Here is a 144,179-nt window from a genome sequence, read left to right on the forward strand (position 1 = left end):
GACCCTCTGTTGGTCACGTGACGGAGAGGAGGTGAAGATGAAAGATTCAGACTCCCCGATAATAACCGGAAGTGAATCGAAGGTTTGACAAAAACACAAAACGTGTAGGAATCTTAATGATAGCTGTGTGTGAGATATTTGGTATCTTGTTACAATGATTTCACACCGACACTTGAAAGTTCCGCATCTTTCTTATTAAACATGTTTTTTTTTCTTGTTTTATTCTATTTCGTAATGTACGCATCACAATTCTTTGCCCATCAATTGTGTGCGGTTTGGGAGCTATTTGGAGGATCGTCGCATGCTCTGCAGTTAGGTTCAATAACCTCGTATTTCGACACAGCCATATCCGCAAAAAGTATCTATCAGATGGTATGGAAGCCCAGAGAAACAAAGATAATCACTGTAACACACAAACTGACAACCATAAGGGATTGAGACATTCCACAGAAAACATATGTAAATCCCCTCACTGTAGTGCCGGTATTATATATTCTTTCCGGATTCCTGTAAAACTATACGGTGATATAAGAGATAGTGTGATAGGAGATGTGGACTAGGTCTTGATTGTATGACTTCGATATTCGTGTAAAAAAACAAACAATATGTTGGTCTCATTCTATAGCAACGTGGTGATGCTAAACGGCGCGGTAATCAGGGTAGACCCACGTGACATATTTTATAAATGTTATTTTTATTTATCGGGGTAAATTAGGACAGAAAAATATTTATGAATAGACAAATATTTACTGAAAGGATAAGGAAATTCAACTTCTTAAATTGTATAATTTTTTTGTTGAATATACATAGCTGTATAAAAAGTTAAAGGAATAATAGGGTACCTTACCCAATCCCCTGATAAATGTTAAAATTCCGTGACAAAAAAAAAACTGATCCACATTCGGTGCGCCTAAATTACCAATACCCCGTGACAAATGCAAACATTCTTTTCCATTCAAACTAGAATCGATTTCTATAATACACTTCGCCAATACATTTGCAATCAATTATTGTTTTTACAAATATGCCACGGCTAGCCCAAATTGATAGAGGACGGGTTCTCGCAATGCTCATGGGAGGTAGTACACAACAGCAGGTCGCTAGTTACTGCGGAGTTCATGGATTGAATCGAAATCGGAAACATTGATAACGGACCGAGATTCGGACGTCCATGCATAACGATGTCATGACCTCTTCATTAGGCTTATCAAATTTCAGGACAGGAGATTAACGGCAGCCGAAATGGCACGAAATATCATTGGCAAAGGAAACCGTCGAGCCATCCAAAAACTGAGAGGGAAATTTACGCCCCCGTCGCAAGGACGTTGGTTTGTCACCGACACCTCAACGTCGAGCACGTCGTATGCGATGGTTGACGGCACATGTGCCCGGACGTTTCCGTTTGAGACGTTGGAGATAAGTACTCGATTCCCGATTCATCTTATTTCGATCAGATGGTCATCAACGTGTGTATCAGTGTCGAGGAGAGCGTCTGCAGACGATTGTGTTTGGAGGACGACCTTTTTCAAGGTGGGTCGATTATAATTTGTGTAGGAATTGTCCCAGTTGATTGGTCTTCATAAAGCCCAGATTTGTCCCCAACACTTGTTGAGTGAATTAGACACAAGAGTTCGGAATCGAGCAAACATCCCCAATAACCACCGCCAGTTGGCCAACGCACTCAGGAATGGAATGCTATTCCTGAACTCCATGCCACTCAAAGTAGTAGTAAGAGACGCTATCGCTGTCCTGGGAAGGCACACGTGATATTAGGGACCGGTCTTACAACTGCCGTTATTTCCACTTTGTGTAAATCAGGGTATCCTAATTCACGGCGGCCTAATGAATTCTTCGTTTGATAAAAATTCTTAAAATTTGAAGACGGATGGCCCAATATTCGAAGTTAAGTATCGCCTTTCACATTTAGATATATTGCTCATAAATTTTATTTTATTTAAATGTATAGTTGAAGTTGCGTTTCTTTCTGTCCCAAAATGCAGTTTATATATTCAGATAGTGATCATGTATTCAAATTATCCGGCAACACTGATTGAAAATGAGACCATCAAAATTTCATCATGTTATTGTTCAATCTTTGTTTACCTGATGTCGACGTTACGCTGAATTTTTGCCGGATGACGCACGCCAAAAGAATTGCTCCGCGCAGAAATATAGTTCCACACTTCAACGGATATGTCAAAGATTTAATTAATTTTAGTAAATAAACTCTACGTTACATCTTACAAAGTGGCTTATTTCAACAATAATCTGTATTGTTAATTGTAATATTTAAGTGAATTTAGAGAGTAATTCTGTCGAATTACCGCATGTGCTAAATTACCGCTGTTTTCCGCAAAAATACATGTGGCAGGTGTATTCCGACAATGGCCGTGCCAGTTGCAGGATAAATCTGTATATCAGGATACTACACTTCAGTATATATACTATACTTATTAGATATACTTTATCTCTGTTATAGATTAAACACGAGACCTCAATCGCCTAAGCTTTAAGTTAACAAGTGGCTAATATTCGCCGTAGGATAGAGACTTTTTAAAATAAACAATATTTAGAGAGTTTGTATCAAGCCTTAGCTATTTAAGTTGAGACAGGTGAGATTAATATTTACGAGGTATCGAGTTTATCTATTAAGTTCTTTCCACTTTTTACTTCTAACGACAGCAAGAAAAAAAAATATGTTTACATATAAATTTTAGTAAATTGAAGGAGTGAAAATTGTATCTAAGGCGGCCCCAGACCACCTGCCTTAATTATGTATGTCAGACCCCAATGTCAAATTGCTTCCGCCAGGCCTGAGGGTATATGTTTCATTGTCAGAAGGTATTTGAAATTTCATTTATTATGTGTCTATTTTGTGTCATTTAGAGGTATAGGTTTCCATGTTACAGTTGGTGGATATCCCACTGAACAAGATACGGAAGGTTAATGATATCCCATCCACTGCAGTTAAGGTTTTCCCAAGATTTATCACCATGGCAACACAGACCGGTCTGTTGTTCTGTAAGCAGAGAAACGGAAACTGCCAAGGGGTAGTGAGCCTCGTACCAAGCGCCTGAGACGGACTGACATGGGCGTACATTAAATGCTGCCTTCCTATGACCGTAGTCTCCCTAATCAATAGAATGGCAGGGACAAGAAAAATATAATCTTATCGACTTTGTATGCATTAGGTTTAAGAAAAAACACTTTATCTGCAGCCCCTATGTACACTCGCCCTGGAATGTTAGATCTACACAGGTTATCTGCAAAAAGGCATTCGCAAACACAGCCGTGATCTAATAGTGGTTAGTAATTCGCGTTGTGACCTTGACGACCCAGGTTCAAATCCTGGTCAGGGCAGCATGCAGTGTCTGTCGCTGTTACGGCACGGCGGATATTGTATGTAAGGATGGTGCTATGATACATATTGTATATAAGGATGGTGTTGTGATACATATTGTATGTAAGGATGGTGTTGTGATACATATTGTATGTAAGGATGGTGTTGTGATACATATTGTATGTAAGGATGGTGTTGTGATACATATTGTATGTAAGGATGGCGATGTGATACATATTGTATGTAAGGATGGCGTTGTGATACATATTTTATGTAAGGATGGCGTTGTGATACATATTGTATGTAAGGATGGTGTTGTGATACATATTGTATGTAAGGATGGTGTTGTGATACATATTGTATGTAAGGATGGTGTTGTGATACATATTGTATGTAAGGATGGTGTTGTGATACATATTGTATGTAAGGATGGTGTTGTAATACATATTGTATGTAAGGATGGTGTTGTGATACATATTGTATGTAAGGATGGTGTTGTAATACATATTGTATGTAAGGATGGTGTTGTATACATATTGTATATAAGGATGGTGTTGTATACATATTGTATATAAGGATGGTGTTGTATACATAATGTATATAAGGATGGTGTTGTATACATATTGTATATAAGGATGGTGTTGTAATACATATTGTATGTAAGGATGGTGTTGTATACATATTGTATATAAGGATGGTGTTGTATACATATTGTATATACGGATGGTGTTGTAATACATATTGTATGTAAGGATGGTGTTGTATACATATTGTATTTAAGGATATTGTTGTAAATATTGTATGTAAGGATGGTGTTGTAATACATATTGTATTAAGGATAGTGTTGTGATACATATTGTATATAAAGATGGTGTTGTGATACATATTGTATGTAAGGATGGTGTTGTGATACATATTGTATGTAAGGATGGTGTTGTGATACATATTGTATTTAAGGATGGTGTTGTGATACATATTGTATGTAAGGATGGTGTTGTATACATATTGTATATAAGGAATACATATTGTATATACATATTGTATGTAAGGATGGTGTTGTATACATATTGTATGTAAGGATGGTGTTGTATACATAATGTATATAAGGATGGTGTTGTATACATATTGTATGTAAAGATGGTGTTGTATTACATGTCAGTACTGTAGGTATGGTTTGTATTTTATTGTGGTATAAATATGATGTAAAGATGATATAATTTGTATTGTAAGAATGTTATCTACTGTGTTGTAAAAGGATACAATATTGAATATGGAATGTTGTACATGTGAGTGTGAACCATTCAAACTCGGAATGTTGAATGTTTTTGTACAATGTTTGTCGTGGTACGCAACATTTAAATATTAAGAATGCATAGAGAGTGGAGCTAGGGTTTAGAGGGCAGAGGGTGGAGCTAGGGTTTAGAGGGCAGAGGGTGGAGGTAGGGTGTAGAGGGTAGGGGGCAGAGGGTGGAGGTAGGGTGTAGAGTGTAGGGGGCAGAGGGTGGAGGTAGGGTGTAGAGTGTAGGGGGCAAAGGGTGGAGGTAGGGTGTAGAGGGTACGGAGCAGAGGGTGGAGGTAGGGTTAGAGTGTAGGGGGCAGAGGGTGGAGGTAGAGTGTAGGGGGCAGAGGGTGGAGGTAGGGTGTAGAGGGCAGGGGGCAGAGGTTGGAGGTAGGGTGTAGAGGGCAGGGTGATTGTAGAGGTTAGAGAGTAGGGAAGAGTGAGTATGGATAAATTCTGCAAAATTTTATTGAAATGGGTTCAGTGGCTTTTCAGAAATAGTAGCAAAATATAGACGCATGACGGAGAAAAGGGGTCACAATTTGTCACAATTTGTCGCCATGACATGTAAACGCTTCAGAATACCATATTTTGATTAAAGTATAGGAGGTAGAGGGTAGAGGGTTCTAGCATAAGATACACCCCAAATATCTCTAAACATCAGTCCGGTTGTTAATTAACTTACTGTAATTTTTGGTATGTGAACCACGTGATTCACCTTGCTCTCTAGCTCTACGTACTGATGACGACCCCTGGGTTGGGTTACAGAACAGAGGAGTCCAAATGTATAAGCACACATGCTATTTGGTGTCCGACGAAACTGAAACTAATATATCTTTCATAGTACAGATAGTTCTCAACAAGTTTTCGTCAGACGGATATAAACAGTAAGGCGTCATCACGCAGTTAGGATTGGAATATTTCGTTAGAAAGTGGTGTCAAAAGTCACAACAATATCTTATAAGTGCTTTTTCTCACTATTGTTATATAACTTATATGTAGATTTCTGTTAATTGACACAAAATACACACCCTTTATGGTATTGACAGAATAACATCCCGATGCGCATACAAATGTGAGGAGTTTGATGTAGTTGTGTGTTATCAGAAGTGAACACTATTACCGGTATATAGCTATTTATTCTCTAGCCCACCTGCCTGATAAGTGAGCTTATGCCTTGATGAAACATCTGACATCATTTTAACTGTTTAATTGATATACCGTGTTGCCTCGCCCACCGCCATTTTTTCTCCATTCAAACCACTTGTTTTCGATAACAAATATACCCAGGTTCATATGCAGGGTTGAAGGGTTGCATGACGCAACTCTTAATGTAATAACGGCGTTAATGTAATAAATGTTACATTAAGCGTTGCGACCGTTACGCTTAATGTAATAAACTTATCTTTATTACATTAAGAGTTGCAGTTGTTACGCTTAGAGTAATACAAAATAAATTATTACACTAAGCGTTGTGGTTGTATTTAAATTACCGCTAATGTAGCCATTGTTATACTGTGACGGAAGTACACTGCGTGTCGATTACAAGACAATATAGCAACAATATGCTATAATGGTGTATGTTCCCGTCAAGGTTTGGAGGGGCCTCGGTGTCGGTGGCCGAACGGTCTAGGTCGTTGCGCCCCGTGATCGTCGAGGCCGATCACCTCCTAAGTTTAAATCACATCTATCTTGTTGATCATAAATGGTTTGTGTAAAATTTGTTTTATTATTTAGCCAGATTACATTGTATCTTCAACTGTGATCTGTGAGGAGACTAGGTTTCCATGAATACAATATTGCGATGTTATGGTATGCAGTGTTGATCATTAAAAAGATGATTATATACAATTTGATCACGTGTAAATTCTTATTCTTAATCTAAAAGGTACAGCCAAAACCTGTGACCTTCCAAAAAAGCGAATATTTTTTCAAACACAATATGTTGGTGTTCAGAAATATTGTGATGCATTTTGACTACAAAAGAAGCTATTTTTTTAATAAATGCAACTATATCTTAGCAATAACATAACAAAGGAGCAACACAAAGCAATAACCCTTTGATTCCGTGACCTTGAAAGTTGGACAAAAAAAGGGTGGTGTTGTATTGTCTATTAACGTCCGCGCAACAGCTCAAGTCATTTGCAAATACTATCATAGGTACATGGCATGCATGACAGACTCAATACATGTACCCAACCCACTACCCACACCGTTATACTGACTCCAGGCCGTTCAGTTCCTTGCTCCTTACAGTATTAATGTTTCAAGGGGGAAGATTCAAGTGCCGTTTTAAACGTCTTTGATATGACACGGCTGACGCGGGTCATCATAATGTGTATGCATACCAAAAGTGAGGTAACTGGCATTTTAGTCACATGCAAGGTTTGATGGCATTCTAGTCATTAATCTAATCATAACTGAAGCTATCATCGGAAAACAAAAGAGCTAACGTCCATACATCCGGCTGTCGGGATGGACCGACGAACAAGGTGATTCCTATAGGGCTTCCGCATCTCGATGTGGGGCCTTAATACTACCCAAAATGGCGTAACAATACAAAACAGAAGACGCAATATGTCCCCCTTCATTTCGGACTTTATTACACTAAGGACCTTCTTAAATTTGTCAATAGTACAGTTTCGGCGCTTAATGTAATAAAAAAAATAATTATTACATTGCCCCGCTTAATGTAATAAAAATAACTTTATTACATTAAGCGTAGCCGTTGCAACGCTTATTGTAATAATTATTACATTGAGCGCCGTTATTACATTAAGAGTTGCATCATTGCAGTTTTAAAAAACATGTTTGTGAAGTCAATTTTTGTAGCAACCATTGAACAACTACTATTAATAACCAAAAGGTACAGAGTGACGTCATCATGTGGAAACCGTTCAAATGAACGACCTTCATCCATTTTCTTTATCCGTGGAGTGAAAGGTCTCAATGATCTTCAAAACACCAAGAAACCTAAGGTCAGGAGAAAAGAAGAAACAAAAGATTCCATGGGGTTCCTGGCGCCAGCATTGCTTGTGATCTTTGTTCTTTCGTTTTGTTTTCTTCTTTCCGGTTTTTTCTTCTCTTTAATACATGGAATTTGAACATTCTTTATAAAAAAACAATAATAATCCTTAACTCTCGCTGCCATTTTGTTTTTTATCCCAAAGTCAAAAGAGGAATTTACATAAAACCCAACAAAGATCCATCAAGTACTTCCCAAAAAATAAACTGGCGGACAAAATCAAAGATGACCGCCTGCCGGCCTTTTGTTGCGGTGTGACCAGTCTTAGAATTAAATCAGCACAACCAGGGACCATGGGAAATGTTCTTCTAGTACTTCTCAAAAAGTAGTGATAACAAATTTGAACTGTTGAAATTAGAGACTGCTAACTGTCGGCCATTTTGCTTGTCTTGATCAGTCTCAAAATTACATGGGCACACTTCAGGGTCATGGGCAACATACATATGGAGTTTGAGGAATATCCTTCCAGTGCTTATTAAACTTCAATTGTCAATAAACAATATCTAAGATATTCCACCACTGCTTCCCATGAATCAGCAGTAAAAACTTAAACTATCACAATCCAAGATGGCCGAGTGTTGGCTATTTGTTTTACTGAGTAATCTTAAAATCAAATGGGTACAGTTTTGGATCATGGAAAACACAATTCTCAAGAAACAGGGGATAGGCAGTAGAGAACCTGTCTGTCACATATTTTCATACAATATAATCAAAATAATCATATCAGACAAATTTATATCTTACCTTTTCTGCCATCTATAAAAACCTGAATACTTGAAGCTGATTTCATTTTTCTGATCATACACTTTGTCAAAATCCACCTTTTTTTTAAATGTGTCCAAGGGTTTCATTATAATATGAACTAAACTGCATTTTAAAACTCTCTCTCTTCTACATTATTGAGAAAACTAGTCAGTGGGTTTATAGTAAAATATTCCAACAACAGGCCCAAGGAGCCTGCAAGGTTCGCCTAGCTAAATCAGTTATTCAGACATTTAATAAAGAATTTCAAATATGACTAATTTCAGTCATAATTTCCCAAGGGGTTCTGGCCTTGAGGTCCAACTGAAGTCGAATTCTCTATTCATAGAGACTGTTTCTGACCAAACAAGCTAATATTCTTGTTCGGGGCCCACTCCTTCTGCCCCTAATCAGGGCCCATCCCTCCTGCCCCAGGTGGACAGGATCCACCATTTACTCACCAAAGAATGCTTAAGGCCAAATTTGGGCAATATCCATTCATTCCTATAGGAGGTAAGGACTTTTCTTTTTAATTCACCCTTCTGGACCCTCCCCCTCCCCCTGAGGAAGCCAAGACCTAATGTCCATAAAAGACTGATAGCCTGTCACCAAAGAAAGCCTCGGACCAAATTTGGGCAATATCCCTTCATTCCTACAGGAGGAGTAGCACTCTATTTCCCTTATCTGGCACTGCCCCTCCAACCCCAGAGGGTCTCTTGGACCAGGTGAGCTAATAAAACTGGACAGACAGAGAGACAGACCACACCTGACCATCTAATGACAGTAGAACAATAAAACACAACATTTAACAACATGATTTATTGTCAGGTATTCTTCATAATTTGTGTTCACAGTACAGTACCTTGTTGTGATCTGTGGTAACAAAACATTTTACAGTAACCATTATGACGTGTACCTACCTAATTCTTTGAATCCCTACCTACAGTGGATATCATTATTACTAGAAAAATAATTTGTAATTTCTGAATCCTTAGGAAGTGCACCTGATCAGTAATCAGTCTCTTACAAGTGTACCAGGAATATCAATACATGTTAGAGATCACAGTAAAGCACAAAGTCCGTCCTTATTGAAATTATCAATGTTCTCCATTCTCAGCATTCTAGATTTTTTTTGTTAAACTTTACATAAACTGAGTTCTTTTGTACACATAAGATTAACAAATGTAAGAGCAATGTAGTTTTAATTACAAAGCTCAGAATCAATGATGTCACTTCAATTCCACATGCTTTCAATCCAGTCATCCATGACAGATTTGGTGCATAATCATAGTATATAAAGCCATCAGTTGAAGGTATTCGTCCGCTCCGTCCATCAAACACTTGTCCACGACCTGTAACAAGTAAGAAATCAACATAAAGCTTTGCTATCTATTTGATATAATGAGTTTTATTTCATATGAAATGTTATGAAACAACTTTTTAAATTTTTTTTCAGACTTGGCATGCAAGAACAAGCCATTACAAGCAAAGATTAAATCTTTAAGACAAGTTTCATAACATCTCCTACGAAAGGAAACAAAATCAAAAAACTTTACATCACACAACTCAAAAAAAGGTTATTTTTTGACAGATTTTTGAGTCAACCTGTGGAGGAAAAAACTCAAATGGTGGCAGCCATTTTGTTGTGTCATTGTCCATTCCTGACAATGTAATTAACCACACTATGATACCATAATCAATCCTTGACTGGTACAGCCAATGGGGAATGCTCTAGAGTATATCACATGTGTGTATAAATGCTCTAAATAGTGCTATTTAGAAAAAGAAAACTGTTCTCAAATGTCAAGCTCAAACATTAAGTACAGTAACCTCCAAGCTGTGTTTTAATCCATTTACACAACGATGTGGTCAAGAATGCATACATGTACTTGGCGTTATTCTTAAACTACCAGATTTATGAAAACTACAAAAATTATTGAAATATGATAAAAGTGCGCCTCCTCCACTAGATTTTCACATTTCTTTCGATCACTTTGGATTTTCCTGTCATATATCTCGGTCTTTCTGATGTCTTTCTTGATTGCCCTAATGACGTTTTATGTGTTGACGGGTCATGAAGAAGGTAGTAATAATAATAATAATAATAATCGTAAGTCATATAGCTCCTGGGTTTCAAAACGCCCTTGGATCACAAAATAATTTTAAAAGAACAAAGAAATTGTATGATACTCATTTAATAAATTTCTTGGCTCTACTTAATTTTGAAATTGTATTAAGAGATGTTCTTTACTAGTGTGTCTTTTGTACAATCTTAATTGACCTCTTTAGCATCACAAAAGAATTGTTAAAGGACAAAGAAGTTGTATGATACATGCTTAATACATTACTTGGCTCTACCTTAATTCTGAAGTAGTACTAACAGACATTTTTCACAAATGTGTCTTTTATACAATCTTCTAGCTTAACCTAGTTTGCTGACAAATCAGTATCACAAAGTTTGAACCTAATACCGCTTTTAGGCAGTTTCAGCTGCTACAAGTATTGGTGAATCCGTTGGTAGAACAGTTACACTGAAGACATATGTATTTCTGGTAGACGTTATTCTCAGACTGTGTTTGGCCAAATTCACAAATAGTTTGTGAGTGGGTAGGCTCTGCAATAGGTACTTACTATTTTGCATTTTCATCATTTCTAGCTTATACAACAGGGTAATTGGTTTTAACTTACCGCAAGCTTTTCAAAGATGACTGCTTTCTGTTTGTCTGTCAGATCCTCTTTTTCTATCAGTTTCTCATGCAGTTGTGTAATGATTTGGGAGGCAGAATGACCGTCATTAATCAGACCCTGTAAAAACGTAATTCATCAACAGTGTATAAACTGGTACCTTACAGAAAAAAAACAAAAAAAAACTGTCCAATATAATGCCCTATTTTTTGTAACCAAGATATGTCATGTTAAAGCTCAGTGTGATGAAACAAAGGAATAATCACGTTATACATATAAAAAGTTGTTGAACAATTTACACAGAATGCCTGAATATTCCTAGGTCAGATTAAAAAGAATGTCTGAGTATTCCAAGGTCAGATTAAAAAAGAATGTCAGATAGACAGGGTGACAGAATTCTCTTTTTTTAGCTTGATGTCTCATGATACCTTGATGATAGAGGTGGGGAACAACTGGATAATTTTAGGATAGTAGAAAATGGATGCAGATTAAGCACCTCTTTAATATAGTACAGAACAGGTCACCTTATTATAGTACAGAACAGGTCACCTAAATATAGCACAGAACAGGTCACCTTCATATAGTACAGAACAGGTCACCTAAATATAGCACAGAACAAGTCACCTTAACGTAGTACAGAACTGGTCACCTAAATATAGTACAGAACAGGTTACCTTAATATAGTACAGAACAGGTTACCTTAATATAGTACAGGTCACCTAAATATAGTACAGAACAGGTTACCTTAATATAGTACAGGTCACCTAAATATAGTACAGAACAGGTTACCTTAATACAGTACAGAACAGGTCACCTAAATATAGCACAGAACACGTCACCTTAATGTAGTACAGAACAGGTCACCTTAATACAGTACAGGACAGGTCACCTAAATATAGTACAGAACAGGTCACCTTAATATAGTACAGAACAGGTCACCTTAATATAGTACAGAACAGGTCACCTTAATATAGTACAGAACAGGTCACCTTAATGTAGTACAAAACAGGTCACCTTAATATAGCACAGAACATGTCACCTTAATATAGTACAGAACATGTCACCTTAATATAGCACAGAACATGTCACCTTAATATAGCACAGAACAGGTCACCCATATATAGTTCAGAACAGGTAACCTTAATAGAGTACAGAACAGGTCACCCATATATAGTTCAGAACAGGTAACCTTAATAGAGTACAGAACAGGTCACCCATATATAGTTCAGAACAGGGTATTGCCTAACAATAATACATCTTTACATACTTGTACTCCAGCATCCACTTTTTCGTAAGAGTCAGAGCTACAGAGTATTATCAGGTCATCTAAACTCTGATCAGGAACAACCTGCAAAAAAAACAATCACATGTCATCATTTATACATAATAGGACTGTCTGCTATTCAAAGTAATCAATTACTGAGACAATCAAGTCACAAAACATCGGTCAGCAAGGGCCCCGCTATGTGGCTAGAAATGAAGTTTTAGATTTGCCAAAGCAAACATAAGTTATCGCATGGAAAATTATTTTAACTTATCCCTATTGACCTTTGGACCTGATTGGCAATCTATCTTAAACAAGCATTTTTAGTTAAGAAGCATTGCATCAAGTTTGAGTTAGATTGGCTACAGCTAAATTGAATTATTCCACAAAATGGATTTTTATTATAGCATTAATAACCTTAACCTTTGACTTCTGGATCTGAAAAGTAATCCTTAGAAAGGACTTTCAGTCAGAAAGCATGAAGTTTGAGTTTGATTGGCCAAAAGGAACCCAAGTTATGTCAGGGAAACCATTTTTCTATTTAGAGTAACAGTAATCTGGACCATTTACCTTGGGGCCTGCAAAGCAACCCAAAGCAAGCCATTTAAGTGAGGAAGCATTGTATGATGTTTGACTTCGATAGGCCAAAGCAAACTTGAGTTATCAAAGGGAAACTGATTTTCCTACTTATAGTAACAATGACCATCACCATTGACCTTCAATCAGAAAGCTAGGATTGGTAGTAAGAGCTCGTTCCACAGGCTGACAATAGGCTGAAACTTTAACTGCATTAGGTTTATCCTAAAAAGCATGGTACTAAACTATAGCTTGGCCAGGAGAGAGAAATGATTACACCTAATATTAATAAATGCCTCTTGAACATTAAGAAAATATGAAGTAACTGGTGTGTCTAGTTCGCAATTTAATTTGATCGTTGACAATCTTGATATATTACACAAATTTTTTTTTATATGATTAAAAGTTTGGTGATTCAAAGTATTTTGTATATTTCTAGGTCAGTACTGACCATACTAAGACATTTTTAGGCTAAACATATTCAGTACGCATAGCCTATTGCGACGGCCTTTCAGACAAAATTTACCGATCCTGGCCTTCTCATTGGCTGAAATATCGAAAAGAGCCCTCTAGCGGCAATTTTCTGCGTAAATAATGCTGCGATCTTTCAAATCTTTCAAATCTAGAACGAAATATTTCCATAACATATTTATTCATTTAGCGTGTCATTGTGACATTATCTAATGCATTGGAGATCAGAAATAGTAGTAGCTATAGTGAAGATATTGTAAATTTTGTATATATATATGGAAGTCTGGTTTAATCTCAAAGAACTATGTCTTTATAGACATAATTACTGGAAGAAAAGTCTAACCATGATACTTTAAGGAAGATAGGCATGTGAATACATTTAATGTAATTACTTACACTTTAATCTATCTGAAATGCTGTGTACACCTTATCTACTTTCCTCAACTACAATTATAATTATAACACGTAAGGACTATTACTTTGCAATACATTCAAAATAAAGAAGTAGGTATAAATTCCTTTCGATTTGTCTAAATCCTCATATTGATAGGATAGTAATTGCAACATCTTGGGTATTTCAAAGGTTTAATTTAGTCAACTTCATCATAGAGCTATTTATCATTTGGCTTGTTGGCGATAAATATATGGTTGTGTGTACTTTATTTTTTTTTTTTTTATTTTTTTTTACCTATTTTGATTTGTTCACATTATTGTCGTCAAATTTGAAATAAGAATTAAAGAAGATATAAAATCGCTTAAAATTAAGAAAAATAGCCTCTGGTTCTCTTATTTTAGTAATTTTTACATTCCAAAGTGTAGGAGTATGGGGAAAGTAATATAGCTTAGCGGTTATTTGTGAACATTTTTTCAATACGTTTAGCCTTTCAGTACTTTCAGTACTTTGATTTGTGTTATTTCTAGGTCAGTACTGACCACACTAAGACATTTTTTGTATTATTTCTAGGTCAGTACTGACCACACTAAGACATTTTTTGTGTTATTTCTAGGTCAGTACTGACCACACTAAGACTATGTTGACCTACCCCAGTACTTACCACACTAAGACTATGTTGACCTACCCCAGTACTGACCACACTAAGACATTGTTGACCTACCCCAGTACTGACCACACTAAGACTATGTTGACCTACCCCAGTACTGACCACACTAAGACTATGTTGACCTACCCCAGTACTGACAACACTAAGACTATGTTGACCTACCCCAGTACTGACCACACTAAGACTATGTTGACCTACCCCAGCTATTTCGTTGATATCCATTTCTGTGATGCTTTCCTCTGCTTTAAGTCTTGAAGCACTCTGTAAGTAGGTGATGGCTTTTCTCAGATCTCCTTCAGAAGTTTTCAGTAAAGCCTTGATGCCCTAATAAAGCAAACAAAATGGTTTTTAATCAGAAAACTGTGACAACATTTATACATGAAAGTTCACTTTTTGGAAATAAACATATTAACATATTCACTGTTAATGCCAAGTTCCTGTTAATGTCAAGTTCCTGTTAATGTTAAGTTCCTGTTAAAATCAAATTCTGTTCTGATAAACAAGAGGACCATGGCCCTTAATAGTGACCTGACAATCAACAAATAGATGGACAAACCACAGAATTCAAATTTTCAGTTAAATGGTCCATTACAGTGTGCCTAAGTTGTGATAGCTGTATTCCAAACAACCCATTTTCTATCTTTTTTGGTTTCATTTAAACACATAAATACCTCTTCTTCACAGTGGATGTTTTCTTTGTCACAGATTCCTTGTAACCTCTTTGTCAGTGTTTCCTCTGATAACGGTTTAAAACGAAATTTGGCACATCTTGAAGCAATAGGCTCTATGATGCGACTGACGTAATTACATATCAAACAGAAGCGTGTGGTCTTCGTCTCCTTCTCCATTGTTCTTCGTAACGCTGCCTAGAAATAAACAACAGAATGAAGGCCTGTGGGTCGAATCGACTGATGCAAGTGGAATTTGAATAGAATTTAGGAATGTCACATGACCAGAGGCCTGCAGGCCTAATTATGCACCTGACTGGGTAAGCATTACACCAGAATTGAAAATTTTATTAAATCAATTTTATAAACTATTTCAATTTGTTCTCACAGAAAGTTATACAGATACAGTGTACTTATGGTCAACATTCCTTCCTGTTCTGCCTACCCTTTGTTTCTGTTGACATCTCCTTAACACACTAGTCAATGCTTTTAATTGTTTATTATGAATAAAGAAACATAAGCCCGAGATCAATACATGGTTGTAAGGTGTCACATGTACAGGTCAAATAACCATCAATACTTTTCATTTGTATATCTTCTTACAATGTTGATCAATGTCAAAGGTCAGTATCTTAGTAACCAAAGGACAGTATCTTAGTAACCAAAGGTCAAAGTCAAATACGTCATCAATTTCAATCAACATTTGATACTATAGATATTGATCGATTGATCATATTGTTCATCTATTTTTTTCTAAATGTCAATATACAATATCATGTCAATTTATAGTTCTTCCAGTCAATAGCATGACCCCAAACAGTTGCTTGATACTCACTATAACTGGCCCCACAAGAGAACCCAGATTTTTAAAATCATGCACAAAAACAGCACAAGATTGTCATGTTTTATGTTTGAGTGTTTAAAGCAATATGAATCAGAATAAGAATAACCTTATTTTGAGTATTATACCTTTTCTGTCTCCAGTCGGAGACTCTAATGCTTGACTAAATTATACATGTAATTTAATACAGTACCACAGGTCCCAGGAACTCACCAGCAAATAATATAACAAGTCACAGGGACTTGTAACCTAGGAAACCTGATATACAGAATGCCGTGACTTGGTGATATACAGTACCTAAACACAGAGTCATAGAGACTAAAACGATCATATGTACAAAAATAACTTGTGCATGACCAGAAAGTGTCAGTTGTGATAGTTTTCTTCTACTTCGCCCCAGTGATGAACAAACAAGAAAACGACTTTGCATGGAATAGGTAACTGTATAAAATATTTCTACTTGTAAATTATCAACGTAGGTATCAACTCATGACCAAACTTTTAAAATCATCCAGGGGGAGAAAATCTCCATTCCTCCCTGAAATATTACCTGTGCAGGCGAAGTCATAGAATCAGCCTCATCCAGAATGACGATTTTGAATGGTGGACAAGGTTTGCCACTGAAACATAAAACTTAATGAAAATCTTCAGCAAAAACTGTTTTTATATTCATTTAGAATGAAGACCTTTGAAAATTGTATTATTTCCATAGTTTTAATGATTTCTCTGCATTTACGTGTAGTATAAAAGATTTGGGTAAAAAGTTTTATGATGCCCAATTAGGGATAGGGTAGGGGTGGGTGTGTGTTGTTGGTCGGTTGAAAGATTCCATTTGTCATATTAAGTTTTGTAAGGAATGAAATCCATTATCATGTGGTAAAACTATCATCTCAGTACTTACTCAGGTCGTGTACCACTTGCAGTCTGCTGAGAAAATCTCTTTACTTTATCTCGAACCACACCTATTCCTCTCTCGTCAGAAGCATTCAGTTCTAAAACTCTACTTTTAAACATCTCTGGCCTGAAATTTAAAAAAATCAAAAGTAAATTACAAATGATAGAAAGCTTATATGTTTCATTCATGGTACTCTGTCCTTGCCAGGGCCATATGAAAATCCTGAAAATGGACAACAGAGGTGTAAAAAGACACATTTAAATACTCTCTCCAGAAAACTTCCACCTACACCAACAGCTTCACACAACATTAAGAAAAAAACACACCTAGAACAACAGTTTCAGCAGTACAGTATTACAGAAGGCCATACACTTTTGTTGATCACTTCATAGCTAAATAATATTATTTATCCTGCAACTGGCACCGCCACTGGTGAAATACACATGCCGCAGTGACAGAATACAACTGTATGTTAGAATATGTGGCAGAATTACTGCCTGAATTTACTTAAATATTACATTTAGAATTATAAATTGTTGTTGACTTATGCGATTTTACAAGTTGTAATGAACAAGATGACTTATGAAAATTCATAAAATCACTGTTATATCAGATGAAGTTTGAAACTATGTCTCCGTGCCGAGCAATTATTTTGGCATCCGTCATCAGGCCGCACAACATCAATGTCAGTTAAACACAGATTGAACAACAAAACTGTTTAAGTTTCAATAGTCTGATTTATTTTACCAATCAATGTTGCAGGATAAATAGAATACATGGTCAGTGACTTAAAACATAAGCTGTACTTTGGCTCGGGACAGAAAGACAAAAGTGGCCTGACCTTGGATTCTCTATATATTATCATATCTAATCTAAAAGTTTGAAGAAGATTTTCAGTAATTACTCATAAATTGATGTCAAATACTGCTTTGATGGTAATATGCAGGAATTTTATTTTGCCGCATTCTGTGTCATACCACAAAAGTAGATAATAAATATTAAGCATATATTGTCATAGAAGATCCAAGTCTTGGCAAATGTGTGTAACATTTATAAACCTGAATATATGGATCATGTAAAGAAGAACTCTTTTGTCTATTTTTAAAAGCATAGTAGCATAAATTTTATCCCACAAAATAGCAGAACCAGGACAAACATTAAATACTGACTGTGTATATTTCTGTATACATTCTTACCCGAACAAATCTCTGGCTGCAGCAAGGATGGTGGAAGTTTTACCTGTACCAGGGGGGCCATAGAAAAGGAGGTTAGGAAGCTGGAAATTACAAACAAGAAAATCTTAATTATTGTGTACATTTATAAATTCTGCAAGAAAGAAAAATCCTTCTAAGGCTATTAATGTATTACTCCAGTTTTAGTTCAAAATGTATCAATATATAATATATCTATGTACAACCTTAAACATTGCTGAGGAGGTCTATACCTAACAAACAACTATTTTCTGGTTTTAACCAACCAGATTTACATGAATACTTATATATATATATAAATATATATTAATTTATATGTCACACCTGTGTGTGTAAATCAACCCTTGAGCTATTTCCGTAAAATTACAGATTATACCTGCAATAGCACATCAGCAGCCAGCCAACAATATTCTTGACTTGACATGATAACTTACGCAACATTTTTCACATAAAAAAAAGAGCAAGAAGACAGAATTCCATTTATATATAATTAACAATATGTTCAGATAAGTTTAAAATAGCAATGCGCATGTTTTACATAACAACAAAAATTGCCTTTTTTTTGACGAGATAGGATCAAGTCTGGATTTATGGATAATGTGAATCCTCTCTGAAATAAGGGGCCCAAGGGGCCCGCATCGCTCAACTGGCTATTCAGTGAATTAACAAAGAATTTCAATCATGACAAAATAATTTCATCCCTGAAAAAAATTTCCTATTTGCTCAAGACCTTGTGGTCAAACAGAAGTCAGATTCATAAAAATAGCTTCAGATAAAACTTGGAAAATATCCCTGTATTGAAGACGGTTTTGTAAGAACTAATTGATCCCTCCTGCCACAAGGGGCTGAGACCTAAAATTTATACAAATTTGATTCCCCATCACCCAAGAATGCTTCAAACCAAATTTGGGTAATATCAATTCATTCCTACAGGAGGAGTAGAATTTTAAACAAGAGACCCCCAGGCCTTAAAGGTCATCTGCCTATAGAGACCTATATATGAAAGAAACCAAATAGGCCTAAAATAAATTGCTCAACTACATTACAGCTTACACAGAAAATATTGTTGGTTCATAAAGACATTTTTCTGCAAACTTGAAATAATATTCTTTATACATGCACTACATAAATGCCATTACTTAGAACATATTGCTTGTTAAAAAAGCATGCCACAGGTCAAATCTAAAGACTCCCAGCCTCTTGGTTATTGAGAAGAAGGTGCTTGCAAATTTCAACACATTTGACCCCTGTGACCTTAGAAGTGGATTTAGCTCTAGGTCTATTGGTAATTGAGAAGAAGTCGAAAATGTTTATAATGCATGACACCAGACAAAAGGCGATCACAATGGGTCACTTGAGACTTTTTCTGCTTTTTTCATTTCTTACATCAGAACATTGAAGTGATTTCTTCAGAACTGCGACAACTTCATCTTGGTATGCTACATCATCTACACTTCGAGGTCGACTGAAAGAAGAAAGTGAAGAACATATTAGCCTATAGCTAAATCACATTTCCAGTTACACCAGCACTGACATGTAGAGACAAGAAACACCAATAATTTATAACTACATATATCTAGTCAATAAATGAAATTTTCTAACAGTAACACTTACAAATATTTTTGAAACTAAGGAAACATATTTCAAAAAAAAAAAATTGACTAAGATTTCAAAAATCTTCTTCTCAAAACCCAGATACATCAGAATCAAATGCCCTTCAAGGATGGAAGCATCTCATGGTGCTTTACAAAAATAAGTCTTACATTTCTCTCTGGGTAGGTTAACTTTATTATATTTTTTGAGAAACATTATATTTTTTAGCATAAGATTTATTTCTCAATAACTTTGTAAGAATCATCAGTATAGGAGGAGTTTTATGGTATGCATGTATTGAAACTGAAAACTATCATCAATGTCATAATTTCTTTTTCATGACACATGAAAGCTAACTTTTATATCTAATATTGCTTATCTCAGTTGACAGTCAAGGCTGCTAGGCCTCTTGTCTTATATGCACATGTACATGTATTTAAAAAACAAAAGCATGAACTTATTTCAAAACAGATTTCAAATCCTTTCCATGGAGGTTTATGTATGTTGTTTGGTCTTTTTGTGGTGTAAACTTCGGTCCAAGCTTTAAATATCCTTGCAAGCAGTTAATCTTGATGATTGCTATTTACACTGAACATCCTACAGATGCACAGCATCTAAAAACACCATAGATAATCAGAACCCTTTGGACTACCCTGTATTATACATCTTTGAAATGAAATATTAATTTCACATCAAATCAAATTGAAATATAGAATTTATTCCACTTTACAAAAGAAGCACAAGACTCATAGGGCTCACCTGGTGCAGTTTGGTGAAATTGACCAATTTAAACTTAAGGAAAAGCATTTACAACACTTGTATCTATTTGCGCTATTAATCACCGTCAAGGGGGTTAAATGCACTGCTTGTACAAACTTAAATTTGTTTCAACCAAGGATGCTTCAGATCAAATATGGAAAAAATTGACTCATTTCAACACATTGTAATTCCACTATTTGGGCCCGTCCCTCCCGCCCCAGGGAGCTGAAACCCACTTTTCATACAAAACTGATCCTCAGCATGACTCAGACCAAATTGTGATGGAATCAAGGCATCCATATTATGAATATAAAGAATTTGCCCTCTTTCCAAAATTGGGCCCTGCCCGTCAAGCCCTAAGAGGCCAAGGCCCAACATTTACAAAAAATTATTCCCGATCACCCCAGAATGCTTCAGACCAAATTTAGACAAAATCCAATCACTTCTGCAGGGGGAGTACGATTTTAAAGAACCTCCTCTATTTATCCTATTTTGCCCCAACCCTCAAGCTGAGGGGGCCAAGGCCCATCATTTATATAGAATTTATTCCATTTCCCAAAAGGATGCTTCAGACTAAAATCTGGGTTAAATCTGCAGTAGGAAAAGTTTATGGACAAATGATGGACAAATAAGGACGTCTGAGTATCCCTATAGATCGTTTTGACCTTTGCCCTTTGGGCAAGCGGAGCAAAAAATTAACCTATTTACAAGCAAAATTCTTTGAGTCGACTATTAGTGACAACTACTGCATAAACAACATTATTGTGGGCTTTTTGGCGATTCTTACTATTTTTCAACCCATGGAACCTGTTTGGTTTTCTTTGATTGTTCTTCTTTATCTCCACTAGAAGATGTGGACTTCTCCTTTGCTCTCTCCAAAGCAGCACTACCTCCTTTCAAAAATGCATGCATCTTTTTCTTGACAATGCAAGTTGTTATCTGGAATAGAAATCTGCTAACATGTTTTTTTTTTATTAATACATGTCCTAGATATGTGGATGATAGTCATGTATATGAGGGATAGTCACAGCTTTGAGTAATCAGTTATTTACTCAAATGCAGGGTCATTTCAAATAGAAACACATAAAGTTCCTTTAAACAACAGAAAAGAACCATGGTCCGATAACCAATGCAACATTGTACATTTTTCACAAAAATTTGATAATCAAGTTGTCTCACTTTATAAAAATCACAATATTTAAATGAGATTAGACACAAGTTATCACAACTTAGAAATGCCTTCTCCCAAAATTTACATTTCAATGTATCTTATATATCAATAGTAGTACACTTTCATCAAAACTGGTTTGCTATATGTATATATTTAAAAACTGAGGAGTTGAAAACAGAATAGAAATTGAGCAAAGCCAGGGAAGAAGTAAGGAAGAAAAGGAGACATCTAATAATGAAGTAAAGGTATTTACAGATGACCTCAAAACCCAATACTGGTTATAATAAAAGTCTGACAGCATTAAAATATTGCATTTTGCTCATCAAGCAGGTTGTGAAAACCATAAAGAAGAACATTTAATAATGAGATAAAATTTCACGCTGCCTTATTGGCTGAATTTCATCATTTCAGTTTTTGGTACTTGCATCCCTTCATCTACTTGTTCCGATGGTGAGACATGAAATTTTCATAATTCATGAATAAAAAATCCTCATATTTCACTTGCTTCCATCACAAAATTCACATTCCTTACAGGTTATAATTTTTCGCACAGAAACATCATGCTGAAAGCACATCTGTAGCCAGAATCTGCATCAAAGGAATACTGATCTGCAGACGCCACAAGGGTGAATGACACCATGTTGAATGGACTCGCAATTGAGTTTGTTACTAAATACTGAGTGTACGTGGTTAACAAAATTATGTAATAATGAAATTAAAAAGATTGTCTGAAATGAAGAAAATATATTTGAAAACATTCATTTCACTGACTTACATGATTCGCAATCCATTTTTTCAGTATGCACGGAAAAAAGTCACATTATGTGACCGGATCTCACCTGCATGTTTAAGTCTGCCCTATATACGCATGTCAGATTTTACTATACATCTGCCTATTTGGCAAGGTTTGCCAGTGCTCCAGCATCTGAATTTTTCTCGGAACTCTTTTCGTTTCTATTTCAGTATGGCCCTGCATTTGAGTAACTAAATGCTTACTCAAAGCAGTATCTACAATGTATTTGATGGTAACACAAGTTGCTAATTTAACTTTTTAAATTGTTCTTCTTTTTACATGGAGGTAGCTATATTATATTGTTATTTTCAACTTATTTGAAATAAAAACTTACGATAACAGTGCTTCCGATATATAATTCCCGCCAAGTACAGCAGCAAGAAATAAACAGGAAGTTGATAATATATTGATCTTCATATACAGGAGAGTTCCACATACACAAAAGCGGCATAATGCAAGAAGGAGGGCTAGAAAGGGCCCATGTCCCGAAAGATGTAGATGTTGCGGCAGCCGGCAGAGGTGTTTGGCTTGTGAAGGTTTGTTTTCTTTTTTTATCTAACGATATTCTTCAACTATGACACATTTGTCCATTCAAACAATCGCAATGAACGGGCCCTAGTGTCTATGAATCCACACCGACGGACAGTCACATTGCTTGGATGAATGAGTGCCCTGAGACATAATTATCGCCCATCAGTTCATTAAATTAGTTATTGTTATTCATAATCTATTGTATTAAATATGCACTTTACACCGCTGTCTAGCAACATGCAAAAATCATTCTGATTGAACGACTGAAAAGTATTGTTATATATATATACGCGGAGTATACACAACTAACACTATTATACAATTTTAATATAATCTAGATGAACATTGGAAAAACCAGTCACAGAAGTATTGTTTTAAAGAAAAAATGGAGGAGGTGTTTGAAGTAAAGCGGATCTTGGACAGAGTCCTTATGCTAAGGATTGTGGTTGTTAGGACTGTCTTTGCAGTTGTCTGCATCTATGCCCTTCAAGTCGTGCTTGGAGATGATGTGAAGAACCATTTCTATGACCAACTGCAAAGCCCTGTCACAACTGTTACAGCTTCAGAGGTACTCTTTGTGTCTGGAGACTTGAATGGTCACATAGGTAGTAATCCTGTTGGATATGAGGATTGGTCATGCCTTAGGTCAGCATAATGCAGAGGGTAAGAGGATCCTTGAATTCACCATCTCAAATAACTTAGTGATAGGCAACTCCTTGTTTAAGAAGCATCATAGACACTCGGTAAACTACCAGTCTGGCGATGTCGGAACTCAGATTGACTACATGCATTTTGTTGCAGTTACAGGAAGTGTGTGATAAACGTGAAAGTCATTCTTAATGAGGAATGTGCTTCACAACACAGGCTTATTCTTTGCAACCTCAAAGTTCAGGCTTCTCAAAGGTACAAGCGTAGACTTACCCCTTGCATAAAGCTGTGGAAACTCAAAGATCCAATCCTGAAAGAAGAGTATGCAGATGTTTTCACAACTAAGACGAGGAAAACCAAGGGAAGCACAGTTGATGAGATATGAAAAGCTTTAAAAGATGGACTACGTCAAGCTGCTACTGAAGTCTACTACCTGACAACTAAACATCAGTGGTTACTTGATGTAACAACAAGATATAAGTCAGCATGGAGAAAAAAGTTCAGAGAGCTGCTTACAAATATCTGCCTATCACAACAAGAGGTCGCCTCTACTCAACCTACATATTAAGACATGTGTTGCTGTATGGCTCTGAAACATGGGCAGTAACAGCTGCTACTCTTAGGAGGTTTCGGCGCAATGATAGAGCCATGATAAGATGGATCTGCCTTGTCAAACCTTTCCCATAGAGTGTCTTCTCGCTCAGCTAGACATCAAAGATATCTCAGAAATTGTCCAGACTGGCATGTTGAGATGGTTTGGCCATGTAGAACGCAGTGAAGGATGGATATCAAGGATCCGTACCCTAAATGTCACTTGTCATCGGGCCTTGGGTAGACCAAAACTGACCTTGGATGACCTAGTGAAACAGGACTGTACATCCCAAGGAATGAGTGACACTAATCCATTGGATCACCGAAGATGGAGAGGGAGACTTCATTCTTGACTGGACAGTCAGACCTCACCCTTGGATAAGGATTAATCCTAGTATTCTATAAGAGCCATCTACCATTGTATAAAAGACCTCTGACAATTAATGACAAATTTTTCAATATCAATAAACAAAAATCAATATGGTAAGTTTGCGGGAAAAAGTGTCAGCACCTAATCAGGTTTTTGATAACTTTTCTATAACATACTTAGATTCCTCTATGTATCTATAGAATATAGGTCTACATGATTCATCCTTGATCTATGTTCTCAATTAAAAACATGTTTCATCCTCCATTACTGACAAGCACACTTTTGTCAGATAAAACATCCTTCAGATGATATACTAATGAATGATGTAATAATGTTTTTATATGGTTCTAAAAATTGAATACTATTATCGATAATTATGGGTATTTAGAAGTCAATGTTTGACCAATACCAAAGTGTTGAGATGTTCTGATTGGTCGAAATCTACTCCCCATTTCTACCACAGGAAAAATTTTTCATGACACTTTTGTAACATAAAATACTAATTGGCGGAGAGAGGCCACATAACTGAGTCTTGATCCAGAAAAAAGTGGTAAGATAGATCAGAGGTACTGACTGTGAAAAGAACAGTAACTCTGGGATATCAGAAAGGAGTTTTGTGACACTTCTTCGCACATGTTCTATAGCTATTTTATCTCTTCTGTATGCAGGATTTCAAACTGAACTGGTATATTCCAATTGAAGCCTGATAAGTGATTTATATTGTGTTATTAACATGTATTCATCCATATATTCAAAAGTTCTTCTAATTACTCGAATCATTTTGTTTGCTTTTGCTACACAACCTGCAATAAGCTTGTTAAATTTGAGGACCTTATCAAAGATGACTCTTAAACCTTTTTGTTCACATGTTTGATATATATATCCCTTTCTATGCTTTCACATTTGTTGTATCTAAAACGTCTTTATTTGTGTGAGGTATGTATCCTACATGTCTCTGTAAAGTTGTAGCTGTCACTTCTAACTGCTTCTCTTACAACCAAGTTCACCAAGTCTATTTCTCTAGGATTTAAGTTACCATGGATAATACTGTGTGATCTGAGGGAGGGTTCATGATAAAAATCATCATTTAACTCTACATTTTGGTCAAATTCGCTTGGCGGGCTTATATTAATCCTTCCTATAATTGTCATTCTTTTTAAGTTTTATGCAACACTGAATGTGGGAATTCCTGTAAGCAAGTCCCATTTAGAGATTGCAATATATATTATATATATATGATGTATTGTCTTAGTTTTAAATTTAACACAGATAACCAACATGTACATTTTACACAGCCCAAACTGTAAAAATATTGTTTCGTTTGTTGAATTCATCTGCCATGATAACAGTCAGATCTTTACAACCTTACATGTAGATCCCAGGTTTGTAGTTTGAGTTCTGCCATCTGCAGCATTTACCAGTAAGCTGAGAAATGAGTCCACCTATACTGTGTGGATTCCTCATGACTTGCAGCTACAACATGGAAACCTCACCTCAGGATGACCCTGATATTTAACAGAGCAAATGAAAAGACTAATTATAATAAATAACCAACAATTCAAATGTACATTATAAGGTTTTAATTTTAATTTTTTTTCTTTTTTATTTTTGCAGGTCCCGAAGTATCTCTCTGAAAAATGGAAGAAAAGTACAGGAAATAATGATGTTGGAAAACTGAAGATAACTACATCCAAGTATGTTGTTTATTAGTCCCTAATGGGCGTCCTTCCTTCCATTTGTCCTTCTGTTGTTTATTAGTCCCTAATGGGCATCCTTCCTTCCATTTGTCCTTCTGTTGTTTATCAGTCCCTAATGGGCGTCCTTCCTTCCATTTGTCCTTCTGTTGTTTATCAGTCCCTAATGGGCGTCCTTCCTTCCATTTGTCCTTCTTCCTTCCATTTGTCTTTCTGTTGTTTATTAGTCCCTAATGGGCGTCCTTCCTTCCATTTGTCTTTCTGTTGTTTATTAGTCCCTAATGGGCGTCCTTCCTTCCATTTGTCCTTCTGTTGTTTATCAGTCCCTAATGGGCGTCCTTCCTTCCATTTGTCCTTCTGTTCTTCCATTCTTCTCCTTTACTCTACATAACTAACCACAGGAATTTTATGTTTATAATATCAGTTCACCTTATTGGGACAGCTTGTCGTATATCAAAAGTAGGTCACTCTGATCTATATTTTAACCTTTGACCTACATCATAGAAACAGTATGTTCTCCTACCCTTTCTGAAAATACAAGCTTCAAAGTTTTGGTTTTGAGTATGACCTGCTCAGCTGATCTATTGAAAAAAGTAAAGATGTTAGTGGGAGGTGGTAAGAAGTAGGTTGTTAATCTGTCACTTATGATGATACATTGTTTACATATACCACATGAATTATGTTTGTTTATTTATTTACTTAATTTGTTTTATTTTCTTATTTTTTGATGATCACTACTTTAGATTTCCCGATCAGAAGCCCAATGTGGTGTTCACACTGAATGACAGTCTCGCCAACCAGAAGATACCAGGGGAACAGCCTTGTCCCAAAGAACATAAGATGAAGCTCACAGGACTGGGAAATCAAAACCTTGTTGTATTCTCACAAATCCCTTTACCCACAACAAAAGGTGATCAAATTCTTTTAAATGTAACAAAAGGTAAATGAAAACAGAAACCCTGAAAATATTCTCAAAAAGGAAAGAACCTTTTTGTATTTTCACAAACGTGTTGTTTTTGAAACTTTGAATGTCAAATACTTGAAAGTCAGATATTCAAAAAAGTAACTTCATTTTTTTGACCCAAATATTGTCAATTAGAAAACACCATAAACAATATCAGATATCAAATATTTTTTTTTTGTTAGTTGAAAAAACCCATAAAATTAGTTATTAGATGTATGTATTTAATGTTTTATGTTTAAAATGGAAACAAATTTAATAACATTTGTGAATGTTTTACAGGGGAAGTAACTCTGGTAATTTGAAGATCACAGCTTATCACAAGCATTGTTGAGAACTTGTTACAAATAGACGTATAAATATATTTGCTTCTCTCTGCAACACATATATAAAATCATTGATTGATGATTACCTTTCTGTGTGAAATTAATCATTATTTACTCACCTGGCCCCAAGTAGTTTTAGTTCATTGTCATATCATTGCTTTGCACCATCATTTGGATCTTTGGTTCTTTGGAACAGTTGTGATCCCCACTGAACAACATAGCATTGCTGAGCATCAGGAGATAAAACACCATCATAATTGATGATCTGGTTCCACCCCAGGACAGAATATATCTTTGAAGCCATATCATTACATAACTTAATAGCATTGCAAGAGATTAACAACTGATTTCTGTCCTCACAACTAGGGAATTTGAAGCTGTATCTGTGGGGTGAGGTTCATCAGGGAAAATGTCTTCCTTTTAAAGAAATGTAAAGTTTTGCATTATTGACAAAAATATTCAGGTGAATGATACAGGTCCTCTGGACCTTTTGTTCATTTAACTGATTTCCACCAAAAATAATACTTACAGTAAGACTGTTGTTTTCTTTATAAACATGACATTGGTAAGTAAGGAAAATACATTATAGATCTTCTTGATATATATATACATTATGATGGATATTTTTGTTGATATATATATATATACATTATGATGGATATTTTTGTTGATATATATATATATACATTATGATGGATATTTTTGTTGATATATATATATATACATTATGATGGATATTTTTGTTGATATATATATATACATTATGATGGATATTTTTGTTGATATATATATATACATTATGATGGATATTTTTGTTGATATATATATACATTATGATGGATATTTTTGTTGATATATATATATATACATTATGATGGATATTTTTGTTGATATATATATACATTATGATGGATATTTTTGTTGATATATTTTTATTTATAAGCTATTTTTATTAGTGATGAGGTATCTATGAAATAGATTCTTGAGGTGGTTGTAATATGGTGATAAAACTCGCACATAAAGCTTAACACTTCGGTTCTTTTGTAGATGGAGAAGCTGGAATATCAGAGTCTATGCCTTCAGGTGATTATAGCGAGTTATCATAACTGTTTGTATCCTTTTCCAAATAACAGTTCTTGTTTCTAAAATTATTTTTTCATTTTTTATCAAAAACACACATTGAAAAAAAATATTGGTCCAATTATATCTTAAATTGTTTTTTTTTTCATTTTTGATCAAAGATACACCTTGTAAAACTAGCATTGATCCATTCCTCTCTAACCAGAGGTTTGGTAATCATGGTATATGAAACAAAATACTTATCATTGTTTTTGTTTTCTCTGTGTTGTGCTTGAGCCTTCATATGTAAACAAGTTTTTTTTTAAATTTTGTTTATTCAGAAAAAATTGCCCTAGAGGGTCGGGTCATTCAACGGGCAGAGTGTACACCCTTAATCAAGGACAACAAATACTTAGACCTTAAAAGGTAAATTAGAGCATACATCTATCACATAGCTACCATGTTGCCAGTGTAATAACACACAGTATGTAAATGTTCTTTATTACACACTTCTACAGGTTTGATATTACACTCATATGATATGACCTAGCAGGGCTGTGATTGGATGAAGATTTCCACTGATTCCATTATGACATAGCTGCGATGGTCATGTTCATTGTGACAACAAAAGAGATGTAGTCAGAATATCACCAATTTAGATTTTGTATTAAACAAGTTAAATCAATGCTGGTTCATTATCCTCCATCAGATTTTGATCAATACTGGTTCATTATCCTCCATCAGATATTGATCAATGCTGGTTCATTATCCTCCATCAGATATTGATCAATACTGGTTCATTATCCTCCATCAGATATTGATCAATACTGGTTCATTATCCTCCATCAGATTTTGATCAATACTGGTTCATTATCCTCCATCAGAATATTGATCAATGCTGGTTCATTATCCTCCATCAGAATATTGATCAATACTGGTTCATTATCCTCCATCAGATATTGATCAATACTGGTTCATTATCCTCCATCAGATATTGATCAATACTGGTTCATTATCCTCCATCAGATTTTGATCAATACTGGTTCATTATCCTCCATCAGATATTGATCAATACTGGTTCATTATCCTCCATCAGATATTGATCAATACTGGTTCATTATCCTCCATCAGAATATTGATCAATACTGGTTCATTATCCTCCATCAGATATTGATCAATACTGGTTCATTATCCTCCATCAGAATATTGATCAATACTGGTTCATTATCCTCCATCAGATTTTGATCAATACTGGTTCATTATCCTCCATCAGATATTGATCAATACTGGTTCATTATCCTCCATCAGATATTGATCAATACTGGTTCATTATCCTCCATCAGATATATCCTCCATCAGATATCTATCAGTACTGGTTCATTATCCTCCATCAGATATTGATCAATACTGGTTCATTATCCTCCATCAGATATTGATCAATACTGGTTCATTATCCTCCATCAGATATTGATCAATACTGGTTCATTATCCTCCATCAGATATTGATCAATACTGGTTCATTATCCTCCATCAGATATTGATCAATACTGGTTCATTATCCTCCATCAGAATATTGATCAATACTGGTTCATTATCCTCCATCAGATATTGATCAATACTGGTTCATTATCCTCCATCAAATATTGATCAATACTGGTTCATTATCCTCCATCAGATATTGATTGATACTGGTTCATTATCCTCCATCAGATATTGATCAATACTGGTTCATTATCCTCCATCAGATATTGATCAATACTGGTTCATTATCCTCCATCAGATATTGATCAATACTGGTTCATTATCCTCCATCAGATATTGATCAATACTGGTTCATTATCCTCCATCAGATATTGATCAATACTGGTTCATTATCCTCCATCAGATATTGATCAATACTGGTTCATTATCCTCCATCAGATATCTCAATACTGGTTCATTATCCTCCATCAGATTCATTATCCTCCATCAGATATTGATCAATACTGGTTCATTATCCTCCATCAGATATTGATCAATACTGGTTCATTATCCTCCATCAGATATTGATCAATACTGGTTCATTATCCTCCATCAGAATATTGATCAATACTGGTTCATTATCCTCCATCAGATATTGATCAATACTGGTTCATTATCCTCCATCAGATATTGATCAATACTGGTTCATTATCCTCCATCAGATATTGATCAATACTGGTTCATTATCCTCCATCAGATATCTATCAGTACTGGTTCATTATCCTCCATCAGATATCTCAATACTGGTTCATTATCCTCCATCAAATATTGATCAATACTGGTTCATTATCCTCCATCAGATATCTCAATACTGGTTCATTATACTCCATCAGATATCTCAATACTGGTTCATTATCCTCCATCAGAGTATTGATCAATGCTGGTTCATTATCCTCCATCAGATATTGACAATACTGGTTCATTATCCTCCATCAGATTTTGATCAATACTGGTTCATTATCCTCCATCAGATATTGACAATACTGGTTCATTATCCTCCATCAGATTTTGATCAATACTGGTTCATTATCTGCCATCAGATATCGATCAATGCTGGTTCATTATCCTCCATCAGAATATTGATTAATGCTGGTTCATTATCCTCCATCAGAATATTGATCAATGCTGGTTCATTATCCTCCATCAGATATTGACAATACTGGTTCATTATCCTCCATCAGATATTGATCAATGCTGGTTCATTATCCTCCATCAGATATCGATCAATGCTGGTTCATTATCCTCCATCAGATATTGATCAATACTGGTTCATTATCCTCCATCAGATATTGATCAATACTGGTTCATTATCCTCCATCAGATATCGATCAATGCTGGTTCATTATCCTCCATCAGAATATTGATCAATGCTGGTTCATTATTCTCCATCAGATATTGACAATACTGGTTCATTATCCTCCATCAGATTTTGATCAATACTGGTTCATTATCCTCCATCAGATATTGACAATACTGGTTCATTATCCTCCATCAGATTTTGATCAATACTGGTTCATTATCCTCCATCAAATATTGATCAATACTGGTTCATTATCCTCCATTAGATATTGATCAATACTGGTTCATTATCCTCCATCAAATATTGATCAGTACTGGTTCATTATCCTCCATCAGATATCTATCAGTACTGGTTCATTATCCTCCATCAGATATCTATCAGTACTGGTTCATTATCCTCCATCAGATTTTAATCAATACTGGTTCATTATCCTCCATCAGATATCTCAATACTGGTTCATTATCCTCCATCAGATATTGATCAATACTGGTTCATTATTCTCTAAAAGGATATTGATCAAACCATAAATATTATTTCAGGTTTGGTAAACCAACATCAGTTTTGAAGAAGACTGTAAGATGTTTCAGAATGTTTAATTTGTACCAGCAAAGGAACTGAACCTTTTTTTCCTTTTTTTGTCTTGTTTCAGACTTCATACAGAGGTTACCAACCGACCAAGGAGAGAGGTCATACAGATTGATACAGTAGTGGCATCATACAAGCCAGTCAGTAACCACAGATTTAATGTATGTATGACCATTCGGCTTTATTCATATTTGTTTTCATGGAGATGCTGTTAACACTCCTTAGACAATGATAGGTGTACTGAAGTGTCTATCATTCAGAGTATTGTGAAGACTTCTATCAAGGTTAACTGGTTTTCATAGCTGCACGTTCTTAAAGAATTGTATTATGCCATGATATTTTTCATTTTGCCGTTAGTGATGTAACACTACTAAGAATAGGTTGGGAGAACATTTTTCTTTCCATTTGGTAATTTCTTTTTTAAAAAAAGCAGATTATTATTTTGTCTAGTAAAGTTTGTCATCACTGTTTCTTAAGAAGTACTGAATGGATATCTCACATATGTAGGTTTCCCTTGATCCCTAGTACCCATTTGATTTTAGGACAGACAATTCAACAGTCTGTCTGTCTGTCCAGAATATTGTGTTAAGTATATCTAAAAAATGTACTGAAGCTATATTTGTTCATCCCTATGATATATATTATGTCCTTTCACTTCTCATTCAAACTTTATCAGATCTACAGCTAATTATAGCCTATGATTAAACATATTAGGTGTTCTAAAACTGTTACCATGGAAACACGTTAGAGGCTTCTTATTGGTCGAAATTAAGATATTATCTGATTAAGATGCAAATTGGTATAAACAGGATTAGGGGGATGAAAAATACAATGATACCTTTTCAAAAAAATAAAAATGTTTCCATTTGGTTGCTATGGTGACCAGATGTCAGCCTCTAGGAGGAATCTTGTTGGTACAACCCCTAAAACAATTGTTGTTTGGGGATTGGTAGGGTATTAGTCGGCCATTTTTGGGACAGTTCTAGTTATCACTATTACTGCAAAGGATTAATGTTCGAATTTCTTATCATTAAGAGCAAAAACAGAAAAAAGAAAAGAAGGCAAAAGATTTAATGTTCAAAGAACAAAAAAATGTAATAATGGTGGGCACCAAGATCCCACTGGGATCTCATGTTATAAATAATATATGTAAAGAAATTTATTTTGCCACAAACTAATTTTAACACCATAAGAATTTTGAACAAGTAAGTGCAATAATAAGGATTGCACAAAAGACTAAGGAAAATCCAAACTGATCAGAAGAAAAGTTAAAATGTAGACGGGAAGGTGCAGCACATTTGTTATAGTTGCTATGTTAAAGACATACAGCAAATGCAATTAATGCAGTCAGATTTTAGCAAAGTACGGGAAAAAGTGTTGAAATAAGATTATCACTGAAGTAGGTCAGTAATCAGAAAAGATGTATAACTCTTTAAGTTTTCTCTCTTAGGTAATGCATGATGAAAAAGTGAAGATTGCAGGAAAACGACTGCGAGCAGACAAAGACAAAGTAATGGACATGTTATTTAATGCCTTTGAAAAGCACCAGTACTACAATGTAAAGGACCTGGTGACGCTGACTAAACAACCAATTGTAAGTTCAAGTTTTGTCAAGTTTTGTTTAAGAGCCAGACCTACTTCATGACCGATATTATTTTACATTAAATAAAATTCATGATTTTCTATTTTTCTCGGGTAGCAAAAGTTCTGACTAACCCTGTAATACCGCAATTTTAAAGTAAATGGCTACTAATCTAACGTAATAAATAGTTTTAAAATCGAATTCAGAACGACTAATTCATAATTATGCGGGAAGTCCTGCCCTCTGACATGGCAGAAAGCGTGAGAGGGAAGCAGGAAAGAAAACATGTTTTGAAGAAAAAGAAGGAAGATGGCTGGTTCATACTCTGTATTGCTCTCCATTTGGTTCTCTCATGTAGTATCACTCAAAAAATCTTATTCATAAATACTTTTATCGAATATTCACTTTAGATAGATCCATTTCGCGATGCTGTATATGTTTGTTAACGTATCGTAGCCCCAATTTGAGGGCCTCTTTTCAATTTATCGTAATGTAATCTGCACATTTTTGTGTCATATCTAAGCATTGAAAGATGTGATCAATACATACATTACATGATTTCCATACAGGATATATATAGTATTGATTGCATTTATCGGTAAAATCTCTTTACAAGCGATGTCACATGGACGTACTACTCACCTCTTTCTCCATTTTTGTTTTGGTTCTGACCGCGTCTGAAAGTATCACATGACTTTTCTTCATCAATATTCAAGTTTCAAGTTCGAAACTTTATACAAGTCTTTATTTATATATTATCTATTAGTATACAACAACATTTCCAGTCAATAAAAAATGAAAAAATATCTATACCGGAGTGTGTCTAGCTCTTTAAATTTTGGTAAGAATTCACTTTTCAGGTAAAAAGTTTGAGACAGAAATAGAGTCAGGGGAATGTTTAAACAGCACTTCCTGCCTTTATCATATATAATGTCTTATTCTTTTTTTTTTTTTTTTTAAATGTTGAAATGATTCTTTTCCACGTTTTGTTGGTTTCAGCAGTAAAAAACAAAAATGATCATGAGGAGTTAAAGGAATATTCTGCACAAGCTGGCAAATTTCTGTTGGTTTTAGTACCTCTTTAGAACTTTTTCCAATGACTGTTAAAGCTATTTTCAACATCAGAATACTTTTCTGAAAGTTAGTTTGGATCACTAAATCAGTGGAAATACCCCCTGCCAATATAAGATTAGACAGTCTAATTTTAGCACATTCGGAAATCCCACACTCTGATCACTTATATTGTCCACTGTGATCGGAGTTCCAATGGGCATGCACAAATATTTCACTCTGTTTGGCTAATAATAGCCAAACTTATTGTAGCTCAATCATGGTCTAGACAATGTTTGTTAATCCTTCTTGCTAATTCTACATAGAATTTCTCCAAATTAAATTTCGTGAGTTTGAACACTGCTGTGTAATCTCTGTAAAAACATGAATAGATGTTTTTGTGAATTCTTAGCTCACCTGGCCCCCAAGAGCAGGAGGGGAGGGGCTCAATAGGGGAAACCCCATTACCATATATAGCAATGCTAGGCCTCAAGAAATAAACTCAATGATGTGAAAATTGGCCCTTGGGCCTGGCTCCACCCCTAGGGAGTTAGTTTCTGGATAATATCTTTGAAACAGTGGAGACTCCCACCCCATAACCATATATAGTAATGATGGGCATCAAGAGATAAACACAATCCTGATGTAAGAACTGGCCCTGGGGTCTGACCTCACTCCGAGGGACCCGCTTCTGTGGTAATATCTTTGAAACAGTTGAGATCCCCACCTCTAAACAATATACAGAAACAATAGACATCAAGAGATCAATACACGATTTAAGAACTGACCCTAAGGTGTGGCCCCCTCCCTCTGGATACTTAACTCCTGGGTTATATATCCTCGAAACAGTTGAAATCCCCACCCCATATCCATATATATACAGCATGCTTGGCATCAAAAGATAAACTCATTGATTACGTATGAATTGACTCTTGGGTTTTGAACACCTGTAAGGACATTACTTCTGCATCAAATTTTTGACATAGCTGAAATACCAACTCAATAACCATATTAAACTCTCTCCTAGCATAGAGAAAGAAAGACAGTCATGATATATGAATTAACACATTAGTCTTGTCCCATCAAAGAGATTAAGTGACTGAGCTTTAATTTGGAAATATTTGAAATGCCCAACCTATAGGTATATAGGTATACTATTGCTGGGCTTTAAGATCCAGATGAGCGCTACAGGCCCTATGGGCCTCTTGTCTGTTTACTTAAATGTCCCCTAAACTTGTACTCTCGTCATTTTTTCAGACATACCTGTAGTTGCTATATACTTGATTGTGTCTTTAACCTCTTCTTTTGTTCTTTTCTTTAGACATACCTGAAGGAGATATTGAAGGAAATATGCACCTACAATATGAAAGCTCCTCACCGCAACATGTGGGAACTTAAACCAGAATACAGACATTATAAGGAGCAAGCACCAGCCGATGGATAGCAGTTCTAGATTTGATTGGATGCCAAAATAAAACTGTAACTAGATCTTCTGATGTTTTCTAGACTTAAGTCAGTAAAGAAGTTTTTAACATAACTAGATTGTTTTGCGAGACGTAAAACCATTGCTCTTCAATAAGCCCACCGTCACTTAATGTCGGACTGTGGATACAGTAGCTATCACATGGTGATTCTAAGACTATCACATAAAGAGCGTTCTTATCAGAAGACCGTAGTTGTCAGAACTTCAGAGAAAAGCTACATTGCTGAATAACAGAGCTTTCTTGTTAGAAACCTGCTTTGATGTGAAGTTCTAAAAAAAGAAAGCCCTAAGTTTAATAGAATGGATTAAGCTTCCTTAGAGGGTATTTGAGACAGGTCCATTCAGGGAACTAATGGCTTCTCAGTACCATCAGTGACCCTTCTCATAAAGTGTCTCCAAGTGGTCCCAAGAGGGATCAACAGAATTAAATTTGGAAATTTTTATTTGTCCGAGATAAAGGTGAAATAATAATCATTACAGTATTTATCGTGTTCGTGACTTAAAGTGAAACTTTCTATACATAAGGTAAAATTGATTGACTGTGAACATAGCTTATGATACAATTTTTTGGTACTAGAAATGGTTATGCTGTATACTGTAAATGTACATATTTTGGACATAATTTATTTTAGCACTTTTCATGTGGAAGTACTGTGCTAAAATATGGCTGTGCTAATTGTAGTTTCTTTATATTGTAAATCTGCTGAATTTGTCGTGTGAATTTGTCAAAAAGACTGAAGTTTACTGTACATACATGATATAAATCTTGGGAGGGTGTTAAAATGAACTGTACAAACATCAGCAAGTGTTTTCAACATTGTACTGTGCTTCTTGTCTAGACAAGGATTGTATGTGGTTTTGTGTACTGTGCTTCTTGTCTACACAAGGATTGTATGTGGTTTTGTGTACTGTGCTTCTTGTCTACACAAGGATTGTATGTGGTTTTGTGTACTGTGCTTCTTGTCTACACAAGGATTGTATGTGGTTTTGTGTACTGTGCTTCATGCTTCGTCCGTCGTCGTCCGCCATTGTCTACACTAGAAGGTCTAGGGGGCTAATACTTGGCACAGAGGATACTGGCATGGTTTTGTGTGACTGACCCACTTTGTCACAGGGGTCTATGTTAAAATCTTTACACAAGGATTGTATGTGGTTTTGTGTACAAGTTTGTTTGACCTTGACCCACTCTACACAAGGATTGTATAAAATCTTTGTACTGTGCTTCTTCTCAATAACACAAGGATTGTATGTGGTTTTGTGTACTGTGCTTCTTGTCTACACAAGGATTGTATGTGGTTTTGTGTACTGTGTTTCTTGTCTACACAAGGGTTGTATGTGGTTTTGTGTACTGTGCTTCTTGTCTACACAAGGATTGTATGTGGTTTTGTGTACTGTGCTTCATAGCATGTCTCACAAGGATTGTATGACCTTGGCCCACTTTTGTGTACTGTTAAAATATGTTTCTTAAGCAAAAGTCTACACAAGGGTTGTATGTGGTTTTGTGTACTGTGCTTCTTGTCTACACAAGGGTTGTATGTGGTTTTGTGTACTGTGTTAAAATTCTTGTCTACACAAGCAAAATTGTATGTGGTATTTTGTATGCAAGTTTATTTAAATGTGATTCTTGAACAACACAAGGGTTGTATGTGGTTTTGCTGTGGAGCCCTACAAAGTTTGTTCAAATGAATGACCTTGGCCCACTTTCAAGGTACACAAGGGACTTCATCTTGTATGTGGTTTTGTGTACTGTGACCTCAACCCACTTTCAAGGTCACAGGGGTAAAATATGTTAAAATATACAAACGACTTCTTCTCAATAAGCAAAAGTCCAAGAGTGCTGATATTGGGCCTGTAAGATGCTTGGAGGAGAGGCTACCAAGTTTGTTCAAATGAATGACCTCAACCCACTTTCTAGGTTTGGCTTGCTTTTTGTCAGATGACCGTTAAAGCCCATGGGCCTCTTGTTGTATGCTGTGATTCTTGTCTACACAAGGATGTATGTGGTTTTGTATCTCTACTCAGGAGTACATGTCTTTTCCTTGGTGTTCAAAGTTTCGAAGATGGTTTTCAGATTTGTTACATTCATCAACATGATTAATGGTGAACTAAAACACAAAATGCTGAATATGTAGGGAAGCCAGTGTATCTCACACATCAATGGATGTAGAACTCTGACAACCATTCAATATTTTCACATTTTACATCTAAATCATTTAAAATCAAAATCATATTTCCTTAAAGAAAAAGAAAATTCTGTTTTTACACTTCTCCTGGAAAAGCAGTCAGTTGTTTGGAAAATTGTGGTTGTTGTCGTTGACAGTCAACAAAGACACATACTTACTGATATATGTATATATACATTATTTCATTTCTCTGTTCCATTACAGAAACAGTTTTCTCAAAATTGTAATATAATTGGTTATCAACTTTAATTAGGCAAAGATCATTGTACATGTTGATTTTGACACAGTTTGTCTATATTACTGTGCCAGCCTTGTCACATGTGTATGTTATTGGAAAGAATAAACATTGGGCTTCAAAGGTTTTTCATGGTGATGTGATGTGCAAATGTAAGTTAGAATGTATGTATTGTTTATAGAGTATACGTTTATATGAACATCTATTGTGTTACTTCTGTGCTGTTCTTTGTATATCATTATTTTTTGTTTGTATAAATGGTCTCGACTTTGTTTAACCAATTTCTATTTCCAAACCTTGTGATAGGTTAATGTGATGTAAACAGAAGTCACCATCAGTCTGTATGGCTGTTGTTATGTTTTGTTGAGTTAGTAGAGTTGTCTTGGAAAAAGTCTAGAAATTCATAAACTGATGAAATTTCTGTTTACCTGTCTAGTCTTACAAATTCAAATTCAAATTTTTTTTTGAACCTCAGATCCTACATACATGACATATGAGGATGTCCATATGAAAACATGGCGTAGTCAGAGTTAGCATGGTATACAATAAATAGTTGTACAATTAAAATGAGATGTTAAACACAGCCTTTGGTATCCACTACATTGGTCGGATAACAGTGGAAACAAAATAGACAGGTTTTTCTTAGTTTTCCGTGAAGAAATGGAATAATGAATTTATGTTTATCACGATAGTTAGGTGTTTCATAATAAACAGGTTTCTCTGCACAAAAGCAACAGTTGAATGATAAAAAAATTCTTGTAACATTGTGGATGTTTTATTTAATTTTCAGATATGTTCTGTTTGCAAAATTAATTTATCTTTTTTATGCGAGAGTTTGAAAAAGATTATAAAAGAATGATCATGAATATTAGATGAAAGATTGCGATGAAATGGGTTTTTTAAGGAGCCGATTTTTAAAATGCAATTTTACAGTAAAATGATGATTGTCAAGGCCTGTGTCAGCATTAATAGACTGTTTTTTCTGCATGTAAATGAAATGTATGTACGAGTATCTGAAACACATTCAATGGATGTAGATGGATGAATAGAACAATGCTGTGTGTCAGAAAATTCATTTGTCTTTGGGCAACAATGAATAAAACAATTATTGGAATTCATTTTTGTTTATTTTCCTTATGAATGAAAAAAATGAACAAAGCAAGAAGGATCATGCTGATATTGTTGCATACAGTCCAGGGCAATTTGAATAACACAACCAGATTAATGCAGACTAGTCTTTTTCTCAGCTTCACGTGAAACACTGAGTGATAAGGGAAGAGAGCATCATACCACACACCTCAGACTGTCACTGTTTGATGAATTTACTTTCCAGAGTCTCCTAAGATATTTTCAGTCATATACTGCATGTGGGGTTTTAGCTAACCTGGACAGAAGGACCGGTGAATTTATGTCATGGCCTGGCATGTGTGAATTTTTTAGTTGAAATGGATACTAGTCATTAACTACTTAACAGATTTTGACCAAATTTGGTCAGAAGCATCCTTGGGTGAAAAGGAATCAATTTTGCATAAATCATGGGTCAGTCCCTTTGGATGGGAGGAGCGCGGCCCAGTAGGGGAAATAGGTCAATTTTTTAAAAAAATAACTCTTATGAAGGAATATCTGGACTCTGTTACAATTTGGTCTCAGACGTGCTTTGGTTGAATATTGTGTATTTTCAGCTACATGGGGCATTAGGAGTGGGGTTCAATACTGAAAATAGAGTAAATTCTCAAAAATCCTTCCTGTGTTGATATGATTCAGTTTCATCCAGATTTGATCTATGGTATCCTTAAGTGAATTGAAATTTTCTGTACAACCCCTATGGAGAGGAGGGGCGGGGCCTACTTGGGGAAGTAGGTAGGGACGTTTTAAATACTTTTCCTTTAGTTTAGATTAATCTGTTTCAGCAAAGTAAACCAGGTTAGCGATACAAGCACTATGGGCCTCTTGTTATAGACTGTGTGAGAAGCTGTCAAATCTATCTTGTTGATTAAGGACTGATTTTTCGTCACCTGAGATGAAGTCTCAAGTGACCTATAGCGATTGTCTTTTGTCAAGCGTCGTGCGTCGTAAATAATTTACATTTTCCACTTCCACCAAAAGACCACGGGTCATTGGTTTGGGCCAATAGCATACCGGGACGAAGAGCTACCAAGTTTGTTCAAATGAATGACCTTGACCGACATTCAATGTCACAGAGGTCAAATGTTTTAAAATTTTGAAATGACGTCTCCATTACCAAATTCCCTAGGGGTCATGATATTGGGCCAGTAGCATTCTGGAATGCAGGGCTACCAAGTTCGTTCAAATGAATGACTTTGACCTACTTTCAAGGTCACGGGTGTCAAATGTGTTAAAATCTTTTAACGACCTCTTAATAAACTAATGACCCAGGGTCGTGTTATTAGACAAGCAGCGTGCTGGGATGAAGGGCTATCATGTTTGTTGAAATTAATGACTTTGACCTTCATTCAAAGGCACAGGGGTTAAATATGCTAAAGTATACAACAGTATTATCAGTTTCGTTTAACTGAAATTTAAACCTTCAAACCTAAAAACAATAAAACATTTGTATCCATATATCAGTTCTGTTCGGTCTGCCCCAATGCTGATGAACAGGTTCTAAAACTATCCAAACACCTGAAGACCTCAGGTGATCTTTAAGACCTATGTGCCTCTCGTTATTTTTACAACATTCATGATGTCATAATTGCAATGTGTTTCTGAAATTATGCCATGAATCGCGTTTAAATACCGATAAACTTCAACCAAACTGATACATAGACAGGGACGTGGATGAGGCAATTGAAGTGATTCCTATCGGATCTAATGCTTTGTAAAAAAATCCTTTTAAATGTGTATTGGTCGTACTGAGGGACAAGTTTGAAAGGGTGACTGTATTTGATAACCTTATTCATCATGCATTTGTTTCAAACTATTTCTATTCCTCCCGAGAGCTTAAAGCTACAAGGTATTTCATTTCTGATGTTTCTTTCATTATGTAGTCTTCTGGAACACAAGAGAATCAAACAGTATGACATTTTTATGAACAATTTTATCTGTAATTTTGTTTGTAAGGTAGTGTGTGTTTTTTGTGTGATGGGGAACATTTTTTACTTTTTTTACCAAAAACTTGTAGTAAAACGATGTAGTTTTCATCAAAATCGAGAAATAAACCATGAATATTATTCTTCATTAATTTTCTCGATATCTGTATTTTAGTTAAATTGGAAGTCCATGGAAAATAATGACTTTTACGGTAAATAAGCAGTGATATGTTAGGGTTTTTTTATTTTTTTGTTTTTTGGTTTTTTTTTCCGAGTCGACAATTCAAAATTTTTTTGTCATACTTGACACGTGAACTGCAGTATCAGAAGTATTGGACATTGTTGTTGACCTCAGCGAGGTTTTATCGTGCGTTGACACATGGGGAATTGTTGGCCAATTATAAGAGGAGATAAGTCATGTGTCAGACTTGAAGATATCGCTAGATTATGAAGTGTGTACTATATTTAGAAACACGTGCGTTGATTGAACACGTATTATTTTGTTAAACTTCCTTGTGATAAAGTTTTAACAAGCTTCATAGATTCTTTAAAACTACGATATTTCCGTTTGTAAGTTAAAGTGAACAATATTCTGAGTATGTTTTTCTTGTGCTTTTGGTTACTTGTCGGATGCGTGACGGCAGTACCACTGGACCTTAATAGTCAGGTAACAACTAATAAACAAAACGGTTCATATATAACGGTTCGAAAGTCCGGTTCGTTTGATGAACATTTATTACTCGAGATTTGAATTAACATATTTTTGTGAATTTGCAGATTGAAGTTACCGAGTTTGGTAAGACTTTTTTATTATCAAAGTTGATGTGATACCTAGAAATCCAAATTATATATCTCCTCTTTCTGTCCAATGCAGTGACTTCAACTTTTTAAACATTAACATTTCAGTCCATGAAGCGATTTTTTAATATTTGTAGAAACTGTAGCTATGGAAATAATGATAATGATAAAAGACACCTAATTCTGTCTCTCGGTGATGGCCCTACTAGTCCTTCTTTCAGAAATGGAGGCGTGCCTTACATCGTATGTCTTTAGTGTTAGACACTTAAATCAGAGTAGATCAAAGTGTATATATATATATATTTGTAATGTGTGAATTTGATATACAATAAGATAAAAGCAGATTATAAATACCGAGACTTTTTTTTTTCACATATATCACTACTGTCAATTTCATGTTTTTAGATAACAGGAGGGGTTTAAACACATTAGTTTCCAACAGACCAGTTTTAAATACAATCAGTATTTCAGTACTGTCGAAGGTTTTGTTATCGTGAAATCGTATCTTAATCAACTTTGTTTTATATACTAGTCCTACCGGAGGAAGACCATGAAATTCCAGACACGGAATTTATAGGAGACAAAGACACCCAGGACTGGAGCATTGGTGATGTAAGCGACCAGTGTTGTCATTGCTGAATGACATCTGTTTAACCAACCCATGAGTTCCGGCCTTTTTGGGAGAAATCAAACAGTTTTTAACCCAAAGGAAATCATCTTCGTTTCTCCTGCTTTGTCTTAGACTTCTGTTTTAAAACATCAACACTTCGCAATCTCTACATTATGAGATAGCACCAGACCACAATTAAAACGGGGTGTTATACTAATACAAAAGAGTAGGAGAAATTAAGTGTAGAATATTCTCCTAATCTTAAAGCAAATATTACGTGATGTAGGTAAGGCAGTATGCACAGTCAAATATATAAGGAAATGCGTGGCTTTAACATTAGGTCTAAGAAGAAGTAGCAAACCTCTTTCAACTGTTGTCATGGAAACGTTAAATGATGATTACAAACAGTGTAAATAAATAAATAAATAAATAAGTAAATAAATAAATAAAAGTACAGGAAGTACTGAGGACACAAACGACAGAAAATAATTTTTAACTGTGATTGATGTGAACGCTGTATATGTTGCAAATGTTAAACACAACATGTTGTTAATTCATTAACACTTGCTTAAACCATTGCGATTATTTGGTGATAGCGATAAAAACATTGAACAAATTGCTTTGATAACCGGAAACTGAGTGGAACTATTGTTACATGACTCGGTCGAAACTATATTCCTGTAGTATGTTTTCCTATAACACGGAGAAAGCACAATGGGTCTATTTTCTGCGTCTTATCACTTGATCTGGGTACTGTCCACATTTTGTTTAGGCATAAACTTTTTAAAGTTTTATAAAATAATGTCAAGATTTTGTTCGCCAAGTTGTAAGATCACATGGTCAAAGGCCATTTACACTTTTCTCTAAAATCTTCAACATTTTGTACCGACAACAAACAACAAAGTCACGAGGTCAGAGTTCGGCGACACAGATTTTTTAATATTTAGCCAATCTGAAACATTTTTTTTAATCGCATTTAACACCACATCCTTAACGAATACCTCTGTGTGAGTGTCACATGCTGTTATGTATGGGCATTCCAGTTCAAGGATTTTAGGAAACCAGACTACCATGAGAAAAAGTCCTGTAGACGTTGGCATTTGAACTCTCTGTCTTTTCTTCTTTTGATATATTTTGATAATTTTATGAATGAAGGTATTAGTTCCACAATTTCTCGCTAGATGTCGTCATGGCTCTAATCACAAACACGCAGTAAAGGTAACAGCATAAACCACAAACGACTCCGTTAAAATGACCTATTAATTCGATATAGTATTGTATACAATAACATGTTTGACAGTATCACACGTTACTGTAACGTTTCTCTTAATGTTATTCTTTCTGGTTCTCCAAACCTGTCTGATGAAGATAAGGAAAGTATTTTTCTTGTCTTTCAAACATACATAAAAAATAGTAAAAGATTTTAAGATCAGTAGCAATTTTGTATATTATATCATATCTACTCCACACACACACACACGTCACACACACACACACATTCCTCACACACACACACACACACACACACCACCACCACCACCACACACACATACACACACACACACCACCACCACCACCAACACCACACACACACACACACACACATACACACCACCACCACACACACACACACACACACCACCACCACCACCACCGCCACCACCACACACACACCACCACACACCACCACCACCACCACCAACACACCAACACCACCACACACACACACCACCACACACATACCACCACACACCACACACACACACACACACACACACACACACACACACACCACCACCACCACCACCACCACCACCACCACCACACACACACACCACCACCGTCACCACTACCACCACCACCAATACCAACACCACACACACACACACACAACACCACCACCACACACACACACCACCACCACACACACACAGACACACCACCACCACCACCACACACACACCACACACACACACACACACACACACCACCACCACCACCACCACCACATACACACACACCACCACCACCACACACACACACACCACCACCACACACACACACACACACACACACACACACACACACACACACACACACACACACACACACACACACACACACACACCACCACCACCGTCACCACCACCACCAATACCAACACCACACACACACACACACACCACCACACACACACACACCACCACCACCACCACCACACACACACACACACACACCACCACCACCACACACACACAGACACACCACCACCACCACCAACACCACCACACACACACACACACCACCACCACCACCACCACCGCCGCCGCCGCCACCGCCACCACCACACACACACACACTTTCACACACACACACACACACACACACACACAACACCACCACCACCACACACCACCACCACACCACCAACAACACCATACCACCATCACCACCACCACACACACACACACCACACCCACCACATACACACCACCACCACCACCACACACACACCACCACACACCCACCACCACCGCCGCCGCCGCCGCCAATACCACCACACACACACACACCACCACCACCACCACCACCACCACCACCACCGCCGCCGCCGCCGCCACCACCACCACACACACACACACACCATCACCACCACCACCACCACACACACACACCACCACCACCACCACCGCCAACACCACCACACACACCACACACACACACACACCATTTGTGCATTGTGGTATTATATACACTGGATCTAAGTAACACATTTCGTTAAACTGAAGCTATGCTTTGTGGTTACAGAAGAGGAATGCTATTAACACGAATACGTATCATACAGCACTATGGACGGGAGGAGTGGTACCCTACGTCATCAGTAGCAGTTACCGTGAGTTAACATGATACAATCATAATGTGTATTAGAAAAAAGTGTTAAAAGATAGAGGGGGAGAGAGAGAGGGGGAGAGAGGGAGAGAGAGAGTGGATAATGAAGAGAGAGACAGAGACAGAGAGACAGAGACACAGACAGAGAGAGAGACAGTGTGAAGGATGAAGACAGAGACAGAGAGAGAGAGAGAGTGTGTGTGAAGGATGAAGAGAGACAGAGACAGAAAGACACAGACAGAGAGATAGAGACAGTGTGAAGGATGGAGAGAGAGACACAGACACACAGAGAGAGAGACAGTGTGAAGGATGAAGAGAGAGAGACAGAGAGGGAGAGAGGGGGAGAGTAAGAGTGGATGATGAGGAGAGAGAGAATTTCAATGGATGCACGGATTATTGACTACAAATATTTCTTGCGTTTTGGTAACATTTGTAATTCAAAGTGGTTGAATAAATTATCTTCAAGAATACATGAATAAATAACTAAATAGATAAATGGAAATAAATAAATGAATAAGAAAACAAAAAATATAAAACTTAACTGATACTTGGTCCATAAATTAATATTTATATTTTTATATTAATCTTTTGGGTGATAATCAGTTTTTATTTAACAAATGATGTGTTTCGAAAAACTTTTAACTGTTTTAACCATTATCAAGTATTCAGTCTTAAACTTTTATTCTAGTAAATATAGATAAAAAAAATGATTGGAATTCTTTCACATTGCACCATTGTTAATCAGGTCTGACATTTCATTAGCTGCTTCAGTAAGACAGACGTTTGAGACAGCAATGCGAGAGATTGAAAACGACACGAAGGTTCACGGAAAGACGTGTGTTCACTTTGTTCCGAGGACAACACAGACGGATTACGTCCAGGTTGTCCCAGGGACTGGGTAATGTTGTATTTCAGTATTTGTTTCAACAAGTGTTATATTAAAATGGTACGCTTTAACTAATTAGAATTACTAGTTTAATATGTACTTCACGTTCTTCCGAAATTTTTGTCTGTGTGTTGAACTGCTACATAGTTTGTGAGTTGAACTGCTACATAGTTTGTGTGTTGAACTGCTACATAGTTTGTGCGTTGAACTGCTATGTTTGTGCGTTGAACTGCTACATAGTTTGTGTGTTGAACTGCTACATAGTTTGTGTGTTGAACTGCTACATAGTTTGTGTATTGAACTGTTGTATATTTTGTTTGTGTATTGAACTGTTGTATATAATGTCTGTGTGTTGGACTGTTGTATATTTTGTTTGTGTTGAACTGTTGTATATTTTGTTTGTGTATTGAACTGTTGTATATAATGTCTGTGTGTTGGACTGTTGTATATTTTGTTTGTGTTGAACTGTTGTATATTTTGTCTGTGTGTTGGACTGTTGTATATTTTGTCTGTGTATTGAACTGTTGTATATAATGTCTGTGTGTTGGACTGTTGTATATTTTGTCTGTGTATTGAACTGTTGTATATAATGTCTGTGTGTTGGACTGTTGTATATTTTGTTTGTGTATTGAACTGTTGTATATGTTGTCTGTGTGTTGAACTGTTGTATATGTTGTCTGTGTGTTGAACTGTTGTATATGTTGTCTGTGTGTTGAACTGTTGTATATGTTGTCTGTGTGTTGGACTGTTGTATATTTTGTTTGTGTGTTGAACTGTTGTATATTTTGTCTGTGTTGAACTGTTGTATATTTTGTTTGTGTTGAACTGTTGTATATTTTGTCTGTGTGTTGGACTGTTGTATATTTTGTCTGTGTATTGAACTGTTGTATATTTTGTCTGTGTATTGAACTGTTGTATGTTTTGTCTGTGTTGAACTGTTGTATATTTTGTCTGTGTTGAACTGTTGTGTATTTTGTCTGTGTTGAACTGTTGTATATTTTGTTTGTGTGTTGAACTGTTGTATATTTTGTCTGTGTTGAACTGTTGTATATATTGTCTGTGTGTTGAACTGTTGTATATTTTGTTTGTGTATTGAACTGTTGTATATGTTGTCTGTGTGTTGAACTGTTGTATAGTTTGTCTGTGTGTTGAACTGTTGTATATGTTGTCTGTGTGTTGAACTGTTGTATAGTTTGTCTGTGTGTTGAACTGTTGTATATTTTGTCTGTGTGTTGAACTGTTGTATATTTTGTTTGTGTGTTGGACTGTTGTATATTTTGTCTGTGTATTGAACTGTTGTATATTTTGTCTGTGTATTGAACTATTGTATGTTTTGTCTGTGTTGAACTGTTGTGTATTTTGTCTGTGTTGAACTGTTGTATATTTTGTTTGTGTGTTGAACTGTTGTATATTTTGTCTGTGTTGAACTGTTGTATATATTGTCTGTGTGTTGAACTGTTGTATATTTTGTCTGTGTTGAACTGTTGTATATTTTGTCTGTGTGTTGGACTGTTGTATATTTTGTTTGTGTGTTGAACTGTTGTATATTTTGTCTGTGTTGAACTGTTGTATATTTTGTCTGTGTGTTGAACTGTTGTATATTTTGTCTGTGTTGAACTGTTGTATATTTTGTCTGTGTTGAACTGTTGTATATGTTGTCTGTGTATTGAACTGTTGTATATTTTGTCTGTGTATTGAACTGTTGTATATTTTGTCTGTGTTGAACTGTTGTATATTTTGTCTGTGTGTTGAACTGTTGTATATTTTGTCTGTGTTGAACTGTTGTATATTTTGTCTGTGTGTTGAACTGTTGTATATTTTGTCTGTGTTGAACTGTTGTATATTTTGTCTGCGTTGAACTGTTGTATATTTTGTCTGTGTGTTGAACTGTTGTATATTTTGTCTGTGTGTTGAACTGTTGTATATTTTGTCTGTGTTGTGTGTATATTTTGTCTGTGTGTTGAACTGTTGTATATTTTGTCTGTGTTGAACTGTTGTATATTTTGTCTGTGTTGAACTGTTGTATATTTTGTGTGCATTGAACTGTTGTATATTTTGTCTGTGAGTTGAACTGTTGTATATTTTGTCTGTGTTGAACTGTTGTATATTTTGTTTGTGTGTTAAACTGTGTCATGCTATGGTATGGTTTACTATCTTTATGCTGGTGTGTACTTATTTTATGTCGATGGTGTTTTGCCTGTTGCTTGTAGCTTGCCTCGTTTTAACCTCGATGTCATTCGCCAATAGGAACGATTATTTCACATGTATTTACACTGTTGACAGATGTCACTCTCCAGTTGGACATCACAGAGGACGTGGTGACGTTTCATTGGGACATGGATGCGAGTCTAAGGGAACAGCAATGCACGAGTTTCTGCACGTGCTTGGATTTTTTCACGAACATGAACGCTATGATCGAGATAATTACGTAACGGTTCATTTGGAGAATGTGGTTCAAAGTAAGTATTTTATGTCTATTTAAGACAACAAGAAAATATCAGTATATCAACAGAGTCTGAAGTCTAAGTTTAGAGTCGATAACAAACACGTAGGACGAGTAACGAACATATTTAACTTCATTTCACCAAGGGAAGTAATTTATTTCCTAATATCATGACATGCATAGAAATTTCCAAAAATCTTAAAAATATCATATTAATAACTTTGATGAACAGAATCCGAGATATTGAGAACAAGTCATTTTTATTAACGATTCAGATATGGCAAGTTAACTATATATATATATATATATATATATATGAAAGTGCTGGTTCAGAAATCATCAACTTTATAATAGTACTTGGTGGTGTTAATATTCATTGGTGGTATATAAACACTGGTCACAAGTGAAGAGATATTTTACAAGACATACATATTTATAGAAAGTAAATAAACTGTACTTTTTTGATAATTGGATTATTTGTTGCTGTTCTCGTTGACAACGATACTCAAATGGCGCCAACAACTGCTGTCGGTTTCGACTAATTATATCCGCCACTGTTCTAACGATGTGCAAATGTAATTTTTTGGTTTGTTTTTTTTTAAACTCACGATTACCGAGTCTTCATACCTGTAATGTAGTGTATCCTGCATTAGGTTAACTATGTATTTCACTTCACAAACAATACTGTAAAATTGTATGTTTTCGTGGGAATTAAGTTTCGCGGATTTCCATAAAAATATCCTTTCGATGACCTCGAATTTTGTATGGTTCTAGCGAAATGTGCTAGCTGTATACCGTGAACATTAACACCACATGGACCCCTTGGACATTAGGTTGACAAGTGTTTACTATGACAACAGTGGAAGGGCGTTTGACATAGGAAAATTTCGTGAAGAAATGGAATGTTTTTATTTAAATGTCTCGGTTTTGCCTATCTATTGTTTTGGCTTGATTTGAATGTTTGTTTTTTTCATTTTGATGTAATCCTTATTTGATAACAATAAGGCTTTTTCCTAATAAGATATTGATCTGCCTTGCTTGAGAGTTGATTGGCAGTGCAAAATAACCAGTTTTTTGGAAAACATCTGATGTCCGCTTGTGTCGTAGTGCTAATCACTAACTGTAGCGCAATACAGTTTATCATTACAAGGCTTTCAATATTTACTTCTATATCTCCTAAAAGACTGTTGGGTTAAATAAATTCTAAGTTTTGAAAAAGCTCGACCTAATAGATGGAAAATCTTTTCTGAAAATGATTCATTGTAATCTCCACGTGGTTCACAGTCCTGTGAATTACATTACCTTCAAAAACATTGTAAATGTATGTTTTCTTGGTGAAAACTTTCAAGCTCGTTTAGCTTTCATATTTTTACTCATCTTCCATTCTAATTTTGCTTTGTAGAATTATTATCTGATGATTGACGGTCTTCAATTATTTTATCAAATTAGCTGCTAAAATACGTATGTAGTTTAAATTTCAGAAGTTTGCAGGTTTTGTATTTATGTTTTATATCACAGGTAACCAAAAAGATTATAGTAAAGAGACTACCAGGCAGATGAATACACTGGGTGTTTCATATGATTACGGATCAATAATGCATTATGGGGCGTATGCGTTTGCTGCTGATAAATCCAAACCAACCATGACGCCCAAATCTCACTCGGCGGTCATTGGTCAACGACTGGCTCTTAGCAGGAAGGACGTCCAGAAAATACAACTCCTTTACAATTGTGGTGTTGGCAAGTGATGGATCTATCGTTTAGTTTACAATATCCTACTATCATGATAAAAACATTACTATAATGTTGCGACCGATTTGTAAAAGGTTCTGAAACACTTTGCAGGACATAAAATGACAGTATTGAGAGGAATGGAAACACTTAACTGGAGGCCAAAACTATTTTACAACCAATCGGATAAGCCGTTTTATTCCGACTTATAAAAGAGTTGTTTTAAAAGTGTTGCTCCTATAATTGTTTAAAAGTGTTACCTTAGTAATCGATACAAATGAATATTGAAACGTCACTTTGTAAAAGAAATGTGAATTTCGCTCTCTAGGTTACCAGGTATTATTTTCAGCGATCCTTAAAAAACTTCAATGTGATTTTTTTTCCCAGATTTAACCCACGTAGCAGAGCCGGTAGAACCACGTAAGCAAAAAGATTGTTTTTTTTTTTTTTTCTCGTAGAAATCTTGTCGTTTATATGTATATACATAGAACGAGTTTAAGTTCAAAATGGTGCTCAATGCTTAAAATACCGACTCACAATTTCTTCTTCTAATCTGTTCCTGTCCTTGTGGAAATAGATCTGGTGGGATATGGGAATTTAATAAATGATTGCATTCAATTTCCAATTATGAAATATGATTTTAATATTTTGTCCTAGTTTTACTGAATTTGAGTTTGGATTATGATTATGTTGACATGCTGGTATTTTCTTGTTTTTTTTTTATCACAGATAAAATTATAGAATGTGACTTTGAAACATCCTGTTCTCACCTTCATCAAGACAACACAGATAACAACACAGATCCACACATAACTTTAACTGGGTACAATTATAGTTACACAGGTGTTCACAATACGCTTTGATTTCATGCATTTCTTAATTTTCGATTTGCACGATATCCATTTAGAATTATTTCAAATTGTCTGCTACATAACCCGTTGATGAAGTAACAAGACCAATACTTTTTTCATTTTTTCCTACTGCGCCAAGGTTATATTAACGTGAAATAAATCAGTTAAAAATTTATATTTACTCGTATTAGATTTTTATGGTTGTAATGCATGTTCATTAGTACCACGGGCTACTTGTAACCGTATCAATCAGCTTGTAGATGCCGTATTCTTGATTCTGGTATTGCATGTGAAAATTCCTTCTTATTTATTTTTTATCATTTTTTTTTTTTTTTTTTCGTTTTCTTTTGATTTTTGATTGATTGATTTATCTATTTAGACGGCATATTGTATTTTAATTCAAGTTATATTCTTAAGAAAACACTGTAAACTAAGACGTAATGAACTGAGTTGCATCCAACATCTATCTATAATGTACTGTTGTCCTACCGTTAAACTCTTTAGTATATCATTGATTGATGGATAAACATGGATTTTTTTCAAATAAAGCCTGTACTTAAATGCCTGATATCCCCACGTGGCAGCTCAGATTAATTCAAATTGAATTGTCATTAGAAGTGTATAGCAAAACCGACTACATTTACATGTGGCACACATCTCCAAACTCCTCTCTAAATACCCCGAAACATCCTGTACATTTACACTGGCTGTTTCGGGGTAAATGATGGAAAATGTGTTGAAGCAGCATGATACTCCAGCTTCAAATCGCACAAAGAATTAGACTATTTCTCAATGAGATCACTATGACGATCGTAAAACTTTCACCTACTTTTTATCAACATGCATCTTTTGAAACCCTGTGTACGAGTTTGTCCGTCAGTTGACGACTTCTTGCAGGAAAACAGTGATTATGAGAACATGCTCTTGAATATCGAAACAACTTCAACATACTAACATAATAGGTTGGGGATGCAGGTATGTTGCTATCCACAAATAGAAAATTCACGATAGGGAATTGGAAATCATCACGCACGCTTATCATACAGCTTGGAGGAAAACTGTCCATCTTAGTTTCGTTGTGGAAAAGATCGAGGTTATCTGCTGATGTAGAAGAGTCTGTCGTGTCTGATTTCCAATCCTAGTTGCTATACAAGATGGACGAGGTCAATAATTTGCTTGTTATTTAAAGACATGACGTCATCAATATATCTGAAAGTGAAATTAAACGACTTGGCAAGGTGTTACGTGACCTGTTTTGATAATCTCTTCAATAAATTAAGCCTCGTATTAAAAACAGAAATAAGTCAGTTAGCAGAGATCTAATAGGTATTCCAATAGTTTGTTCAGCCAAATATAGAAACTCGTCTCTCTAAATGGTCTAACCGTAGAGACGAGGTTGTCCTTTCTCGGCTCCGAACTGGACAAACGTATCGTACTCGCGTTGTAACTCACCCGCTGTTTTGTTGTGTGTGTGATTCCATGCCAACAGTGAAACATCTTAATTCACTGCTCAGATTTTTCACAAATTACGCTAGAGAGACCGGCCTCTTTGACAAAATATGAACCATTTATGTGATATATAATTAGATGTATTCTTTGTTATTGTTTGCATAATCCAGCAATATACATTGCTATTTAAATTTTACATCAACTATCATTTAATTTTACCCTTTAAAACGTTTTAATCAAATTATTTTTCACTTCAGATCACCGTTTATCTTAGTAGTTTGACCAAGAGTGACTGTCGACTGACCGTAACTCATCAATCAGTCATGATGATATTGATACATGTTTGTTTTACAGGTAAATATTATTTAGCTCAGGCTAGACACCACCATAATAAAGTGGCCCGCCTCATCACAGATACACTTCCTTCAGGTGCAAATTGTATCGCTTTCTCCTATTTCATCTACGGCTCTGGTGTCAAGGAATTTAACATGAAAGCGGAAGGTACCGGGATTGACTACACATTTAAACGATTCGTCGGCAGCCAGACCAACCAATGGACCACACAATTTATAACGCTTACAGTCCCTAGGAGTTATAAGGTAAGTCATCAACTGAGAAATGGCTCGTGGCTCTAAAACGACTTCATGAAAGTAGGGGGAAGAAAAGAGAAAATATTCCCTTGACTCAATGATATGAACGCTTACCTTAACTGAAAGCATAAACAAAATATTACAGTGTATATGACATAAAATATTCAATTTAGCGCGTATTAAATAACATTTATTGATTTTTTTTATTATTATTAAACTCTCCTGTCCCCTTCCTCCTGCCTCCTCTGATCCACTACTACAAATAGGCAGATACTTTGCACTGTAGGAACACAAAGTGTTGCTATGACACAGAGCTAAGAACATCGCACATATCCGCAATATCATCTATAGTTGATATAAATCATCATCCTAGAAACACCCACACGGTATATCTAATAGTTGTAGTTACAGATTTTTTTAATGACAAAATGGTCATATGAAAATCATTCTAATTTAAAACTGAACAGTAATATGTGCCTGTATAATAACTACAAATTACTTCTTTTTAACATAAGGAGATTTACTATTTGAACACTTTTGTAGAGGTAGCTCTGAGAATAAAACCCGCCCATATAATGACGTCCTTTGTCCCATATAAAACGAACCATTACTTTTATCACGAGCATGGAATAAATTATTGCAATGATTAGGCATTGAAAAAATATAATGACTTGTTTGTGCCTCCACATGTTTACATTTGAACATTTCTGTGGTGTTACCCGCTTTAACGTGTTTGATCATTAGATATTTTAACAAGACAAAGTCATTATCTTGCTATTTCAATATTTTATTTGGTTGAGATGAAAAAATACCAAGATTCATATAAAGTCATACATTTTGACGTGGCTTCATTTTCGAGGATTTTTTCAATAATTGTTTATAGATATTTGATTTTGTGGATAAATAAAGTTCCTTAAATCTCAATAATTTTAAGAGTTTGTGGACAAAAAAAATCCTTAAATTAAGAGTACCAAAGAAATCAAAGACAAAAATACCTCCCACGAAAACCTGTGGTTTTACAGGAGCTGATATTAGGATATATTTCCCTACCAATCTAAGTAGTAAATGTACCATGACAAAATACCTACTTGACAAATCATTAAGCAAACATGACTATAAATCATTATATATTATCAATTATCGAAAAATGTTTTTCCTGTCTGATAGCTGGTGCTTGAGGCCTCGATCGGAAGTAGTGACCTTGGAGATATCGCCATTGACGACCTTTCTGTCTACTCAGGCGCATGCGTGCATCCGTAATTATATCATATACCGTTCACTATTTTTTATTTTGTCTTTTGATAAAATAAATCTTAATAAACGGAAAACATTTCCATAAATCTATGTGCAGTGAAGAGATCTAGAAATAAAAACAAATTAATCACCGGCTTGTCTAGTTTTGTGTATTATTTAAATAATTAGCATTTGAATACCCAGTACGTGTTAGGACAAATACAAGGGATTAATAAAGTTAATTAAAGGACATTATTATCATAATGAGGTGTTTTAGAAAAACATTACGATTAATTTTTTTATACTTTGTAAACAACTCACATCAGTTTAAAAATTATCAAATTATCTACAACGACATGAATTATACACGATGATAGGATGAGAGACGGAACAATTATAATGAAAAATAGCAACTCCGATATCAAGTTTTTTGTTAGAGACATAAAATAAAGAGGTCATTCCGAGTATCTTCTTGATAGGTGATACTGTATGACGATGCTGGAAGCAGAGAGAACAAGATTAGCGATATGAAAGAAATAGTTCACATTCAGATTGGACAATGTGGAAACCAAATCAGTTCAAAGTTCTGGGAAATGCTTTGTGGAGAACACGGTATAGACCCTGCAGGTACTTTTCGAGGGATTCCGGATCTACAGTTAGAACGGATCAACGTTTTCTTCGATGAATCAGAGAGAACACGTTTTGTGCCGAGGTCTGTTTTAGTCGATTTGGAGCCAGGTACCATGGACTCTATACGGTCTGGATTGTATGGACAAATGTTCCGTCCAGATAACTTTGTTTTTGGGCAGAATGGTTCGGGTAATAACTGGGCGAAGGGTTTTTACACAGAGGGAGCTGAACTTATTGAGCAGGTTTTGGATGTGGTGAGAAAGGAGGCCGAAGGTTGTGACCGTCTCCAAGGATTCCAGCTTACCCATTCTCTTGGTGGAGGAACGGGGTCCGGTATGGGAACACTTTTAGCATCTAAAGTACGGGACGAATATCCAGACCGGATCATGTGTACATATTCGATTATGCCATCTCGAAAGGTAAGACTTTTGAAAATTAGAATAAATGTATGTTTACTTCAACGTACTTACAATGGCTATCATTTTCTTTGCCGGAGTCAGTTAGATTCTGTATAGCTAAGAAGAAAATATGAAGAAATGCCGATGTCACTTTATCAACATGAAAATAAAGAGTACTGACAATAAGACCTGATCACCATAAGAAAACAGGATGGTGCTACTTACTTGTGTGTGTGTGTGGTTGTTTTACAATCTTCAAGATTGTGGTCGGTAGACACTGCTGGAGATTTGCCGTAACTTGCATGGCCTGTTTTGTTTAATTTGAATAGTGGTTCAGAATATGTACTGGGCGTTCTGCGAAGATTAACAGATGACAGATATCTGCAAATTACTATATTTACTGGAATATTGAGCTAAAGTCAGTCTCAGTGTGGATTAAGATTTTGCATTCGATCACTTGGATTTTCCTCGGTCACCTCCTGGATTTAACATTAAGGCCTTGTTGCTATAAAGACGGAACAACGATATGACGTGGTTTATTTGCTTTGCTCTTCTGTATTCTATTTGTATGTAGTGGTGCTACTCATTGGTGTGCCTTTTGTACAATATTTGGTGTTGAAAAATGAGATCGTGGCAAACCAAAACATGATTCACAATCTCATAAACATGTAAAAAGATGATTTTGCAGTTATTTAAATTAGTTTACTTTAGCGATAGAGTGTGGCCATCATTTCACTGTGTGTATTTCGGTACAAAACATCATTGTTATATACCTTTGCTTCACAAGCATCCGAAAAAGGCTTCAAATATTCAAAGGTATCATATTTTTAATGATACAAGTCAACTGTTGAGTTTAACGATACTGAAAACGCGATGACTGTCTTAACCCATTTTTCGGACAAAATTGAGGGATAAAAATGAACACTTGTAAGCTTTTTGAAGATAGAGTAGTCATACGGTGTCGCACCATCCCACCACAAACACTAGTTTTCCTCCAGTATCTTCATTTGCACAAGTACACTGATAGAGGTTTTCATTTGACATTCTTGTAGCACACAAGTGGTAGCTTCTGGTACAGGTGTCTGGTTTTATGTAACCATTGTTAATTTATTGGAAATCGCATTAGCGATGAAAGAGGTGTTTCCACCCTGATACAGAAGACTTGTATCACATCCTTGTATTGTTGATAAGCAGAGAGTGGTTATCTTGACTCGTAAACGTAAAACGATAATCTTTTCGCTATTATCTGTTTAAGTTTTTAAAGATCACATTTTACTAATTCACTTTAAATTTATTTCATTGACCTTTGACATTGAAGAATCTGCAGTAAATACTCAAATATAAGGTCTGATTTATTCTTACAGGTCTCCGAGGTCATCACGGAGGCTTACAACGCCATCTTGTCAGCTAACCAGCTCCTAGAAAATGCAGATGAAACATTCTGCATCGATAACGAAGCTTTATTCGACATCTGCTACCGGACTCTTAAATTTACAGCACCAAGCTACGGTGATCTCAACCATCTTGTCTCCAATGTTATGTCCGGTGTAACGTCGTCTATGCGCTTCCCTGGTCAGTTGAATTCTGATCTCCGTAAGTTGGCTGTGAATATGATACCTTTTCCGCGGCTCCACTTTCTCATTCCTGGGTTTGCTCCCTTGATTGCGAGAGGCGGAATCCAGTACCGTGCTCTTTCAGTTGCTAATCTAACTCAGCAGATATTTTCCGTCAAAAACATGATGGGAGCGTGTAATCCTAACCGAGGACGATATCTCACAGTAGCAGCCATGTTTAGAGGTAACCTTTCTATGGCAGAAGTTGAACAAGAAATGCATGCCAACAAAAATAAAAATTCTAGTCAATTTGTTGAGTGGTTGCCTTGCAATATACAAACAGTTGTTTGTGACATTCCGCCTCGCAATCTCAAAATGTCAGCTACCTTTATTGGAAATAATACGTCAACTCAGGAAATATTCCGGCGTATATCGGAGCAATTTACGGGGATGTTCAGAAGACAGGCCTACATTCACCTATACACCGGGGAAGGTATGGACTTGATGGAGTTCCAAGAGGCCGAGTCTAATATCAATGATTTGGTGTCCGAGTATCAACAGTACCAAGAAGCTAACAAAGATGATAAGGACTTGTCAGACGAAGAAGAAATCTGACGCTCTATCACAAATGAGGAAACAAACATCAGGAATGTGTCAATGGGATGTTCTAATGGATGTGATATCGAGCCCTTTAGAACCGCCTTCTGAGCATGCTTATTTGTTTAATTATCTTTTAACATAAATCTATCCTGACACTAGTTTCTAACCTCATTTGATTAAACCTCCTTCTCTTCTTTGTGATAAAAAGTTAAATATGAAAACCATCCAGTGCATCTAGCTCCCCATCTCATCTAGATTTTGACATTCTTTTGATTTTCTTTGGTTGCCTCTAACTTTCTAAATTTAAGTCTTAAGCATCCTAAGAGTCCTAACAGGTTACAACTGCAGTATTGCGTAGATACATTCTGTATCAAATTGTAAATAATGGCTAGTTCTATAAGTTCTTAGTTTTTAACATTCTCGTTTTTCTCCGTTTGCAGGGCATTTTGTAAGTCAACAGGGGCATCATAGCCTCGTGCTCTGTTTAAATCGGGGATACTTAGCAAAAAAGTCCATCTCTTATTACTACTTACTACTATTAGAATATGCATGCAATGAACACAACATAGTATAAGAAAGTAGGCTTCATTACCACAAAAAGATAGCCCATGATTTTTATATATATAATGTCATCACATGATATGGGCGCGTCATCTGATTTAATGATAAGCGATATAGAAATAGCAACACGACATTATTTTTAAACCACATTATCAGTGCTACTGTTCGCACGCTTCGCTTATTTCATTGTCTTATAATAAAGTCTCGAAGTTAAATGAATTCATTCTCTCCTTAGCACTGATTTAGTAGTATATCTGTAACAAGGTATAAATGTCAAAAAGTTCGACAAATCATAGCACTTGAAGAAGTAAGTGTTATGTATATAAATGTAAATATCGACAAATCATAGCACTTGAAGAAGTAAGTGTTATGTATATAAATCCTAACACTGGCAGAAGTAAGTGTAATGTATATAAATCCTAACACTGGCAGAAGTAAGTGTAATGTATATAAATCATAACACTGGCAGAAGTAAGTGTTATGTATATAAATCATAACACTGCCAGAAGTAAGTGTAATGTATATAAATCCTAACACTGGCAGAAGTAAGTGTTATGTATATAAATCCTAACACTGGCAGAAGTAAGTGTTATGTATATAAATCCTAACACTGGCAGAAGTAAGTGTTATGTATATAAATCATAACACTGGCAGAAGTAAGTGTTATGTATATAAATCATAGCACTGGCAGAAGTAAGTGTAATGTATATAAATCATAGCACTGGCAGAAGTAAGTGTTATGTATATAAATCCTAACACTGGCAGAAGTAAGTGTTATGTATATAAATCCTAACACTGGCAGAAGTAAGTGTTATGTATATAAATCCTAACACTGGCAGAAGTAAGTGTTATGTATATAAATCCTAACACTGGCAGAAGTAAGTGTTATGTATATAAATCATAACACTGGCAGAAGTAAGTGTTATGTATATAAATCATAACACTGGCAGAAGTAAGTGTTATGTATATAAATCATAACACTGGCAGAAGTAAGTGTTATGTATATAAATCATAACACTGGCAGAAGTAAGTGTAATGTATATAAATCCTAACACTGGCAGAAGTAAGTGTTATGTATATAAATCATAACACTGGCAGAAGTAAGTGTTATGTATATAAATCCTAACACTGGCAGAAGTAAGTGTAATGTATATAAATCATAGCACTGGCAGAAGTAAGTGTTATGTATATAAATCATAACACTTGAAGAAGTAAGTGTAATGTATATAAATCATAACACTGGCAGAAGTAAGTGTTATGTATATAAATCATAACACTGGCAGAAGTAAGTGTTATGTATATAAATCATAACACTGGCAGAAGTAAGTGTTATGTATATAAATCCTAACACTGGCAGAAGTAAGTGTTATGTATATAAATCATAACACTGGCAGAAGTAAGTGTTATGTATATAAATCCTAACACTGGCAGAAGTAAGTGTAATGTATATAAATCATAGCACTGGCAGAAGTAAGTGTTATGTATATAAATCATAACACTTGAAGAAGTAAGTGTAATGTATATAAATCATAACACTGGCAGAAGTAAGTGTTATGTATATAAATCATAACACTGGCAGAAGTAAGTGTTATGTATATAAATCATAACACTGGCAGAAGTAAGTGTTATGTATATAAATCATAACACTTGAAGAAGTAAGTGTTATGTATATAAATCCTAACACTGGCAGAAGTAAGTGTAATGTATATAAATCATAACACTGGCAGAAGTAAGTGTTATGTATATAAATCATAACACTGGCAGAAGTAAGTGTTATGTATATAAATCCTAACACTGGCAGAAGTAAGTGTTATGTATATAAATCCTAACACTGGCAGAAGTAAGTGTTATGTATATAAATCCTAACACTGGCAGAAGTAAGTGTTATGTATATAAATCCTAACACTGGCAGAAGTAAGTGTTATGTATATAAATCATAACACTGGCAGAAGTAAGTGTTATGTATATAAATCCTAACACTGGCAGAAGTAAGTGTTATGTATATAAATCATAACACTGGCAGAAGTAAGTGTTATGTATATAAATCCTAACACTGGCAGAAGTAAGTGTTATGTATATAAATCCTAACACTGGCAGAAGTAAGTGTTATGTATATAAATCCTAACACTGGCAGAAGTAAGTGTTATGTATATAAATCATAACACTGGCAGAAGTAAGTGTAATGTATATAAATCATAACACTGGCAGAAGTAAGTGTTATGTATATAAATCCTAACACTGGCAGAAGTAAGTGTTATGTATATAAATGTAAATATCGACAAATCCTAACACTGGCAGAAGTAAGTGTTATGTATATAAATCCTAACACTGGCAGAAGTAAGTGTTATGTATATAAATGTAAATATCGACAAATCCTAACACTGGCAGAAGTAAGTGTTATGTATATAAATCATAACACTGGCAGAAGTAAGTGTTATGTATATAAATCATAACACTGGCAGAAGTAAGTGTTATGTATATAAATCATAACACTGGCAGAAGTAAGTGTTATGTATATAAATCCTAACACTGGCAGAAGTAAGTGTAATGTATATAAATCATAACACTGGCAGAAGTAAGTGTAATGTATATAAATCCTAACACTGGCAGAAGTAAGTGTTATGTATATAAATCCTAACACTGGCAGAAGTAAGTGTTATGTATATAAATCCTAACACTGGCAGAAGTAAGTGTTATGTATATAAATCATAACACTGGCAGAAGTAAGTGTTATGTATATAAATCATAACACTGGCAGAAGTAAGTGTAATGTATATAAATGTAAATATTTTGTTGTACATGTTGATGATTTCTTACCATAATTATACTGTGCAACACCAGACAAAATATTTTAAAGCCTGAATAAAGACATATTTATTCTATCCATTGATAGGTTCAGATGAAATCGAACCATTCTTGTTTATTTTCTAGTTGTGAGCTATTTATCTACCAGACCTATTCAGTATCGACCTGGGTGGAATAAGTATATAACTTGTCATCTCTTATTTTAGATTTAATCTATGGACATATGCCTACGTACAATTTTTATGTTGTATTTGTGCTATTTCTGTGATGTTGCTTTAATGAGAAATGCAGATATGGAGAAAGCCGGGCAAATCAGATGACCAGTCTTCATTGGCGCCGCAGCTTCAAGTCATTAACAGTACATACAATCAAATACAAATAATTATACACAGGGAAATATTTGTTAATGAAATACAAAGCCACGAATTAAACCACAATAATGATTTAATTGCAATACAATGATTGATAATGTAGTGAAAATAGGGGAAATTATCTCCCCTGGTTATCACCACTGAAGCAATGTGACGTTGACACCGCGAGCTATCGTGGCGCGAAACCACCCGACAACTTTCTCTTGACTCTTGATCATCGAACTGCACAGACATGTGTACTAGACGTGAGTAGAATTACTGTACCGTTTGTTGGTTGGGAGCTGGGATCAACACACGGAATATTTCTACAATATGGATGAATCAAAAATAGGCAAAATTAGCCAAAACGCGTTTGAGGAAAATTAACTAGATAGAGCTACACTCGTTTGGCAGTGGGAGAATGATGCCCACAGGAAACATATACGAAAAGGAACAAGATCTGGGTATCGGTACAGAGATCAGATATTCAAACAGTGAAGACTACTGACATGGTTGACAAACACAATAATATTGAGGTAAAAAGTAAACTTACAATCATTATAAAGTATTTGTTACAATGGTAGATAAAATCAATTATGGATACAGACAAGTGTATTACAAAACAGTTCTGAGTGAAGTCGTTCAAGAGTGACGCCAGTGTTCACAATACACACATTGCTCTATGCATATTTAAACCAGGTCACATACTCCTTCACGGAAATAAATGTCTCTGGCGTTTACCGTGTCTACACTATATTCATACAAATAATGCGAATATGATTAGAGTAGAATCATGATTCAAGAGAATTGCGCTAGCAACATTACAACATTGAGAAGGCTAATTAATCCACCTCTAGATACATATATTGGTGAATACAGCCTAATGTATATTTTTATTGATGAAATCAAGCGGTGTGATAAACTATAAAACAATATTTTGGTCGTTAGAAACACTGTTTTTATTGTTTTAGTTGTTTGTATAACGAAGTTTATTTACTCTTTGGGTTTGTTTGAATTTTACTATTATTATTTAATTTTGGTGTCATTTGTATAGAAGTTACTTGAAGGCACGTGTGTGCTTGTGTATGTAGTATTATTTATGTGTATAGTATCGACAGTGAACATTCCGCTCGGAACCCTTGGGGACACAAATGCTTCCGCTGTATATACAATAAACCAGGTTTACAAATGCATGTGATTTTTAAACCTGGCTAATGAATATATACGAAAGTTTTATTCTTTTCAATTTGGAAATAGGATGGTTTCGTTCCTGGAAGGATACATTGCAATGAAAGAAACTATTATCTAATTACAACGTATTTCCGTGTGTGATTCATTCACGTATAAGTGCAGGCGGCCAGGGTCGAGTAAGTTTGTATAGTAAGTATAGTAGCTAGGCCGTCATAATAGGACAAACTTACCTTACAAAAAGACATACGGGTTTATATAGCCCAGAGGAAAAACCGTTATTATCCCAATCTGGAATTCTTTAGATATACTACATAGTCAGGGAGTCTAAACCGTCAGGGAGTGGTTGTGAGAGCAGTGAAGACGAAGAGGATGTCTTGTCGACGACATGGGACAACGTCGAGTACTTATAGAAATACAAGATACGGTAAGACTCAATAATATATACCTATTTAATGTCCACTATCATTATATATACCTAATTAATGTCTGGTATCATTATATATACCTAATTAATGTCTGGTATCATTATATATACCTAATTAATGTCTGGTATCATTATATATACCTAATTAATGTCTGGTATCATTATATATACCTAATTAATATATACCTAATTAATGTCTGGTATCATTATATATACCTAATTAATGTCTGGTATCATTATATATACCTAATTAATGTCTGAAATTATACCTAATTAATGTCTGGTATCATTATATATACCTAATTAATGTCTGGTATCATTATATATACCTAATTAATGTCCACTATCATTATATATACCTAATTAATGTCTGGTATTATACCTAATTAATGTCTGGTATCATTATATATACCTAATTAATGTCTGGTATCATTATATATACCTAATTAATGTCTGGTATCATTATATATATGTAATTAATGTCTGGTATCATTATATATATGTAATTAATGCCTGGTATCATTATATATATATACCTAAATAATGTCTGGTATCATTATATATATACCTAATTAATGTTTGGTATCATTATATATATACCTTATTAATGTCTGGTATCATATATATATATGTAATTAATGTCTGGTATCATTATATATACCTAATTAATGTCTGGTATCATTATATATATACCTAATTAATGTCTGGTATCATATACATATACCTAATTAATGTTTGGTATCATTATATATATACCTAATTAATGTCTGGTATCATTATATATATGTAATTAATGTCTGGTATCATTATATATATATATATATATCTAATTAATGTCCACTATCATTATATATACCTAATTAATGTCTGGTATCATTATATATACCTAATTAATGTCTGGTATCATTATATATATCTAATTAATGCCTGGTATCATTATATATATATCTAATTAATGCCTGGTATCATTATATATATACCTAATTAATGTCTGGTATCATTATATATATATATACCTAAATAATGTCTGGTATCATTATATATACCTAATTAATGTCTGGTATCATTATATATACCTAATTAATGTCTGGTATCATTATATATATAGCTAAATAATGTCGGGTATTATACCTAATTAATGTCCACTATCATTATATATATATAATGTCTGGTATCATTATATATATATGTAATTAATGCCTGGTATCATTATATATATATACCTAATTAATGTATGGTATCATTACATATACCTAATTAATGTCCACTATCATTATATATACCTAATTAATGTCCACTATCATTATATATATATATCTAATTAATGCCTGGTATATATATATATATCTAATTAATGTCTGGTATCATTATATATATACCTAATTAATGCCTGGTATCATTATATATATATATATATCTAATTAATGTCTGGTGTTCCTCGGACGATATGTGTGATTTTTTTTTTCAAATAAATACTTGTCCTTTGCCGAGGGATGTAACCCGACAAAAATTGTTACGATTCAACTGAATAACTAGCCCCGGTTCAATCAGACTTACGACGAGAAGTTAGGAAACAGATTCCTTAGTAAAGTCAAAACTAATCGTTCTCCAGGCAATCTGACTAATTCCGGAAACAACTCTAGTAATGCCGTTATTAAAAAATGTGAATAAACTTGAATCTTGTAGCTCCTGGCTATAGTGCTGCTTAGTACCCTTGGTAAAAAAATTAACATTTAGTTGTCAAATATTTAAATAACTATTTACTTGATAATTCATTAATCAACCAATATCAATCAGGTTTCCAGCCAGGTCATTCTGCTGACCATCAAATTATAGAAATATATCAAACATTATGCGAAAATATTGAAAAAATGCTGTCGACATGGATAGATTTTTGTGATATTTCCAAAGCATTCGATCGTGTGTGACACAAGGGACTGAGTGTAAAGTTAGCAAAGTATGGTATCGGTGGAAAACTTCTAGTCTAGTAAAACAATTACATCAGTTATAGAAAGCAAAAAGTCTTTGTCGTAAATAGTTAATCTCCCGTTAGATCTGTAAACGCAGGCGTACCACAAGGCTTGGAATTAGGTCCACTACTTTTTATTATATATATATTAACGATGTATCTCATAACCTTGAAAGTCTCTCTAAATTGGACAGAAAAGTGGCTCATCAAATTTGAGACCCTGAACACGGAAGCTTTACATATTTCAAACATTGAACATGATCATGTCATTGATATCCAATTTAATAATGTGGGTGTTGGCTTTGTTGGTCATCATAATCATCTAGGAGTTGTTCTAGATGAAAATTGTAAATGGGGTAGACACATAAAGACATATGGAACAATGCATCCAAACAGGTAAGTATTCTCCGTAAACTTTAATACATGTTGAATAAAACGAACTGCAGTCAGCATGCATACTGCCATTATAATAGTAGTGTTGTGAAGTTAAGGATGTGTGTTCTCTCTGTGATGCAGACAAACTGAAAAAAAAAACTTCAGTAAGAATCCGCTCGAATCATTACATGTTTACCAGCATATCATATATCAACAGATAATCTCTCTGTATCGAAAGTGGGTGGTTTAGAACTGTCATCAGAACGACATTCGAGAAGAAAACTTTTCTACAAAATAAGTAATAAACTCACACCTATTTATCTCTCCTCCTTATTGCCACCTTTATCATCAGAAAACTCACAATATAACCCCCGCCATGCACAAAACTATTACCTGGAAATTTCCGACTACAACTAACGAACTTATCTTTTTTCCCTTCTACTATCCGACTTTGGAACCAACTCGACCTTGAACTTAAACAGAAAGTTTCTTATTCGGTTTTTAAAAAATCCATTCGAACCGCTGTAATATTTCCAACTTATGATTTGATTGATGATCGGAAAGCTAAAAAATACTTTAAACAACGACCTTTTCAGATCCAATTTTATAGCTTTCCGTCACTGCCAATGCGGACATCTTCTTGAAGACACTACCACTACTTTTTTGTTTAAAAAAAAACAAAGCGGATCAGAGAGTCGTTCTTTACCGAGAACTAAATGATTTTATCCTACTAGACCTGCAGTAGCTACTTCATGGTAATGATAACTTCTCTTAGGAAGATAATGTAAAAATTGTCAAATCACTCAGCAATACTTACGTGACTCAAACAGATTTTGATCAATCTCTCTCTCCTTGTCTCACACTTTCTCCTTATCTCCCACTCTCTCCTTCTCTACCACTCTCTCCTTGTCTCCCACTCTTTCCTTCTCTCCCACTCTCTCCTTCTCTACCACTCTCTCCTTGTCTCCCACTCTCTCCTTCTCTCCCACTCTCTCATTATCTCCCACTTTCTCCTGATCTCCCAGTCTCTCCTCTCCCACTCTCTCCTTATCTCCCGCTCTCTCCTTATCTCCCGCTCTCTCCTTCTCTCCCACTCTCTCCTTCTCTACCACTCTCTCCTTGTCTCCCGCTCTCTCCTTCTCTCCAACTCTCTCCTTATCTCCCACTCTCTCTTTCTCTCCCACTCTCTCCTTCTCTTCCGCTTTCTCCTTCTCTACCAATCTCTCCTTGTCTCCCGCTCTCTCCTTGTCTCCCGCTCTCTCCTTCTCTCGCACTCTCTCCTTGTCTCCCACTCTCTCCTTCTCTCCCACTCTCTCCTTCTCTCCCACTCTCTCCTTGTCTCCCGCTCTCTCCTTCTCTCCCACTCTCTCCTTCTCTCCCACTCTCTCCTTCTCTCCCACTCTCTCCTTCTCTACCACTCTCTCCTTGTCTCCCGCTCTCTCCTTATCTCCCGCTCTCTCCTCTACCGCTCTCTCCTTCTCTCCCACTCTCTCCTTCTCTACCACTCTCTCCTTATCTCCCGCTCTCTCCTTCTCTACCACTCTCTCCTTATCTCCCGCTCTCTCCTTCTCTCCCACTCTCTCCTTCTCTCCCACTCTCTCCTTCTCCCACTCTCTCCTTCTCTCCCACTCTCTCCTTCTCTCCCGCTCTCTCCTTATCTCCCACTCTCTCCTTCTCTCCCACTCTCTCCTTCTCTCCCACTCTCTCCTTCTCTCCCGCTCTCTCCTTCTCTCCCGCTCTCTCCTTCTCTCCCGCTCTCTCCTTCTCTACCACTCTCTCCTTCTCTAACACTCTCTCTCCCTAAAATAAAATGTTAAATATCACTCCTCACTCCGGTCCACTAGTAGTGGGAATTCCAGGAAGGACCCGGATGACAAGAGAAAGTGAGATAAGGCACATGATGTGATGAACTTAAGAATAGCTGCAAGGTTATTGAGAGTGTAACTAATACTAGTGTTTCCGGTTAAGTAGAAACTGGTTACATTTACAAAAAAATAATTGTATACATGACTCTCTCTCTCTCTCTCTCTCTCTCTCTCTCTCTCTCTCTCTCTCTCTCTCTCTCTCTCTCTCTCTCTCTCTCTCTCTCTCTCTCTCTCCGTGTAATTTTGTATTTAAATATGTCGGTTTGTCGTGTCATTATGTATTTATCACACATTATGGGGAAAGGGCTTGATATAAGTTATAAAAAACCTTGTACCCAGCCATGTATATCCAGTGTACATCGCTGAGATGAACCTACAAAGTCCGAAGTACATATCACACTATTGAATCTAAAACATTTGACATACATTCCATGAAAGATTTATCTGCAGGAAGCAATGACCTCCACAACAATTTTGGAGGAAATATATCCACATGAATATTTTAGTTACATAAGACCTCAGCGGATGTAGATTTCCGTAGAAAGATCACAGCTAAAGGCGTATGATATATATAAAGGAAGCTAATTATAATTAAAGGCACATGACCTCAACGAACAAATATTTCCATACGAAGCTTATAGTCCTCGCCGATGTCAATAATATATTTATTAGAGTAAACTTGCCTAATGGGTATGGAATATCACATTACCAATACGGAAATTGCATATTCCTTAATAACGGACATGTTCTTGGGTGAAGATGATGATTTATCAACGTGACTAAGTGATATTTCCTGGAACCGAAGGCGTATCAACAGGTCGATAACTGTCTGACCTTACCGGAGTATTTCCACTTGATAAATTATCATTTCCTGTCATTTGAGAGCGAGAAGGTTTAAAACCTTTTATATTACAATCTCTAATACATTAAAAATAATGTTGGATACAATGGATGATTTAATATTGCTAAAAATTTAATAAAGTTAATAGGAAATAAATTTGAATGGTGATGTAAAACTCTATTTCAGCATAAGATTTCAACAACAATCTGTCCAGTTCAGCAATCGAATTGGTTTTTGGCTGACTTGATTTTTTCAAAAGATATAATTTTCTGGTGTTTTCGGGTCTTTTTCTTCCAACACACTTTAAAACTGTTCCTCGTTTATCGTGACATATCTTCTGTCGTCTGCATCTTGCCAAGAAATGAATCATGGTGTTCTAAAGTCATGGCTTTGTTGCCTTATTTGGGTACAAGCTGGTGTTGCTAGATTGTTCTATCCACCTATAACGTTATTATGACGTCACAGAAAGTCCGTCGTTTCTATATTTGGGTACAAACTAGTACTGTTGGATCGATTAAAGATTGGTATTATATAATTAGTGATTCCTTTTGAGGTGAATAGATCGTATTCGCCCCAAATTGTCGGTACTTCTTTTTATGGTATTCGCGAAATCCTTCTCTGTCAATATTTTGCATTTATCTCGTCTAAGGTGGTAAACCTGTTTTTAGGCTGTCCTGGATTGCAGGTTATATAATAAAGTCATTGTCATTTCTAATAAAGGAGGTGAATACGATTATATATCTACCATTAAAGGAAATATTCACCGAGCCCGATAGGACTGCCTTATCGGGTAGATAAATCATCGAATTCACCTCAAAAAAGTCAATGATTGTATAATATTTTATAGAAAAGGATAATGATATTATATGTTGCTTGGTCGTCCCTTTTGGCATTGCTTTTAGATGTAGACTGGATATTACATATAAGGGAAATCTCTGAAACACCAGTTTACTGTCAAATTAGTTTGTGAGCTTATTTTATTTATTTATTTATTTATTTATTTATTTATTTATTTATTTATATTAAACAGCAAATAATGTTAAGAGATATAATCAGACTAAGTAAAATAATGAAAATTAGAGATAAGTTGTAGTTTAGAGACTAAATTTTCGATCTATTTTACATGTAACAAGATGGCTACTTAATGATATTCATTCAAAACCATGTAAGGAGAAAGAACTGTCAATGCATGTAGTAAATCAGTGACATTGCCCTGTGCTCAAGGTCACTTGAGTACATGTTTTGTGGACTCGTATATTCTGTTTACATCATGATAAGAAATTTCGTTCATTATTCACTTGAATCATGTTTTGAAGTAACGTGGGTCCAATATGTTAAAAAAGATTAATCAACCAGACAATCAACAGCAAAGTGCTTCTGTCAATCATCTGTTTTAAGTAGAGAAATGGTTCTTAACGAAATCATTTGATCTAAACATTTCTGAAACTGAAAACATTTCTGAAACTGAAAACATTTTGATCCTCTCCCCTCCTCGGTTTGAAAAATTGATTTTCAAATTATTGGTGACGTCACCGTGTGTTACTATGTAGGCAACCATGTGGACCAACTGAGACAGGAAAACTAAGGTAATTTTAATTTTGCGTCCGTGCTTGTTCCATGACATTGGTTACAGTGTTGGCCTATGAAACTTCAGGTGAAAATCAGAGTTGTATGGTTGCGCTTTCTATCATGACGGTTTGTCATAAAGCTGAGAAACGGACCGTTTGTGTTAATGTGTTTGTATCTGTTGGTAATACACTGTAATTGTAATTGCTCTAGATAACATGGGACGGGTCTTCAATAACTTGTTTGAGAAATTTCAGTGAATATTTATGTACACTACGTCTAGAAGAAAATAAGTACTAGATGACACCTAATAAAATGATGCATTTTCATTTTTTTGTGTAGTGCGTTAGTATAACAAACATAATGACTTCTCTATTAATCGCCTTGATTTTTAATTTGATGCCAGTTTAACATATTCTCACAGCACGAGAGAGCACAGCGAACAGATATGTCTTCCCACATACAAGTACATCACTAGACGACTTCGGAAACGTCGTTCTAGAGGACTCTTTCCAAAGTGAGGTAAGCTTGATAAGAAAATTTCGTTAAGTTTATGCATCTTAACTTATCAAAAAATCAAATCCTAATTTTCTCCAACAATCATTCTTCAGTTGCTGTAATATTGTCGTTAATTTCGTTTTCGAAATTGTATATGTTCATTGTTTTCAAGGCTGAATCGATAATGATAATAACATGGAGACCGTGAAAGACATTGAAGTGAAAACCACTGTTTTATAACTTTTGAAAGTACAAGTCATTGCAGCTTTCAACCATCGAATGAAGAAAGAAAAAAAGAAAGTAAAATAAACGCACATTACGGTACCTTATATATCGTGGAGATATCTTTTTATCATTGAAGGTAACAGAGAAAACAAACGTGTACCTGATAGGGAAGCAGGAAGCTGAAAACGAGGTTTTTATAGACAGAGTGATAATTGCAGAGGGAGATAAGGACAAAGCTTTACTATATATTGTGGATAAGCTGCCGAATGAAGAAAGGGTAAGCCGAAAATAAAATACCACAGGGGTCAAACAAATTCCCAAAAAGAAAAGAAAAATCCACGAGAAGTCGGTATGAAAAAATTAATTAATGTTCAAAGGTCACCGGCAATGAAAATGAAAAGTTGATTTAGACGATCATTTGTGAAACTTATATAAAAGTAGTCACGTGTCAACGTTTTAGAAACGCGCTTACCAACAACGAGAAAAAGCTTCATGAGCAAATGAGTTAAATGTATTTGCAAAAAAAACTACTTTAATAGCTAGCTTTATACATATTGGAATGTTAAAGCACCTGGTAGTCCATAATAAATATCTTTTTCATTTTCGTTGGTCCATATAAAAGGTTGCATGATGTCTTTCAAATATTGTGAAACCAAGCCTCGAAGTATCTTAAACATTAATAACAGTTCATGTTGTTGACGTCTATGAGAAAGAGATCCCCAATGAAGTTTTTAATACAATTTGTGGTGGGAGGTACCGCAATCCTGAAATGATTCTAGCAGCTTCTAAATGAGCAGTTTCTAACAGTTGCTTCGATTGCTCAGTGCAGTTATCCCATAACACATCTTCACACTCTAATATCAGCATGAGATATGTTCTATAAATTTTCAAAAGTGGTTTTTATACTTTATTTTTAGAGATTTTTTGTAAACATTTACCCTTTTTAATGCTTTTTCATATTTATAATCTACATGATGAATCTATTTACCATCTTCAGAAAAAATACACATAAATGTTTATGACTAATTAAACTGGGAAATTATCAAATAATTTATCTGGATGAAGTATATCTTTTTTCATGGTAAATATATGATTGAAACAGTTTTAGAGGGATTAAAATTAATACCCCACATCTAACCCCTAATACTAATATTCAAAAGATTTTCTGAAATTTTATTTGCTATTTCAATATTGTTATTGTCAACAATTTCACTTAAAGACGTATCATCTGCAAATAACTTTATGTCACTTGTTACAACATCAGTTATGTTATTTGTGTATATGTTAACTAAACCTTCTATCCAAACCATTTCTATGTTATTTCGTTCTAGATCATTGTAAACAACAATACATTTTGTATATATGATAATTCCATCTCTAAAATATAGCTGTCTATGTCTTCGGTAAAACTCACGAGAAAAGCTGTCTAATGTAAGAACACTGTCTGGTATCGAAGGTTCTGTAATACACAATATATCACTTTCGGAGAGTTCACTTTCTAAAATATCTAACTTATTTCTAACTGATTCAGATGAGAAATTTGAAGATTGCGCAGGGAACCAGGATTTAATTCAGTATCATAACCCAATAGCAAGGGAAATACTAAAACAAAAAAAAATGAACATTGTTTTCAAGGAAAATTAGAACATAATTACTGAACATCTCAGAAAATATACAACCTACACTGTGTAGTACATTACTGCCACATCGTACTTAATTAAGTATGGAGAAACGGATATCTAAGTGAACCTGCACCAAGTGGTACACGGGATACAAAGGGGGACAAAATATACAACCTACACTGTGTAGTACATTACTGCCACATCGTACTTAATTAAGTATGGAGAAACGGATATCTAAGTGAACCTGCACCAAGTGGTACACGGGATACAAAGGGGGACAAAATATACAACCTACACTGTGTAGTACATTACTGCCACATCGTACTTAATTAAGTATGGAGAAACGAATATCTAAGTGAACCTGCACCAAGTGGTACACGGGATACAAAGGGGGACAAAATATACAACCTACACTGTGTAGTACATTACTGCCACATCGTACTTAATTAAGTACGGAGAAACGAATATCTAAGTGAACCTGCACCAAGTGGTACACGAGATACAAAGGGGGACAAAATATACAACCTACACTGTGTAGTACATTACTGCCACATCGTACTTAATTAAGTACGGAGAAACGAATATCTAAGTGAACCTGCACCAAGTGGTACACGGGATACAAAGGGGGACAAAATATACAACCTACACTGTGTAGTACATTACTGCCACATCGTACTTAATTAAGTATGGTGAAACGAATATCTAAGTGAACCTGCACCAAGTGGTACACGGGATACAAAGGGGGACAAAATATGACAAAATAAACTTGTGTGAGGACACATTATATACAACATTATATATTTATATACAGAACCAACAAAACTGGGTACGTCATAATCTGCTTAGGGCTAATTTATATATTACTTAATAAATATTACATTTTTCCTCTCCGACTCCTGAAGAAAGTATCTTTAAATTGTCAGCGATGTAAATCATCCCAGTAATCTGCACGCTACACTTTGAATAGAGCAATTCCACTATGGATAAGTAAATCAGGTTGTTCGTGCCAAATAGACTTGAAAGACAATGGAATCATTTGAGACAAGCAGCCAAGCTGTCCCATCGTGTCAAAAAAATATAGTTTCGGGATTTAATTTCATTGTTTAATAATGATTTATTTGAATTAAATATATGATCAATTGATTTAGCATGCGATACCTCACTGCGCATGCTCACGGCACTATACGTTATAGTATTATTTAAACAATTCTATTATGGAAGGATGTAATTGATATGAATCCGTTGTACACAATCACAATAAACCATCCGTGACGGCCCAAAGCGCTGATATCTATATTTTGATATACATAAAAGTTAACATTAGGGTTTATAATAAGGGTACAATATCCGCTTTCTTAGTCTGCTTAGTCTCAGTATGAAAATATACAGGTAGTTTAAACATATTTTATTTATATCAAATATATTCAGTGGGATTGGGCAAAAGTTATCAAACTTATATTAAGCCCTTTCCCAATAATCTTTAACAATATACATAAACACAAGTATTATATAATGTATACAATACATATATATTCTATTTACATATCAATACTGGTAATTAACCTTAAGAGAAATAATAATAAAGTTTATCCCGGCATTAACAGGGTTCATCTACCAGAACATGCTGCTTTTTTTTACAATCATATAATTAACGAGCCAATTAAAACGTTTCCCTCTTATACCATAAGTTCACGTCCTGTCTCCGTCCCACCCCGCGCCAGTGTCAAAGGCTTTCGAAATATCACGAAAACTAGGCATGTAGGATGCATTTTCTGCATATTCTCACATGAAGTGTGATAAATTTCAATAAGTTGATGAACAGTCGAGGGATCTGGATGAAAACAAGACTGGTATTTATATATTAATGAATTTTCAAGCCAGTGATTTTTAAAGTATTTTACAACAAGTCTTTCAAATACTTTCTAAACAGTACGAAGTAACGATATTGGCCTGTAATTTGCAAAAAATATACTTAACCTTTTTAAATAGTAGTACTACTTAAGCATGCTTCTATGGTTTTGGGAAAACTCCAGTTTCCAAAAATATCTAAAGATGAGAGAAAACGGTAAAGCTACCGATGTTGCTGTATTTTTTACACATGTAAATAACACGTCTTGACACCAGGTGTTCTCTAAGGTATGGCATGAAAGGAATGTCAACACTTCCTGAAACTGATATATATCGTTCAATGAACAAGTTGGGCAGACAGAAGAGTTCACCCGATTGATTTGTTACTTATTGTTCGTCTGAGTTATGGTAGGTTTTGCATTTTTTTCACATCTTTTTTGCGTTTAAGAAGTTTGCATAAACATCTGTGATATCTCACTAAGTTAATAATAATCCTACACAACACAGTATGCTATCCACGGTGAAATAAGACCGATTATGAAACTACCATATCTACACCAGTCACTACCGCCTGGCGGAATTGACGTCACAGATTTTAGGTACCCAAGATTCCCGAAAGCTACTGGGAAAACCCGAACCGCAGACACTTAATCAAACTCATCTGAAGCCGAACGCACCGCCATGTGCCGGTGACCTTTAAGCATGCTTGGTAACTTTCATCAATTTGTTTTGAAACTTCGAATGCATTAAAGTACTACAACGATAAACGATGTTTTCTGGAGGGAAAATGTTGTGACGTCATAAAACATTTATTTTATTGATTTATTGATTGGGTATCTCTTATTGTAGATTTTGATATCACTTTCGATTTTTGCATATTTTTCACAGTCGCCTCCTTGTTAAGTCCCTTAACATTTTTAACGACAAATCCTTGAAAGATGAAACTTCTATATGATCCAGTCCACTCATTATTTGATTAATGCTATCCGCTTGTATCTTGACCCCGAAACTACATTAGGAATTCATAGGTAGACTATTACAAAAGCTCTCTTTTTGTGTAACCATTCTTCTTAAAATTTGGTGTAATGCTGTCAAGGTCCAGGTTCTACTGAACTGTTTGCTGAGTCGAGGCTCGGATCCGTCCGCACACAATGTTTCAGGAGAGACGCCATTACACTATGCCGTGAGGAACAATTTCAAGGGAGTCTGCAAGAAACTTTTAGAGAATGGTGCATGGCCAAATGCTAAAGATAGCAACGGGTTATTGCCATTTGCTATAGCTTTAACTAACGATAATGACGAAATAGCATCCATGCTTATCCTCCACATGAAAAACAACGAGTAAGATACATTAATTCCTATTTTGAACAATATTCCAATATGATTTTTTTGTGCTAAAGAAGTTGACATAATGAGAGTATCATTATTTGAGCGGTCTTATACTGTTTCATATACAACTTGTCATTGCTTGTGGTTGTATATTACAATCGATGATGGCATGTTCCTCTTTAATAACAATAAATGGATGTACATGTATTGTTTTTAGTTTCTTTCACTTTTTTGTTTTTTGAGGGTGCGTATGATGTTTACAAGTTCTGGACCATCTCCAGCAGAATTTAGTTTCCATAAACTTCTTCGATCTGGAAAAATGGAGGTGAGGTTCATTTGTGCTTGCAAAGATTTTTTTTTCATTCGAGTGGAAGCATGTTTCTAAGATTATCAGAAGGTTACTAATTGGGCTAGTGCATCTTCCGAGCTAGATTGTAACATTTTGTTCTTATTGGGTACTTTGAACATTGTGTTTATAAGCTTATGACCACTGAAGAGCTACCTAGTTTGTTCATAATATTGACATTGACCTATTTTGAAGGCCATAGGTGTCAAATATGTCAAAATGTTTAACCAACATCTTCTCAATAACCAAAAGGTCCATGGTGCTATTACTGGGCTTTAAGCATGCTGGGATAAATGGCTACTAATTTGTTCACCTCACCTACTAAAGCAACTTTTCCAAAATAGCCAGGGATCTTGATATTGGGCCTGTATATGTGCATGTATAAAGAAAATTATTTCAAGTTTGCAGAAAATGAATCAACGAATGTCTTCCATGTGAGCTTTAAAGTAGTTGAGCAATTCATTTTAGGCCTATTTGGCCTCTCTTTCATATTTAGGGTTTATAGTCGGATGACCTTTAAAGCCCGTGGCCCTCTTGTTCTTTACAGAAGACAGTATTGTCCATCCTGAATTGTATGATCGATTTAATCGGTACCGATGGAAAAGCTCATGTCTACTTCCATGTATTGGAGAGTGATGAAGAAGGGAGGTGTCCGAGCAAACACAATTTTAACACAAAAGACAGGTCACCCTTTCAAATAATTGCAAAAAGTGGGAACAAGGTAACCTATAGAACAAGAGCGATATATGACCAAACATTATACATAGATACGTGAAAAAGTATATACTTCATCGAACTCGCCATGTCAGTCAATATAAATGGAAATAATGCAAATAAATTCAGAAACGATTGACAAACTTACCAAATTTAATATTTCGAGAGAAAATGGATTTTTTTTTTTTAAAGAAAACATTATTAGGAACACGAATAAAACGAATCGATCTTTGCAATGTAATGTACTTTACCTTTTTCTCTGGTTGACTTGCGACGGTCCTCCCGCTTGTTCTTCAGCGAGGTAGTAATTATCCGATTTCTGTTTGATTTTAGCTGGTAGACATTGCTGGCGAACTTTCAGTCCATAAGATTTGCCGTAACCAGCAAGCCACGTCCATTTTAATTCATACAGAAGATACACTTGCGCCTCCTTATCTGGTTTTTGACTTTCATTTTGATCGATTTGGATTATCCCCATTGGTCTGTGTGGCTTTAACAATTTAGGACCTTCTGACGAGCCATATAAAGTAGTCGTATGGCACGGTTTAATTCATTTAATATACACTTGGTTCTACTTTTATAAATTTGTATTGAAAACTGCTGTTAACTTTTTTAAAAACTTTTTTGCATAATCGTCTTCGTGGTTGTAGTGCTCTTTACATTGATTATTAATGTACCAATGGGAACAACATAAACAGGCTGAATATCGACAAAGAATAACATGTACTTGCCAATTTTTCCTAATTTTAAAGGTATCTCTATAATATCTTTTAATACAAAAGCACTTAAATGACCATGCCCAATACATACATCTACAAATGATACGACGGACTGTTCTACATCAGCTCTTTTCGTACAGCCAGACTCACTTGGACAGTTTTTCACCAAGCTGCATGATAAGCGTGATGATTTCAAGTTCCTATTGAGAATTACATTTTCTAAAAAAAAAAGTAACAATCTCAACCTTAAATGCTTTAGGACTTGTTCCAAAAAAATATTCGTTAGAAATGAAGACAGCTAACAAATAGATTTGAGAGACGCAGACTGATGACAACTTCTATGGTATTATAGTCGCCTTTGGGAATTATGCCGTTTACTTGTGGGATATGAGGTTCAATGCTTGTTAATATGTTTGCTGGTTATGTTACTGTCATTCAAAAACCCGCCATACGTTACTTAGATTTATCAAAGCTTACACGGCATTGTCGTAGAACGAATAAAAGATATCATCATTCTTTTTGTACCGTTTAAAGGGTCAACTTGAAAATGTTTCAATAGTTCATGCTTTCCCTCGTTGCATCCTCTTGTTTTTTTTTTTTTTTTTTTTTTTTTTTTTTTGTTTTGTTTTGTTTTTTTCTTCTTTTTTTTTCATTTAGACAATCGTGAATCACGACGTGATCAGGCTTCTAATACGGAGAAAGTGGAAACATTATGCAAGAGTTCGATTTTTGTGAGTTTTTCCGTTAATAAAACTTCCAACCAAACGATTTACATGCCTTTTACGCATATTCCAAAATAAAGTACTTTTGAGTAAAAGATTTTCCAGTAAACTATTTTGATTAAGATTTGTGAAGTTAAAATGAAAATTGACAAACCAATTCCCAAGCTGTAAGCTTTTATAAACATCATCATAGTGATCTCATTGAGAAATATTTTAATTCTTTGTGCAATATGGAGCTTAACGTGTTTTATGCCCGTTGTTTTGTGTGTTGGTTTCGTTGTTATATACCTTGTTCTCATTTGAGAATGTGACATTACTTACACGCTTATTCTTCCGAAACAACTTGTCTCCACCTAAACATTTCTTGTTTTCATATTTTGCCCTAGTTTTATTGAATTTGAGTTTGGATTATGATTATGTTGACAAGTTGGAATTTTTTATACATGTGCTATTGTTAAATTTTTGATAGGACGCCAGGTTTTCAAAAAGAAATAATTTCTTCTATGGTTTTAAGAAAGTAATCAATATCGATGACGTCAGAAAATATAACAAACATCGCCAAGAACTGTTTGATATTTCTCTTGACTATCTAATTTTTCAACCACCGAATATTATATTTACATACATCTTCTTCCGATATTAAAGGTGCAAAGAAATCAAAACAGATTTAGAACAATGATATGAATTAATTTAAAGCCAGTTTAGATTTAATTTTTTCGAACCTCAATATTATACAGAGGAACTACATGTTTTTGAAATGTACATTCAAAATATCTGTTGATGTTTGACGTGTTACTGTATCGATGATTTTGGTGTCGTTTCGTTACACTTGAGTTGAAAGTTTAGAGAGTTGTATTCATACGAACGTTTCGGTAACTTTATTTCGGATTATGTTTAAATCAATTTTGGTTTGGGTTTTTTTTTCTTCTTACGTCGACAGTATTTGTTCTTTAGATGTAAGCATGATTCTTGGTTTCGTTTTGTAAATATCTACATATTTGTTGGTATAATAGATATTACATAATATATTGATTTTGTTTCCAGAGTGAATGCGATTTTGTTTATGTGTACCCTAGCCTGTTTGGCTTTCGCTGCCATATCCGCCGCCAAGACGGAAAATCCACTGGTCTATAGCGGAGAGTTAGACATCTTCAGGGCAATTTGTGAAGTGCTGAGTGTGATCGCCGCAATCATGACCCTTTTCCAAGAAAGCCATCATATTATTAAGTAATTCATTGTTTCATTGATACTGCTTCCACTATTTTTATCATCACGACCCCGACCCTACCCCCACACACACACACACACACACACACACACACACACACACCCCACACACACACACACGCACGCACACGCACACACACACATACACACACACTCACACTCACACACACACACACACACACACACACACACACACACACACACACACACACACACACACACACACACACACACACACACACACACACTCACACACACACACACACACACACACACACACACTCACACACACACACACACACACACACACACACACACCCTCTCACACACACACACACACACACACACACACACACACACACACACACACACACACACACACACACACACACACACACACACACACACACACACACACACTCACACACACACACACACACACACACACACACACACACACACACACACACACACACACACACTCACTCACACACACACCCTCACACACACACTCACTCACACACACGCACGCACGCACTCACACACACACACACACGCACACACGCACGCACGCACTCTCGCACTCACGCACGCACGCACACACACACACACATTTAATTAGATATTGATCAAATAGTAATTTCAAAACTTTATACAGATGATTTCCTGTTTGGCACAATATCTGCTGGAATAATTTGATTTTCATGTGTTTTTCAATTGTACTTATTTACCAAATTCCTTGCACAGCTGCTGTGATAATCTTATAGCAGATTTTTATGATATCTTCTGAACAGATAATAGAATTAAATGAATGAGTCATACTTTATGACTAAGACAGTAAAACAAAAATTATGATGAATGAGGCATATCGCCTGAGACAATTATGATGAGTGAAATATATCTCCGACCTGCGATAATAGCATTGTCAGTATGAATGGGACACAATTCAAGGTTGTTGCTTTGTGTCTAGGTACTGCATGCTTTTGTAGTCTAAAGATGCAATAGTAGTGCAGCAGAGAAAATTCAACTTTAACGTTCCTTTTCTTGTCCATTCTAGCTGGTTCTACTGTTTTGTTTGTTCTTAATGAATTTTGTCTCGTTGCCTGTTTACTGTCAGACACAAACTCGAATATTTCACGGAGAAGTTTAATTACTTAGAACTAGCATCTGCACTGTTCCTGCTAATCCTGGTTCCGCTTCGCTTCACAAACAATGACAATCAATGGCAGATTGGCTCCGTGGTCTTCATGCTGTGGACTCTCCGGATATTCAAATATGCATCCGTGTTCAGGTAAAAGACAAGCATCAATGCAAACTTATGAATCGTGTATGAGAAAACAAAATGAGTTATCTTTACTATATGAATACATTTTTTCTCGAGTGAAATGAATTTTCAGTGGTCATTTTGAAGTCAACTATAAAGTGCTGTAACTGGTCTTGCAGACAAACCGGAGCCTACGCCCAGATCCTGGTGCGCGTCGTAGCGAATGATTTCGTGCAGTTCATGGTAGTCTTTCTCGTATTTCTGGTGGTGTTTAGTGGTACCCTTCTCCTCGCACTCAGAGGCAATTCGCAGACTGCTGACATCGCCGAAACAAGGTAAGCGACTTTAATATGGTTTTCTAGTCCACATTGCCATATGTATTTATATACGAATATCGCTGATCAATAACGAAACTGTATTTTAAACTGCATCCATATCTAACTGTTTCCAAGTAAATACTCACTATGTTTAACGGAATGAAACATATTAGTTTTTAAAATGTTTCACTAGGGATCATTGGTGAGATTTAAAGATAATAATATTAATCTTTTTACCCTGTTATATTTCAAACAAGAAAAACAGAGAGCTAATTGTTATCACATTTTGTTGCAGTTCTTTTTGGGCCATCTTGTTTCTTGGTCTCCGGATATTGATAGAATCCGAGAAGATAATAGAATATACATCCATTGAGTGAGTGTTCACAGGTTTCTTGTATTCTTCGTCGGGTACACCTGAGCTAGAGTAGCTGAGCTCTACACCAAGAAATGTTATCTAGTCGTGTTAAATAGAGCTCTACACCAAGAAATGTTATCTAGTCGGGTACACCTGAGCTAGAGTAGCTGAGCTCTACACCAAGAAATGTTATCTAGTCGTGTTAAATAGAGCGAGAGTAGCTGAGCTCTACACTAAGAGATGTTATCTAGTCGGGTACACTAGAGCGAGAGTAGCTGAGCTCTACACTAAGAGATGTTATCTAGTCGGGTACACTAGAGCGAGAGTAGCTGAGCTCTACACTAAGAGATGTTATCTAGTCGGGTACACTAGAGCGAGAGTAGCTGAGCTCTACACCAAGAAATGTTATCTAGTCGGGTACACTAGAGCTAGAGTAGCTGAGCTCTACACCAAGAAATGTTATCTAGTCGGGTACACCTGAGCTAGAGTAGCTGAGCTCTACACCAAGAAATGTTATCTAGTCGGGTACACTAGAGCGAGAGTAGCTGAGCTCTACACCAAGAAATGTTATCTAGTCGGGTACACTAGAGCTAGAGTAGCTGAGCTCTACACCAAGAAATGTTATCTAGTACACTGAGCTCTACTACCTAAGAGATGTTAGCTCTCCAAGAGATGTCGTCGGGTACACTAGAGCTCTACACCAAGAAATGTTATCTAGTCGGGTACACTAGAGCGATAGTAGCTGAGCTCTACCCTAAGAGATGTTCGTCGGGTACACTAGAACGAGAGTAGCTGAGCTCTACACTAAGAGATGTTCGTCGGGTACACCTGAGCTAGAGTAGCTGAGCTCTACACCAAGAAATGTTATCTAGTCGTGTACACTAGAGCGAGAGTAGCTGAGCTCTTCACCAAGAAATATTATCTAGTCGGGATTAATCAATTGAAATTCTTTAGTTGAAATTGAATGGGAGGGCATACGTTTGGCACTATTCTGCCTCCAGTTCAATAATATGTGTTTGTATCAATTTATTTTCAATGATTCATTCTGCAGCTAAGAATTTTCTGAAAAACATAGAGCATAGAAATATTAATTGTTTGCTTGTCACATTTTAATCTTGAAAATGTAATCCTACATATATACGAAGTATGTGAAAAAGAACATAACCATAATGAAATTAAACTAAACCCCTTCAATCAAATTGACACAGATCATTTATTTTCTCTATGTATATATTTCAGTGCTTGGAGCTGTATTGTCGTGGTCCTGTTCCTGTTCTGCTGTATCGTGCTACTGTTAAACCTACTGATCGCTCAGTTAAGTGATACCTACCAACATATACAAAATGACGCTCAAAGAGGCCTGGAGGTCAACAGAGCCTGGATCGTGGCTAGGATAGAGCTCAGGAGTATGATCTTTCAGCAGGTAACTGGTTTGTCAGCGATACGTGGTAGCAGGGGTCATAATATACCCCACAAATTGGAGATCTCGATTTTTTTCTCCCTGTCAGTCCCGGGTTTACAGTGTCTGTTATTTTCGTTGGTTGATGAGGAGATCAACTCCAGAAGTCCGATGACATTTAATGAAACATGAAAACATTCTTAATCGGAGGGGTCCTTGTGGGTGATGTTGATGACATTTATATCCTTTGTACATGGCAAAGACTACGGAAGATAATTTAAATAATAAACGTCTTAGTTAAATGGTTCCATGCACAAAATTGTTAGAAGTTAATATCACCTTTCAGTACTAACATGGAAGGATGTAAGCATCTCCAAGCAATAAATTCCGACTTATCAGACAGTTTACTGAGCAGGTGGTCCTCAAGAAAATAGGATGTACAAGAGTACGTTCATCCTGACCTTTTCGTATGAGATTTCACTGGAAATCACACTACATCAAAAATTGTCAAACTTGTAAAGTTTAAACACTCACACTCCAGTTTGTTACTGTATTTGCTTTCTACATAGATATAATGATTACTATCTAGAAACAATTATTCATATTAACATTTGACTTTCAGGGATTCCGGTTGAAATATTACAAAAATAAAAAAGAAGTAAAGGATATCAACAAAGTGCTGGAGAAATGGGAGTCACCTCCCCTACAGGAAATGAACAAGAATGTACAAGGCATAGAAGAATGTGTTGGCGCTCATAAACTCAACTTGCTGTCAGTGACTGCTCGACTTGCGAGACAAGAACGCACACTCATCAGAATGCAGTATGAATCAGTTGTTTTAGTAGCAGTAGTATAGGGTGAAGTAGCAGTAGTGTAGGGTGAAGTAGCAGTAGTGTAGGGTGAAGTAGCAGTAGTGTAGGGTGAAGTAGCAGTAGTGTAGGACTATTAATCATAAGTCGAGAGTAAAATATCATAAGCGTATGGTAATGCATCAGTAGTGTAAATAAAGTATTAGTTTTATAGGGTAAAGTATAAGTATTGCAAGGTAAAATATCAGTAGGTTAGGATAAAGCATTTAGAGTGTAAAGTAGGGTAATGCATCAATAATGTTGAGTAATGTATCAGTAGTGTTAAGTGTTAGTAGTGTAAGGTTAAATATCATCAGTACAGGGTAAAGTATTAGCAGTATAGGGAAAGTATTAGCAGTATAGGGTAAAGTATCATCAGTACAGGGTAAAGTATTAGCAGTATAGGGGAAAGTATTAGCAGTATAGGGAAAGTATTAGCAGTATAGGGTAAAGTATTAGCAGTATAGGGAAAGTATTAGCAGTATAGGGTAAAGTATTAGCAGTATAGGGGAAAGTATTAGCAGTATAGGGAAAGTATTAGCAGTATAGGGAAAGTATTAGCAGTATAGGGAAAGTATTAGCAGTACAGGGTAAAGTATTAGCAGTACAGGGTAAAGTATTAGCAGTATAGGGAAAGTATTAGCAGTATAGGGAAAGTATTAGCAGTATAGGGAAAGTATTAGCAGTACAGGGTAAAGTATCATCAGTACAGGGTAAAGTATTAGCAGTATAGGGGAAAGTATTAGCAGTATTGGGAGAGTATTAGCAGTACAGGGTAAAGTATTAGCAGTATAGGGTAAAGTATTAGCAGTATAGGGAAAGTATTAGCATTATAGGGAAAGTATTAGCAGTATAGGGTAAAGTATTAGCAGTATAGGGTAAAGTATTAGCAGTATAGGGAAAGTATTAGCATTATAGGGAAAGTATTAGCAGTATAGGGAGAGTATTAGCAGTATAGGGTAAAGTATTAGCAGTATAGGGAAAGTATTAGCAGTATATGGTAAAGTATTAGCAGTATAGGGGAAAGTATTAGCAGTATTGGGAGAGTATTAGCATTATAGGGAAAGTATTAGCAGTATAGGGAGAGTATTAGCAGTATAGGGAAAGTATTAGCAGTATAGGGTAAAGTATTAGCAGTATAGGGGAAAGTATTAGCAGTATAGGGTAAAGTATTAGCAGTATAGGGAAAGTATTAGCAGTATAGGGTAAAGTATTAGCAGTATAGGGGAAAGTATTAGCAGTATTGGGAGAGTATTAGCAGTACAGGGTAAAGTATTAGCAGTATAGGGAAAGTATTAGCAGTAAAGGGTAAAGTATTAGCAGTATAGGGAAAGCATTAGCAGTATAGGGAGAGTATTAGCAGTATAGGGAAAGTATCATCAGTACAGGGTAAAGTATTAGCAGTATAGGGTAAAGTATTAGCAGTATAGGGAAAGTATTAGCATTATAGGGAAAGTATTAGCAGTATAGGGAGAGTATTAGCAGTATAGGGAAAGTATTAGCAGTATAGGATAAAGTATTAGCAGTATAGGGTAAAGTATTAGCAGTATAGGGGAAAGTATTAGCAGTATAGGGTAAAGTATTAGCAGTATAGGGTAAAGTATTAGCAGTATAGGGAAAGCATTAGCAGTATAGGGAAGGAAAGTATTAGCAGTATAGGGTAAAGTATAAGCAGTATAGGGAAAGTATTAGCAGTACAGTGTAAAGTATCAGTAGTGTAGGTTAAATTATCTTTAGCTTAGGGTAAATTATTAATAGTAGGTAATAATCAGTAATTTAATAAGCATTTTTGGTCCACGAGTTTTGAATATTTACAAATTATTGGAGAAATTGACGTTACCTCTGTTTCTAAATATGCATTGTATTTAAAAGGGATTTTTTTTCTTTTGATTGCAGGGAAACACTTGATGTTCTATCGAAACGATTTGTTCCTGAATGGAAGAACAATAATCTAATCAACAGCGCACGTGCCGCTGATGATGTCATTACTGATGACGCAATTAGAGACAATAATGACGTACAGGTTGACATCATGCCACCAGAGAATGGAGACCGCTTTCCAATAGACAATGGTAGAAGGAACTCAGAAATAGGAGAGCATACTACAGTGACATTTTCTGTAGCATCCGACCCAGTATCTGTTTAGGACGTCAGTTTATCAATTAGGGAGGCAATGTCCTCGTTAAATGTGAGAACTTATTACATATTTAACCAAAGAAATCGATGCTTCGCTTTATCAATGGATTTAAACAAATTAATTTCGCGATGGTATACTTCCGGAACAAAAGTATGACGGGCTTCGGAAGAAGTGTGAGAAGTTTTTACGTTTTAAGAATAATTGCTCTTGTGTGTTAGTTTTCCTTGTGAATGTCAAGACCATATCAGGATCTACCATTCACAGAGTCTTCATGTCTTGTCATGTTGTATTTATATCCAAAATGATAATCTAAAGCCTCTCCAGACTTGCACACTATTTCGCACTCATTGCAATTGATTGTTTTTTGGTTGTTTTTTTTTTTTTCTGTTTGGGTTTTTCTTCAGTTTTTAAAGATATTACATAATATTTATAAATATAAACAAAGAGAAACCTTTCACATATGCTTACTTTCGAAGCACTATAAATATTTATCATCATCATCAACATCATCATCATAATCATCATCATCACCATCATCAACATCATCATCATCAACATCAACATCATCATCATCATCACTATGTAGTCATTATCATTTAATTCATCATCATTTATTATCACGATCTCACAACACAAAACAAGAATGTCATCTTAAGCTAAAAAACATACTGACTCTAGTCAACACTCAGTAACATTCAGGGAGTTGCTAAGGCATCTAGTTTTATATACAAAATGTTTGATAATGACTAAATTTTCATAATCGACAGAAATGCAAATAAGGAGAAACAATCCTTAAAAGAAAGGAATCATTCTTGTTTTCAAATGGTATTGAAAGTAAATCCAATTAAGTTTCAAACCTCTGGAGAAGTATTTGTACTTTTTTGCAGCCCCATGGTCTTATTTTGCCGCTAACATAAGATTAGGATTTAAATTTAATTTATGGAGAAACTGTTTGTCACCAAGATATGGTGAGTGACTCTAACTTTAAACCATGATAACTTTGAGCCTTTACTTCAAAAATCTCTATATAAAGTGGTAGAAACAGCTGTGAAAGCCTCTCTGTCTGAAACTGAAGATTTCTTAAGTGATGTTTACTAATCTATGACATTGCAGAAAGTTGGCAATAGTATTAAAGGTTTGAAAAAAACTCATCAAAGGAAAGAAGGGTGAAATTGTCAGCATTTTTAAACATATCATTCAATGTAAAATCACCTGCTTCAAACCAATAAGGACTGAAAACAAGTTATTGTAAATTGGGATATCTTGGTTTTACCAAAGAGGAGTTTTTTATAATACTTTCTTGTCTGCCAAGCCTCATTACTTTAGAATTGTTGAGTTGATCCTATGTCTTAAAGACATCCTTCAAAAATAAACTGCGGCATTTGGAAACACACAAATGTATATAGACTGTCCACAGTTGTACAACTTTTTAAGATATATAATTGATTTACAGATCAAATTCCATTTGTTAGAGGACCGAAGTAGTCTTCTTATCCAGCCAAGCTTTAAGGAATGGTTGAAAACATATAAGTCAATTAAGTCCACCTTCTACATAATCTTGGATAATAATATCTTATTACTCTTACGGCGATTACCACAGAAAATCCAATCATACAGAATTTAACTGAGTGATATATTTCACAATAATATATCAAAGTCTGTGTGGATGTTTGGTATGTGAAGAAATGAATTGCTTAATCAATTTCATGTCTAAAAAATAGCAATATTGTCAAAATTCTAAATGCGCAGTATTAATCCGTAAAATCAACGACATTTAAGAGCCATACTCCGGCAAGTTCTATTTTGATTAAAGAGCTCAGGAGTCTTTTTCTCACTAGATATCAAAGTCAGTGGTACTTCAGACACACTCATTCAATTAGAAATGATAAAGGTGTTTCTTAATACAATCTGATTTTTAAATGTATATATCTAATGAAATGTTTGAATGCTTGCACAATTGTATGCTCGTGCTTATTGATGTAATTAACTATGAACTTACATGTGAAATTAAAAAGATGCATGCAATATCAAATTGAATCAACATAATTGTTAAGTTAGACTTGTAATTTTAAAGCTTCTCTACAACTCAGTCTCAGTAATATTAGAAACACACGCCAAAATAATTTTGAAAATCTTACTACATGTATTTTCCCCCATACGTTATTTTTTTTTAAATGCACGTAATGTTGATATAATGTGTCCCTGTGAGATTTAACACAACAATATTTCTTTTTAATATAAACTTTATTTCAGTCATTGACATATACATCACGACTATATATAAGAACAATCACATCTGAACTGGATTCGGAGACAAGTTTTTCAACTTTATAAATGTGTCTCCTTTTCTGAGGCATATTAATAAATGTCACACGACAAAAAGCAGAAAATTGGAGTCGCACACTTTGCATCACGTACTAGTAGATGTGGAAATCATTGGAAAGAGAAGTAAATAAGGAGAGAAAGTGAAAGTTCGATACTGGAGAAATAAGAGAGGAAAATTGCCTGTTCATGTATATATATATGTCAGGACTGTAACAACTGTGTATTGGACCAAAACGGAATAATCCAGATTCCTTTGAGCTATTAATGAAGTTTTGGACACATGGAAAAATTCAACGAGTTTTCATCATCCGTAATCCCGTTATCACCGAAGAGTAGTATTTCGGTTGAAGTATGAGAGTCAAAGTAAAACAAAAACAAAAAAGGCTAGCGAATCTCACAAAAGAGTCGGCAATGCCATAAAAGGATTACAAGAGCAACGTGGACAATTAATAAGGCAAAAATCTTGATTGGTGTGGAGATAGTAAAGAGTGCGTGTGGAAAAAAAAGAGAGAATTGTACCTAACCGTCAGTTTTCCAACAATAGATAATAAAGACATAGGCCTGTAGTTAGTTGATATAGATTATTTTTTCTTTTTTGTGCAGAGGAGTTACATAAGTAGCCTATCAATTTCTTGGAAAAAATACCAGATGCTAGAGATTGGCTGGAGCTTAGGAGGCTACTATATCAACAACTTCTTTAAGTAATCGAGGATTCACAAGATCGGGGCCCATAGCTTTAGAACAGTCAAGCTTTAGTATAGCATCATTAACATCAGTAGTAGTTACAATGATATGAGGACGAATATAGTTACCTTTCGTCATCAATGTTTGGAAGGACAGCGTTAGATTCATCATTAGATGACTGAGAATGTTTCTGAGGAAATGCGATAATTTGGCACTAGAAAATAAGTTATTCTTTTTTAAAGTACGTTGTCTGCAAAATCAGGCTTAAATATACAACTTTTAAAAACTTTAAGACTTATTTCCACAGGACATTTGAAGTCGAGAGCGGATATTACATTGTGCTACCACTACATTGTATATGATAAAGTGATTTTTTTAAATCTGATTTGTTCCCTCCGAATACTGAACACATTCTGTTTTTGTATTTTTTTCGCCAAAAAATGAGAGAAAAACAGTGCTGAAATAGAATATAACGAGAGTAAATTGATAATTACCACTAAATAAAGACACGCTTATCATTTTTAAGCAAAAACTCTTAAGAATGTATGGAAACTTAGCAGACCGTAACGGACTTAGCACGTCCGAATTCTTAAAAGCGATTGGGAAGATAGAAATCAAAAGAATACTACTTTCGGGAACTTTGTTCATGCCACAACCCAGGCGTGCTAGGAAAATCATCATCGGCTTCGATTACAAGACCTGAAATCCTACTTTTAATTTAATTTTAATGGGGTTTACGACCACTATTACGACCTTTCGGTCTTTCATCTGACGAGTATTGAAATCCTGCTTTTGAAACATTGCCAGAACTTTGTTATTTAAGGTACGGAGGTCAAATGGAGGTTTTTCACCAAATACTGGCTCTCCTTACATTTTCGTGAGTATTTCGCTGTTGACAATAATTTTCCACACAGTCAGTGGTGTCCTACCTTTTATACAAGTATTCTTAAATATTTTCAAACATACAGAAAAGACTTTCCAAAGTCTAACTTTGAGTCTGTTAGTACCAAAGAATTTTATGTTATCATATTATCTGGTTTCATTAAGCCACCCAGAATTGTAAAGTTTTTCCCAACTGTCAATTTCAATTGTGTTTTCCTCAATATTTTAAACAAGTTTTAGATACTTGCTCACGTGATGCTGTTTTTAAAATAGTTCTTGAAATATAACCTGTGAATTTTCAATTGTATAAATTTAGCGTTGTATCCTCCAAACATTGTACTTTTTGCGATAAATTTGAGACCATTCCTCACTTATTTTTTAATGTCCTTTCATTCAGACGTTGGTATCTCTAGTAAATTCCTGGATACACCAGATTTCAAACAACAAGATCCCTACTGATTCAGCACTTTGGCGTTTTCATTCTCCAGTAAGCCTCACTCTAAAAGTAAAGTCTCTCGTCCTGTTTCTAATGGCAGAAGCCTAATCGTCTATTTGACATATCCGTTGTAAGTATGACAAAAAGTCTCCTACTTCTGATTCCCTGGTCTGCCATTTCCTTAATAATGTTATTCTGCTTATTAAGACTGATTTTTCTTCCCTAGAACCATATTCTCTGATTACTGGTGTACTACTGACATGTTTTGCACTGTACGTGAGGATGAACTTACAGTAAATCTTCCATTGTGATCATTACGCCATATTAAATCTCATTTTGTTTGTATAGTTAATTTAACTTTTTATAGATACTCTGGTTAATCAGTAAACATCTACCTTGTCCATCCTACATTGTAGGGATAATTGAGCCTTACCGGGGCTACCGGTTTTGTACATCAGTTTCTGACGTCATAGGAGTTTGTCCTATGTCGTTTTTACCTGTATATTTGTAAACAAAATTTTATTAAACTTAAATAAAGATATGTCTAAGTTTGACGACATATTTAAATGAGTTATTTAGATATGCGAATTGGAAGTTTACCCCCAACTTTTTCCGGTCTACGCTTCATCAGAAACTAGGTATAAAAAAAAGTAATGAATAAGGACTGGAAAGGTTTCTGTGTTTGAGATCTGGGTGATTGTTACTGGGTGGGTGGGTGGTGGTTAATTTGTGTGTATCTGAATAGGATCATGTGTTATTTTTCAATATTGTTTCACGCGAGAACCGTTAGAATATGAAACAAATAGAATTATGGATTATTTGAGACGTAAAATGTAAAGTTAACATAGAGGGTCCCAAATCTCTAAAACTTTTGTGTATGGTGTTTACGTTATTTCAACAAAATTGAGAAACCGTGCCAGCTCTCTTGTTTACAACCTCTTTACAGTAGATCTAAGTAATACAGCTGACTGTAATAGATGTGGTAACACGTGTGTAGAATTTTACGACATTTTTTGTATCCTGTGCCTAATACACTCAGAACCAATATCTATCAATAGGACCGTTACAACCATTCAGTGAGAATTTCACGTTAGGTTTACTTATATCCCGCGATCCGAAATTTAACAAAAATGAAAATGTCTTAGATTCCATATCAGCTCAAAATTACATCAGCCAAAACGAAGAAAAGTACTGCGGTAAGTGTTGTGAATACTTGTGTCTAATTATTTTGTAAGTATCTTTTTTCGATAAAATATGTTAAAATCAAACGAATGTTTTAAACCGTTGTAACGTTTGTTCGAAACTAAATCTATATTGACTTTCTTCCACCGTTCGAGAAAATCTACGTTGTTAGCCAAAAATAAATACTGTTAGGATCACCAATTTCTCGAGGTTCTATTAAATATATCTATATAAACCAATGTGAATGACATATTCATGACATTTTTACTAAGTGTCCCTAGACCATACCATATATCGACAGAGTGCATTTTACGATAACTTATTATAAAAACAATAAACCGGTTAAAAGAGCATGTTTTAACTATGTATACAGATTAACAACACGAACAGAATATAACGGAAGTAACTTGATAAATGCTACAGAACAAAGACATGGTTATCATTTAAAGCAAAATCTCATCCGAATTCTTAAAAACGATTGGGAATATAGAAATAAACAGAACATTATTTTCGGGAGCTTTGTTCATATGACAACCAGGCTTGCCAGGAAAATCACACTTGTCTTCGTCTATAAGTGTTCAACCCCTGTTTTTGTATTCTATATATATATACAACAGGCAAAAGATATAGACGCGGTGTTTCAAACCATTCATTTCAAAACACACTACTTTTAGAATACCAACGAAATCAGACAGCAAAGTCATGTCGAATATTACATTGGTAAATTGGAATGATAAAATTCTGTTTCCACACTCGTTAAACTTATTGTTTTAACTTAGTTTTAGATGATATCAATTTGTATCACGCGATAGGTAACGTACATTGGACGTATGTAAAACAAATCCGCTACACCAGGGCCTATTAGCTTCAAAATCTCATATTTCAATGCTTTTTTTCTTTCATGTTTTGGCGAAAATATTGCTACGTTGTTGGCTATTTTAAAAATGAATTCCTTTCGATAAGTTGCTTTTATAAGATGCATTGAACTTTAAGTGAAACAGCTCCATGTATGTTAATGACACTACACCTACATACACGATTCCCTGAGACCAATATGAGAAAAACACTTCAGGTAAGACGTTGGGCGAATCTTTGTCACGAAAGAGTACATTTAAAACGTCAATATGTCCAAATTTGACAACATATTTAAATGAATTATTTAGATATGCAAATTGGAAGTTTACCTCAACTTTTTCCGGTCTGCGCTTCATCAGAAACTACGTATTTAAAGGTAATTAACAAAGACTATAAAAGTTAGTTTTTAAATTTCCGGGTGATTGGAACATAAATAATTGCAGATTTACTCATTACCTTTTCATTTTCTATTTAACATTTTTTCTCTTTATCATTGAAACACAGCAAACTGACAAATGAACTTGTTTATATTTCATTCAATAATATGTGGCCAGCCAGCACAAATTATTAAACACATGATCAGCTTTTGTAACGATTGTTCATGTAACAACCCTGGCTTGCCAGGAAAATCACACTTGGCATCGTTTTGAAGACGTGTTCAAATCCTGCTTCTGTATTCTATATATACAACAGGAAAAAATCATTGACGCGGTGTTTCAAACCATTCATTTCAAAATACGCCACTTTAAGAATACTAACAGAATCAGACAGCAAAGTAATGTTGGGTATTACATTTTGTAAATTGTGACAATCAAATTCGGTTTCCACACTCGTTCAACTAATTGTTTTTAACTATGTTTAGATGATATCATTGTGTATCATGAGAAAGGTAACGTGTATTGAACGTATGTAAAACAGATTCACTACACCAGAACCCATTAGCTTCAAAATCTCCCCATATTTCAGCTTTATTTTTCTTTTTCTTTTTTTGCGAAAATATTGCTTCGTAGCTGGTTATTTTTAATGTGAATTACCTTTCGATAGGTTGCTTTTACAGGTCGCATTGAATTTTAAGTGAATCAGCACCGTGTATGTTAATGACGATTTCATGAGAACAATATGAGAAAAATACTTAAGTGGGGACGGTAGGCGAGAGTCTGTCACAAAAGGGGACGTTTAAAACGTCACTATGTCCAACTTGTACAACATATTTAAATGAGTTATTTGAATATGCAGATTGGATTTTACTCTTTATTTCCGGTTTTCGCTTGATCAAAGACTACATATTATAAAAAAGTAATACACAAGGACTAGAAAGGTTAGTTTTTAATTTGCGAGTGAAAAGAACAGTAGATGTATGTATTACCTTTTCTTTTTCTATCAACCTTTTTTAAAAATTATTATTGAATCGTAGTAAAATGTTAAAATGAACTTTTTTATATTTCATTTAATTACACGTACGTGACCAGCTAGTAACAAATAATTAAACCCAGGATGAGCTTTTGTAACGATTATACAAAATTCATGGAAAATGTGAACACACACTGAAAGCGTCATTTTTATGCTGAAATATCGGTTATCTGAAAGAAAAATCACACAAGGAATATACACTCCGTTTCCCCAATAAGACATCCTACTTTGTAAGGTTTACTATTTGGGGTGTGTGTAGGACGTGGGTCACAGGTTTTGATAATATCAGGGACGTACCTGATAATATTCAACTTTGATTTTTACCCGATATTTCTTGTCTACTCTTCATCAGAAACTACGCCATCCATTATTGAAAATCATTATTAAATTCGCTAGAAAAAAAATAAAATCAGTGTAGCTCATATACATACAAATTTAACAAATGGCTTGGCATCTTCTTTTTCTTCAATTACACAGAAATGCCATCAAAATGATAAATCAATTTGTGGTGACTGTGTAAATACGTGATGGTTATTTATAGAGATAGGATTTTAAAAAATTATTTTCAGATAAAAAAAAAAGGCAAACACATTTGTTTCTAGGGAGCTTGTTTGAGGTCTTCTATGGTTATGTTGTGAGTGTGTGACTTGAAGACCTCTAGGGTAGTGATTTGTACTGCTGTCACCGGTAATGAGTTTTACTGTATCATTGTGTGTGGGAGGTGACAGAAATTGTCTGGTCCTTGGGTCTGTGCGATGTGTGAAATGGTTATCGGATCCATTGAGACATGATGGTGTATAATTTTGTAAAACAATATTTAAATACTCTCTTGATATTTCCGGAAATTAAAATCAAGCATGAAGAAGGCATAATATGGATGTGAGACTCCTGACCGACTAAGTTTGCAAAAATAATTAAACTTGTGCAGAGTTATTTCCCATATTGTTTGATAATATAGGTGGCGCTCGTTACTTATCGATCAGCTGCAGCAGATGACGAAAGTAGACAAGGCCGGTGTTTCGGGTGATGTTAGAAAAACAGACTATCTCAGGTCATGGCAGGCAAATCTTCCAATGACAACGTTTCCCAGAGGTGAGTTGCATTTTCAACTTTCTTAGTATTGAAGATTATCAACTGACAAGAGTCTGTAATCTTGTAACCCCGAGATTGTGGTCTCGAACTAGGAACAGTTGAAATACTTCTCTTCTGACTTCTGTTTATTGTCACGATTCAGGCGTTGAAACTGTTTTTCTTATTTCTAAAGATAATTGTAAGTAAGATGAAGTATCATAGTCATGAAAACAACTGTATTATGTTACATGCATTCTGTACCCTGTGCACTTGTGAATCTGTAAAAAACATACCTCCCCTCAGTTTCCGATCTCGAGATGAAGCGTTTTTAAGTATATTGAGACATACAAACGTTTCTTTCTCGATACACTACACACCTATAAGGGTAAGTTTAATAAGCACTGGCGACATCAATTTGATAAATATACAACGCCGACGTCAAAAGTAAACAAAATGATATACTTCAAATAATATTACATAATTTTACAATGAGTCAGACCAGGAATCGAACGTTCAGTACGAGAAATAATAACAAGAATCATATATGGAAAAAAAACTACCAGGAATGCTACGGTGTTGGAACAGGTCAGGCACTTTCTTGTCTGTTCTTCACTACATAAACATTGCATTTCTGTTAAAAAATATCAAACTTGTACAAGAAACTTTGTCCTTCATTGACAACATGAAAAATAGTTATGACAATTTGTTGTACTGGCCAATACGTATCCAGACCTTGTATTAAAGTTTGCATGTGCAGCAGTTTTTCATAGCTCGCCATCATGTAACGTCACACACTTTACATGTTCCTGGTCAGATCTGAACCATTACTGTAGGAAGTTCCCACATACATTGTACATTATGTCATGTAGCCTACTTAATTACTGTGAAAAGTGATGTGTACCATTTTTCACCAAGCATTGCAAATAGACACAATTTGTTGGTGAGTTCAAAATGATTCTGCACAGATTTTCAACACAGCAAATATTTTGTTTCAAAAAAATTTCTGGAAAAAGTTAACAAATATTTCCCAGGGCATTGGCAAGAGTCGGTACTTGTTTAGAATATGTGAATGACCTGTACAACATCAGCAGCTGCTCTTCGTCGGTGATTGGTTAAGATTTTATTCACATTTTGGATGGCATGGTTGTATTTTTCCTTCCGCCTTTCACCTAGACATCTGTGGTTCAGTTTTCCAAACTGAGGTGAACTCTATCACCACGTGGCTTTACCCCAGATACTCTGGGTTTCTCCCAGTCAGACCTCTCTTGGCCAAAAAGAATGATTAAAAGCTGTAATCTTGTTTTGCTATTGTAAAATAATTTATATTTCTAGGTAGGAGGAGTTCAACTATTAATATTAGTACTGGTGACATCAATATTGATGATTATGAGTGCAGGGTGGTTGGATGGGGCACTTATCTTTCACCTAGCTGTCCGGGGTTTGATTCCTGTGATGTATGTGAGAAGCTACGGGATTACCTGCCCAACCATGTGGGCTTTCCCCAGGTACTCTGGTTTCCTCCCACAGTAAGATCCCTCACACACTTCCATCCTGACGAAGAAGCGTGATTAATATAAGTTTGAAAAACTTGTTTTGCAATTGTTGTAAAATAAATAAAGTTTTTTATTTAGATTAAATGTACTGGTTGTTGTACATGTAACAGATCTATGGATGATCACCAAGTCAAAACCATCTTAGCCATTTTCTCAAATATATTTTAAGGCATGGTATACATCAGTACTAGTACTCTGCTTTCACACTGGTCATTTATCTGATAATGGTGGCAGTGTAACCATCAAAACATCACACTCTAATCCACTACTGGTTGTGTTGTAAAAACTTCCACCCTATTGACAATACCAATCTGAAGAAAATGTTCCAAAGTATTTACTGTATTTTTAAGTGAAAAATACATGTTTGGCATGATTGACTGAGATATGACAGTTATGAACAAATTTGACCATCCCATGATATTTATTGATTTGTAAATGTGACATCTGACTTAATATGTGACACATAATAATATCTTAGAATATTACTAGACACAGTCTCGTTCATCGTTGAAATGTATTCCATTTAAGGTCCTTTCAACCCAACGATTATGGTATAGTCAGATTTACTTTAATTTTCCTTATTACCCAAGGACCTGCTGTTACCTTTAAAAAAAATGAGAGAGAAAAAAAATGTGAATTTTGAGGTTCAAACTAGTGCTTAAATCATCCTGGCAACACCTCACCTACATTGAATCATTTCTGTATGTAAAACCAATGAAAATAATTACAAAAGAAGATTTATATCGTTATATACATATTGACATAAGATAAAAATTGTCAGAATGATTAGAATACTCTGAGACATAAAGTTGGCATTCTAAGAAAAGCTGCAGCACATGTATTTGTATCGTAAAATGTGAGAAAACATATTCAATGAGTTTGTATATGTATCTGGCCACTGTGACCTGCTATTGATTATAAGTATCACAGTGTGCATTGTATGTATAATGTAAGTATAATCTTCAGGCTGGTATTTGGCAGCTGTACATGTATAGATCAGTTTGTCAATATAGTTATTCTGATGAAATTGTATCTATTATGTAAGTAATCATGATGATTGCCTACCACTGTCTTTACAATGATCTTGCAGTGTTAAAATTAGCTTTGTTATTAGAAAATTACTTGTTGAAAAGAATTCTGATTGTGATGAAGGGTCGGGCATGCATTGATTACTGTAAGGAAAGGGATTGAAGATTATGACAACTACACATCTCCCACACCAGTATCATTTGCTTTATAACACACATCGAAAAACTGTATCCATGCTTAGTCACGGTTGTTCTGTCAAGAGAAGGCAAATCATATATATGTGAAAACGGCAGATTTTGAAAAAAATTGGAAGGTGAAGGGCTTCCATACCGGAAAATGGAAATACTGTCAAAAGTTCTTATCTCAAAACTCATATTCCTACATTTTAAAAGCCACAAAGACATTAAGTAGAATTTGCTCATGCCAGACCCTCTATCAGACTCTGGAAGAGGGTTGAACTTACTGTAGTTTATAGGAAATTGACGTGTCACTCTGGAAAAGGGTTGAACTTAGTGTAGTTATAGGAAATTGATGTGTCTTACTTCAAATTCAGCTGCTGCTTTGTCAGATAATGTTGGATCAGTTTTGCTACTCTGAAGGTATAATGGAATGATATATTTAAGTTTGATACAGGAAGATGATACCCTGTTTGTGGTAAATAAAAATCATTTTTATGCATTATTTTACTACAGATGTCTTTTGCTGCAAGGTCACGGTCATTGGCGAAGGTCAGAAAGATTAAATATATGAAGTGATATTACTGTAGTGACTCTCCAAACATCAGGAGTACCTCTTATGACTTCGATATGTCAGTGTGACAGCTCGTTCCCGTATATATTTAATGTTTATAACCATATCATTGTACTTAGTGAATGTTCCATGACCTCCTACAACTTTTCTTATGTATTGATGATAATTCAAACTATCCAATATTGTTTTTTCTTTGGAAAAGCTCAGTTTGTGCTCTTATTGATTATACAAAAAAAAAAATTTTGTTCTCACTACTTTTGGAATGTTGGTCTTGGCTTTGAATTTGGTTTTAAAAAAAGTGGAACAAAATTTTAAATTCAGGAGAGAAAAAAATACTCACACACACACAAGCTTACTGTAAAATAAGTATACAGTGGGCATTACCATCCAGACTTCCTGACAATTGTACAGTGCAATTTTAGGGAAATTTTGATACTTGGATCGGGAAATATATCAAAGTTGGAATGGGCCCTCATTTAGCTCAAATCCTGTCTAAAATACCCTAGCTGGTATACTTGTGGCTGTACAATGACATTCTAAAGCATCATTCTCTATCAGTGCAATCCTATGATAAATACAACACCATGTTCTGTGGTTATAGGATCAGCATTTGAATTCATATGAATATTTCATACCTGACATTAGGTAGTCATGGTATATTATCAGACTTGTATTCATCTGATTCTTAGGTAACTCAGCTGGGATGTCAATTTCCTGTCACCTTTATTTGACAATATATCAACTGAATTTTACAGACAATACACTGCCGTGTTTAGTTTATATGATCTATGTATTAACAATGCTAATGGTACAATGATAACCTTGCGCAGCTCCTATATCATTGATCTTATGGCATACTATGGCGTCTGTCATCCGTCTGTCTATCCATCCGTCCATTAACTCTTTTCCTAGAAATCACTTCTAGCCATAAATGACTTACAGGTCTTGGACCAAATTTGCTAATAAGCTTCCTTGGTGGAAGAGGAACAATTTTGGTATAAATGATGAGTCCCTACTTCAAAGGTCATGAGGGGCGAGGCCCAAAATGGGAAAAAGGAAAATTCTACTCTTCCTATAGGAATCATTCGATTTTCCCCAAATTTTGTCTGAAGCATTCTTAAGTGAAGGGGAATTAATGTTGTTAAAATTGTGGGTTTTGGCCTCATGTGGTAGGAAGGGCAGGGCACAATAGGGGAAACAGAGCAAATTCATTAAAATCACATTCCTCCAGTAGGAATGTTTGGATTTCCCCAAAATTAGGTCTGAATCATTCTTAGAATAAGGAGAAATGGTTTGTCTTGAACTTCTGGGCCAGTTGGGACAGGGCCAAATAGGGGAAATAGAGCTAATTGTTTATATCCTTCTTATGCAGGAATCATTTGATTTTGCCCAAATTTGGTCCAAGCATTATTGTGAGAAGGGGAATCAACTGCTTATAAACAGTGGGTCTTGGCCTCCTGGAATAGAAGGGGTGGAGCTCAATAGGGGAAATCGAGCAAATTCTTGAAAATCTAACTCCTCTTGTAGGAATGAATGGATTTTGCCCAAATTTGGTCGGAAGCATTGTGTGTTAAAGAGAAATCAGTTTTGTATAAACGATGGTTCTCGGCATCATTGAATAGGAGGGCGGAGCCCAATAGAGGAAATAGAGCAAATTCTTTAAAATTCTACTCCTCCTGTATTGATGATTGGTTTATACCAAATTTATCATTTTTAAGCATTCTTTGCTGAAGATGAACCAATTTCGCCAGGTGAAGGATGCAGGCTGTATGGGCCTCTTGCTTTCATTTTTTGATGGAAATAAGCCTGATCTTTAGTCAGTTATAAAGTATTTACAAGTTGCGAGGAATAGCTAAGGATTTTTGTTATATACATTTAAACCCAGTACCTTGTTATTGCATTATTAAACACTTTGTCTTGTCTTTTGATAATAAAAAAGATCATGAGATAGTGCAAGCTTTTAGATAGGCAGCTCAAATCTAATATTTCCATTGTTTCTGTGGGAAAATTGTAAAAGACTAAGGAGCAGTAAACTGATGAAAGTTAATCCAGTGTGATGAAGCAGTCTGTAGAATAGAGCTACAATGTGAACATATGTAGGATTTGAACTTCTTTCAGTTGGCATTCATGGGCTTAAAATGCCAACTGAGAAAGGTAAATTCCATGAAGCAATATAAACCCTTCAGTCCATGAATATCAAATGAAAGCACTTCAATGCTTATACTAACTGTTTATGTTATCCTATGTCTTTTTACCGCATTGGCACAGTTCCTACACTTCCTTCGTAGTTATGACATGATTACAACAATTTCTATACAATAGCCCTAAAGTTTTACTGCTGTAGTTGGTAAATATATTTTAATGAATAGTAGAATTTAGATAATAAAATAGTATAAAATACATATCAGGGTAACATGTTATCTACATCAAATATGAAAAAAAAAATTTGACTCAATTATTTAAGTCGTATCAGAGTAAAACATTTTTCTTACTAATTTTTTTGGCATTGCATACATATATCAAATGTATCACCTTATGAACGAGGACAGTTGATTCTCACTGAAATATGCACGTAAATGAGGTTGATTTATAATTATGGTCCTTATCTGTTGATCATCAGTCTGTATACGTAAATTTTTTCATTATGTATGATAACGCATGCACGCAAAAAAATGTTGCCTGTAAACAAAAATGGCGGTCCAGTTGGATCGGCTAGCAATTAATATTACCTATTTTGTAATTCTGATTTGCCTTATGGTTCTCAGATAACATGTACTGCACAGATAACAAAATCAGGTGCTAAAAAAACAGATTTTACTGACTTAGTCTACTGTTGCTGTCATTTGTGCCCACATGGAAAAACAATCATTGATTTGGACAAGTAAGTTTATAGTTATACAACTTACTATAACAAATAGTTGATGGAAGGTATGTTTACTCCTATTGTCGCGAAGAAAAAAACCTCATGTGAAATTTACATCAACATCATAAAAGTTTCAAAAACTGTAAATAGCAGTATATGAAAAAATGGGCTTTATATTAGTTGCAGAATTTTAGAGGCAAATTTCTTGTTTTCTTATCCATTCCTGTTTGATGTCTTTCAATTTGTGATGTCAAGAATTTTAGGCACTAGCTATTTGTTTCTATGTGAAACTTTTGAGAAATGTGTAAAATATGCATTGTTAGTATACAAAACAATTTAACAAATGTTTTGGAAAAAACAACCCAAATCAGTTTGAATTATAACTGAAACAATAGATTATATAGTATTAGCTGACATACATTGATCTCTTCTCCCACAGTTTCTGTGGTAGGAAGAATTCTCAGGATTATGAGACCCCACCCCCCCACCCCCCACCCCCCAGGATGAAATTTCTTCAGATCCTGTTGACTAATTTTTATAAAGCTTAGACAATTTTTTCCAGACTTATAATATTGAACACAATATCTTGTTGGTTGGTAGTCTTACATACAAGACATGTATATGGTGTTGATCTGCTGTCTACAGTTCATGTACGTGACAGACAATTTACCAGCTGCTTGTGACATGGTATATCTTAACAGATTTCATCTCTTCAAAGTTTAGTTAGGTTACTGAAATTAACCTAATAGAGAAAATAGTCTGTACTGTGTTAAAAATCATTATTTAGATATATATACACATATGAAATGTTTTAAGACATTTTCTTTTGGTTCAAATTTTTTAAAAATTGAAGATACTTTAAAAGTGTCCTGATTTCTGAGTGGGATATTTCTGTTTGAACTTCCAGCTCAAACTGGCAGAGGCCAACAAGTGTGATCTTATGACTTTGACCCTGAGTGATTTGTGTGAAGTTTCATAAACCAAGTAGCTTTAAATTTTCATCTATTGAAACATGTAGAGATATTTACTATCACACGAAATGTATTAGACACTTTTGAATATATATCTGAAGACATACCTGAGACATAAGACAATTCTACACCTGAGGCACGAGACAATCCTACACCTGAGGCACGAGACAATCCTACTCCAGAGTCATGAGACAATCCTACACCTGAGACATGAGACAATCCTACACCTGAGACATGAGACAATTGTACACCTGAGGCACGACACAATCCTACACCTGAGATATGAGACAGTTGTACACCAGAGACATGAGACAATCCTACACCAGAGATATGACACAATCCTTCACCTGGGACATGAAACAATCCTTCACCTGAGACATGAGACAATCCTACACCAGAGACATGAGACAATCCTACACCTGAGACATGAGACAATCCTACACCTGAGACATGATACAATCCTACACCTGAGACATGATACAATCTTACACCTGAGATATGAGACAGTTGTACACCAGAGACAGGAGACAATCCTACACCTAAGACAGGAGACAATCCTACGCCTGAGACATGAGACAATCCTTCACCAGAGACACGATACAATCCTACACCCGAGACATGAGACAATCTTACAACTGAGGCATGATACAATCCTACACCTGAGACACGATACAATCCTACACCTGAGACATGAGACAATCCTACAACTGAGACAGGAGACAATCCTACACCTGAGACATGACACAATCCTACACCTGAGGCATGACACAATCCTACACCTGAGGCATCATCATTGATACAATCCTACAACTGAGGCATGAGACAATCTCCTACACCTGAGACACGAGACAATCCTACACCTGAGGCACGATACAATCCTACACCTGAGGCACCATACAATCCTACACCTGAGGCATGAGACAATCACCTACACCTGAGACACCAGACAATCCTACAACTGAGACACGAGACAATCCTACACCTAAGACACGAGACAATCCTACACCTGAGACACGAGACAATCCTACACCTGAGGCATGATACAATCCTACAACTGAGGCATGAGACAATCTCCTACACCTGAGACACGAGACAATCCTACACCTGAGGCACGATACAATCCTACACCTGAGGCACCATACAATGCTACACCTGAGGCATGAGACAATCACCTACACCTGAGACACGAGACAATCCTACAACTGAGACACGAGACAATCCTACACCTAAGACACGAGACAATCCTACACCTGAGACACGAGACAATCCTACACCTGAGGCATGAGACAATCCTACACCTGAGACACGAGACAATCCTACACCTGAGACATGAGACAATCCTTCAACTGAGGCATGATACAATCCTACACCTGAGACAGGAGACAATCCTACACCTGAGACATGACACAATCCTACACCTGAGGCACGACACAATCCTACACCTGAGATATGAGACAGTTGTACACCAGAGACATGAGACAATCCTACACCTGAGACACTATACAATCCTACACCTGAGACATGAGACAATCCTACACCTGAGATATGAGACAATTGTACACCTGAGATATGAGACAATCCTACTCCAGAGTCATGAGACAATCCTACACCTGAGACATGCGACAATCCTACATCTGAGACATGACACAATCCTTCACCTGAGGCATGAGACAATCCTACACCTGAGGCATGATACAATCCTACAACTGAGACATGAGACAATCTCCTACACCTGAGACATGAGACAATCCTACACCTGAGGCACGATACAATCCTACACCTGAGGCACGACACAATCCTACACCTGAGGCATGAGACAATCTCCTACACCTGAGACATGACACAATCCTACACCTGAGGCACGACACAATCCTACACCTGAGGCACGATACAATCCTACAACTGAGGCATGAGACAATCTCCTACACCTGAGACACGAGACAATCCTACACCTGAGGCACAATACAATCCTACACCTGAGGCACCATACAATCCTACACCTGAAGCATGAGACAGTCTTCTACACCTGAGACACAAGACAATCCTACAACTGAGACACGAGACAATCCTACACCTAAGACACGAGACAATCCTACACCTGAGACACGAGACAATCCTACACCTGAGGCATGAGACAATCCTACACCTGAGACACGAGACAATCCTACAACTGAGACACCTCACAATGCTACACCAGCCACGAGACAATCTTACACCAGGCTAAAGAAAATCATAAGCTATACATGTACATATCAAAAAAATAATTTTGTTTCAATGTTTTGCATTGAAAACACACACTAAATTAAGGCTTTGCTTTATATAGTTTTCTTGGTCAGTAATATTTTTTGTGCACCTGTTCATAAACTTGGCAGTGTGTTAAAATCTTTATCCGTCAGGTTTTGTATTTCAACAGTTTAATTACTTAAGCTTAATTGACAAGTCCAATATGGTTCCTAGCAAGTTGTGTATGCCTTGTTTTAAGCAGGATTGGTATTCCTGGGGCCAACATTGGCTGCTTTTATTTAATGGAGTGTTCATTTGCAGCCTGCAGTGAAGATCTGATAACTGTGATCCCTACATTGGAGGTTTGTTTTTCTCATGGACCATCTTGTGCTGTTGTGTCCCTGGACAAGAATAAAGTTACTTAACTTAAAATTACTGTATGTATACATACAGATGTTATTGCTAAAAGTTCAATTTCTTGTCCAGATAACAGGAATAATTTGACACAGCCTAAGTAGGTTTTAAAATATATATGAAACACATTTCTCTGTGGGAACATGTGGTGAAATGAGTCATGCAACAACAGGTGTGAAAATCAGGAATGATGAAAATATGATTGCATCTGCCTGTAATTATTAATGTCATATAGGTATAGATCTCTTATGTGTTTCTGTTGGAGAAAGGTCATCATCCTCTGTTGCCTGTTGAAACATACAACAGGTTTTTGTTTTCATTAACTATATACATCTGTTGATGGACTTTCTTGTTTGTGTGCTACTGTACCTATTATGAAATATTACTGGGTATTTATGGTATGCTGTATCCCCTCAAAATATTCTTGTAGAATGCATCTGTTGATTTGTATTGGTGTGAAAATTGTCGATGATGCATTCTTGTGTTACTGTCACAGCTGTCATCTGGGTATACATGTACATGTATTTCATCAAAGTACTATGGAAGGATATGAAAGTTAGCCTTACATGTCACATTATGTAGTATATAATACAATGGGTCTGTATTAAGGTCTTATACAGCATATCTATGTGTAGGCTTTACAATCATGTTCTTCATATATTTCCACATAGCATAAATGGCTTTAAACAGAGATTCTGTATGTCAGAAGCTAGCATAAAGCCTTAAATATATGTTATCAATGTCAGAAGCTAGCATAAAGCCTTAACTAGAGGTTATCAGTGTCAGAAGCTAGCATAAAGCCTTAACTAGAGGTTATCAGTGTCAGAAGTTAGCATAAAGACTTAACTAGAGGTTATCAGTGTCAGAAGTTAGCATAAAGACTTAACTAGAGGTTATCAGTGTTGGATGCTTGCATAAAGACTTAACTAGAGGTTATCAGTGTCAAAAGTTAGCATAAAGCTTTAACTAGAGGTTATCAGTGTTGGAAGTTAGCATAAAGACTTAACTAGAGGTTATCAGTGTCAGAAGTTAGCATAAAGACTTAACTAGAGGTTATCAGTGTTGGAAGCTAGCATAAAGACTTAACGAGAGGTTATCAGTGTCAGATTTTAGCATAAAGACTTAACTAGAGGTTATCAGTGTCAGATTTTAGCATAAACTCCTTTACCGAGAGGTTCTTTAATTGATGATTACTGTATATGATTCTTATCTTGTTCAGTGTGTTTTTAAAAGGTTTTAATTAATGAACATTAACACATTTTTCAATCACCTGGGCAGAGTGAGGATCAATTGACCTATTGGCATGTTGTTGGGTTTTTTCACAGCTGTCTATCATTTTCCTTGTTAGTTGTTCTGATCAAGAGCATTACATTTTGTACTAATAGATGATTTTTCTTATTTTTTGTTATCTCTGTGAAAATTCAAGAAAATGAGAATAAAGATCTAGCTCTGCCAAAGTGACAGTGTCCTAAGAAGCCAGTACAGATTACCCAAATGTTAGGCTGTAATACCCACAGAACTTTTACTTCTTTCAAGAAGATCAAATTGTATTTCAACAAATTAAAATTTTGTGCCCTTTCTGCAAAGGACAGCTAAAGCATATGTCTCATTATCTTATCTATTAAATTTTCACATTGGTATTGTAAATATGTTCCCTGGGAAAAAAACCATTTATGTGATAAACAGAATGTTCAAAAAATTTAATTCCAGTCTGTCACATCATTGTAAACCCAATGGACTCTGTTCTGTTCATTCAAAGGACAGAGCAAAGTTTTATGGGTTTCTGACGAGGGTGGTTACAATGTAATTGATGATAAATGTTTAAAAAGTGATATGTTGATATTTATTACAGTAAGGTTGACGGCTATGGGTTTGAGCGGGATGGAGACTTTGACCATACATCTTACGATGAGTTTATGTCCAGGTACCTGGCTGTACTTGCCCACAGATCTGCTCAATGGACAGGGGTGATAAACAAGAAATCTAGAGTCTCTAAATCCAGGAAAGGTAACATTACACTTTATCTAGAGCCTTCAAATCCAGAACAGGTAACAGTTACAGTCCCTAGAATCTCTAAATACAGGACAGGTAACAGTTACTGTGTCTAAAGTCTCTAAATACAGAACAGGTAGCAGTTACAGTGTCTAGAATCTCTAAATACAGAACAGGTAGCAGTTACAGTGTCTAAAGTCTCTAAATACAGAACAGGTAGCAGTTACAGTGTCTAGAATCTCTAAATACAGAACAGATAACAATATACAGTGTCTAAAGTCTCTAAATACAGGACAGGTAACAGTTACAGTGTCTAAAGTCTCTAAATACAGAACAGATAACAATATACAGCATCTAAAGTCTCTTAATACAGAACAGGTAACAATATACAGTGCCTAGAGTCTCTAAATACAGGAAAGGTAACAGTTACAGTGTCTTGAGTCTCAAAATACAGGACAGGTAACAGTTACAGTGTCTTGAGTCTCAAAATACAGGACAGGTAACAGTTACAGTGTCTAGAATCTCTAAATACAGGACAGGTAACAGTTACTGTGTCTAAAGTCTCTAAATACAGAACAGGTAGCAGTTACAGTGTCTAGAATCTCTAAATACAGAACAGGTAGCAGTTACAGTGTCTAAAGTCTCTAAATACAGAACAGGTAGCAGTTACAGTGTCTAGAATCTCTAAATACAGAACAGGTAGCAGTTACAGTAGCTAAAGTATCTAAATACAGAACAGGTAGCAGTTACAGTGTCTAGAATCTCTAAATACAGAACAGGTAGCAGTTACAGTGTCTAAAGTCTCTAAATACAGGACAGGTAACAGTTACAGTGTCTAAAGTCTCTAAATACAGAACAGATAACAATATACAGTGTCTAAAGTCTCTAAATACAGAACAGGTAACAATATACAGTGCCTAGAGTCTCTAAATACAGGAAAGGTAACAGTTACATGTCATTTGAGTAACCTCTAAATACAGGACAGGTAACAGTTACAGTGTCTTGAAGTCTCAAAATACAGGACAGGTAACAGTTACAGGACAGGTAACAGTTACAGTGTCTAGAATCTCTAAATACAGAACAGGTAACAGTTACAGTGCCTAGAATCACTAAATACAGGACAGGTAACAGTTACTGTGTCTAAAGTCTCTAAATACAGAACAGGTAGCAGTTACAGTGTCTAAAGTCTCTAAATACAGGACAGGTAACAGTTACAGTGTCTAAAGTCTCTAAATACAGAACAGATAACAATATACAGTGCCTAGAGTCTCTAAATACAGGAAAGGTAACAGTTACAGTGTCTTGAGTCTCAAAATACAGGACAGGTAACAGTTACAGTGTCTAAAGTCTTAAAATCCAGAACAGGTAACAGTTACAGTGTCTAGAATCTCTAAATACAGAACAGGTAACAGTTACAGTGTCTAGAATCTGTAAATACAGGACAGGTAACAGTTACAGTGTCTAAAATCTCTAAATACAGGACAGGTAACAGTTACAGTGTCTAGAATCTCTAAATACAGGACAGGTAACAGTTACAGTGTCTAGAGTCTCTAAATACAGAACAGGTAGCAGTTACAGTGTTTAGAATCTCTAAATACAGGACAGGTAACAGTTACAGTGTCTAAAGTCTCAAAATCCAGAACAGGTAACAGTTACAGTGTCTAGAATCTCTAAATACAGAACAGGTAACAGTTACAGTGTCTAGAATCTCTAAATACAGAAAAGGTAACAGTTACAGTGTCTAGAATCTTTAAATACAGAACAGGTAACAGTTACAGTGTCTAGAATCTTTAAATACAGAACAGGTAACAGTTACAGTGTCTAGAGTCCCTAAGTACAGAAAAGGTAACAATATACAGTGTGTAGAGTCTCTGAATACAGGAAATGTAACATCACACTATAGTTAGAGACTCCAAATCCATATTTTCATTCTTATGTACATTATTATGTACATCCCAGATATACAGGCAGAGATGCTGCATATGACAGTCTTACACTAGGTATCCATGTTAACCTGTTATAGGGATATCACAGGTTCCAGTGTTTGTCGTCTGTTGTCTGTCCGCTTTTTCTATAAAATGCAACAAGTCATTAATGACTTAGGGGATTTTGACCAAATTTGGTCAGAAGCATCCTTAGGGGAAGGGGGAACATTTTTTTTGCTCACCAGGCCCCTTAGGGCATGAGGGACATGAGGGGTGAGGCCCATCAGTTTTGTACAAACAGTGGATCTCGGCTTCCTGGGGCTGGAGGAGCAGGGCCTAATAGGGGAAATTTAATGAACTCTTTTAAATCCTGCTTTACGAATGATTAGATATCCTCCCAAATTTGGTCTGGATTATTCTTGGTGATGGGGACTAAGTTCTGGCCCCCTAGGTGGGGAGGGATCAACCCAATTGCGGAAATGTAAGTTATTAAAAGTCCTTAATTAAATGGCTGAATAGTTAAATCAATCAGATGAGTGATACAGGCCCGTTTAACCTCTTGTCATACATTTGTTTGTGTGGAGAGTTTTATAGATTTTTATGGCCAAATTTCGAATAAAATTCAGTTTAAGTAACTTTACTACTAATTGTTAAATACACTATCGGATATATAGATTTTATAGACCTCAATTCTCTGAAGCATCCTGCTCTCTACTATAAATTTAATTTCACTAGATCATTCAGTGCCGGGTACATTTACTACTTAATGTTAAATACACTCTATCAATTTTATAGACCTAAATTCACTGAAGCATCCTGCTCTCCACTATAAGTTTAATTTCAATAGCTCAATCAGTACCAGGTACATTAACAACTGCCATGATTTTACCATCAAAGTACAAGTACATAACCGGTAATTGACTGTGTTCTAAAGTCACTTCAACACCTTATAGGTACATATCGGGTATAAACCAGTTATAAATAGGGTACTTGGTTCGTTAGGCAGCCATCTATTTTTAATTTTTTCTTTCAGAGTCTTCCTTTTCATGTATACCATTATATTGAACTTGGTTTTTGTTCATGCATATAACATGAGAGCTGTCTTATCAGATGAACTAACCAAACACGTGATTCAGGTGTTAAGATGTATAATTGATCAGTACAAGTTAGTCCACATTTTAAGACATTTACATATAAATGCTTGTTATAAATCTGAATACACATCCCATTTCTGGAGGCATTTCCTTCCAATCTTACTTGTAAATAATCAACTGTTTACCACACAAGCATTGCCATTAAATATCATTACCAACTTTCTTTACAGTAAAACGATACTGCAGGAAGGGGATACCTAGCGAACACCGTCCAATGGTAATTAAACATTTGTTGATTTACTTGACAAGCCTTTCATATAGTTTTCCTGATTTTGTCCTATGAAATGCATTGTAAATATTGCTTTTGTCATCTCCTGTCAAAACATCAGATATATATGTAGATGTCTGGTTACAGTGTCTGGTCATTTTCTGAAAACTTCTATTTGGTAGATAAATAGTTGTTCAATAGAGAGTTTTAACAAGTTGTTCTTCAATTCATTGTTTCTAAGATATGATTTTTTGAATCATTTTATAGATACTATTTACAATGCATCGAATCACAATCAAATCAAATCTGTTTTGTTTTGTTTGTTTTTTTTTTTTTTTTTTGTTTTTTTCTTATTATCATTACCTCAATTATTGTACCAAAATTTGGCATTAATTTTTGTCTTGATGGCTTATATGTGGTGAATCCATGACCCATGGGGTTGAGAATATTTTCATGAAGACAGTACTTATCCATGGAGATGGAAAAACGTGTTCTACATATATGTATCATTGGTATGATGAAGAACAGTATAAGTAAAATATAGATATAGTTATTGATTTACTAGAAGTCATTCAGTTTGAAGCATTACAGGTGCTGATGGTTATTTATGGTGATCCGACTGTTGCATAACTGTTATTGGCATATTGTGTCAATCTTCATTATTTGTAAATTGTCCAGATACAACATATTTTCATTCTTGTGTAAAAATCAGCTCATCCCTTAGAGTTTTATTCAATACAGCTACATTGTTTATCAAATTCCATTGTACAGAAGAAATAAGACATTGTCAACTTAAAGAAAATAAAAATATTATCAACTTCAAGAAAGAAAGATGGCAATTGAAAATTCTTATCAAGTCTACCATGATTGGTGTTGAACCTTGAAATAAAATCAATAAACATTTAACCTGGACAGCATTCATTGTAATGTCACTAGAAAATATGATGATCTCATGTAATCAATGTCTGAAATATCATAATAAATGGACAGGAGACATCAAACCAAAAGTATATAACACATGTTTTTGCCTGTGTTTCCTTTGAAATAATGTTAACATACTGCAGATTTTCAGTGTCATCAGTCAACACAACAATAATTGACTGTTTGTAGGTATGGATGTGTGTCAGCGGCGCCCTAGACAACATGAATTCCAACCCTCGTCTGTACCAGACAATCTTGAAAAGTCAACATGATGATTCTACAGTGGAAGCCATTACAATTGGTCAGTGGTTTATGGATTGTTCCAGAATTAAATGTGTGTGGGGGTCAGGAGGCACTTATCTTTTAACCAGCTCAGGATGGCCTGTAGCCATCATGTTTCATCTGGTGTGGTGCGTTGTCCGCTGTCTGCCGTGTGTAAACTTTCCATTCAAATGATTTCTTCTCAATAAGCAAAAGGCCAAGGGTGCTGATATTGCACTTTATAGCATTATAGGATGAAGGACTACCAAGTTTGATAAAATTAATTGCCTAGACCCACATGCAAGATCACAGGGGTCAAATTAGTTTAAATCTTTAAACAACCTCATCTCAATAACCAAAAGGCCCAGAGTGCTGTTATTTACCCTGTAGCATGATTGGGTGAAGGGCTACCAACTGTGTTAAAATGAATGACCTTGACCCATTTTCAAGGTCATTGGGGGAAAATGTATCCAAATTTTATAAACAACTTCTCAATAATCAAAAGGCCCAGAGTGCTGAAATTGGGTCTCAGGCATGCTTTTTTCAAAGTTTTGTTAGATCAGGCATCACACAAGAATTTCAAAACCAGCACAAGTTATCTCCCTTGAACTTTTGGATCAGGAATATACATGTATTTGGAAACATAGTTTGATGATTTAATTTCAATTTCTGTAAAAATTACAACAATTGAATAGTTTGACCCACAATATCTGATTTTCTGTATCATGTTTACCCCTTCAATTTAATTTTCTGGGGTTATCGTTTAACCAGTCCCCCATATAATTCAGTTTGTAATGGTATCATTCACATATAAAACACGTTTTAGTGTTGTCCCAACCACCCACAAAAAAACCCAATTCATCTGCCACCAGATGCCCTTACACATTTAATTCTGGAATCACCCAAAGATAAAATTCCATTCATACTCATGATAAACTGATTTGGTGTGTGGTATTTTGGGTATATAGCTGCAGGCAGATGCAGAAAAAAAATGACTACATGTAGCTCAACCTGTGTTTGCTGCTGAAATTAGTGTTTGTTGTCTTGGATGTGCTGGAAATGTACAACATTGATTGTAACAAATGATATTTGAGAATGTCAATATTTTGCCTTCTGTTTGTTCTGAAATCTGCAGTCACTTTACTCGGGTTACATGTTTGATGACATGGTCAGTAGAAGGATACAACTCAGGCTTTTGATGTATCGGGCCCTTGACCCTCAATACATCGTTACTGCCCTGTGTGAAAAATACTTTGTCCAGAGCATAACTTTGCTTGCCAGTGAAAACTTGGTTTGTACATTGATCATACAAAGACAACATGCAGTGTACCAGTGTAAGGACCTGCAACCTCTTAATTTTAGATTTATTGACCTTTGTTAAAATTTTGTCTCAGGAGAATTACTTTGCCTGCATTTAAACTGTATTATATACATCTGTCATACAAAAGCAAGGTGTAGTGTAACAAAGTCAGGGCCCTTGACTCCTCAGTACAGAGTTATTGCCCTTTGTTATAATTCCAATAAAGTTTTTTTATTGTCAATGACACTCTTTTCTTCTACATTTGGTGCTGTAGACCACTTCAAGTGAAAATAAGAGGAAGCTGAAAGATTTTGTTGAAGCTTATGGTAGGTAGGAGAAGAACATGTAGAAATGGAAAGTTGTACAGCAGGATTTTATTGTACATAGATATGGTTAGCATCTAGGTTCATGCTGTTTGGAATTTTTCTGAAGCTAACTAGGAGTCATGTGTTGAATCCACTGTGGATTCCACTACTGGCTGTATTGACCATAAGGAACATTTACACATGGTGTATACAGAAAAACCTTGGAACTGGGAACAAAAGTTAATCCTAATATACAAATCCAGTAGTTTTACAACTTTTCAGACCTCCACCGCACATTTCCTGACAATATCTACTTCAGTGCCAACGGCAATCTGAGGGGACCTCTGTTTAATGTCCTGATAGCTCTATCTCATAAGAACAGTGATCAGGGCTACTGCCAGGTGAGTCAGTTTTTAATGTTGATTTTACCAGGGAGTCATATCGTGATTAAATTTTGTTGTTGTTTTTTATACCAATATTTGTCACATTAAATGATAACTTTGTACAGATCATGGGCAGAATATGGGGGTTACTTGTTGTCACAACATTCTATCAGTTAAGTTTTTGAACTCACCCACCTTTACTTATGAAAGTTCATTTTTCTTTGCTCCATCACTTTTTACATAAAGCAGTTTATCTTTGCCCTTTGAAATTTGTAATTCCAGTATACACTGGAAGTGGCAATTTGGGGATAAAGTCTAGTGATGAAAATAGAAATTCTGAATTATTGATACAGTTTCTTTAATTGTGTTTGTCCTCTTCCCATGATTTTTTCCAGGAGGGCACTTGTTATGATCTTAGTGTTAACAGTAGTAATTGAGGTTTGATATTTTAAGTATTTCACTCCAGAAATTATCATTTTGTAGGGTATTAACTTTGTTGCTGGTTTACTCCTTTTGATCGTTAAAAATGAGGAGAAAGTGTTTTGGTTACTGGACACTCTAATGAATGACATCCTTCCAGGTATGTTACAGATAAGTTCTATTTCACATAACTATATCAGGTCACCTGAGACAGATTTTCATGGTTACCTATTGCAATCGCTTGTTGTCAAGCATCGTACATTGTAAACTTTAAATTTTAACTTCTACTCAAAAAGTCCTGAACTGATTTCAGTGAAATTTTTTACAGAAATATTCCCTGACTAAAACGAACTAAAATAGTGAATTATATGGTCTTTCCCCCACTCCCCACCCTCCTCCCCCTCAGTTTGCACATTTAAAATTCTTCCTGAGAGAACTTGTGTTAATTTGGCCTTAAAATGCATCAACATTAAACTTAAGTTCATCTTAGTTACAAACAAATTTTAATTATTTCTCTTCATTTTTCTTCATTTTCAGATTTTTATGCTCCAGACATGAAAGCCACTCAGGCAGAACAAGAACTTTTAGGAGAGATAATTAAGTATGTATCTTTCCTCTCTGATGACTTAGCCTGGTGTTTTAGGAGAGATAATTAAGTATGTATCTTTCCTCTCTGATGACTTACCCTGGTGTTTTAGAAGAGATAATTAAGTATGTATCTTTCCTCTCTGATGACTTAGCCTGGTGTTTTAGGAGAGATAATTAAGTATGTATCTTTCCTCTCTGATGACTTAGCCTGGTGTTTTAGGAGAGATTAATTAAGTATGTATCTTTCCTCTCTGATGACTTACCTTGGTGTTTTAGGAGAGATAATTAAGTATGTATCTTTCCTCTCTGATGACTTAGCCTGGTGTTTTAGGAGAGATAATTAAGTATGTATCTTCCTCTCTCTCTGATGACTTCCTCTCTGGTGTTTTAGGAGAGATAATTAAGTATGTATCTTTCCTCTCTGATGACTTAGCCTTTAGGAGAGATAATTAAGTATGTATCTTTCCTCTCTGATGACTTAGCCTGGTGTTTTAGGAGAGATAATTAAGTATGTATCTTTCCTGTCTGATGACTTACCCTGGTGTTTTAGGAGAGATAATTAAGTATGTATCTTTCCTCTCTGATGACTTACTTTAGGAGAGATAATTAAGTATGTATCTTTCCTCTCTGATGACTTACCTTGGTGTTTTAGGAGAGATAATTAAGTATGTATCTTTCCTCTCTGATGACTTAGCCTGGTGTTTTAGGAGAGATAATTAAGTATGTATCTTTCCTCTCTGATGACTTAATTTAGGAGAGATAATTAAGTATGTATCTTTCCTCTCTGATGACTTAGCCTGGTGTTTTAGGAGAGATAATTAAGTATGTATCTTTCCTCTCTGATGACTTACTTTAGGAGAGATAATTAAGTATGTATCTTTCCTCTCTGATGACTTACTCTGGTGTTTTAGGAGAGATAATTAAGTATGTGTCTTTCCTCTCTGATGACTTAGCCTGGTGTTTTAGGAGAGATAATTAAGTATGTATCTTTCCTCTCTGATGACTTAGCCTGGTGTTTTAGGAGAGATAATTAAGTATGTATCTTTCCTCTCTGATGACTTGGTGTTTTAGGAGAGATAATTAAGTATGTATCTTTCCTCTCTGATGACTTAGCCTGGTGTTTTAGGAGAGATAATTAAGTATGTATCTTTCCTCTCTGATGACTTAGCCTGGTGTTTTAGGAGAGATAATTAAGTATGTATCTTTCCTCTCTGATGACTTAGCCTGGTGTTTTAGGAGAGATAATTAAGTATGTATCTTTCCTCTCTGATGACTTACTTTAGGAGAGATAATTAAGTATGTATCTTTCCTCTCTGATGACTTAGCCTGGTGTTTTAGGAGAGATAATTAAGTATGTATCTTTCCTCTCTGATGACTTCTGGTGTTTTAGGAGAGATAATTAAGTATGTATCTTTCCTCTCTGATGACTTAGCCTGGTGTTTTAGGAGAGATAATTAAGTATGTATCTTTCCTCTCTGATGAGTGGTGTTTTAGGAGAGATAATTAAGTATGTATCTTTCCTCTCTGATGACTTACTTTAGGAGAGATAATTAAGTATGTATCTTTCCTCTCTGATGACTTAGCCTGGTGTTTTAGGAGAGATAATTAAGTATGTATCTTTCCTCTCTGATGACTTACCCTGGTGTTTTAGGAGAGATAATTAAGTATGTATCTTTCCTCTCTGATGACTTAGCCTGGTGTTTTAGGAGAGATAATTAAGTATGTATCTTTCCTCTCTGATGACTTAGCCTGGTGTTTTAGGAGAGATAATTAAGTATGTATCTTTCCTCTCTGATGACTTAGCCTGGTGTTTTAGGAGAGATAATTAAGTATGTATCTTTCCTCTCTGATGACTTAGCCTGGTGTTTTAGGAGAGATAATTAAGTATGTATCTTTCCTGTCTGATGACTTACCCTGGTGTTTTAGGAGAGATAATTAAGTATGTATCTTTCCTCTCTGATGACTTACTCTGGTGTTTTAGGAGAGATAATTAAGTATGTATCTTTCCTCTCTGATGACTTAGCCTGGTGTTTAAGGAGAGATAATTAAGTATGTATCTTTCCTCTCTGATGACTTACTCTGGTGTTTTAGGAGAGATAATTAAGTATGTATCATTCCTCTCTGATGACTGGTGTTTTAGGAGAGATAATTAAGTATGTATCTTTCCTCTCTGATGACTTACTTTAGGAGAGATAATTAAGTATGTATCTTTCCTCTCTGATGACTTACTTTAGGAGAGATAATTAAGTATGTATCTTTCCTCTCTGATGACTTAGCCTGGTGTTTTAGGAGAGATAATTAAGTATGTATCTTTCCTCTCTGATGACTTATTTTAGGAGAGATAATGAAGTATGTATCTTTCTCTCTCTGATGACTTTCCCTCTGATGACTTACCCTGGTGTTTTAGGAGAGATAATTAAGTATGTATCTTTCCTCTCTGATGACTTACTTTAGGAGAGATAATTAAGTATGTATCTTTCCTCTCTGATGACTTACCCTGGTGTTTTAGGAGAGATAATTAAGTATGTATCTTTCCTCTCTGATGACTTACTTTAGGAGAGATAATTAAGTATGTATCTTTCCTCTCTGATGACTTAGCCTGGTGTTTTAGGAGAGATAATTAAGTATGTATCTTTCCTCTCTGATGACTTAGCCTGGTGTTTTAGGAGAGATAATTAAGTATGTATCTTTCCTCTCTGATGACTTAGCCTGGTGTTTTAGGAGAGATAATTAAGTATGTATCTTTCCTGTCTGATGACTTACCCTGGTGTTTTAGGAGAGATAATTAAGTATGTATCTTTCCTCTCTGATGACTTAGCCTGGTGTTTTAGGAGAGATAATTAAGTATGTATCTTTCCTCTCTGATGACTTAGCCTGGTGTTTTAGGAGAGATAATTAAGTATGTATCTTTCCTCTCTGATGACTTAGCCTGGTGTTTTAGGAGAGATAATTAAGTATGTATCTTTCCTCTCTGATGACTTAGCCTGGTGTTTTAGGAGAGATAATTAAGTATGTATCTTTCCTCTCTGATGACTTAGCCTGGTGTTTTAGGAGAGATAATTAAGTATGTATCTTTCCTCTCTGATGACTTAGCCTGGTGTTTTAGGAGAGATAATTAAGTATGTATCTTTCCTCTCAGATGACTTACTTTAGGAGAGAAAATTAAGTATGTATCTTTCCTCTCTGATGTTTTAGGAGAGATAATTAAGTATGTATCTTTCCTCTCTGATGACTTACTTTAGGAGAGATAATTAAGTATGTATCTTTCCTCTCTGATGACTTAGCCTGGTGTTTTAGGAGAGATAATTAAGTATGTATCTTTCCTCTCTGATGACTTAGCCTGGTGTTTTAGGAGAGATAATTAAGTATGTATCTTTCCTCTCTGATGACTTAGCCTGGTGTTTTAGGAGAGATAATTAAGTATGTATCTTTCCTGTCTGATGACTTACCCTGGTGTTTTAGGAGAGATAATTAAGTATGTATCTTTCCTCTCTGATGACTGGTGTTTTAGGAGAGATAATTAAGTATGTATCTTTCCTGTCTGATGACTTACCCTGGAGTTTTAGGAGAGATAATTAAGTATGTATCTTTCCTCTCTGATGACTTACTTTAGGAGAGATAATTAAGTAATTCTTTCCTCTCTATGTATCTTTCCTCTCTGATGACTTACTGGTGTTTTAGGAGAGATAATTAAGTATGTATCTTTCCTCTCTGATGACTTACTTTAGGAGAGATAATTAAGTATGTATCTTTCCTCTCTGATGACTTACTTTAGGAGAGATAATTAAGTATGTATCTTCCTCTCTGACTTCTGATGACTTCCTCTCTGATGACTTTTTAGGAGAGATAATTAAGTATGTATCTTTCCTCTCTGATGACTTACTTTAGGAGAGATAATTAAGTATGTATCTTTCCTCTCTGATGACTTACTTTAGGAGAGATAATTAAGTATGTATCTTTCCTCTCTGATGACTTACTGGTGTTTTAGGAGAGATAATTAAGTATCTTTCCTCTCTATGACTTATTTTATCTTATCTTTCCTGTCTGATGACTTACTTTAGGAGAGATAATTAAGTATGTATCTTTCCTGTCTGATGACTTACTTTAGGAGAGATAATTAAGTATGTATCTTTCCTCTCTGATGACTTACTTTAGGAGAGATAATTAAGTATGTATCTTTCCTCTCTGATGACTTACTTTAGGAGAGATAATTAAGTATGTATCTTTCCTCTCTGATGAGTATGTATCTTTCCTGGTGACTTTTTAGGAGAGATAATTAAGTATGTATCTTTCCTCTCTGATGACTTGGTGTTTTAGGAGAGATAATTAAGTATGTATCTTTAGGAGAGATAATTAGTATGTATCTTTCCTCTCTGATGACTTACTTTAGGAGAGATAATTAAGTATGTATCTTTCCTGTCTGATGACTTACTTTAGGAGAGATAATTAAGTATGTATCTTTCCTGTCTGATGACTTACCCTGGTGTTTTAGGAGAGATAATTAAGTATCTTTCCTCTCTGATATCTTTAGGAGAGATAATTTTCCTGTCTGATGACTTACTTTGACTTACTTTAGGAGAGATAATTAAGTATGTATCTTTCCTCTCTGATGACTTACTTTAGGAGAGATAATTAAGTATGTATCTTTCCTGTCTGATGACTTACCCTGGTGTTTTAGGAGAGATAATTAAGTATGTATCTTTCCTCTCTGATGACTTACTTTAGGAGAGATAATTAAGTATGTATCTTTCCTCTCTGATGACTTACCTTGGTGTTTTAGGAGAGATAATTAAGTATGTATCTTTCCTCTCTGATGACTTACTTTAGGAGAGATAATTAAGTATGTATCTTTCCTGTCTGATGACTTACTTTAGGAGAGATAATTAAGTATGTATCTTTCCTGTCTGATGACTTACTTTAGGAGAATCCAATTCAGATTGAATTGTTCTGATTTTGTTGTGATGTATAAATCAATGAATGAAATAAAGTTTATATTAAACACACTGTAGTATCCTCTGTGTATCAAGGGCAAGAGTGGTACAATGTGATATAGGTCAGTCTGTTTACAATCATCCGTTAAATTATTACATAAACAACAAATTCATGAACTTTTTGTCAAATTGAAGGAACATCTTGACTACTGCAGATCAGGCAATATTCAGAAAAAATAAACTGGTCCTTGTGGGATCTGATTACTTAAAAGCCACTCTCAAACTGGTTGACTCAGTTGGGTAAAGGTCTTCACTGGAATTGTCAGACTAGTTTCAGCCACAATTAATTTGTTTGAAACTTCAATTCTATGTCTTATCTGAAGTGGTATTTATCTATATGAAGAAGTAGAGAAAATGTTACAGAAAATTACTGAAGTGTAAAGAGAAGAGGGGGGGGGGGGGGGGGGGGGGGGGGGGGGGGGGGGGGAAAAAATGTCGGGTTATAGTTTTCAGGATGAAGACTTTTGGGGATAGCTGAGGTAGTGTATAAATATGAACAATCAGTGGGGTTGTGATCAAACACAATAGTTAATGTGGCCCTGCTTGCAACTAAATCATCTGGATAAAGTGATAAGTAATTTGTTTGTTGTTACAGATGGAAGGCCCCGGAGATCCATGCTCACCTCAAAAGTATGGACATACAGTGGTGCCTGGTTGCCACTAAATGGTTTCTATGCCTCTTTGCCGATGTCATGCCAGTTGAGGTTAGGACGATTTATTTCTAAATGAATAATTCTGTTAAATTTTTATGCGTATATTATTCTGGTGAATTCATACAGATGTATTTTGGGTTTTGGTAATGTATGTGCAAGTTAGTAATTTCCACAGTATTAGAACTCTATTCCCAAGTTTAAAGTTCTGTAATGTTCAGTTTAATTCTCATTTAAAGTATTGATTTTTCTGCTAATTTCATAGATAAAATCTAAAACAAATGTTTAAAGAAACAAAACCAAAAAATAATGTTTTAAAAATTTATTCAGTTTAAATACCCTTACCTCTAATGGTGATCATAAAACAGTTTTGTTTTGTTTTGTTCAAATTTTTGTGATTTTATGAATAACTTGTGTGATAAAATATCAATTTTTTTTTCTAATAATATTTCTTTCAAGGTATCTCCATCTCATAATTGCATTCAGTCCTCAGAAACAATAGGAAAAAATAACTTTAGTTTACAGTTCAGTATTGACTGAAATACTTTGTATAATAACCGCTGCAACATTTTCTCTTCTGAAACATATAGTTCATCTTTTGTCTGATAATTATAAGCATCTAGTTGACTTCATGGACTATCGTAATTGTTCTGTAGAGAGTTTGGTCTGTGTTTATTAACTTGCCATACAAAAGCCTCCTCACTTCCCTGACGACTGTCTTGTCTGTTGCTAAAGGGTTGACATACTGGCTAATGATGAAAATATTTATTTCATTTTAATCTGAAAATGTCATTTCTACTTTGAAAAACAATCAGCAGTATCTATAGCAGAGGCCAGAACTTCAGAAAAGTACTGGTATTTTTATGTATGGTTTGTACAAGGTACATATTCCGGTGTAAACTTTATCATTATAAGTTGAAACTACCGTTAGATAATTTTATGTAAAGTGTAAGAAAAGTGTTGTTTCTGTTGTAGACCACTCTTAGGATCTGGGACTGTTTGTTCTATGAAGGAGACAAGATTCTTTTAAGAGTGGCCACAATGTTGATCATACAGAACAAGGACCAGTTTCTTGCCTGTAAAACATTCACAGAGACAATGGACTTCTTCAAAGAAATAGTTAATAACCCAAAGATTGTTGATTGCCATGTATTTTTACAGGTAAAACACATGTGATGGATACTGGGGAGCTCCCCCAACTTATTCTCAAACATTTAGCCTTAACTCACCCCCAAGGTTTGTTTTATCAAACCTGCAATCTCCCTTTAAAATTCAATTGCATTACAAAAAAATCAACACAAGTTTTACGGTAAACCAACGTATTTTGTCACAATAAAAATTTAGCACAATATCAATATTGCACAAAGAAGTGTCCTCATGAATAAGCATATTTGCAATTATTGTACGGTATATCAATGACATACAGAAAGTGCAATAAGCGTATTCATGTTTATATGTATTATTTTTCCTAAGGAAACCAAAATAAGATTATTGCCAAAACATGTACTATGTGTGTTTACTTTATATTTCATTGTTGATTGTGTTACCGTGTCAATTGCCTTGGTAAATAGACCTGGTTATCGTAAACTGGAAACTTTCTTTATCTCTCAATATGTCACTTCAACTGCATAATAATTTATCTATCTGCAAAAAATGCACAAGAAATGGAAGTTCAGTGATTGATAAGTATGTAAAGAGAGGTTAGCATGCCATTAATGGTATGGTATTGATAAAATTTGAATTTTGATTATAAAAGTTCTCTCATTTGTTTTCTTGATATTAATGAGTGTTTCTCTCCCCTTTGCAGAAATGTTTTACAGAAATTGGACCATTTCCAAGAGCAAAAATAAAAGCCTTACGACAGGAGTGCATGCAGAGAGTGAAGTGATGAAGCAAACATAACCTCAAAATCTTACAAGTCTCAACAGAACAAAGAAAAATGCTTAATAATTATCTGTGGATGTGATACAATAATTATCTGTTGATGTGATACCACATCCAAGATCTCACCCCCTGGTTTATAGGACATGAAGTCAGGGATCAATATTTAAAATGTCTACCCAATACCTTTCATTATTTTTTTGTTTGTTTTCATTATGATGTGGGCTGCTACACATTGCCAGTATAAGCATGATTTCTTATTCAGGTTTTGAAAGATTTTTTTTTTGTGTGTGTGGTTTTTTTTCATAATTTTGCCATAGCTTATAATTCTGACACAAATTGTGTTTTATTTTTTAAACATATTAGAGTGCTATTTGTCTGAACATGTTAGTGTCAGGTATTTGTCTGAACATGTTAGTTTCAGGTATTGGTCTGAATATGTTAATGTCAGGTATTTGTCTGAACATGTTAGTGTCAGGTATTTGTGTGAACATGTTAGTGTCAGGTATTTGTCTGAACATGTTAATGTCAGGTATTGGTCTGAACATGTTAATGTCAGGTATTGGTCTGGAGATGTTAGTGTCAGGTATTTGTCTGGAGATGTTAGTGTCAGGTATTTGTCTGAACATGTTAATGTCAGGTATTTGTCTGGAGATGTTAATGTCAGGTATTCGTCTGGAGATGTTAGTGTCAGGTATTTGTCTGAACATGTTAATGTCAGGTATTGGTCTGAACATGTTAATGTCAGGTATTGGTCTGAACATGTTAATGTCAGGTATTTGTCTGAACATGTTAGTGTCAGGTATTTGTCTGGAGATGTTAGTGTCAGGTATTTGTCTGAACATGTTAATGTCAGGTATTTGTCTGAACATGTTAATGTCAGGTATTTGTCTGGAGATGTTAGTGTCAGGTATTTGTCTGAACATGTTAATGTCAGGTATTTGTCTGAACATGTTAGTGTCAGGTATTGGTCTGAACATGTTAGTGTCAGGTATTTGTCTGGAGATGTTAATGTCAGGTATTAGTCTGAACATGTTAGTGTCAGGTAATGTTAATGTCAGGTATTTGTGTGAACATGTTAGTGTCAGGTATTGGTCTGAACATGTTAGTGTCAGGTAATGTTAATGTCAGGTATTTGTGTGAACATATTAGTGTCAGGTATTTGTCTGGAGATGTTAGTGTCAGGTATTTGTCTGAACATGTTAATGTCAGGTATTTGTCTGGAGATGTTAGTGTCAGGTATTTGTCTGAACATGTTAATGTCAGGTATTTGTCTGAACATGTTAGTGTCAGGTATTTGTCTGGAGATGTTAATGTCAGGTATTTGTCTGAACATGTTAATGTCAGGTATTTGTCTGGAGATGTTAGTGTCAGGTATTTGTCTGGAGATGTTAATGTCAGGTATTGGTCTGAACATGTTAATGTCAGGTATTTGTCTGGAGATGTTAGGTATTTGTCAGGTATTTGTGTGAACATGTTAGTGTCAGGTATTTGTCTGAACATGTTAATGTCAGGTATTGGTCTGAACATGTTAGTGTCAGGTATTTGTCTGAACATGTTAGTGTCAGGTATTTGTCTGGAGATGTTAATGTCAGGTATTTGTCTGTGTGGAGATGTTAGTGTCAGGTATTTGTCTGAACATGTTAATGTCAGGTATTTGTCTGAACATGTTAGTGTCAGGTATTGGTCTGAACATGTTAGTGTCAGGTATTTGTCTGGAGATGTTAGTGTCAGGTATTTGTCTGGAGATGTTAGTGTCAGGTATTTGTCTGAACATGTTAGTGTCAGGTATTGGTCTGAACATGTTAGTGTCAGGTATTTGTCTGGACATGTTAGTGTCAGGTATTTGTCTGGAGATGTTAGTGTCAGGTATTTGTCTGAACATGTTAGTGTCAGGTATTTGTCTGGAGATGTTAGTGTCAGGTATTTGTCTGGAGATGTTAGTGTCAGGTATTTGTCTGGAGATGTTAGTGTCAGGTATTTGTCTGAACATGTTAATGTCAGGTATTTGTCTGGAGATGTTAGTGTCAGGTATTTGTCTGAACATGTTAATGTCAGGTATTTGTCTGAACATGTTAGTGTCAGGTATTTGTCTGGAGATGTTAATGTCAGGTATTTGTCTGGAGATGTTAGTGTCAGGTATTTGTCTGAACATGTTAGTGTCAGGTATTTGTCTGAACATGTTAATGTCAGGTATTCGTCTGGAGATGTTAGTGTCAGGTATTTGTCTGAACATGTTAATGTCAGGTATTCGTCTGGAGATGTTAGTGTCAGGTATTTGTCTGAACATGTTAATGTCAGGTATTCGTCTGGAGATGTTAGTGTCAGGTATTTGTCTGAACAGGTTAATGTCAGGTATTCGTCTGGAGATGTTAGTGTCAGGTATTTGTCTGAACATATTAGTGTCAGGTATTGGTCTGGAGATGTTAGTGTCAGGTATTTGTGTGAACATGTTAGTGTCAGGTATTGGTCTGAACATGTTAGTGTCAGGTATTTGTCTGAACATGTTAATGTCAGGTATTTGTCTGGAGATGTTAATGTCAGGTATTTGTCTGAACATGTTAATGTCAGGTATTTGTCTGGAGATGTTAGTGTCAGGTATTTGTCTGAACATGTTAATGTCAGGTATTTGTCTGGACATGTTAGTGTCAGGTATTTGTCTGAACATGTTAATGTCAGGTATTTGTCTGAACATGTTAATGTCAGGTATTGGTCTGGAGATGTTAGTGTCAGGTATTTGTCTGAACATGTTAATGTCAGGTATTTGTCTGAACATGTTAATGTCAGGTATTCGTCTGGAGATGTTAGTGTCAGGTATTTGTCTGAACATGTTTAGTGTCAGGTATTTGTCTGGAGATGTTAGTGTCAGGTATTTGTCTGAACATGTTAGTGTCAGGTATTTGTCTGAACATGTTAATGTCAGGTATTTGTCTGAACATGTTAGTGTCAGGTATTTGTCTGGAGATGTTAGTGTCAGGTATTTGTCTGGAGATGTTAGTGTCAGGTATTTGTCTGGAGATGTTAGTGTCAGGTATTTGTCTGGAGATGTTAATGTCAGGTATTTGTCTGAACATGTTAATGTCAGGTATTTGTCTGGAGATGTTAGTGTCAGGTATTTATCTGAACATGTTAATGTCAGGTATTCGTCTGGAGATGTTAGTGTCAGGTATTTGTCTGGAGATGTTAGTGTCAGGTATTTATCTGAACATGTTAGTGTCAGGTATTTGTCTGAACATGTTAGTGTCAGGTATTTGTCTGAACATGTTAATGTCAGGTATTCGTCTGGAGATGTTAGTGTCAGGTATTCGTCTGGAGATGTTAGTGTCAGGTATTTGTCTGGAGATGTTAGTGTCAGGTATTTGTCTGGAGATGTTAATGTCAGGTATTTGTCTGGACATGTTAATGTCAGGTATTGGTCTGGAGATGTTAGTGTCAGGTATTTGTCTGGAGATGTTAGTGTCAGGTATTTGTCTGGAGATGTTAGTGTCAGGTATTTGTCTGGAGATGTTAGTGTCAGGTATTTGTCTGAACATGTTAGTGTCAGGTATTTGTCTGGAGATGTTAGTGTCAGGTATTTGTCTGAACATGTTAATGTCAGGTATTGGTCTGGAGATGTTAATGTCAGGTATTTGTCTGGAGATGTTAGTGTCAGGTATTTGTCTGAACATGTTAATGTCAGGTATTTGTCTGGAGATGTTAGTGTCAGGTATTGGTCTGGAGATGTTAGTGTCAGGTATTTGTCTGGAGATGTTAGTGTCAGGTATTGGTCTGGAGATGTTAGTGTCAGGTATTTGTCTGGAGATGTTAGTGTCAGGTATTGGTCTGGAGATGTTAGTGTCAGGTATTTGTCTGGAGATGTTAGTGTCAGGTATTTGTCTGAATATGTTAATGTCAGGTATTTGTCTGGACATCTTAGTGCAAGGTATTTGTCTGGAGATATTGATGTCTGGTAATAAAGTTGTTTGGTCCAGTGTGTGTTATCAATATGATCAGATGTTTTTATAGATATTGAGTAGAAATGATTTTTTGCTGACAATGATGGCCGCTAATGTGAATGGGTCATCTTTAGATTCTTTTTTATTATGTCTAATCTCTAACCTAAACATTTTTAATTACTTGTATTAAGCATTATATGTTCTCAGTTCTTGCTTTTCAGTAGCAAAGAATATCATAAATGTATGACCAAAATAAGAAAGTGATTAATTTGTTACCAAATCATGAAATATGTGTTGGGTGAAGTGAACTTGCTATGTCCGGGGGAAGAAAAGTAGATTTTAACAGATTGATTATTGTGTGGATAAATCTATTCAGCGAAGTAAATTATTTAGTGTAGGTTTCAATTAAATGCACTCTTTCCTAGAAAATAAGGTGTGTTCATAATGTCATAAGCACTTATTAGAGTAATTATAGGAAGACATTCAAATAAAAATTGCACATAGGAATAGTTATTGTACAATGAAACAGTTAATGTCATTCCACATTGAAAACAGAATAATGATGTCCCAAATCAACAGTAACCTTTAATTTATAAACAAATCAGATCTTGTTGCCATATCTTTTGTTATGAAATACTCGGTGAGAATAGTATCAACTTTACCCATGTCTCTTTACAAAAAGTACTAATGGACAGTAAAGGTAATGTCTGCAGATTTTTTTTTTTATTGTGTTTTATTTTTATTGTATTGCTTCATTCCGTCTAGTCATTCCATCTGTATGTTTACATTACATTGTAAATTTTCTTTATCTTGATTTAGAAGAAGCTGTTTTGATATGCATTGTGATAGTGGTTACTTAATGAGACCAATTATATCCTACCAGGCACATGTACATATGTCCTTGTATCATTTAGTAAGAGCTATTCCAGTAAAACATGTATCCCACCCATTTCCTCCAACACTGCTTTTGTTTTAGGGGTATTGCCCGTTAAATTAGAAAACTTACGAATGACAGGCAAGAAACTGAACCATAAATAAAAGGGATTTATTTTTGAGACTTGGGACCAATAAATGTTCTACTGGAATAGTCCTATCAAGAATTTGATGGGAATTTTTTTTTTTTTTTTTTTTTGTACAATGTCTTACATTTTTTTTCTATCTTACTGTATTTATTAAGTGTTTTCCATCAAATATTCATAATCTATTAACCAATTTGAATTTGTAATTATTATACAAATGACTGGAAAGTAAGACAGGCTATGCTGTCAATATAGTGTGGAGGTTTCATTTCAAAATATTAACTCATCAGAGGAGAGTTGAATGGAGTTGCAAGTAGACTTTACATCGAAGGAGATTCAGGTTCAAGTATAGACACTGCTCTTTAATTTCTCTTATTTCAAATCCAGATCCTGGCTTCTTCTTTCTTCTTCCTCTTCTTCATTCTTCTTCTTCTTCTTCTTCTCCTCCTCCTCCTCCTTCTCCTTCTTCTTCCTTCTTCTTCCTTCTTCTTCTCCTTCTTCTTCCTCTTGTTCTTTTTTCTTCTTCTTCTTCTTCTTCTTCTTCTTCTTCTTCTTCTTCTTCTTCTTCTTCTTCTTCTTCTTCTTCTTCTTCTTCTTCTTCTTCTTCTTCTTCTTCTTCTTCTTCTTCTTCTTCTTCTTCTTCTTCTTCTTCTTCTTCTTCTTCTTCTTCTTCTTCTTCTTCTTCTTCTTCTTCTTCTTCTTCTTCTTCTTCATTCTTCTTCTTCTTCTTCTTCTCCTCCTCCTCCTCCTCCTTCTTCTTCCTTCTTCTTCCTTCTTCTTCTCCTTCTTCTTCCTCTTGTTCTTTTTTCTTCTTCTTCTTCTTCTTCTTCTTCTTCTTCTTTCTTCTTCTTCTTCTTCTTCTTCTTCTTCTTCTTCTTCTTCTTCTTCTTCTTCTTCTTCTTCTTCTTCTTCTTCTTCTTCTTCTTCTTCGTCTTCTCCTTCTCCTCCTCCTCCTCCTCCTCCTCCTCCTTCTCCTTCTTCTTCCTTCTTCTTCCTTCTTCTTCTCCTTCTTCTTCCTTCTTCTTCCTTCTTCTTCTCCTTCTTCTTCCTCTTGTTCTTTTTTCTTCTTCTTCTTCTTCTTCTTCTTCTTCTTCTTCTTCTTCTTCTTCTTCTTCTTCTTCTTCTTCTCTTTTCTTCTTCTTTCTTCTTTTTTTTTTCTTTTTCTTCGTCCTCTCCTTCTTTTTATTTTGATAACATATCTGAACTGTAGAGGAATTAGTCATAGCAGTCAGTGACTGCAATATTTGAATTTTTTGAAGATTGATGTGAAGTGAAACCTGTCTGATCCAGTAGTCTGGTTTTTGACACTCAATCACATTTAACTAACAAATGTGATCCTGTCTCTTTGGAGAACTGCCAAATACACCTTTTTATATGACACCCTGTCTAATACTGACCAAGTGTCAGACAAGTTTCACTTTCACTCTACAATATTTTCTAGATTTTGATTGAACAATTATGTAATAATTGCTGTGTAACCACTTTACTTTAAATCATGTTTTAAGTATTTATCACTTATGTCAGATGATTAATGAAATCCAAACAATGTTTGTCAATTTATACCATACCTCTCTTGGTTTTTTTTATTATTATTTGTAATGAAAACAAAGTCCCAATGATCAACAATTTTTTTTATTATTATTATTTTTTCATATTTAATTAATGAAGATTGTGTACTAGGATGTTTATAACAGGAAAGATAGCATCATCATAATATTGTATAAATGCAAAGATTTACAATTTTCATCGGTGATAAATCGAAATTTAAGAGCAATATTCCTTAGACTTATAGCTGAAACAAACAAAATTACATCACCAAGCAGATATCTCATAAATGAGTTTAATTCTGCTACCTGTCCACAGAGTCTTGTTGTCCTTTTTACTGAGACTCTGCAGCTGTTCATGAAAGTAATATTCAGTTTAAGCAGGTTAATGTTAACTTCGGACAATATTATACAAGTGCATGGATATGTATGGTATAGGAATGCTTGGTACTTATAAACCAGATCTTGGTGATAACTTCTAGGAAAGTCCTGCCATATCCAAAAGAAATCGCACTACTTAGGTTTACTGTCCATACTGGTATAAGAGTACTTGGTACTTATAAACCAGATCTCGGTGATAACTTCGAGGAAAGTCCTGCCATATCCTGAAGTAATCATACCATTTTCATTTACTGCTCACAATGATCCTGAATTCTTACATCACCTTCAGTGTGTGTATAATTCAGAGTAGATCGTTAGTTTGGTCTCTATAAGGTATTACTCTTACTACTGTTGTTGTTTTTACAGTTAACACATGTTTAGTAATTTATGATGATCTTTTGTTTGATTTTGTCATATCTTCATATCAAGAAAAGTTTAACGATCACTTGAAAGACCAAATAAGGGAACATTGTCGCTTATCTTAGCAACGATATCAACATTTAAAATTTTTCTGGACATTCGATTGCCCCCTATAGAGGTGCCCTATAGTAATCACCTGGACTACTTGTCGGTGTTTACCTTCTGCACATCAACCTGTGTATTTCTTGTCAGAATTTCGCTGACTTTTGTATGTGGATTTATATTTCTAAGACCTCACATGAGTTTGATAACCAGTGTCATCCATCCAGTAAATAATTCAGAAATCCACATTTTCTGTGAAAATTCAGATTTTCAGAGGGCATTTTCTGTGAAAATTCAAACTTTTCAGAGGAATTAAACAACACATTTTTCAGGAAAATTCAAACTTTTCAGAGGAATTAAACAACACATTTTTCAGGAAAATTCAAACTTTTCAGAGGAATTAAACAACATGTTTTTTGGGAAAATTAAGATTTTTCAGAGCAATTAAACAACATGTTTTTTGGGAAAATTAAGATTTTGCAGAGCAATTGAACAACATGTTTTTCAGGAAAGTTAAGATTTTCCAGAGGAATTAAACAACATGTTTTTTGGGAAAATTAAGATTTTCCAGAGGAATTAAACAACATGTTTTTTGGGAAAATTAAGATTTTCCAGAGGAATTAAACAACATGTTTTTTGGGAAAATTAAGATTTTCCAGAGGAATTAAACAACATGTTTTTTGGGAAAATTAAGATTTTTCAGAGGGCATCTTCTGTGAAAGTTAAACAACACAAGATTTTTCAGAGGAATTAAACAATATGTTTTTCGGGAAAGTTAAGATTTTCCAGAGGAATTAAACAACATGTTTTTTGGGAAAATTAAGATTTTCCAGAGGAATTAAACAACATGTTTTTTGGGAAAATTAAGATTTTTCAATGAATTTAAGAATTCACATTAACTACTTACTTGACGAGTTGATATCTCAGTTATAAGTATTTTACAAACTGATGGATGAACTTTGTGGTAATTGATGCTTTGCTTTATTTAAGTTGCATTAAAATGATGATGAAATTATTATGAATTGTTTACATACTTGCAACCATCACCTGACTTCGCATTTCGTCAGTCTTTTCATAAATGAAATTTGCAACATTTTCTCATAAAAAACCTTTTAAGCTATTGTTTTCTAAAAAACAAAAATTATAAGTTCATTGAATTTTTATTTATTAATTTTTGCGGGTTTGAAGAGAGCTATATATATCATTGATATGCAGTTGTTTGTTATTTAAATATACTGAATGATTGTTAGATTAAGTTGAACTAATTTTTGGGAAAGAATTCAAATATATTCTGCATTTACATACAGTATATACAATGTGTATCCCCTTGTTCCAATATTTGATTGGTAATGATAAAAAAGTATGTACTTACTAAATATTCTACTTAAATATACCTGATATGAAAAATTATTTTGATATTTTTCAGATACAATAAGAATTCTTCAGCTACCTCTTAAAATGATTTTTAACAACCAAACATATATTTCATAATAGAATACCTGTTATTGTTGTTGTCAGTTTGTAATTGATTTTAAATTGTTTTACATCCTGTTTATACCATGTCGTCTTTTTGTTGCCATGTGTCTCTTGATGTCAGTCATATCTAGTACATGTCATAGTAAGTCGGCGTTCATTAGTCTTGAAAAATCCTTTTACAAGATTCAGGATTTTTGTTTGATTTATGTACTGCAACTAATTAGTTTATCACTGTTGATGATTGAATTTTGTTTAATTTAAATTTAAACCTTGTGTGAATGCTAATATGTACGGAAATGATTCCTTGGATGTTGATTACACAGGTGTAATTTTACTTTTGTATGAAGATAGATTCTTTACAAAATATTGTTTACCTGGGCATTACTTAATTACACTATCATAATGGTCCTTTTGGTCTGATATTTGTCTCACTCAACAAACAAGTGGAATCAAGTACAACCCCCCTCCATTGACATCCATGTACAGTTGTATTAAAATCAACTGATCAGAAAGCAAATAGTACTGCATTAACCTTTGGTGTGTGTAAGTAGTTTGCAACTCAAATCAGGATAAAATTTGAAGATTTTTAGAGGGAAACATTTTGTTGGATTCTTTTAACTTCGGTATATTAAATGATTTTCTTGGATGATTTCCCAATTCACTGATATTGTTGAATATCAATGAACTACAAACTTATACAACTATTGGCTGGTTTTGTCAGAATAATTTTTTCTGAAGTTGTACATCTTTAGGAATTTTAGAGTTGGCTGAAAATATACTATAGTTAAGTTGTTGGACAGAAATTGTGATAAAATCAGCCCATTTGTCCAACAGGAACAGAAAATACCTTTCTTTAAGGTATAAGTTTGTCAGAAAAAGATGTAGCATAAATCTTTCCTATAGTCATTTTAGGAAGTTTGAAAGTATCACTTTATGCCAATTATTTTTGGTAGATTGCTTACAATACAATTTAGATCAGTCTGCAGTTAAAACCCTACTCAATGGTAGTGCTATTTTGTATGTTAACTATAGATCTAACTGGTACAGTATAATCTTTAATAGGACAAAACGTGTTTAATATATGAGTGAGAATACCAGCATGTTGATTTTTATGTATGGTGCTTTCAGAATTAATTTTAATCTTTCCTTGGTACAAAACATGGCTATGTTGCAAATTGTTCAATAGATACAAATAAAGATTTTCAAAAGATGAAGGATTTCTTGTAGCAATTTAATTGATGGATCACGGTGTTTAAGGTTATTAACACCATTAAATGCAATCAATCAAAATTTAAAAAAGTATGTGAACCAAAAAAATGAAAAAAATTAGGTCATTAGCAAAAAATAGTGATGGTTAGGAAACAGGAAATACACACAACACATCAAATTATATATACAGGAGGTAAATCAGCACATGCAGCTTCAGTGGTGTTTTGTGTTACATTTAGGTTCTGTTGTATACAGTTTCTCCTTAACAAAACAAAACAAACATCATACTTTGTATACCTGATTTATTTATCTGATAAATCTACCCACCAACATATAGAAAGTGCAATTTAAGGTATCCTGATATGAAAATGAGACAATATTATATAAACATATTTTTTGTTCTTGGTTACTAAGTGACAATAATGTTGATCTACATTTGTATGTTGTATAAGCATCACATGTATAATGATAATTTGGTTTCAATCTCGCCACACACCCAGCTTAATTACTTTTCCACTCAAAACAATTTAACCTTATAACTTGTAATGACTGGACTGCAGCAAATTGGAATTCAATAAAAATATTGAACAAAATAACTGCAAAAAAAAGGTAAAAAAATGCTTCATATTAAAAGAAATATACAAGACAACATAGTCTTGTTAAATCTAACATTGTATCAGAGTAGCTGTCATCACTTTCTGTTCACAATACATCATCAAGTTCCATAAGATATTGAAAATTTATCGGAACATATATTTTGATTTACATAAGTTCAATTTATAGGTCACGTTTGAATATTTAACTTGGATAGTATTAAAATTTGAATGTGATGTATTTTCACTGGAATAACATTCATGAAATTGATATAATCAAAGGGAAAGTGAGGTTTGGGGTTAAGTTGCAAAATTGTGCAGACACATTTAGTACAGAAGTCTTCTCAATTTTGGGAATTGATCACCCATAACAGTGTACAACAGTTGAATCACACACATAGACAAGGACAAAAACAGTAATATATATATAATTGTAATAGTTACAGACCTAAACGGAATGTGTTATTCTACACAATATAAAACATGTAATGATCCATTTTTACGCTAACAGCTCCCAGATATTCATATATAATATATACATCCAAGGTGAGATACCTCTCCTACTCTAACACACTTATCACATCATCAGCTTCACTTAGCTTAATCAAAACATATGGTAGGTAAATTATAAAACTGTACTTTTTTATTCAGTCATTTTGCTGTTTTCTTGTCACAGACTTTCATATTGTTGTGTATTATTAGATACATATATACGATACATATATATATACTGTTACATTGTGAGAAGAAAAAAGTCCTTCCGACTTTGGCATGTCTTGTGAATTAAAATAATTTCTTCCAATATCGACAAAAGAATTTCTCGGAATGAAGAAAAATTCAAAGTCACAGGACCACATCTTGGGACTATGCTAAATGGATTTTCTATAGTATGAGCAGAAATGACTAAATACACCTATGTTTACATATCACCTTACATACTTTACACACAAATATCAGCACAATTATATCTCATAACTATGAAATTAATAAAATTCTTCAATGTTGAATTATTCACATATCTATACAAAGATTTTTAATCTTAACATTATTTTCTTATAACTTCATAAATAGCAACAACTGATTCACTTTTAATCAAATCATATTAATTACATCCACATCAGACAAGACTAGATACATCATTAATAAAACACACATAAATTTGAAAACTTCAGACGTCAGCAATTTTTAGTTTTTCTTCAGCGAAATGGCCCTATGATAGTTTGCACCAAACTAAAACCTTCTGGTCTCCCTGCTGTCTTACAGCCCAATAGCCAAATATATTTCGTAGATTTTTAGTTTTAAATCAGAGATAATTTATGTGTAAGATTACCCTGTAACTTCATCTAAAGTGTGGATTTTTTTTTCTAATTTTAGCTTTTCTCTGTAGAATGGCCTCAAATTACTTTACCTATATAAATCTATCAATAGACCTAATTCATGTGTTCTGTTTATAAGATCAGATGATTTAAAACTCAAAACATTCATTTATGAATCATCAAAGCGTTTGGCTCTACTGTACTTAAAAAGCTATAAACTTCTTATACCAAATGAGGCAAATACAACCTTCTTGGCTATTTGTATTTTCATATTCTTCAACAATTTCATTTGTGTTTGCTGCATTTCTAAATAATCATCCATATATTAAGAATATTTAATTAATTCTAGGAAAAAAAAGGATTGAAAAAGTTTATTTTTCTAGAAATTTTGATACTATCTTCAACCTGATGAGCTCTGCCGCCATAGTCCACTTATAAACAGAACACGCCAAGAGACTAAGATCTAATCCTTCTTTAGACGTGTCGTAGTCATTCTATAAATGATGCTATCCCTGCCGGGGTCCATATTCCACATACCATAGCAGACAGCAAACAAAACAATCGCCATGACGATCATGAACCATAAAATGATGTTAAATACACTAGAGTAGTCTTCATCATAATCCTTGGACAAGTTCACGTCTGGAATATCCCCCGTCACTTCCTGTAAATAAAGTATTACACAAAATCTACAGTTTAAAATTTAAAAATTGTAACATTTTTAACATAGAGGATTTTCTACCTATAGCGAGGACTATGCATTCCACTTATCATTGTTGGGTATAAAAAATCCTACTGGTCTTACCAGCCGAAGAAGAAACCATCTTAAAGTTGAAACATACTAAATAAAATGTTTCTCTGTTCAATTCCATCAATAGCATCATTTAAAGAAACAATACACTTTCACATTACTAGGCTTCTTGAAATTTCACTTCAGTATCCAAATTACTATGATATCAACATTTCAAATTTAGGTACACTTACAGCTGTTGCCTTGAGACTTCTGACCTTCCTTACGTAACCTTGAGCTTGTGGGGTCAAAACCAACACCTCCACTATGACATTGTCCTTGTAAAGATGACGGAAGTCATCTGTGATCTAGCAAAAAAAAATTATTTTAATACTCAATACAGATATGCAGATACAGAAACATGAAAATCATTCCTATTAAAACTTCTGATTTCATATCAAATGTTCATCTGAAATACTGCACCATGGACATATATAATATTTAGATATTTTTCAACACCACATATTTACCATCTTTGCAGCAAACAAAATCAGGTGACATAAAGCGTCTGGTTGAAACAAACCAGAAAATATTCTTTTTAATTGTCTTTATATTATGCCAATTTTGACTTAAGTTGGATGCAACACCTCATTCTGCATCCTCACCCCCATACAGAAAAAGCTAAGGTTGAAATAATAATATATTGATTAAAGCCTGTTTTTGGTTTTATAAAATTCATGACTAAATGTACATTGTAAATCAATATAGAGAAGAACTTGCTTTAAATTGCAAACAGGCAGTATTATTATTATCATGACATTCTTAACAGCCCATCAACACATAAAAGGTCACTTAGGCCATCAACTGGTAAAAACACACAGCGATCCAAAATGAAATAACATTAAACACACCAAAAAGTAAAAGACAAATGCTAAAAATTTTAAATGGATATATTATGACAAAAGATTAAAATGGTATGTCATCGTCTATTATAACATCTTTCAGGTAACCTAGAATCTTCAGGTTTTTAGACATGTAGTGTTACGATAAAAACATTCTTGGTGAATGGCTCATCACATCCTATCCACCGAGGATTATCTTCGCCTTTCAACATATATGAATGTGAAAGGTATGAATGACCCATCCAAAGACAGGCAGAATGTGAAAGGTATGAATGACCCATCCAAAGACAGGCAGAATGTGTAAGGTATGAATGACCCATCCAAAGACAGGCAGAATGTGTAAGGTATGAATGACCCATCCAAAGACAGGCAAAATGTGTAAGGTATGAATGACCCATCCAAAGACAGGCAGAATGTGTAAGGTATGAATGACCCATCCAAAGACAGGCAGAATGTGTAAGGTATGAATGACCCATCCAAAGACAGGCAGTAATTCTAAGAAATAGGAGGTATAAAACATAAAAGAGGGAGTTATGAAACGTTGACAAGGTTATCACGAAAGATCCTTAAACAATGGATGTGAAATGAAAAGAAGACACACCTTGTGAATGAAGTCCGTGACTAGATTAGATGCGTCCGCTGCTTCAGATGACTGAGCACCATGTTTCCCGACAACATCTCTAAGACCAGCAATGTTGAAGGAGAGAAGATCTGGTGATTTGGATGACAGGATCTCTGGCTTGTCCGAGAGCTTTGGTTTATTCAGAAATAAAACAAAAATCAAGAATTACATACAAATCTCAAATACAAATCTAATCAAATGGTACACTGAAAGTAGAAAAAAATCAGCACACATGTGCTGAAATTGCTTAAATAAAGTAATAATTTGCCCGTACATCCTACAGTAAACATGTGGCAAGACCTTAAGTAACAAAGGGTTGAAATCAAACTGTCAATTGTGCTTTTGTTGAAAGTCTGTGTAGACTTAACGTAAAAGCAATTACCAAATTTTGTGCCTGTTCTGAATGTCCTGTGAGAAACCATTGAGCTTTTGAACTTGCCTAGTCTTTCATCTGACCTTAATTTGATCGAAAATGGATGGGACATGTTATAGCATCACATTAGATTGTCCACAGCTTCCTGTCAATTGATAGAAGCTTTTGTCAAGAAGGACCACAAATTCCAAAAATGACTAAACAGCGTCTGCTTCGCAACATGACAAGCCGATATCATGCCACAGTCCTTCTCATTTGAGGACATTTCGAGAAGATTTTAAAAAATTTCAGTCACTTTGACCCATTTTTGGGCCGGTCCATCAGCCCCGGGGGTCGGCTGAGATCAAAATGTGCAGCTCATTGAATTGTCAGTTTACACTAATAATTCTGACTAAGTTTGAACTATTTCTGAAAGAAATTAAACAAATTATGCTCAAAAATGTCATTTTCCTATATAAACTGTAGTAAACATTACTCCCTTCCATGGGGAAAATGTAAAACTTAAACTTTTCCTGTAATCAATACTTCAAAGTTCCCTGGAAAATAAGTCAAGTTATTATTTCCCCTAACTTTGTCACGCTTCATCCTAAGAACATACCAACCAAATATCATGCCTCTAGGCCTTGATGTTGAATATAGGTCAAGGCCATTTCTGTTTGTAGACTTTGTAGAGCTTCATCATAGGGACATACCAGCCAAATATCAAAACATTCTACCATTGGTTATTGAAAAGAAGTTGTTTAAAGTAAAAAGTTTTGGCCAGGTGAGCAAATAAAACGGTGTATTGTGATATCTATCCCTAATTATACTGATTATTTTAAATTATCTTTTCTGAAGAACCATTACGACTATCAATAATTATCACTTGTAGCAACTTTTTAGATAGACACTAAGAATAGAGGTCAATGATCCCATAATTCTGTGTTCCGCCATATTGTCACACACCTAGGAGAATCCAAAATGGAGCAATGCTAGTTTGTTATTGACGCAGAATCTCAATCTGAATCTTCATTATGAACACCCAGTCTGCCATCTTTGGTAATGTTTTAGCATTATGAACACCCAGTCTGCCATCTTTGGTAATGTTTTAGCACTATGAACACCCAGTCTGCCATCTTTGGTAATGTTTTAGCACTATGAACACCCAGTCTGCCATCTTTGGTAATGTTTTAGCACTATGAACACCCAGTCTGCCATCTTTGGTAATGTTTTAGCACTATGAACACCCAGTCTGCCATCTTTGGTAATGTTTTAGCACTATGAACACCCAGTCTGCCATCTTTGGTAATGTTTTAGCACTATGAACACCCAGTCTGCCATCTTTGGTAATGTTTTAGCACTATGAACACCCAGTCTGCCATCTTTGGTAATGTTTTAGCACTATGAACACCCAGTCTGCCATCTTTGGTAATGTTTTAGCACTATGAACACCCAGTCTGCCATCTTTGGTAATGTTTTAGCACTATGAACACCCAGTCTGCCATCTTTGGTAATGTTTTAGCACTATGAACACCCAGTCTGCCATCTTTGGTAATGTTTTAGCACTATGAACACCCAGTCTGCCATCTTTGGTAATGTTTTAGCACTATGAACACCCAGTCTGCCATCTTTGGTAATGTTTTAGCACTATGAACACCCAGTCTGCCATCTTTGGTAATGTTTTAGCACTATGAACACCCAGTCTGCCATCTTTGGTAATGTTTTAGCACTATGAACACCCAGTCTGCCATCTTTGGTAATGTTTTAGCACTATGAACACCCAGTCTGCCATCTTTGGTAATGTTTATGAACACCCAGTCTGCCATCTTTGGTAATGTTTTAGCATTATGAACGCCCAGTCTGCCATCTTTGGTAATGTTTTAGCATTATGAACGCCCAGTCTGCCATCTTTGGTAATGTTTTAGCATTATGAACGCCCAGTCTGCCATCTTTGGTAATGTTTTGCCATCTTTGGTAATGTTTTAGCACTATGAACACCCAGTCTGCCATCTTTGGTAATGTTTTAGCACTATGAACACCCAGTCTGCCATCTTTGGTAATGTTTTAGCACTATGAACACCCAGTCTGCCATCTTTGGTAATGTTTTAGCACTATGAACACCCAGTCTGCCATCTTTGGTAATGTTTTAGCACTATGAACACCCAGTCTGCCATCTTTGGTAATGTTTTAGCACTATGAACACCCAGTCTGCCATCTTTGGTAATGTTTTAGCACTATGAACACCCAGTCTGCCATCTTTGGTAATGTTTTAGCACTATGAACACCCAGTCTGCCATCTTTGGTAATGTTTTAGCATTATGAACACCCAGTCTGCCATCTTTGGTAATGTTTTAGCATTATGAACACCCAGTCTGCCATCTTTGGTAATGTTTTAGCATCATGAACACCCAGTCTGCCATCTTTGGTAATGTTTTAGCATCATGAACACCCAGTCTGCCATCTTTGGTAATGTTTTTGCATCATGAACACCCAGTCTGCCATCTTTGGTAATGTTTTAGCACTATGAACACCCAGTCTGCCATCTTTGGTAATGTTTTAGCACTATGAACACCCAGTCTGCCATCTTTGGTAATGTTTTAGCACTATGAACACCCAGTCTGCCATCTTTGGTAATGTTTTAGCACTATGAACACCCCATCTTTGGTAATGTTTTAGCACTATGAACACCCAGTCTGCCATCTTTGGTAATGTTTTAGCACTATGAACACCCAGTCTGCCATCTTTGGTAATGTTTTAGCACTATGAACACCCAGTCTGCCATCTTTGGTAATGTTTTAGCACTATGAACACCCAGTCTGCCATCTTTGGTAATGTTTTAGCACTATGAACACCCAGTCTGCCATCTTTGGTAATGTTTTAGCATTATGAACACCCAGTCTGCCATCTTTGGTAATGTTTTAGCATTTTAGCCTCATATTTTGAAAGATTGCAGCATTGTTTATAGCATACGACTGCCACCAGAGGTCACTGATATTTCGTTGGAATATTTCAACCAATCAGAATGCTTGAATTGGTAGTAAAAGCAAGTTCATAAGGCTGTGACAATAGGCTGCAATCATATCTGTGTTACATTTAGCCTAAAAATAGTCAATTAATTCAACAAGTGCTGTTAATTCTACGAGTAAACCCTCAAACACAACAGGGGTAGGGAGCTGTATTTGAGGTTACAAAAAAGTTGTACAGTCATAAAAGAAAGTTGCTGAACAGTACTGAAAAATTGAAGAGATATACCGTGTTAAAGACATCCTGAATCATCTGGAGCTCACCCATCAGTTTGAGATGGGATGGTGATGACGAGTTTAGTGTGCCTGTGGTAAGAGTTTGAAGAAGAGAATCGGGATCAGTCAACCTGTCAGCCATACGACGCATTGTGTCTGGGATTTTACGGAACACATCGAAGTCTGTGTGTACGTCAAAAAACTGAATAATAGAAAGCAAAAAAATTGTAAATAATTTTGAAAGAAAGCATATCTAAGCAATGCAAGTGAAACAAGTAACTAATCTGAATTCTATTAAATTTTCCTTTATATATGATGTCTTTAGGTTTTTAAACCTTTCGGCACCATAGGCGACTAAAGCTGACATGCAGACAGGCCGCCATAGGTGGCTTTGATCCACAAAGTTAATATCTTTATTTCAGTAATGCTGCCATTGTTTTCGGATATTTTCCAGAAAATATTTGGCGCTGAGCTGTACATTGTGAGAGATAATTGGGGCCGAAAGAGTTAATCATATAGCTTGCTCCAGCTTTACGCTCTCCATTGATTTGAGGGAGATTATAATAGCAAGTCTCGATAACCACAGACATTACTTTGTGAACCATTTGGAATATATTCTGAGAGGAATTGCTCCATAAAACCATGGTTAATGTTAAAGTATAATCCAATCCCCATCTTTACTACATCAGTGTCTTTCCATCAAAATTGAGTGTAGAGTAATCCTTGTTAGTATGTCACATAATAACTACAGAGAAGTTAGTCATTGGTGGATGGGGTTTAAATGAGTAGAACAGCCACTGGTTCCTCTTCACAAGAAATGAAAAATTTTCCTCCACAGCAATAAAAAGTTTCCTTTAAGTGTCATTGTAACATCAAAAACAGAAACATTTCACAGATTATCGTAACTTATTTCCAGTCAAGCATAACATGATGAAGAATGAAGATGGGATCCATTTAACTCATACTTAATAGCATAATGTTTCGAGAAATGTGTGTGTGCACCGATCATGTTTTATAATGAAATTCAGAAAATGGGCAGGTATAGCAGGACCTCTCAATCTGCAGTCCAGACTTGGTTGCGATCAGTCCTGGTCTTTTTCTTTAGTGTTCGTACCAACCGTTTAAAATTACTAACACGAAAGCAATATTAATGATGGAAGTAAATCAGGATTCCATTGTGTTTGTCCGAGAGGAAACAGAATGAAATCTCTAAATCTTGTTAATACCACACTTATCCTGCAAAAAGCCCATGCTTGCTAGGTAATAAGGTCAACCATGTTTTTATGTTGTTCAATAAAATTACAAAACAAGGCTCTTTCAATGTCTTGTAATATAATAAGCCAAGTCCCTGACATTTAGTCTGAAATTACATACCGGCACATGGAGGATAAATATGGTAACTAGGGATCATGCTTTTTAAAATTCTATTCCTAAATTCTGAAAGGTCATATTTAATAAGACATTAAATAGTTACGCTATTATCCACTCCAGCATCCAAGAGAAGAGGGTTTTTGTCAAAGAATGTGTTCTGTAGGTTGTTCATTAACTCTCCTATATCCAAGCTTGGTACATCCTGAAAAATATAAATTGATCTGTGGAAAGCATATGTTAATGATGAAGAAATATTATACTGTAAATAAATTTCATTTGATTTTTAAATTTTAGCACATAATCACTTTTTGCAAGACCCACAATTTATACAAAATTGATTCCCCTTTACCCAAATATACTTCACATCATATTTGAACTAAATCAAATTATTCCTACCAGAGAAGAAGGATTTTCAATAAGTTGCTCTATTTCCCCCATTAGGCCTCGTCTCTCTTGCCTGAGGAGGCCCCGATACCCACTGCTTATACAAAATTGATTCCCCTTCACCAAAACATGATCCACACTAAATTTTAGACAATACGAGCTTGGTAAACTAAAAATGTACACAATTCCTCTGCAGTTGGAGGTGACGATACAAAGTACTCACATTTGTGACCGGGTACTTGGCAATACTCTTCAGTTTGAGAGGATTCTCTTTGATGCCCTCGTATCCTGTCACTGAGATTAAAACATTGGCTTTTGGTCGCTTAAACAATGACCCATGTTTCAGTCCTGTCCATGACACCTCCTATGAAAAAGGGAGGCAATTCTTAAATTAACAACAGAACTAATAAAATATGAATTTCTTATACATGTAATATAAATCTCCTGTAAATTTTGAAATTAAGTTGAAGATAGAGTTTACCAGGTAGATCACATGGTAACAATATCAGATTTTGAATCATTTCAAAAATAGCAAACTGGTCTTGATCATGAACATACACTTTCCTTCCAAGTTCAGCTTAATCCAGGTTGGATAGAGAATGAGATTTGTTTAAAATGAAGAAATGACAGCTGATTGCTTCACAGGATTCTTAAGCCAACAGAAATGTACCGCATGATAAATCCAGAACATGTCCTTTTCATTAAAATAAAAAACTCTGTTCAAACTATACAGTGCAGGATTGTTGTGAACATCCAAGTTTTGAGAAATCATGTATATATATAGCATTGTTCATATATAAAGCTGAACTTATTCTGAACAAACTATTAATCATATTCAAAACAAATGCTATCAACCAAGATGATTTTCTCCTCTCTTCCATTTTTGATTCTAATTATAACAAATTTGAATATTCCTCTGTAGTAGTGGTAACTTATAACTTAGCTAGTATTAGTGTTTTCAAGAAAATGCTATTGAGTTTACTGGACAACAGCAGGATAAGCTGTCGTTGTCAGAAACGACATGTCTTATTATAGAAGAGGAATAATAACCGCAACATACTCAAGCTTATATCATTTAGTAGAAACTTTACTTGTCTACTTGTTTCGACCTTATCGCAAGGTCTTCATCTGGACAATTTTTCAGTGAACATACCCCCTGAAGTACTCTTCGGGAGGATAACTTTAAATTATGACGTATGTACAAAGATAGAAATAGAACGGGCAGATAACTGCCTTGAATATAATTAATTTTAACCAGTCTTTGTTTGCTAAATAAATTGTAACGTAATAACAGTGTTCATTTCTCCTAATACTCTTCCTCGTCTAAACAGATAGTGTGGGTTGAACTGGATAAATAGGCTAGGTCTCGGTGGTTCCGACTCCCCTGCTTTCCTTCTTCTGTTTCTGACTCCGAATCTGATGAATCACTCAGAAAAAGATCTTGTTTAAGTAGATCTACTGCTTCCTACATGATGACATGTCTGATACTCAATGCTTGGAAATGTGTAATGCCCCTTGTAGTAAGTGTTGGGAAGTAACTAATCAATTCATAATAAATTCATAAAAAAAAAATATCAACTTGTGATGGTCATCAAAAAGTAAGAATATAAACCAATAATTCTCATCAGAATTTAAAAATGATTTTTTTTTACAACAGGACATGTATACTTAATCACTAAGTTAGTACCTCTGCTGGAACTCCAAGGGTGTGAGAGATGACTTTAGGTACATCACTGGTCTGAAGTTTCTCAGTTTGTTCCTGGAAATGTACATACTTTGGTGCATGTGTCACAATCAAATCCTGGGAGACAACTCCAGCTGTATAAACAAAAGGACTGCTGAAGTCATATTTCATATTTATTTTATTATAGCCATATTTCACCTTCATTAAAATGAACTGAATAAATAATGGTAAAAAAGCCACTAAATTTCTTAATGAAGGCAGTTCAAGAATGAAACACCTTCAATGGAAAAATATAAGGACAAAACATGAACATTTTATTTAAGATATGGATAGCACTCTCTTTCTGAGGGCAGATTATTACATAAATCATACTACGTTTTGTGAATATTCCAGACTGTACTGAATGCTATAATTATCATAGGATACATTATTGTTGCATGCATGAGAGAGCATGTACTTTTTCATGTTTACTTTGTATTAACTTCAATTTGCTATGTCCGTGTAAGTGTGCATACATTTGTTTCTATATAGTTTGAAATATTATTGTGTTCACTGCCCATGTTATCATATAGCTCTTCCTAATTTGAGAAAATAAAGGAAATAGTAATGAAATTATGCCAAGTATACAAAGATATAAAAAGGCATTCCTGGCAAACATGTGATATATTTTAGTTCAGTTTCTAGCATATGCATGAAATGCCAGCTGTGTTACATGCATAGTGGTATATATTCAGCCCTTTTTAAGACCTTCAGTGCTTATGTTTTAATATCACCACTTCACAAGTGTGCCAACCAGTTATAATGATGACGAGACAAGATTCATGCTGGAGCTTTATATAAATCTGAAACGTGCAGGTGTACTGATGTTCATGACCGTTATACATGTATATACATAATATAGTTACACGTTCATGACGAGCCAGCTCGAGTTACTACAAAACATTGGAAGAGTTTGTTTACACCATAATTAGCAAATTGGATTCGCTAATAACTGACAAAAACTGATCTGGTGCCTAATATTGAGAAAGAAAATGGTCTGCAACGATTCACTGAAATCTACAAGTAAATGAATTCCTGTGTTGCTGGCCAGATAAGGTCATTCGCAAATCTGGAGAAAGCCGATATTCAATTCAGAAGCATAAGGTATAGGCATGAAGTATGATCTATGGTGAATATATGCTTTTGATATAAAGAAACACTAAAATGTCAATAAATGTGCGTTTTAGTAACGTATCTCACCTAGAACCAGTCCAAATATCACAGTGAGAAATAGCGGATGTTTCCTGTCAATCGCCATTTTGGATAGCCATGTGACACGACGTCAGCGCCAACGGAACTCCTCGTGTCAATGGCTTGATTAGAAAACACCCGAGAATACCGAGCGAAAAGTCACGGGAAAGGAAACATTGTCATAAAATGCAAATATATATATATATATTGAAATAAAATGTAGACAGTACTTTAATGTGTGTCTTAAATTATACGAATGACCAAAATTTTATCAAGACGAAGGAAAACATGTAAAGTGGCGTCAGTTATTTTGCTAAATTGAATCGGGACCTCTGAATTTGGATCTCCCCAAACCTTCGAAAACATTTTTTTTTTAAATTTCT

General features: G+C 35.2%; 7 protein-coding genes across 8 annotated transcripts; 5 read left to right on the forward strand and 2 right to left on the reverse strand.

Annotated features, from left to right (window-relative positions):
- Positions 1 to 9,189: 9,189 nt before the first annotated feature.
- Positions 9,190 to 22,731, reverse strand: LOC132561893 (replication factor C subunit 4-like). Of its 2 annotated transcripts, none has more exons than XM_060226601.1 (11): positions 22,708 to 22,731; positions 21,197 to 21,348; positions 19,444 to 19,522; positions 18,043 to 18,122; positions 16,853 to 16,972; positions 16,502 to 16,571; positions 15,114 to 15,308; positions 14,641 to 14,766; positions 12,338 to 12,418; positions 11,074 to 11,190; positions 9,190 to 9,737 (listed from the first exon to the last, which is right to left on the reverse strand). In XM_060226601.1, the coding sequence occupies exons 2-11, from the start codon at positions 21,319 to 21,321 to the stop codon at positions 9,645 to 9,647; spliced, it is 1,086 nt and encodes a 361-aa protein (XP_060082584.1). In that variant the 5' UTR covers positions 21,322 to 21,348; positions 22,708 to 22,731; the 3' UTR covers positions 9,190 to 9,644. The 2 variants fall into 2 exon arrangements, with proteins under 2 accessions (XP_060082584.1, XP_060082586.1); XM_060226603.1 differs by lacking the exon at positions 22,708 to 22,731 and adding an exon at positions 22,356 to 22,375.
- A 90-nt stretch (positions 22,732 to 22,821) lies between these two features.
- Positions 22,822 to 36,301, forward strand: LOC132561894 (general transcription factor IIF subunit 2-like). The gene is made up of 8 exons (XM_060226604.1): positions 22,822 to 22,909; positions 26,128 to 26,207; positions 26,951 to 27,117; positions 28,542 to 28,577; positions 28,895 to 28,979; positions 32,024 to 32,120; positions 33,410 to 33,553; positions 35,913 to 36,301. The coding sequence occupies exons 1-8, from the start codon at positions 22,826 to 22,828 to the stop codon at positions 36,033 to 36,035; spliced, it is 816 nt and encodes a 271-aa protein (XP_060082587.1). The 5' UTR covers positions 22,822 to 22,825; the 3' UTR covers positions 36,036 to 36,301.
- A 5,839-nt stretch (positions 36,302 to 42,140) lies between these two features.
- Positions 42,141 to 55,049, forward strand: LOC132561888 (zinc metalloproteinase nas-4-like). The gene is made up of 11 exons (XM_060226595.1): positions 42,141 to 42,209; positions 42,320 to 42,338; positions 42,873 to 42,952; positions 45,759 to 45,843; positions 46,602 to 46,737; positions 49,009 to 49,184; positions 50,687 to 50,908; positions 51,287 to 51,319; positions 51,629 to 51,742; positions 53,554 to 53,798; positions 54,957 to 55,049. The coding sequence occupies exons 1-11, from the start codon at positions 42,141 to 42,143 to the stop codon at positions 55,047 to 55,049; spliced, it is 1,272 nt and encodes a 423-aa protein (XP_060082578.1).
- A 500-nt stretch (positions 55,050 to 55,549) lies between these two features.
- LOC132561896 (tubulin beta-2 chain-like) lies at positions 55,550 to 58,218 on the forward strand. Its single transcript, XM_060226606.1, has 2 exons — positions 55,550 to 56,071; positions 57,415 to 58,218. The coding sequence occupies exons 1-2, from the start codon at positions 55,550 to 55,552 to the stop codon at positions 58,216 to 58,218; spliced, it is 1,326 nt and encodes a 441-aa protein (XP_060082589.1).
- A 5,005-nt stretch (positions 58,219 to 63,223) lies between these two features.
- LOC132561895 (uncharacterized) lies at positions 63,224 to 87,935 on the forward strand. Its single transcript, XM_060226605.1, has 14 exons — positions 63,224 to 63,534; positions 70,575 to 70,672; positions 71,010 to 71,150; positions 75,440 to 75,684; positions 75,916 to 75,997; positions 76,566 to 76,739; positions 78,109 to 78,182; positions 79,218 to 79,400; positions 80,518 to 80,691; positions 80,844 to 80,999; positions 81,277 to 81,354; positions 82,576 to 82,759; positions 83,358 to 83,557; positions 85,480 to 87,935. The coding sequence occupies exons 1-14, from the start codon at positions 63,480 to 63,482 to the stop codon at positions 85,727 to 85,729; spliced, it is 2,094 nt and encodes a 697-aa protein (XP_060082588.1). The 5' UTR covers positions 63,224 to 63,479; the 3' UTR covers positions 85,730 to 87,935.
- A 6,551-nt stretch (positions 87,936 to 94,486) lies between these two features.
- On the forward strand, positions 94,487 to 121,354 carry LOC132561889 (growth hormone-regulated TBC protein 1-A-like). The gene is made up of 12 exons (XM_060226596.1): positions 94,487 to 94,586; positions 95,898 to 96,091; positions 100,663 to 100,778; positions 106,221 to 106,375; positions 109,610 to 109,656; positions 110,758 to 110,869; positions 112,717 to 112,835; positions 113,301 to 113,397; positions 113,775 to 113,838; positions 119,412 to 119,520; positions 120,442 to 120,627; positions 121,274 to 121,354. The coding sequence occupies exons 1-12, from the start codon at positions 94,487 to 94,489 to the stop codon at positions 121,352 to 121,354; spliced, it is 1,380 nt and encodes a 459-aa protein (XP_060082579.1).
- A 10,306-nt stretch (positions 121,355 to 131,660) lies between these two features.
- Positions 131,661 to 143,863, reverse strand: LOC132561886 (renin receptor-like). The gene is made up of 8 exons (XM_060226593.1): positions 143,806 to 143,863; positions 142,570 to 142,700; positions 141,106 to 141,246; positions 140,602 to 140,700; positions 139,141 to 139,329; positions 135,516 to 135,665; positions 134,267 to 134,380; positions 131,661 to 133,946 (listed from the first exon to the last, which is right to left on the reverse strand). Exons 1-8 carry the CDS (start codon positions 143,861 to 143,863, stop codon positions 133,746 to 133,748), a joined length of 1,083 nt encoding a protein of 360 aa, XP_060082576.1. The 3' UTR covers positions 131,661 to 133,745.
- Positions 143,864 to 144,179: the final 316 nt, after the last annotated feature.

The sequence above is a fragment of the Ylistrum balloti genome, unplaced genomic scaffold (genome assembly GCF_031769215.1).
Source record: "Ylistrum balloti isolate Yb309-2 unplaced genomic scaffold, AGI_CSIRO_Ybal_v1 Utg371296, whole genome shotgun sequence".
NCBI classification, from domain to species: domain Eukaryota; kingdom Metazoa; phylum Mollusca; class Bivalvia; order Pectinida; family Pectinidae; genus Ylistrum; species Ylistrum balloti.

Excerpts from the sequence above, each read along its gene's own strand:
- LOC132561893 (XM_060226601.1), bottom strand. The coding sequence starts at position 21,321 with ATGCATGCATTTTTGAAAGGAGGTAGTGCTGCTTTGGAGAGAGCAAAG. Across the intron at positions 19,523-21,196 it reads GTTCCATGGGTTGAAAAATA|TCGACCTCGAAGTGTAGATG; the intron begins GTAAGAATCGCC and ends TTCTTCTTTCAG. Across the intron at positions 11,191-12,337 it reads AAGTGGATGCTGGAGTACAA|GGTCTGATTAATGACGGTCA; the intron begins GTATGTAAAGAT and ends ACGTTTTTACAG.
- LOC132561894 (XM_060226604.1), top strand. The coding sequence starts at position 22,826 with ATGCAAGAAGGAGGGCTAGAAAGGGCCCATGTCCCGAAAGATGTAGAT. Across the intron at positions 27,118-28,541 it reads CCCTTTACCCACAACAAAAG|ATGGAGAAGCTGGAATATCA; the intron begins GTGATCAAATTC and ends GTTCTTTTGTAG. Across the intron at positions 28,578-28,894 it reads ATCAGAGTCTATGCCTTCAG|AAAAAATTGCCCTAGAGGGT; the intron begins GTGATTATAGCG and ends TTGTTTATTCAG.
- LOC132561888 (XM_060226595.1), top strand. The coding sequence starts at position 42,141 with ATGTTTTTCTTGTGCTTTTGGTTACTTGTCGGATGCGTGACGGCAGTA. Across the intron at positions 45,844-46,601 it reads CGTCATCAGTAGCAGTTACC|CTGCTTCAGTAAGACAGACG; the intron begins GTGAGTTAACAT and ends ACATTTCATTAG. Across the intron at positions 51,320-51,628 it reads AGCAGAGCCGGTAGAACCAC|ATAAAATTATAGAATGTGAC; the intron begins GTAAGCAAAAAG and ends TTTTTATCACAG.
- LOC132561896 (XM_060226606.1), top strand. The coding sequence starts at position 55,550 with ATGAAAGAAATAGTTCACATTCAGATTGGACAATGTGGAAACCAAATC. Across the intron at positions 56,072-57,414 it reads CGATTATGCCATCTCGAAAG|GTCTCCGAGGTCATCACGGA; the intron begins GTAAGACTTTTG and ends TTATTCTTACAG.
- LOC132561895 (XM_060226605.1), top strand. The coding sequence starts at position 63,480 with ATGTCTTGTCGACGACATGGGACAACGTCGAGTACTTATAGAAATACA. Across the intron at positions 63,535-70,574 it reads TTATAGAAATACAAGATACG|CACGAGAGAGCACAGCGAAC; the intron begins GTAAGACTCAAT and ends ATATTCTCACAG. Across the intron at positions 75,685-75,915 it reads CTCCACATGAAAAACAACGA|GGTGCGTATGATGTTTACAA; the intron begins GTAAGATACATT and ends TTGTTTTTTGAG.
- LOC132561889 (XM_060226596.1), top strand. The coding sequence starts at position 94,487 with ATGACGAAAGTAGACAAGGCCGGTGTTTCGGGTGATGTTAGAAAAACA. Across the intron at positions 113,398-113,774 it reads AATGAATGACATCCTTCCAG|ATTTTTATGCTCCAGACATG; the intron begins GTATGTTACAGA and ends CTTCATTTTCAG. Across the intron at positions 120,628-121,273 it reads ATTGCCATGTATTTTTACAG|AAATGTTTTACAGAAATTGG; the intron begins GTAAAACACATG and ends TCCCCTTTGCAG.
- LOC132561886 (XM_060226593.1), bottom strand. The coding sequence starts at position 143,863 with ATGGCGATTGACAGGAAACATCCGCTATTTCTCACTGTGATATTTGGA. Across the intron at positions 140,701-141,105 it reads CCAAGTACCCGGTCACAAAT|GATGTACCAAGCTTGGATAT; the intron begins GTGAGTACTTTG and ends TATATTTTTCAG. Across the intron at positions 139,330-140,601 it reads ATGCTGGAGTGGATAATAGC|TTTTTTGACGTACACACAGA; the intron begins GTAACTATTTAA and ends TCTATTATTCAG.